We start from the raw sequence: 144,179 nt of genomic DNA, 5'->3' as shown, positions 1-144,179 counted from the left end.
TGACAGTTCTTCAAATAGACTCTGTTATATAGGACGGCTTTGGGGCCAGAGTCTTGTTCGGGTCTCTTGATTTAGTATGCACCATTGAAGGACATGGTCAGCATTCTCTGGTGATGCTCCACAAGGGCAAGTTTTGCTTCGGGAACATAAATTGTCTCATTCAGTGAGCAAGCATTTTTTTGTGGAAACTAAACAATTATTATCACTGGTCGATGTTGACTGACTGTAATTTGACAGCAGTCACAAGGGTAACAACTAGTAAGCTAGTTCCACAGTTCCGAAACATAATGCACGAGTGTAAAAAGTAAAATACTGCACATTAAGTACAACTGTATATTTGTGGGGATAATGTGATATTTAAAGACCACAGCAATTTTTTTTTTAAATCGTAAAATTGATTTCAAAAGTTGTTAGCTCTTGTTGTAATTCCTCAAGGAGGTGTGTGGAAAAAAAATAAACGTGAATAAAATACAGTATAAATATGAATTAAAAGACATTATACACAGTTAACTAGTGTATCTTTCTAAGTTGATATATATATATATATATATATATATATATATATATATATGCGGCCCGCCATTCCAAATTTTTAAAAAATGCGGGTATACAATACTCGATACAAAAAGGTTGCCCACCCCTGTTCTAAATCTATGTTTTTAACTAATAGCAAACAAATTTAAAAGAAATCTTTCATAAATAAAATATAATTGTTACTTTATATGTACTATTTTTAAGTTTTAGGTTGAAAATTTACTGAATCTGAAACCTATTTAGCCTGAAAGTATGAGGGCAGTTTGAAACATTTTCAAGAGCTTTTCATCCAAAAATCTGCATGTCTTCATAATTTTGTGATATTAACTAGTTAGGATTAAATAAAGTGTCCTAAGAAATCCCATCTCAAAGACCGATTTCACAAAAAAAAAACAACAACACCCTAATGAATGACCCCAGATTACAAGTTAATGAAGGCTATGATTAATTTTTTAAAATAAACCAAAATGAGTTATGTTTCTTAAGCACCTTAAAAGCAGCATGACAACCTCCCCCATAATCCTGGAAATGTGATACAAAAGCTCAAATGATAATGACATAATTATATATTCAAAACCAACTCTATTCAATATAATAAATGAGCTAAACAGATGTTTACCAAACAGAACCAATGTTTTCATCAGTAAAAAAAAAAAAAAACAAATGTTAAGTTCACCAAACAGGAGTATTGTTTTTTATCAGTCTAACAGTCATGAGCAATAATGCATAAATTATACAAGCTCATGCTACAACTTTACTAGTGTAACCTTACACACTGTGTTGAATACATTATGCTAATTATAAGCAGATGTCTGAACACTGTACTTTGTGCATTACCTTTATCAACATCTGCATCCCAGCTGAAGTGTCAAAGCCCCCACAGAAAAGACCAACAACCAAAGTACCCAGCTTGGGAAAGTAGACAGATATCTGCATGTTGGTCATCAAGAAGGTTATTCCACCAGCACCGAGCAAAGACAAACCAGGAAATATCAGCCAAGGAACATCTTAATAGAATGAAATATTTTATAACATATAAGAAAGATTAGATACCTGAAAACATATACATCTAAAAATAAAAATAATTATAAATCATGAAATTATTATATATTCTAGTATAGTAATCCAGAAAACAAAAATAAAAAAAGGGAAAAAGTGGGAGAAATTGATGGAAATACAAATATGGAACTATTATTTGACATTATTACATTCAAAGCCACAGGTTCAAATAGCTAGCAATATAGCAAGCCAAATAATTAGAGCACATCTATAAAAAATATAAGATCACTATATGTATTTTCCAAGAGGAAAAAAAACTCACTATACACAATCTTAATACTGAAATCAAAATCAAGTCTACTACCATTGAATGTCAGCAGTTATCCTCAGAGTTATCTCTAGCAAGAAATGATACAAAGTTTGTTGAGACTTACTGTCTGGTTATTTCTCATGTAACTAACATTTAGGAATGGGCAAATTGATATCTAGCAACAGAAACATTTGAACAGCTACCATTTTTTAACAATGTAATAATGATCAAGTCTGTGGGTGCCTAGTAGAATATGTATTCAATGTAAGCAGTAACTACAACATTGTTTTTCAGTTGCATACTTAAGTCTCAATTTTTTTTTTTTTAAATGTAAAATAGTAATGAAATAGTTTGAATATACATGCAATGTTAAGAAATAAAACATTGCTATTCAATGATGATAAGTAAATTACACGTGATGGATTACAAAAGTCGCAGCCTACAATAGTTTGTCTACCAAACTCACCATTGGATGTAAAAGCAACCAATAAAGAACCAATAACAAACAAAGCACTGTAAGGAAAAACAAAAAAGAAATAGGTAACAAGTTAAATAAACAAAATACTTTTAAAAAGAAAACAAAACCTTGCTTATATTGAGTGAAATAAAGCATCAATTATTTTAAATCAATTCTAACTGCACACAACTTCTTAAATTACTCTTCTGGTCTTGTGATGCATTTTGACAAGAGTCCCATTTGCACTCGTAATTGCAATGATTATCATTCATTAACTTGAACATTTTCCACATTTAAAAAAACTAATTAATTATGACTAATTGATTAACCAATTGGTTAATTTATTTTATTGCTCCATGTGTTGTCATTGACAAGGAATAAGTGTGCAAAGTTTCAACTAGATCTGAGAAAGGGAAGTGGAAGAAATAATGTGTACAACATTTTGACCTGACCAGACAGACAGAATAATTTGATGTATAAAGGGAAGTGGAAGAAATAATGTGTACAAGATTTTGACCAGACAAAGTGAGTTTTGTGCATTTTTACTGTAAAAATGTTACTCTATTAGTATTGAAGCAGCTAATTAAAGCAACTTCTTCACAAAGAATGCCAGATTTGCTACATAAATTTTGTTTTTTATTTTTGTTGAATGTAATATACAATTTTTTGTACACAATAATCAAATGAATCTGAAAATATCATTGCTATTACTTAACTGGATAGTGAGTGTACAACCTAGCTAGTACTTAACTGGACAGTGAGTGTACAACTTAGCTAGTAGTTAATTGGACTGAGTGAAACTTAGCTAGTAATTAACTGTATAGTGAGTGTAAAACTTTGCTAGCAGTTAATTAGACAGTGAATGTACAACTTAGCTAGTAGTTAACTATGCTGTGTTTTTACAACTCAGTCATCATGACTACTATGCTATTAATTTTTTTTTTAAACCCTAGGAATCATTTTAAAAGATAACTATATACAACATACTTAGAAAATATTTTTTAAAAGAGTTAATAAGCTTAATTACAGTCACCTTAATTGATAAAAAGTTCATAGCTCCACTATTACATTATACAATAACATATTGTTTCAATAGATATAGATAAAAGCTATTAAAATTTGTTACTATTAATAAAAATAAAAACTAAAAAGAAAATAACCTATGACTTACGTGGCTATGATTCTTGTAATTCGAGTACCAAATAAATAGCTTATTTGGCCCATAATGAAACAACCAATGCAAAATACTGCAGTTCCTATAGTGAAAACTAAAGATAATCTGTCATCCATGTCCCGACATGAATTTCTCTCCTTTCTGAAAAATTGAATTAACAATAACTCTTGATATTTTCAATACTAAGGAAATGAAACATTATCAAAAACATAATCCATTTTTCTATCATAATCAATGTGATGGGCAGCACAAGATTGAGCAACTATCATTTCCTGCAACTCATGCTGAGTAAGAAATTAAGCAGCTCAATGATGTCAGATTTATAAAAAAAAAGGTAAATCTTTTGATTAATCACAAGACCATTATGTTGCGAGTGTTTCAACTGAAACATTTAAAATAGAAGTTTTCTCTCTACTGAGTCTTTAGTTAAATTATAAACAGCATTTGACCAATATGATCACTCTCCACCCTTTTTTTTAAGGTACTACATTTTTATAAAGAAGTGTGCACAATGACCAGAAAATTCTAATGCAAGAGAATGTTACTATGGTGTTACTAGTTCTTTTTGAAGAAGTACAAAAGCACTGCATTAAGAGAAACAATTATAATCAAAATAAATATCACACTTACCTAGTTTCTGTTACATTGTTTTTATCACTTCGAGCTGGATCAGTTGATACAGAAATATTATAAACTGAACTTGAAGTATCATATACATTTTCTACAGAAACATTAGCAATGGAATTGTTTGCAACAATGCTTTCTTGTGAAGTATTTGTGAATGAGCAAAGGTCATAATACAAGCCTTCATCTTTTAGGACAAATACCAGAGATGGCCAACCATAAATCAAACCTCCAAAAAACAAACATTCTAGAAAAGCCCATGATGCATAAAGCACTCTGAACTTTGGGTTGTCTGACAGCATTTTCAATTTTCTGAAATTTAAGAAACAAGATTTTGTAAAGCAATAACAATTCAAAACAAAATCTGTCTTTAAAAATGACTTCTTAAGGTTCTTTTAAACTTTCAATATATATATATATATATATATATATATATATATATGTATGTATGTATGTATGTATGTATGTGTGTGTATGTGTGTGTATGTGTGTGTGTGTGTGTGTGTGTGTGTGTGTGTGTGTGTGTGTGTGTGTGTGTGTGTGTGTGTGTGTGTGTGTGTGTGTGTGTGTGTGTGTGTGTGTGTGTGTGTGTGTGTGTGTGTGTGTGTGTGTGTGTGTGTGTGTGTGTGTGTGTGTGTGTGTGTGTGTGTGTGTGTGTGTGTGTGTGTGTGTGTGTGTGTGTGTGTGTGTGTGTGTGTGTATGTATGTATGTATGTATGTATGTATGTATGTATGTATGTATGTATGTATGTATGTATGTATGTATGTATGTATGTATGTATGTATGTATGTATGTATGTATGTATGTATGTATGTATGTATGTATGTATGTATGTATGTATGTATGTATGTATGTATGTATGTATGTATGTATGTATGTATGTATGTATGTATGTATGTATGTATGTATGTATGTATGTATGTATGTATGTATGTATGTATGTATGTATGTATGTATGTATGTATGTATGTATGTATGTATGTATGTATGTATGTATGTATGTATGTATGTATGTATGTATGTATGTATGTATGTATGTATGTATGTATGTATGTATGTATGTATGTATGTATGTATGTATGTATGTATGTATGTATGTATGTATGTATGTATGTATGTATGTATGTATGTATGTATGTATGTATGTATGTATGTATGTATGTATGTATGTATGTATGTATGTATGTATGTATGTATGTATGTATGTATGTATGTATGTATGTATGTATGTATGTATGTATGTATGTATGTATGTATGTATGTATGTATGTATGTATGTATGTATGTATGTATGTATGTATGTATGTATGTATGTATGTATGTATGTATGTATGTATGTATGTATGTATGTATGTATGTATGTATGTATGTATGTATGTATGTATGTATGTATGTATGTATGTATGTATGTATGTATGTATGTATGTATGTATGTATGTATGTATGTATGTATGTATGTATGTATGTATGTATGTATGTATGTATGTATGTATGTATGTATGTATGTATGTATGTATGTATGTATGTATGTATGTATGTATGTATGTATGTATGTATGTATGTATGTATGTATGTATGTATGTATGTATGTATGTATGTATGTATGTATGTATGTATGTATGTATGTATGTATGTATGTATGTATGTATGTATGTATGTATGTATGTATGTATGTATGTATGTATGTATGTATGTATGTATGTATGTATGTATGTATGTATGTATGTATGTATGTATGTATGTATGTATGTATATGAGTGTGTTAATGTAGATTCTTTAATTAATTTTTTATTTCAGACAACTATGATGAGGTGACACAACTGTCACTTCTTTTACAGGAACATACCACAAAGATGTACTGTCCACCATTAGAAAAAAACAAATAAATAAATGCAAATTTTAATAATTTAGGTATTTGTAGAAGTATTATTTATACATGTGTGTTATTGTTATTGGTGGGGGAATGCATTAATTGAACTATATAAATATAAGCATAAAAACATGCTTTTAGGTTATAGAATTCACTATTCTTTACAATGGGGTTGTTTCGATAATCTGACATACTTTTTAAAAAGTCTTGTGGTTGTAAGTGCTATTAACAAAGGCCTGGACTTGTTATTTCTATTACTTTTCAACTGCTAATGTCATAAGATATTCACACCTTTTTTTAACATGTTCAAGTGAACTGAATAAACATATGAATAGTTCAATTATTTTATGCATGTTAATAAAGGAACAGTTGCTGCTAAAATTAGTTTTTTTTTTGCTCAAGTATATCACAATGTTGACTATCCAACCAAGGCCTACTCTCACGGATACTATGATTTTGAGGCAACAAAACGATTTCTAAAGTTTGATCTAAATCCAGTTTACCTATCTGACTGTAAGGTTCAATGTTTTTTTTTGTTTTAATTGTGAAATCTATATTCACAATAAAATCAGAAATAAGCAAGATGTTTTTAAAAACGTTCTTGCAAGATAAAAAAAAAGGCAGGGTGTAAACTACACAAACAAATAAATGTATATATATATATTTATAGGGTTTTATATATAATATATAGTAGTTGAAACATTGTTTTACGTTCATTTTCATAACCTTTAACTATTTTTAAAAGTTATGTTTTTCATATACCAACAGTTCCTGATACATCGACACATCGATGACATTAAGAACTATTAAAATGTGTGTTGGATACATGATGTATTATTACGTTTGTTTATTTTTACCATTATTTGTAAAGTTCTTGCATTTTAAAGAAATTCAACGAGTTACTTTAAAAGAAATGTTACAATAAAGTTTCAAAAATGCGTAGACGAAATAGATCTAGATCCATTATACTTAGCAACCAACAACGAAAGGGCGGGGTAAGAAACATTTGACCTGTGTAAGAGTATTTCTAGATAGACATAATTTATCCTTGACTATCAGAGGTATTATTTGTTCGCAAGACAATTCAAGCCTATTTTGCACAAGGAAAACACATGGCAGTCTTTTCATCTTTTTTTTAGCAACTAGTAGACTAATCAACTAATAACAAAACTAATGACTAGTCACTAGTTAAAGCCATTAAACATTAAAGGGATAGGTCTAGGACTCTATAGAGTTCTAGAGCTATCTGACCAATTCAACACACAGTGCCTTATAATGATCTGCTCTCTGCTGTCCAACTTTTAATGTTCTAGTAAGTTCTACTCAAGTTCTAGCTTGTTTACTTTAACTTTAGACTCGGCAGAGGGGGAGGGGGGATGAAACTGTTATAGTTATAGTTATGACAAGTTATGTTACATTTTCATTTTACATGAATTGTAGATCTATGAATTCTATGTTGTTTTTTTCTAGGACTAGGGTTAGTTTTAGTTTATTATGGCTTATGGTTACCCGAATGCTAACTAATACTATGAATCATGATAGTCTAGAATTTGAACTGTTACTCAAGTGTCTCATGTACCTGTCAGTGCCACTAACTCACTAACTGTGCAGTGTCACTGACTTAGTTAGTCTCAGTGTCGTGTGAGTCATGACATGAGTATCATTATGATTATATGATATTATATCATAGTATGAAGAGTGTGAGTATGACTGTATGAGTATGAGACGAGTAAATTCAAAATTGAGTTGAGTATAAAATTTACTTAATAATTTACTATAATTATAATCATGAGAAGAGTGTATGTCACGTATCATCGTATGTATGAATTCTTGTGTTATGAAGTGGCAGGTTCAAGCCATATAGGAGGGTAATCATGAAGGTTAGCGTCATTTGGCGCTAATGAATTAATTAAAACCACTAGATCTAAATTTCTAAATATTACCAAAAATTAAAATGCTTCAGATTTCCACTAGACTATAAATTAAGCACGGCGCGAGATGTAAACAAGAACCATGTGACTCGGAACACGTCTGAACAACCATAGACTATATAATTATATAAATGTACTGCCAACTTTGCGCTCTAAACATAGATCCAGTGGCGTCACTAGGGTCGGTGTCACCCGGTGCGGATAGCTCAGGGTGTCACCCCCCCCCCCACAGCCATCAACTTTATTCAAACTGTTTCCTATAGAAACAATCGTTAATTCTTTTTGTGGAACCAATACAGTAAGCTGATTACCCACTAGCGGATCCAGAAATTTGGAGGAGGGGGGGGCGATTTTTTTCCAAACCCAAATCCTGTCGCCCAGTAAACCCTAACCCTATACATAAACGTGCACACAGCGTATATATATAAATATATATGAAAATTTTAAAAAAGCAGTATTTCTCAACCTTCGGGAAAAAAAAAAGATAGTCACGTTGAGGCCTTTTTCTTGCAAGCTTGGGGTCTGGGGGAGCGTTATAAGCTTCCCCAGTGGGGTTCGCCAAAAGCGTTTTCTTGCATTTTTCACTGGAGAAACGCATTCTCCTGACATCTACAGCTCATTATCCATTAGAGAGGTTCAGGGCGAAGCCCCGACGACAAAAGCAAAAAGCATTTTCTTGCATTTTTCACTACAGAAACGCATTCTCCTGACATCTACAGCTTATTATTCGTCAGTGAGGTTCAGGGCGAAGCCCCGACGCCAAAAGCGTTTTCTTGCATTCTTCACTGAAGAAACGCATTCTCCTGACCTTAAGCTCATTATTCATCCTATTAAAAAAGGACCTTTTGAATAATGTTGTACTTGAAAAATATTGTAATATGTATTTATAGGCCCTTAATGCATTGCAAATAAAACCGATTTGTTCCTTGAAAAGATAAGATACCCCACATATTTAGATCAAGGCTTTGGGTGTCGCCGCCGAAAAAAAAAATTCGATAAATAATATTCAATTAAATTCAAGCATAAATTGTGAGTTATAGTCCCAATATCAGATTGAGTAAATGCTGGAAAAAAGCGACTAGGAAATAATTATTTGGGTTTAGAACTCATCTCAATCGTGACTCTTATACTGAAAAATTTCGTTTGAATTCTAGCTTTTCCAAAGTAAAGTCTTTCTTAAAATAATTATGATAAATTCATGTGAAATTACATAAACTATTCCTCGCTCCTTTTTTATAATTTCTGCTAATGATTGCATTTGGCATTAAAGAATAGGGCTGGGGCGACTCGATATAAGAATCTAATTTTTAGCATTTATAAATTATATTAGTGACATATTTTTTTATTTTGTAATTTCTTAACTATAATACAAAAAGAAAAAGTATTGGTTTGTCCGATGGGGGAAAGGCGATTGTATTTATCGCCCCTCCCACCTAGTACAACCCTTTTTCATTCTATATTTACGTATCATAAAATTTGAGATTAGAGTGTGGTATGACATAATATAGAATGGTTTCACATATCAATACCTATTTTATATTATATAGATATTCAACTAATTTTGTTCACAAACTATGATTTCTCCATAAAAGTAGGAGCGCCCCCCCCATACTCACAGTGTTTAGGTGGGAAGGGCAGTAGAGGTATTCGTCGCCCCCAATCGGCGAACAGGGGAACGACATAATATAAAGATCGGTTAATATATCAATAACAAGTTTTAATTATATAGATATTTAATTGATTCTGTTAGCAAGCTGTGATTTCTACAAATAAATTGGACCGCCATCCCCCCACTCGAAAGTTAAGGGGGGGGGGCGGGATTGATGCCATCGCCCACTCCCGAACCCACCAAATCGGACAACATACTAGAAAGGAGGGGCGAAATAATCTAAAAAATAGGTTGAAATATAAAAATTAGTATATAATATTAACATAAGTAATAAATTCGTAAACCAATTGTATACTAAAATTCGTTCGCGCTCCCCCTCCGGATCCGCCAGTGTGATTACCTACTTTCATCGATTTTAGTACAAATGTGAAATTAGCCAATTCTATTTTTTTAATCCCTAACCCATTGTTTATGACATTTTTTCAATAGTTTTGCTTATTTTACAATGTATATTTATTAACATCACCTGAACATGTTTTCTTTGTTAGACTTTTAGACGAAACGGTATAATGTTATGCTGTCGAAACGGTATAATGTTATGCTGTGTTATTCAAAATTTGACTACCTACTAAAGGAGAAAATGCACGTTTGCCGCTACCTTAGTCATCTATTGGTCTCGTGGAGCGCTTTAATATTCATCAGTGAGGTCTGGGTCGAAGTCCAAGGCACCAAACATTTTTCTGCATTTCTGAGCTTCAGAAACTCATTCTCCTTAAATCTATCTTGTAAATTTCTACTAGTGAGAAGTTTGCAGGTCAAATGAAATTCAATTACGAAGAGGTGAACGGGCCATATCTAAAGTGTGAGAGACATTCAAGGCAAATGAGCAGTGTTTCTCAAACATTTACAGTTGGGGCCCCAGCCTACTAAACGTTATCTTTTTTTCTTCTTCAAAACTAGTGTTATGTAGATAATTTAAACTATTTTGTATAACCGAAAACGTTCTTTTTGAGATAGTATTAGAGTGGCACCAGGTTCCCTATCCATCCAGCAAGGTAGTCTGTTGAAGTACCGTTAGCTCCTCCAAGTGTTTTTCTTCATTATTAGCTTGTGTCGTCTTCAACGCGTTTTTCTTCCCATTTTAAGAAGAGTCCATGTCAATGTTAAATTATAACGGAGTGGAACGCTCCGATAATGAAGTATTATATTGAAATCTGAGCGCACTATTTATACTAGTTAAAAAAGTTGCTCAATAAATAAAAAAAAAAAGGAGGCAGCTTCGGCCAATACTATTATGCAATGGATGTTCAAGGTACATATAGCGCACGTATGTCTTAAGATCATCTTTGTGTTCAGTAAGAAGCCTTGCCGCGAACTTTATAGTTTTTACCCCCAAAAAATCGTCAACATAATGATGTTAAACACTTGAGAGAACTTTGACCATTCAAAAAGAATCATGTCACTAGAGACGTTTTGAAATGTCTTCTTCAAAAAGTTTTTAATCGATATTTTGCAGACGCCTCTCACACACACAAACACACATAAAACGGTGTACAGTTTAAAAGATCCTTATTACTTAATACGAAGTCTTTATCTTACAATATTTTAAACTTTTTAAACATTGATAAAATCATTTCACTGGGTTAATATTCGAAATTTGATTGATAACTACAACTTTTACATTTTACCCAAGTAAAGAATTAGAATTGCTTCAATCCCCTTCCCGTTGGTCAGGACGTCGCGCCCTCATGAAATAACGTCGGTTCGCCCCCCATGGGGTGCCCCTCACCACAGCTTGAGGATAGCTGTCGTAGTTCATGCGAGTTTGCAATAGGCGTGTTGTCCTAATTTCCTCCTCATGTTTAGAAAGACGTACTGTAGCGGGCCTCTTCTTTTAAAAAAAAAATGTCAATAGTACCGTGGTACGTTAGTCGGGAGATATAGAATAGAATAGTCTAGAATCACGTTATTGAAGAGGCATTAAAATGTTTTCTTTAAAAGAACGGCACATAATTAATAATTTAATTTATTAAAATTTGATAATAAAGTCGCTTTCACCTAATTAATATAACATAACTACAATGCTAATACAACCAACTTTAGTTGTTTTTTTTTTTAAATACTGCCTTTGCATATCCCTTGTTATCACGTAACGTTTTGAACATGTGTACCAAAGAAAATAAAATCTATACAATAGGGCCTAAAATAAAATATTGTTATAAACCTGGTGGTGGCACAGATGGGGTAGTGGTGTGAGTGTAGTCAGTCGACGCAAATCGCCCCAGGCCAGCGCTAGACGAGCGGTCAACCGTGACGAGTTACGACGGTCAGCCGAGACGAGTGTCAACACGAAGTTTCGGGAAGGATCGACGTCGTGAACAGAGCTCAGGAGCGTCACGAGAGTTGTAGTCATCTGACCACCAAGAAACGTCGAGCGGCGTTCTGTCCGGTTCGAGAAGGCCAGTAGGGATCCTATATAAGAACGAAGGTGTCGCAGTCAAGACGGTTCAGAAAGGAGGTTCACGACAAGAGTTCAGAACACGGTCGACTACAGCACAGTTCAGCGGTGTGGTTCTGTACGGAGCATTACGACGGTTCAGTGCGGAGTACTATCAAATACAGTTGAGACGAACGGCGTCTTGATCTTGGTCTGTGATCGAGTCCGACACACCGAGCCTAGTGTGTGAAGTCAGTCCTGAACTGTTGAACCCAGTGACAGTCCGGAACGAGACGGAGAGGCCAGTGCAAGAGTTGGTACGGTGTTATCGGAGAGATATGTGTACAGTGTACGTGTTGCCAATTGTACAATATTGGCTGTTATTTATTCAACCATTAAAGTGTTTCGTTACTTTGGAGCCCTGAGTTGTCAAGTTCTTTAAGTTGGTGGTGTATGGTGCAGTTTGCAGAGAGCCTGGATAGTGAGATTCGTAACAATATATAGATCTAGATTAGTACAGTATATACGCCTATGCATATATGGGAAAAAGTTTCTGCAAGCAACACAGAGTGAATCGCTAGAAATGTATTACACAGGGATATCTAGCTTCGTAAGTCAGCTAGTTCTAGTTGCAACTCTCGGCACTTGACACATTGGACGTAGATGGAGTTTCGAAACGAGTAACAATGTTCAATCTGAACACGATCATCATCACAAGGTCCAGACTGAACACATTGACACATAGATTTTGTTGGTGAATAATTTAATGAAACAACAGAGGCTTGGTTCCATTTGATTCAACAACTTTTGTAAACACTCTTGCTGTCAACCATACTTGTGGCACCATCAGTAGTCACTAATCTTTCCCAAGCAAGAGAAAGATCCTTTGGTTGAAACTTCTTTGAAATGAATTAGTTTGTGGTGGTCCCTTGCATTCTCCTCACATCTACTAACTTCTCTGATTTCAAAACTGGTGTTTACCAAGATTTTAAGCGGTATCAGATATGTCGAAATTAGCTTTGTCTGTTACTATTGAATGGAGATATTTACCCATATCTTTCACTCGCCTTGTAATTGTCATGAGAAAAGTTGACAACTTCAACAGAATTTTTCTTTTCTCCCATCATTGTTAGCAAGAACTTTTTCATGCATTGGCAGTTTGAAAATGACTTCATGTCTCTACTTACAATCTGAACAACTCTGTAACTAGTCTTAGAGCCAACTCATTTTCTTACATGTGTAATCTAACAATAGTATCTCAAACCAAGGATGCCACCTTATTCATTTATGTGTTGGTTTCATAAAACTGTTAATGCTAAATTCTTTTAAAAGAGCCACTCTTTCCTTATATATATAAAAAAATATATGTCGGATTATTATCGGTACCAATCCACTTATAACGTCGAGAAAAATATTTGTTTTCAAAACCTTTTTTTTTTTTTGTCGAGAGGGGATTTTTTACACTTTGTGCCGATGTTTTGATGGACAGGATGGAACCACGTCACGGGCAGGATGTGGTCCGTATTTTGGGCACCAATGCTATAGATCTATACAACACTTGTGTCCAGCTAGGTAGCGTTTGCTTTTAATATAGGGCAATGGTTTGGGCATATTCTTTTTGAATCACTCATTATTTTGATTGAATGTCTTGGTGCCAGAGGAAAGAGGCGGCACCAATGCTGTTAATTCATATGCAATTTTGTAATGCTAGTTGTGTGATACCCTAAAGATAATGCAACATTATCTGGGATATATCAAGGCAAGTTGTTGACCTATTTGTGAATCAAATAATTACTAACCCCCATTCGTAGAATAAGGTACTGGTACAGATCACATTCAAAACAATAACAAGGACAAAAGAGAGAAGTTTGTCTAAAATGACCAATTTAATGTATGTTAACTACCATAACAGATTGAAAATGACCACAACAGCAATAAGACTTCAAGTGCTCAGATTTGTGAAAAGGTAATTAAAAAATATATTAACATAAGTCATATGATGATATCAATATGAAGGAAGAGTCCAGCTATGACAAGTTGCTTTTATTCTATACCAGACACCTAAACAATCAAGTTGACAGAGCAGGTTTATTAGGTCTACATGAACAGCAGTGAAAGTCTACAAGCTACACATGAAGGTGAATGTCAATGTACAACTATTACAGTCAAGATGGGCATTCAAGGTTAACTATATAACACTAGGAGCCCAATACTTGAGTTACACCTACTACATAAGCACAAATAAAACAAAGTGTTCAAAGTAGACTTAGTTCACCCATTGGTTTATGTAAAGGACACTATTAGAAATCACATCAAAATGGCATCTTGTAAAAAGATGATCACAAAAGTTAATCTTACACAAAAAAAGGGAGGAAACCAAACAAATCATTGTCTTGCTTTTCTGATTATATCGTCAACTGATTCTATTTTAAAATCATAATCTAGTGCCTTACTATGCTTGTATATTCTGCATAGTCTATAGACTTTAAAATACCCCCACCCCACTTTCTTATATCTGTTACCAAACAGAGGGTCCTGAGATTGATCCAATGGTGATCATCTTTATATTGTGAAGTACCAGTACTGCTCTAATTCTCAGTACCACTATCATAAACAATAGCTGAACCTGCTTTTCTTTTTAACTTGACTTCTAAATATAACAGAACAGCTCATAAATCAAACACACATCTTTATTAAATAGGTTGATATTTTTTTTTTACTCTACATTATAGCAAACACCTAAAAAAAGTTTTACATTGAAACCATTTTCACTTTAAGAAATTGTTATTTATATTCAACACATTTGATACTGTATTACAGTACACCTAACTTTGTTTTTTTTTGTTGCTAAAAATGAGTTATGTCACTTCAGAACCATAATCCAATTTTTTTTTTTTTAAATTTACTTTAAATTTGATCACGGATTATACCATTTATTTACAATTGTTTATACAAGAGAAAAAATGATAACATTTTCTTCGGTTACAAAAATTGTAATTTAACTTTCAGCTAAGTTATTTGATATATAGTTCATGTTACATAGGAACCATGAAGACTATATTGGGCCAATATTTACTGGTTCTACCATTTGATTCATCACAGTAAATAAAGATTAAGTTAAATGCTACAAGTTAAGCTACACAGTAGATTTTGTGATGTTTTTCGTTCTTGAGTTTGACACACATATATATATATATATATAAAACTTTCTTTTGTTATAATTTATGATACTGTAGGTGTTGTTTTTATCATTTATTTTTTCTGTAGGTAGTGTTTTTATTATTTATTTGTTTAAAACAATAATTGAATACATAAAATTAAAAAGTGAGTTTTTAGAAAAGAAGATCATTAGTTGACTAAACACAATCATGCAGTGGAATGTAACACAAAATGTCATTGATGGAATCAAATGCATATCTATCTACAATGTTTGGAACAAAAATATCTGGAATACATTAACACAACTATACAAACACACCAGAAAGTCAGTTGTAACAAATACAAGCAATCTAATAGGCTGAAAATCAGATCTATAGTATTCACACAGAAAAATCTTTATAAGGACAAGATAGAATTAGTTTCTAGTACCAATAAGAGGAAAATAAAAGGAAACACAGACTAGTAGAAATTAGTTTTAAAAATGTGTATTATTTTAACTTTCAAACTCTACATTCAACAAAATTTTCTCCTTAGTTGCTGAAATTGTTAAAAACTAGAAGTAAAGTTGTCTTTTTGAATCTATTTTACAAGATCGAGATCTGTCACTGTTCTTTTTTTTTTTTTTTTTGGCTTTTATATGGAAAAAGTGAAAACGCAAAAGAAAATAAAAAATGTAAAGCTTAAATAAAGCTTAAAATTAGTTTTAGCAAATGAATAAAAACAATATGCACAACCAATTATCTGTGTAATTAATAAACTAAATCACAGAAATGCAAATAATATTAAAGCACATGAATATATGTTCAGCAAAACTCAGTCAAACAGCTGAAATACAAAAGCTACTACTTAAAAAAAAAAAAAAGCTATTGTTTGAAAAACTTACTTTCTAGCACAAAATAAAGTAAGTTTAGTGTTTGTCTAAATTAAAATAGACACAAGAGTTCATATGTATGTGTATCTCTTGTTGGGTAATATCAAGTTATTGCACACTTCTTTATAGCATTCCTGTGGATGCTCATATAGCTGTGTATCACATTGGAACACTTGGTCTTAGAAAAAGTAAAACTATCAAGCAATATCTCTTCATAACCATCAAAGTATTCAAGTAGTTCTAACATCTAGATTTCCATGTGATAGACATTTGTTTTCAGTAGCTTGTCAGCTTTTTAAAACTAAGTTGACAACATTCTTACAAAATGACATTCCATGACTTTTTTTTTCAATTACAGTAGAGATTTTCCAAACGAAAACATTTACGAATTGTAAAATGTTATTAAGACTTATTTGTACAGACATTAATAACTTAACAAACGTATGGTTGATACATTACTTAAATTGTAATCATATGCATATATAAATTTAGATGATCTAGGCTGTAATTCCCAAAGTTTCCTATTCAAAACAATAGTGCTTATTTCAGCAGATATTCAATGGCATAGAATTACGGCAACAAGAATCTTATTATTTCATAAAATTTTTTATTAAAATATATATTATTATTGAATAAAATGTTGAGCATTGAAATCATATGTTCAGATCTCAAGTACAAAATAAAAGTAATAGAAACTATTACAAGGAAAAAGCCTATTTATTAAATTATGCGACAAATTGTTTTAAGAATTCATTCCCAACAACCCTCCTTTTTATAATAATACATAAAAGAAATGGAGCAATGCAAAATAAAATATTTTTGTGGTGTTTAATCATAAATTTAATGCTAATTTATTTATAAGATGGTTAAGTTAGGATGACCATTACCTGATATATTCATTACCTAAGAGTACAAACTACTTGGCTACCTAACTGAAGGAATTTCAATTCAAATGTAGAATAGAGAAATGTATTTCCACATTTGGCCCTAGCTGACTTGTGTTTGGTGAGCACTTAAAGTAGCATGTAAACCACTTCCTACCAAAAACCCCCTTCCCCCAAATGTCCACCTAAGATATATAACTATAATTCACTGAGCATGCAATGGGAGCAAGGAAGACAACCCATGTCAAAAAAGAACTATTTGATAGGTTTTAAAAATTATTTTTTGGCAGCTAAATTTCATTCAATATTTTTAACAAAAATTAACTTTTTATATTTGCCACCGTCATTCTTTTATTTACTTATTTATTATGAAATAAAAAGGGAATTTTCAGAATTGGTTAAAGAACAAGTAGTTTAAATATTATGACATTCTATAAAGAAATGTGAAAGATGTTAAAATTTCAAAGAAAATTATGAGATTCCTAGCTAACTAGGCAACAGCTGCTACTCCAATGTATTTACTACAACTTCAGTTAAACAGAATTTGGGCTTTAATGAGTTAAGTTTACTGTAATATATGCTAATTGATTTCTACTTGTTATATTTGAAAATTGGATTGAAAATGAAAAAATATGCCATGTTGCAATACATTATTTTGCATTAAAAATGAAAATGAATGCTACTTAAGTAAAAACAAAACATATTTGAAATGAATTTTGTCTTATGACACTCCCTGTTATCTTGCCAAAAAAAAAAAAAAAAAGAAATGCTTAAGGAATATTTAAAGCAAATCAATTAGTGAAATGAAAAGAATAAGCTTAAACAAATAAATATTCTAGACAAAATCAAAATACCACCTGTATTTAGCAACAAAGCAAAAGAAAATTCAAAATATTTTACATAAAATGATCACTGTGCCAATACATTCTATGTACATAAACAAAATCAGCAAAATATACAAACCTGAAGATCTTAAAAACAAAACAGTTGTGTACAATTTCAAAAGTCTGGTACCAGTACTATTAAAGATGGATTTTTGTTTCTTTGCAGATATTAGCCAAAACAAAGTGACAATGCTAATGGTGTTCACCATGTAGATAACACTAGAGAACATACAGAAACTATATACATTCAACTATTCAGCATAAATACCATGACAAAGAAGTTTGATTAACATCAACAGGTATACGCCTACTTCACTCTTCAATAAAGACATTCCTCTATATACACACCCTTTTAATAAAGAAACATTTAAATGACTGTCAGTCTGATAAACACTATTATGTTAGGTTTGTGTGATGTTTTGAACAGACATAGAACAATCGTCTACTAGGATTTATAATAGTATAATAGATTGCTAAAAAAACAAGTTTTAAAAAACTTTGGAGGCAGAGAAAAAAAAAGAATTTATTCTTCTTAAAACAACATTAATGCTATAACTATATAACTTTGAATTTCACAATCAAGAAACATCTAATCACTAACAATCTAACACAAATGAACACCAGACTGTACAGGCTACATACATAGCTAATACCTACAAACATCATTTCTGCATTAGCTTTCATTCAAACTCACTTCTACAAACAGTTAAAGAACGGTTAAGAAGATGACTAGAATCAATATGTAGGTTGCTGATAGTCTGGAACTTCTTTCTGTTGACTGAATGGAGGTTGTTGATAAGGATCCCCAGTGTCACTTCCTGGAAAAGAGCTGTACGGGGAGGAGGCATTTGGATCCTGATCATAACCAGATGCAAAAGCTTCCTGAGCGCCCATGCGGTAACGACGGACAGCAAAGAAAGTGATAGCACCCTAAATAAAATCAGTATTGCATTATTAATAACACTTTTAAAAACAAGTTCAATGTAACTACAACATTGAACAGAAAGAATGAAAAAAAAATCAATATCTAGAGGGTTAGTAATACTTTTCCATAGCAACACAAAATTCACCTCTAATTAATATTGCCACATGATGTATGCACCAAGGTTTCAAGAGATGCATAAACAGGAAATAAGTTCTTTTGTGTGTTAATAGTGTGTGTTCAATCCCTTCTATTTGAGGAATTCAATTGTTTTATTTCAGACAGAGGAATTTCTGTTCTTTCTTCACTTAAACATCTCCAGCAGACTATGGTCGTAAGGCGATCAGATGGCAGTCTCTTTCCCCTATTTAATCTACCCCTCTTGTACACAAATCTAAGAGACTTCAAGTATTTGAACAATTCAGAAATTGATTTTTCAGAAATTTGGGAATTTTTAGGATCAATAACTTTAACTACAAACATCAGTAATACCCTCACCCTCCACTTCTCAGAGATTGTCCACAAAGTGGCGTGAAAATGAAATGTATTATTTAATTGAACTTCAAAACAAAACATGCTACCACATGCATTCACTCGAAGGACCTCTGTAGGAGTTATAGATTAAATGGAAAGAATAAAAAAACAATTTAATAAAGTTGTAATAAGTGTCATAACATTAAATTATAAAAACCTACCCATGTGAAAATGGAAAAGAATGAGAAAGCGATTGCGGCTTGAACATTGTCTTTTCCATGAGTAGCTTCCATTGATCCTTTATCAGTTTTACGCCAAGCATCAGTTAAATAGCAGAAGCCGACAAACCACAAAAATGTCCAGAGACCTAGAAAAAAGAGAATGTTGCAATTGAAGTTACTTAAATTTTTTTCTTAAAATTTTAGCTCTAAAGAAAAGAAATGTTCACAACAATGATACAGTTTGGTAAACTAACAAATAATATATTTATACATAAAAAATTTCTAAAATCAATTCCTATAATTTCTTAACTATGTCTTGTAAGTAAAAAAAAATAGTACCACTTTCAGAACATGTGATTTATAAGGCAGATGATGTAAAGGTATTTGTTTCTAAGGCTGACAGATAACAACCGCAATCTTTGCATTCCAACTAATGTCAGGCACCCATTAAAGTTGTGACAACTCAAGGGAGCCGTAAAAAACTATTTCTAGTAATGCTTCATTATTGCAATAATTCTTCCAGTGATCTTTGTCATGTTCTATCAACAGTCAAGCTCATAATTTTAGAAGGGTATGTGGACATGACCAAGTAGATAGTTTTATATATACCTTGGGAGTGTAGTCAGTGTATCCGTTGGAATAGATGAAGACATTAAATGTTTAAACGTCGTATAAATCAAGCGCGTCAGAAATTCACACACCTAAAACCAACCAGAAATCTCCCCACATCTCAAACAAGACTAAAATAAGAATCTTTAACTCTAATGTTAGGTCCTACTGTATGGTTCTGAAACAAGGAAAACAACTGAAGCAACAACAAAAAAAGTACAGAACTTCATCAACAGATGCCTGAGAAATATCCTAAAAATACACTGGTATGACAAAATAGAAAAACACCAAACTGTGGGAGATGAGTGGACAGAAAAATACAGAGGTGCAGATCTTAAATAGAAAGTGGGGATGGATTGGTCACACTGCTAGAAAAGATACCAACAACAAAGCTAGACAGGCCTTAGAGTGGAACCCCCAGGGCACAAGACGTAGAGGAAGACCAAAAAGAATGTGGCGAGGCAGTGTACTAGATGAAGCCGAGAAGACAAGAAAGAGCTGGGAAGCCAATAAAAAAACTAGCACCATGGAGAGTGGCATGTTTTTACTGAAGCCCTATGTTTCATGAGGAACGCAAAGGAAAGATGATGATGATGATGTGGACTTGAACTTTGACATAAGACAGAGTACAAAATCTTCAAGTTTGTATTTATTTATCCAACTCTTTATTGGATACAAAAAAACATTTGAGTAGAGAGCTGTAATTCCTGTTGAAGCTTTGTTAAAAATAAAAAAGCCAAATTTAATTTTAAGATTATGACAGTCAAACCAAAGTTTTCACTGTGTCATTAATTAGGTAGCTAATTTTTTCCATAAGATACACATTAACTAATATTCTAAGAAATACATTAGAGCTGTTTTTGAAATACCTTTCCACTCAGTTACAGCTTTTTATTTTAGAACCCATAAAGAGAATGCAAGCTTATAGTAGGGATTGTAATAACAGTTATCTTTTTTCAACCTATTGTTAGAGTTAACCCTTTTAACAAATTTTACTAGTACATCCCTCATTACTTCACTAATGGACATTTATCTCTACTTTTTCTAACTGACAAATATTCCTGACAATTAAGAATATTCCCTTTTAGATAGGTTTAAGAGAATTACATTTTTTTTAAATTCTAAAAATGTCTTATTATTAAGAAAATATATATATATACACATTTGAAATTATGAAAAACTTTGTTACATTATCATGTATTTAAACAATATTAATTATCAATCTGTGTGTGACGTACGAACCTATAAAACTTTATTTTCTTGTATTTAAACATTACTTATCAATCTGTGTTAGGTAAGAACATCTAAAACTTTATTATTATATTTATAACAATATTCATTATCAATCTGTCTGAGGTAGGAACCTTTAAAACTTTATTATCATGTTTTTTAAACAATATTAATTATCAATCTGTGTGTGAGGTACAAACCTCACTGACAGCGAAAGGAATGAAGTAGCCTTAGAAAAGTGAATGAGAAAGAAAGCTGCCTTATCAGATAGGCCTAAAACAGCCACAGAGCAGAAAGGCAACCCTTTGAACTAGCAGTTATCACACTAGTAAACTACCCAAGTACAGGTACACCAAACAGCCAAATAGTCTTTCTGATTGTTATGGAGTGTGTGTGCGAGTGTTTTTATGGTGACAAAGTAGAAGAGGTTAGCGATTGGTTGTGAATAATGAAAGATAGGTGGCATTGTCGTCATTGGTCTTAGTTAGGACAGACGAGTCCAGAACGTGTAAGGTTGTGTTACTATAGTGAGTTAGATATTGGGTCATTGCTGGAAGTTGCATTTCCACATTTAAAAACCTTTACTGCTAAACTTTCAATTTATTTGAGTCGACATACACCTGTGAACAAGCAATTTCTTGTTGGAAAATAGGCATAAGAAAAGGTTGATGCTGACTGACTGCAATTTGAAAGCAGTAATGAGGATAACAAGCAGTTTAAAGCTAGTTTCACAATTCAGGAAGATTATGTATGAGTGCAAAAAGTTAAAAGCCTCACATTAAGTACAACTGTACATTTTTGGCTGGAACCCACAAAGAAAGAGGAAAGTGGGCAGACCCAAGCAAACCTGGAAGAGATCAGTCATCAGTGAAGCTGAGGGTACTGGAATGACATGGGAGCAGATAAGAAAGCTGCTCAGAACCAAGTTCGGTGGAGAGTTGTGGTTGCGGCCCTATGCTCCCCTGGGAGTACACAGGATTAAGTAAGTAAGTAAGTAAGTACATTTTCGGTAAATGTGATGTAAAAGAATAACAAAAATATATAATTTTTAAGCAAAATTAGTTTTAAGAAATTGCTAACTCTTGTTGTAATTGCTCAATGGTTGAGTGTAAAATAATGAAATGTATATATGTGTATAATACAGTAGACATGAATTAAAGATATTATACATTGTTAGCTATCAAATTTTTCTAAGTTTTAAGTACATATTATATATATATAAACATATAAGCGCCTTCAACCCTGCTCCTTACTTAAAAAATTTTTTTTGCTGCCCTTGACAGAATAAGGTTACCCATTCTTGATCTAGGCTTTCGAAACAAAGGAGCTTTATAATTATCAATGTATTTTAATATTATTAATCAAAATGCTCATTAATTACTATTAATATTTATTACCAGAAATGCCTAGGTCTGCAAGGACTGCATATTTTCTGTGCTGCACACTACTCAAATTCTCAAAGAAAGCATCCACTATTAGAAATCCAATACAAATGAGAAATGCTAGAACACCAATCCCAGTACCATATCCACAAGCATTATCATCTCTGTTCATTATACAGGCATGGGCATACCAAGCTTTTGAAGAGATGCAGCCAAAAACAATAATTGCAAATAACTGTGGATACATAGTAATTAGTATGTTATATTACAATTCAAAACATAGGACTAACACAAAAAATACTTATCATTTAACCATATTAGCAGGTACATGTAAAGTTACAAATAATCAGCTAGCCTATTTAATCATTTAGCAATGCTAGACAAGAGTGGTACGAATAATGAGGGGATGAGTAGGTGAAACAGTCAATAAACTAAAAATGGTGTAGCGGAGGTCCCAATAAGGGAAAACAATGAGGAAGGGAGAGGATGAGACTGATGACATTAGTGTACATCAATTATAAATAGATAAGGTCAATAGGGAGCTGCACAAAAGTGACAACAAATTAATTGTCATTTAATCTAGTGTCAAAGGAAAATGACTTAAAAGAAAGAATTGAAGATTATATTGTTTTATTTCTCAAAAAATTTTATGCAGTAACCATGTGTGTGAATGTCCTTGAATTGTTAATACTCCAACACCAGTTGACCTCAATTTTAAATACCCAAACTGCCATAGAGATACAAAGCTTTAAATAGATCTAGATATATATACATAGTAGTTTCCCTTTCTGACCTTGTGGTCTATAGGGCAGATGATGTAAAGGTCATCTTTTTTTTGTGGCCTACGGTTAATGAGGGTATAGTGTGGCCAGCACAACGACCAACTGCCTTCACTTTTCCTCAACTAATGTCAGGTAACTGGATGAACTCAGAGGCACCCAAAGATCATGAAATTAAAAAATCTGTCTTTACCAGGATTTGAACTTGGGACCCCCAATTCGTAAGCCAAGCGCTTTACCGCTCAGACACAGTGTCTCTCTATATATTAAGAGAGATATTAAGCTGCCATATTGAAACCCCACTTTTGTCTCCCATAATGTAACCTTTACCGTATTTTTATCGCTGCATCTTTATTTTGATAATTATGGCAGAAATATGATAGTGTGGCGCACACTCCATTTTTTCTAATTTCTACCAAATTGGGTTTGTATTCCTATGCAAGACAGTAGTTCTACTTAGCACTGGTATTAAAGTGTCCATTTTAGAACTCATACACATGAATACATCAGCTGAGCAAGAACTGCAAATATATGGCTTCAGGGTTGAAAGGGAAACACTTTCAGTCATTTATCACATTTAACTTTGCTATCTTCTACTATATCTATTGAGAATTCATGGGGCAATGATCAATAAAGTTTACAATTCTTTAAATGTCACCATAAAAATACAACATCTTTTGAGTGTTTATAAAGATCTATACATAAAAAGTGTATTTATCTATATCTATTCTAGATCTACTAGAATTAGATCTATGGTAATATTCATATTCCGAACAAGTTAAGCGCTGCCGCCACAATTTTTATGTTTGAATATTTATAGCTATGTAATGTTTAGTCCTAGGAAAAAACTGGAAACATCTTTAAACTCGTTATCCATGTGTCAATAAAATTAGATATATTGTTACGCTATGCATAGTTACAATAAAATATGATGTTGAAAAGGGTCAGGTCAACGAGGACAGCACTAACTTTAACAAAACACCATTTCCCACTTTGTAATTTATGAACGTTTTTCAGTACACTAACAAACACTTCATATTATTGTATTTAAAAATAATATCTCTTCAATTTTCAAGACCGACAGATTAGTGTTACTTTTCTCACTCTTAATTGCTCCCTTCTTTGCTAAACCATCAACTTCACAAAGGGCCATATACTGTGACCTACCTAAATCTAGCTGACCCCCCCCCCCACAAAAAAAAAAATTAACCGTGTGACCCTGTGCATTTAGCCCTCTCACTCCACTCAGTGATTGTGACCTAATTTGGTACCTGATTGATCAATAATTGTCCCTCCCGCAATGGTTTTGTTCTCTGGCACTGTGTTGATTTAGGGTGCCAAGGAGAGACAGAATAAAAGAGAGGGAGAGCAGGATTGGGCCACTTATAAAAACATTTTTTTTTTCATACATATTGTGTCCAACTCTGCCCCTCATTAGCACTAGATGACATGACTATGTTTAGCGATATTCCCTTTCTTTTTACTCATTCACATCACACTTGGTTTAACATCTTTTTTAAGACAAAATGAAAATTAACTAACAAAATGTTATACAAAATAAATTTAAACAAATGTTCATTTCCCGGCCTTGAGTTACACCCCTTTGATATACATTTTCAACATTAAAATAGCGTTCATTAGTGTCATTGATAGTGATAACGTGTTCGTTACTTAATGTCATTGATTGTGACAAACCAATATTATGCCATTTTTATGGAACATCCCATATTTACACAAAGACAAAGGCTATGACGTGTGTGTTTTTAGGCCTATTTAGAAGCCTTTTAGATGGGTCATGTTTAGCTGATACTTAAATTTTCTTTTAAAATCTCCTTAACCCGACCTACCCTCCTTCTGTCCTAGAAAAAAAAATGGCATTGTCATAGTACTCATACCAGTGCTCTTTGAACAAGTGTAAAACACTTGTTTTTCAGAGTAAAGGCTACTAAAGGAAACCAAATGTGTCTGAACTCTGAACTATAAAGAAATGGAACATGATTAAAAACAATAGTAGACTAGTTTTATCATAGCTATCAAAAGTATCATTATCATCAAAATAAAATAAAGCACATTTATTAGCTATGCGAAATTCCCGGATGTTGATAGTTTTCAACTCGCCGGAAAAGTGGCGCCGCCATTTTTCATTTTTATATTTATTTAATTATGGGTGCTATTGATTTAAAGCAAAGAATGAAGAACCAGTCAATATATGAAGCACCTTAGAATTTTTTTTTTATTTGTGAATATTTTTTTTACAAAAATTTAAAAAAAAAAAATAAATAAAAAAAAAAAAAAAGTGTTAATTTTTATTTGGCCGGACTTTCGTAAAAAGTTCGTTATTTTCTAGATCTATTTCGTGCTTCAGGTTGTTTATACGTTGAAAAAGTTTGGTTATTCTTGAAGATAATTTAAATGGCCGTAAGTTGAGCAAATTTCATTGTAATATGATAATCGAAGCGATTTTTGTCTAAATTCTTGTGAGGCAACAAATGTGACTTGTTTTAAAAATGGCGGGAATGGATCAGACCTCGAGGTCCTTCAGTTTTGGCAATAGACTAGATCCAAAAAACATTTTTTTGATGGAGTTTTTAATTTATTCATGTAAAACGTGCATTCTTCTACCAATTTTAGTTATTCTGTTTTCTATAGAGAGCTAGATGACTTCTCTAATAGCATTTTGGTTAAGCATGATACATGTTAAAAGGCGAAAAAAAATCAATTTATCATTACTGTCACGTGACAGCAATGTAGTATTTTTAGACTATTTTGTCTGTAGTCAAGTGTAAACATTTATTATTATTATAGTCTAGATCTAGACATTCTAGATCTACATCGAAGGAAAACTGAGCAATTCTTGAAACTGTATATCTAGATTCTAGATCTATATCTGAATTTTAGATCTAGATCTTTATTTAAATGATCTTGATTATTCTTGATAATACTTGATCTAATTATCTAGATATAATTCATTAACATCATTAAACTCCTTGTCCTTCACTGAAAGTTTCAGTGCCTGACTTGACTTAGACTTTTAGTAGTTTTATAGTTAGACTCTGAGTGTTAGACAACATTTAGTTAGATTCTAGATCTAGATCTATATATAATATTATTATTAATATAAAATATAGATCTAGTCAATTACTAGTACTAAGTTTACTAAGACACTGACTATATTATAGATCTACTTAGTTACTATAAGTATATTCCAGCACAGTCTACTCTACTGACTCTACCTCTAGCTATAAGTTACTAGAATCTAGTAGTAAACTCTAGTTTATCAAGTATATCTACTCTGACTATAGTCTATAACACGACTACTCAACTACTGTATTAACTAATAGTGTGTGTACACTGTATAGATCTACATCTAGTATTTATGTATTAATAAGTTACTGGATGCAGAATTCTATACTAGTGACTATATCTAGACTACATAAAACTAGATGTACATACATTAGATTTAGATCAGTTTGATTGATTTATTTTGTTAGCTTGATTAACATTCATATTTATAATTAGATCATGACTCTACTATATGTCTATAGTCTATATTTATAGAAAAATAGATCTAGATAGCTTTTTTTTTTTTGGTTTAAGTTTAATGAGATGGGGTATTTCAATCTCATGAAATTAAAGCTGCTAATCATGCTGATTGCTATCATTATTATCATACTCATGCTTTATGAGTATGATTAAAATGCTGATTTGACAGAACATCATGATCATCATGCAGCCCAGAGTGCCCAGACCATTGCTATGTAGTCCTTTATTTAATTCTATGATGAATCTAGGCTACTTACATTTTATATAATTACTATTAAAAATATATTCTAATTCAATGTTTATCTAATTTATCTAATTACTAGATTGTCTAGGTCTACAATAGAATATCTACTTCAATGTTTATCTAATTACTTGATCTACAATACAATCTACTATCAAATATTACTCAAGAATTATTTAAGATTTTCCATTGGATTATTCACTTACGCACACACATTCTTTTATCTGATATCATGCCAAGACAAAGAAAAAGAAAGCTTTCATCCTGTACAAATGTTGAAGACACTATTTTGTACAAATTCCTTTATGAAAATTTTAATTATTCTGAACTTTCACCAGATGACAATAATAAACTATGCTTAAAAGGACATGTCCTCCTAATTTATATGCAAAATCAGTCCTCCCAAACATCCACAGCAGAAATTGTTGCTTCAACTTTTGGATTCCCATTTAATCCATGTTTAATTTCAAAAGTTCATTATTTAACTGAATGCACCATTGCAAAGTATAAAAGTAATGTAACAAAATATTTGTCAGAAATTCAAAACATTTGCTATCAAATATTTTACCAGTTACCTAGCACAACTGCTCCTAACTCTGATTTAACTCCAACAAAAGCTATACAACCAACTGAAATAAATCCTGTTTCATCAAATTTAAGAAGCAATGATGAATTAACCCCTCGTAGAAGACATTTAAAAAGACGACTTTTTTTTGTGTCCCAGGCAAGAAGTGAAGACAAGAATAAATATAGGAAAAAAATATGTTTATTAAAATCTCAAATTAACTCTCAGCCTAACCTTATTAAAAATCTTAGACGGTCTGTTCACCGAAAAAATGAGAGGATTAGTCACTTGTTAAAAAAATTGCACAAATATGAAATTGATTCTGGCAAACGTTTTTTAAAATGTAAAAAATGTATTTGGCAAACAAAAAAGCATCAAGAGATATTAAAGAAAATGAAATCATCATTTAATAAAGAATTGGCTGTGAAGGACGCTATCATAACATCTCTTCAAAGTGATAAACTACTTCTTGAAGATGAACTTAAAGAACTAAAAGAAAATAAAGCTAGGTCCCTTAAAAAAAATAATAAAACATATGATGTTATGACAAGGTTAATGTTTTTTAATTGTCTTTTATACCAGGCCCCAACCTCTTCCATCTCCCCTATAGTTAGTAGTTTATCACAGAGATTGGGTGTTCTTCTTGATTGCGTCCCTCACAGAACATCAGTAGACAACTTTGTAAGAGAACTTGGTGTTATTTCAGACCTACAAGCCGCTGAAGTTGCCATGAAAACACCACATCTAACTCTTGGGTTTGATTCCACAACCCAAGAGGGTGTACTTGTCAATTCAGTACATCTCACCACTCCAACTGATACTTTTGTTATAGCTTTAGATCAGTTGAGTGGTGGGAGGGCTGAGGACTATGAAAAACACTTAATTGAATCAATAAAAAATTTAGCATATGCTTACTCAGATTTTCATAAGATAGAGTTTTCCACTTGTCATAATGAAATTATCAAAAATATTTCCAACACTATGTCAGACCGGGCATCAGTGAATCATGCTTCCATAGTTAAATTAAATGCATTATGGGGTAAAACCTTAAATGAACTTAATTGCCACCTGCACCCACTTGATAGTATTTCAAAAGGCTGCAGGTTGGCACTTAAGTCCCTGCAGACAGAAAGGAGCAGCCTTATTGGGAGTGACTGCATAGCAGGCAACATTGTCTTACAAATAGACAAACTCAGGTATCGAGATGGAAAGGGTGACCCCAAAAATTTTATTTCCTTTCTACTTAATGAAAATTTACCGAAGGGCCTTATTCCACGGTATAGGGGAAATCGTTTGCATGTGTTTTTCCATACTTGTGGAATATTGGTCCTTCATTATGACCAAATATTATCATTTTTAAAATCCCCTGCCCTTTCCTCTGGATCGCTGATAAGTTGCCTGCACAGTGACCTCAATAGTGAAACTGGGAAGAAACAACTTTTTGTTATGGGTATGGTAGGGAAACTGCTGACAAGCCCTTGGATGAAAAAATTTTACATTGCGCCTGGTGCGCAAGCTGTTTCTCATCTTGGGGCTGTCACAGTCATTAAAGAAGTTCTAGCCCAAATAGATCAATGCCTTAGTAATCCCTTTAGTATTTTTACAAGAAACCTAGACTTCTTTGGTGAAATCCTTGATGTTAATGATCCCATACTGGAGGTTCTTTTGCTCTGCCCTCAAGATAAGGAAGTTGAAAACATGATAAAAGCTAGTCTGTCTTCTATTGCAGAAACTATCAATAGGCAGTATAAAAGGTATCTTAGTATGAATGTGTCTGATCTGATGAGCACCCAGACAGAATCTGCTAGGCTACATAACATGGATTCTGAAGAGGTGATTGGCATGTTTAGTGCAGCCAAGAAAAAAGCACCAAATGCAACGATGTGCTACATGTCCTCTAGAATCCGTTCCCTAAAGAACAGAACTGTAGCCTATCTAGATTCTCTGAGTGTCTCAGATATGACTGAAAGGGTGACTTGGGCCATTGGTGTCTCTCGCAGTAGGAGGCAGGCTAATCGAGTGAGGACGTCAGAGGTGACTAAGGAGATTGCTCTGAGGGCGGAGCAAAAAAACCAGGAGACAGAACAGAAAGAAAGAAAGAAAATTGAAAAACTTTTAAGACAAGACAATTACATTGACAAGATTAAGGAACTGATTACTAACGTGACTGAACAGACTTGGATGGATGTGCAGGAATTGTTATCTGGAAATGTTATTGACAGGTTGATCTGTCACTATTGGTACAGTGCAGGCCCTGTATTATATAGTGGCAGGGTAAAGGGACTGAAAAAAGGAATGAAAGATGTATATTTGGTAAAATATTGGCTGGATGATGAGGATGAGAGTAGAGGGGTTGACTATGACATGAGCAAGTATCAGCTTGCCTGTGACATACTGTTCAAAGACTTGACATTACTGTAGAATAGTATTTGTTAACATCAAGGATTTTTCCCTACCCATTGACAAAAATGTTCCAGTTTCACTTCTGTCTGACTAACAGGGATTCTTTATAATTGGGTGGTAAAACAATTCACATACTAATATAACACACTAATAAATCTGTTAGCTAATCATCAGTGACTAATACATTTCACTAAAATAAATACTTTTATAAAATTTTCAAACTGTAAAGTTTATGTCATTAATTTTAAACATATTCTATACTATTATAAAATTAACTAGAGGTAAACATAGTCTTAATCCTTTTATACTATTTTTTTTTAAGCTTTGAAATATTTAAAATAAAATAGTACCTTAATAAAAAAAAATATGTAAATAAAACTATCCAATTATGAAGAATGTTCATTAATTTTTTATTTTTTTTTGTTGTTGTTTTCAACAGAAAAGTAAATCCCCTATTTCTGTAAATTTGTAACAAAACATTTGTGTTGGGATTTTTTTTGATAATTTGATTATTATTCATTTTCTTCATGCAACTATAATTTTTAAAATTATAAAACCTACATATTGTTTAAATTTGTTTTCCCATTGCATCACATGTAATACTGCAAAGTTTAAAATTAATAATGCTACCTTATAAGTGTTTCTCTAGTCCTCCCAGTAGATCTGAAATAACACCAGTTGTTGTCTACTTGTACTTTACATTTTTTTTCATTGCGCTTTTTTTTCTAACACACTATTTTGTTTTATATCATCTAATTAAATAATTATCAAATTTAATAAAGCCAATTAACTATTTTTCTTAGCTATTTTTACTATACATGGTACATCATCACTTTTTATATACTGTTTCATTTTAAAATTGTATTGATGGTTCATAAACAATTAATTTAAATAATGTGTAATGTAAAGCCATAACTTAAAATTAAAATATTTAATAATTTTTATAAATAATAATATTATTAGTTTTATAAAGTTGTCTTCACTTCAAGTTTGTGACTGTAAAGATATGCAAACTTTCCTTTTTATATTCATGTGTACCATTCAATATTAAGTTTTTTCAAACACAAATCATCATATTTCCTATTAACCTTTTATCTCTCAAACATTTAACTATCATAAAAAAACAACACTTTTTTTCCAATCCATTTATCATTAACCCTTCATTAAATTACACATTTAACCCTTCATAAATTCCCACATGTGCCTTATACTTTCATGATGTCCTTCAACTACTTGCATGTAATCAGAGTTCCTTCGGCACCATTTACTTCATCGTCATCCATTACATAATAACTTGCATGTCATCAGAGTCACTACTGCACCAACAAATAAGCCACCATTGACTTCATCATCATTATGTGCTGCTTACTTGCATGATATCTGCTTTGCTACGCTTGTAACAAAAAGAAGCCACCATTTACTTTATCGTCATCCAGTACACACAAACTTGCATGTCATCAGAGTCACTACGGCATCAACAAATAAACCACCATTGACTTCATCATCATTCTATGCTGCTTACTTGCATGATATCTGCTTTTCTATGCTACTAACACACAGAAGCCACCATTCATTTTATCGTCATTCAGTACTGACTAATTTGCATGTCATCAGAGTCACTACGGCATCAACAAATAAACCACCATTGACTTCATCATCATTTTATGCTGCTTACTTGCATGATATCTGCTTTTCTATGCTACTAACACACAGAAGCCACCATTCATTTTATCGTCATTCAGTACTGACTAATTTGCATGTCGAGTCCCTATGTCACTAACAAATAAACCACCATGGGCTTCATCATCAGTTGGTCGAACTTAATTTCTATGTTATCGCATTCATCTTCTACGTTATCAGCACAAATCCAGCAATCGTTTATGCCTTGCCATCTTACCATGCTATACTTAAAAATTAACATCATATTATCAATTTCCAAGAAAAATGTATGTAAGTAATTAATTTTTTTTCTATACAAAATGATTTTAAGTTTTTATTTTTTTTAAAATATACATGAATCTAAAGATAAATTTGTTTATCACATCTAAAGTTTTATCTTTATCTTGGTGTTGTTTTTAGATGTGCTATAAAAATGAGTGATGGTATGCTTCATTGATTTCATTGTTAGGCCTAAATTTAATTGCATCAGAATTTTTACATTTCTGAATGGTTAGATTTATTTCAATAATCTAAATATCATTGGAAGGATCTTGACAAGTAACATTTAATATAAAAAAAAATATTATAATGCCATGTTGAAATATAAAAAAAAATTATTTAAATTTTATGAAAATGAATATAATTTTATTCACTTTGATTTATTTTGTTCATTATGTTGGTAACAGTATATGGTTCTTAGTGGTGTGATAAAGATTAGCAAAGTGTCACGCATTTTCGTTCAATTTTAAGAAAACCTCACTTAGTGTTGAGTGAAAACGCGTTAAAAAAAATTGTAAAAAATTAACCGTTTGGCATATAGCAATATTCTATATATCATTGGAAAGCTCAGGATAAGTGCTTCACTTATCTGTTATCAACATTTTGTTAAAATAGAAAGATAAGAACATTTTATTACAAAAATAAATAATGAGAACCTCATATTGAGTTGGTTAAAATTAAAAAAAAAAAATATATATAAATAAACTGTATTAAAAACATAAATACATTTATTAAGCACACCCTAAGCTTTATTTTGATATATAGATTATAGCAATGTGATAAAAAGTAGCGAAATGGTACACATTTTTGTTCATTTTTTCAGAAAATCTTGTGCCATGGTTTCCCATTGCTTCAATGTTAAGTGAAAACGCGTCAAAATTGTGTGTATTTTTTTATCTATTGGACCCATAATAACATTCTATACCTCATTGGAAAGCTCAGAACAAGATCTTTAATAATTTATTATCCAAATTAAAAAAAAAAAAATTTCAACAATTTTGTCACATACCTACATTTATTAACAAATTGTTAGACGGTGACTCAGGGGTGTTCGCTATATAAAAAATGGTGTTCAGAAGACGAAAATTGCTAATAGACTACATGCCTTACCGAGCTAACTGCCCTAAGAATAACTTGAGGTCTTTTTATATACTGAAGAGGATCAAATGGAGCCCCTGCTTTTCCTGCTCCAAACGCTCCACCAGTAGCCGTAGACATTTTGCTAGTTTACAACAAATGCGCAAAGCCGAGATCTAGATCATATGAATTGATAACGTCATAATTATGCAGCTGATCTAAAAATGAAAACTCTTGGCACTGAAACAAACATTCATTTATATACCAAAAAAAAAGAGTCAGTCTCAGTTGATCTAGATACAAAAATACTTAATAGATCTATAATATTTTAAATCTAAATAATATGCACAATTTGTGCTGCAGCTTTATCCTAGAATCTATATATATATATATATTATTACTAGATCTATTATCTAGATTGGAATCACTTGGTGTAGATCTAGCTCTAGAACTCTATTATAGCAGCGGTTCTCAACCTTTTTAGGTCGGCGACCCCCTAATACGATTCTCCACTAGGCGGCGACCCCCAACCATAAAATTTGTTTCGGCCTTAAATTAGGCCTAAGTAGACCATAAATTTAATGTGATTTTGCTAACGTTATAAAATCATGATCAAATTTTAAATTTATGATGTATTTAAGCTTTATATCATTGTATTAAAAATTGTTCTTAAATTACTAAAAAAAAAATGACTGTTATGACTTTTCTATTGCATGTTTATTATATTCATGTTGTATAATTAAGTGACAATTTGAAATGTATGACTACGTATGTAAAATGTTAGCCTACAGTGGTTGATACAGTAAACTATATTGCTATAAAAGTATTTTTGCAACAGTATTTGCAAACAAGCCTAAGTCATTACGAATGTTGAGATTGTTTCTGTTTCACCAATTCATGAATTCTAGGGACAGAGTTTGCAAGATCACAACAAATGTCATCTTCAGCATCAGTCTATCACTCAGTCTCTTTCTGAATTGATAACTAGCAAACTGGAGAAACATGATTCGCAAAGATATGTTGTTGGAAATGGAAGAAGAAGGCGCAAAAATAAGTCAGATAGAACTGGAGATGTCAGCAAGCACTTGATTCAGAATTGAATAAATAACATTGAAAATAAAAAATAAAAAAATTCAGCTGCATCGTTATTGGTGTAATGCTGGTGGCAGTGTATTCTTTGCTAATACATAACCATGAATCCTACAGTGAGTTTCGATGACTTTTAGTGACTCATTCAGAACCAGACGTTGAAATCAAAACGACATCCAAGCATACTCGAAGCACCATCTGTGCAGACACCACAGTTTTTTTTCCAAGAAATCTTATACTTTATTAACTATAAAACGCACTGTGTTTTGTTTGTAAAATAGAAACTCGTCTTTAAAATCATGTAAACAAGTAATTCTGAACAAGTTGCAACGTCTGTGAATTCATCAAGCTGGATGCTAAATATTGGAAGCGGAGAAGATATCATTTCCAGAATTACCTGATTGATAATTTCAGCAGAACTATTCTCAATGGGAAAAGTGTCATTAGATAAACAAGGTTACAAAAGACAGTTTGTGTGGAAACACAATAAACTCAAAATCGGCCCCCGAAGTGGTCCACCCAGGCAGGCTTCAATATTTTCAGAAAGAACATCCGAATGAAATTATATCAAAGACAAATGAGAGATAAGAATGGAAAATGAAGGTTAACAGATCTTGTGTAGTGCCCCAACGGTCCCGCAGATCAAAGAATAGGTGAAAGTGAATGTAAAGTTAGATGTGAACCTAGCTTAACTAGTTCCTTTTTCAGACATTGTGGTCTATAGGGCAGATGTAAAGTTCATCTGTTTTTGTGGCCTACTGTTAACGAGGGTGTCATGTAGCCAGCACAACGACCAACCGCCGTTACTCTTCCCCAACTAATGTCAGGTACCCATTAGAGCTGAGTGGACTAAGAGGCGCCCAAAGATTCCAAAGTTGAAAATCCCAGTCTTCACCAGGATTCGAACCCGGGACCCCCGGTTCGGAAGCCAAGCGCTTTATCGCTCAGCCACCGCGCCTCCCCTGGCCTAACTGATGTCTTATAATTGATCTAATTGTTTTGAAAAAGCTCAATCTCTTATTTCGAATCCTCAAAAAAAAATATAAAAAAAAATTCCGCAATAAAAAAAAAGTTCACAAAAATGAAGTTTACAAGATTACTATTCTTTTTAAATTAGGTCTAACTTGTAATGCATACTAATTAGCTTTTTCTCATAAAAAAAAACTGCTTGCATAACTGATTTAAAAAGTTAGATTTTTCGCTTTCAGAAAAAAAAAGTAGCCGTTGCATCAGAACTTTGAATGGTCTAAAATATTGCGATGTCCGATTTTCAATATCCTTTCTAGTTTACGAGATCTAAACGGGACGGACGGATAGACAGACAGACATTTCGCTAAAAATCGCACTAAATTTAGAGAAGAATTCGATTCCATTCATAACTTGAACAATGTCTTTGACCGCTGGCGATTTTTAACTCCTCGGCAATGGTGTGAGATTTGATAGATCTGTCAATTCTGACAGCCACCAAATAAGAAGTGGTAACGGCTGATGTTGATGATGAGTTTAGATTTTTGGACTCCGTGAGCTTTAAAACAAAACTACCGGATGTCCTTATATCGCTAAAGTTTAGACGTCTCAGTTTGCTCTGACTTCATAAAACCAAGCCCCAAAAAATCGTCTTTATATTTTCTTTTCTAACATTCTTGTGTTCAAGATCCATGTTCATGGGATGTTTCGTAATGGATCTTTAATAACATGGACTAGAAAATAATGACGTAGTAATAGTTTCAATTAATAGTTTCAAGACTAGCTCAAATCTTCACCATTGAAATAATGTTTGATTCTGCGATGGAGTTCAGCGAAGCGTTTGAAAAAAGAAGTAACTACCAATGAAAAAATATGTCTACCTTTAAGCAATGATGTTACACTCACTAAAAGTGCCCTGGTCTGGTAATAAGTTCGTGTTTTTAACTATCCCCCCCCCTAATTTATATTTCATTTAATTGACACATTTAATTGACACTTCACAATCGTTTAATGTCTTACTATACATTATGCTAATCTGAGTTATATCCCTTTACTTTTTGTGTTTGGTACAACACGTTAGAAATGACCCAAAAAAATAAAATAATTTTTCGATTTAAAATGAACGAAAAAACAAAATTTCCGGTGGTCTTAGGCGACCCCTGGCAAATGGCGATCCACAGGTTGAGAACCCCTGTATTAAAGAGTCTAGATCTGAGTCGAAACGCAATGCAAGAATAAAGATCTCAAATTTGAAACATTCTGTCAGCAGCAACAAGTCGATAACTGAGGATAGGCCTACTAATCAATTCTATAGGACCTACATATTAGATCTACATACAGTACGTTACTTCGGGGAAAAAAAAGAAGATGGTTACGTCCTATACGTGTTCCTAGGTCAATCTAGTCATGCATGTTAATCAATGACTTAAATTCTGCCAAGTTATTGTTTTTCCTGGCTGACTCAGGCAACCCTTCTCACGCTCAAATATATATACCAATACGGGGGTTCTCAGCCTGTGGATCGCGACCCCTTTGACGAGTAGAACGATAATTTGCCAGGGTCGCCTAAGACCATCGGAAATTTGGTTTTATGCCTATTTTTCATTGGGAGTTTTTTTTTAAGTGTTGTAAAAAGTACTTTGGTACCTTTGATGGTATAAGCTACAGTTACACTCTAACGTACGAAGTAAACGGTTATGCTTATTATTCGTATTAGGACGTTACAAAATAATTCATGAAACGATTTTGAAGCGTCAATTAAATGAATTAAACAAGATTACAAAGAGAGTTTGTGTTACACAAACTCAGAGGCGGCCCCCGTCGAAGTCGGATCCCTGTCGGATCTGCATATTCGCAAATAATATTAAAGAGGTGATTTAATTTTGATGTAAAATGTTTTACACGTTTCGGATGTTCCTTCAGAGTTGAAGATAATTAGGCCTACTTCCTAGTCCAAACCTCCCGCAGGACGACGGGGGATGGGAGCGGGCAGGGTTTGAACCCTGGGCCATCCATAAATCTGAACGACAGTCCAGCGCGCAAACCGCACGACCAGGCAGCCATCTGATGGTCAAAAGTAATAATGTTTCAAAGATTCATTTGCCGTAAATTTAAATTTAAATTTAATAAAAAAATAGTAGATTAGTTTTAGTATATTAAAACATTACAATATTGATCAAAACGTTTGGAAATGAAAATCTACACTTTTTTTTTACACTTTAAGTTTAGAAATTGAAATTCTACATCTTAATCTAGTCTATTTTAGTCTAAACTAGATCTAGAAATTCTAGATCTAGACTCTAAAATAATTTTAATTAGAATATAAATCCAGATCTAGATATACTGTAATAAAAATCTAGATCTAGTTTAAAAAATCTAGATTAGATCTAAATCAAGATATCATTCCTTTTTTAAACGCGAGTCACATAACGAGGCTTAATAAACATTACTATACCGAGTTCTTTTTTCATTTCATTTGAAGAATTAATTCCATATAACGTCAGAGGGAAAAAAAAAACACACTACGTCACACGGCCTAGCTAGACTAAAAATCGCCTTCATCTATAAGAGCCATTTATCGAGTGTTCATAGACTTTGGTGCACCGAGTGCATTCTTTAAGCATTTCATTTAAAGAATTCATTCCATATGACGTCAAAGGAAAAAAAAACACTACGTCACACGGCCTAGCTAGAATAAAAATCGCCTTCATCATTACGAGCCTTTTATCGAGTGTTCATAGACATTGGTGCACCGAGTGCGTTCTTTTAGCATTTCATTTAAAGAATTCATTCCATATGACGTCAAAGGAAAAAAAAAACACTACGTCACAAGGCCTAGCTAGACTAAAAATCACCTTTATCAACACGAGCCATTTCTCGAGTGTTCATAGACATTGGTGCACCGAGTGCGTTCTTTTAGCATTTCATTTAAAGAATTCATTCCATGTGACGTCAAAGGAAAAAAAAACACTACGTCACACGGCTTAGTTAGACTAAAATATCTTTTCATTAATACAAGCAATTTTTTCGAGGGTTAATAGACATTGGTGCACCGAGTGCGTTCTTTTAACATTACATTTAAAGAGTCCATTCATATGACGTCAAAGAAAAAAAAACCCATTACCTCACAATAGGCTAGTACCGGTACCATAAAAAAAATGTCTTTATTTACACGAGATATTTAACGAGGGTTCATAGACATTGGTGCACTGAGTTCTAATAGATATTATTTAAAAAGGATCAAAGCCACATTGTTTTTGCGTTTTGTCTGTCAGTCGGTCTGTCCGTTATCTTGATATAAAAAAAACAACTAAAAGTTATTAAAAATTGATTAACCTTTATTTTACGTTTCAAAACATCGCAATAATTTTTAGGTATGAACACAATTGAAAAGTTTATATAATAGATTGTTCCGGATGTTTGTATAAATAGTAAAAGAAAAAGAGAATTTCAGATAAATGTAATACCGTTAATTAAATTTTTTGGATGGTCTCGTATAAAAATTAGATGTACTACAGCCACGTGGAGAGATTTTCATACCTTACTTTGGTGTTTGGATTCTGTTTTCCTTAAAAATCGGAACATAATATTAACGATAATTAGATTTTTTAATGTTTTAGGTAGAAAGTTAAATGTACTGTAAGAGAGTAGTGAGTTAAAATATTTTTCATAAAAATCCGTAAAAACATTATTTCGTAAATGAGAATATTATTTGTTTATTAATTAGAAGAGGGAGTTCAAACAATTATTTGGCGTTAGTAGATTTTTAAATAAATTCGGAAATTTCTGGCGACGATTTGTAAGAAACAAAATCCGGAACTTTCTTAATCGATTACAAACTTTCTATGTTATGTTTTACAAGAAAATTAAATGTCTAAAAAGTAATTTTCAGTAATCAATTCTAGTAAATTACTTTTTTTAAAAGCCTTATGCGATTTCAAACAATCATTAGGCATAATTCATGTTTTATAAAACAATATCCGGAACATTTTTACACTTAATGAAATATAAGTCAGTATAGAGATTATGATTTAGCATTAATATGCTATTTACATAAAAAACGGAACAACATATTATTGATAATGTGTTTTTGCAACGTTTAAGCATGGAAATTGAATGTAATATAAGTTAGAAGAGCAAACAAACATTTGTTGGCGTTGATTAGTTTTGCACAAAAAAATCCGGAACAATCAATTTTAGATACTTAAAACTATTGAGATGTTATGGGAGGAACATTAAAGGGTAAATCAGATTTTCAATAGCTTTTAGAGTTCTAGTTTTTTAAATCTAATCGTGACGGACAGACCGACCAACAGACAAAACGCACAAAAATAATCTTCTTTTATTCGGATGGGGGCACTAAACAAAAAATAAATAAAATCTGATTTTTAAAAAAAGTTTAAGGAATTGGTTTAGCACATGATCATGTTGCGACGTTACGCTACTGCACGAAAATCGCTGCATAAAAAGTCCATTTAAAAAAATGTGCGTGATATTTACATACAAAGTGCATTATTAGCCTTTATAAACAAACAGAAATGTTTTCTTTTAATTTTAGCAGCTAGTTGACCAGAAAAAAACGTCTTTAACTATTATTTGTATTTGTTGTAAACATTTCCTGTACATTTTAAAAATATATTTGACTTAGTGATACTGAAAATACACAAAAATTGTCCATCTTTGTTAGCATTTGTAACATTGCCTCCCTTACATTTACGTAATTGTTTTAGAATTGGTGTATTTTTATGAAAAAATCGCTTGCATAATTAATTTTATAAATTAAACAGTTTGCTTTTAGAAAACCAAAAGTAGCCGTTGCACCTAAACTTTTCAAGCCGGATTTAATGATGAAATAATATTTTTCATATCTCTTCTAGTTTTCGAGATCTGAGTGTGACAGACGGACAGACGGACATTTTGCACAAACCTAATAGCGGCTTTTTCCCCTTACGGGGGCCGCTAAAAATGGGGGGGGGGCATAATTAAGAACGCGAACATTATGAACATATTTCAGAAGATGACTTTTAGTGACTGTAACACCATTAGGGGCCTAGCTGCTTATAGGTAGACACATTTTTACCATAGGTAGTTACTTTAAAAAAAAATTATAATTGTCATTCGAAAATTGGTGCTGCAGACATTTTAATTGTCGCAGCATAAATATTTCGAAACTTACTGTCCATTGAGGAATCAAACAATATTTCAATGATGAATATATAGGCCTGTTCATTATGGAACATCCCATGAACATGGATCTCGAACAAAAGAACGTTAGAGAATGTAATGACGATTTTTTGAGGCATGGCTTTACCTCATCAGTTCAAGCAGGAATTGAAAAACAAAATTGAATGCGTCATTTGTGATGAATGTATGAAGCCAACCAAACTGAGACGTCCAGACGTTGGCGATAAGGACATCCCGTAGTTTAGTTTTAACGCTGAAGGGGTCAATACATCTTAACTCGGGTGGCAAACACCATCATCAAAACAGCGGCCGTTGAAGCTTCTTATATAGTGGCTCTCAGAATTGACAGAGCTATGAAATCTCACACCATTGCAAAGGAGTTAAAATTGCCCGCGTCCAAAGAAATTGTTAGGGCAATTTTCTTATCTAATGACACTTTTCACAGGACAATAGTTCTGCTGATATTATCAATCAGGTAGTTCAGGAAATGATGTCTTCTCCGCTTCTAATATTTAGCATCCAACTTGATTAATTCACAGAGGTAGCAAAGTGTTCACAATTATTGGTTTACGTGATTTGTTTTTGTATGTATTTGATAAAGTCGGTTCATTTTTGGAAAATATAAGATCTCTTAGAAAAATATTTGTATTGCCTGCACAGATGGTGCTCCAAGTATGCTTGTATGTCGGTTTGGATTTCAACGTCTGGTTCAGAATGAGTCACCAAAAGTCATCGAAATTCACTGTAGGATTCATGGACATATATTGGCAACGAAGACAGTGCCTTAAGCATTACATCAGTAGCGATGCACCTAAAAATTATTTATTTTCAATGTCAGTTACACAATTCTGCTCAAGTGCTTGTATACATATTCTGTTCTGAGATTATTTTGCGCCTTCTTCTTCCATTTCCAACAACATATATATGCAAAATAGGTTTCGCCAGTTTGCTAGTTATCAAGTCTAAATTCAGAATTAGATTTGATGCTGAAGTTGATATTCATTGTGATCTTTCAAAGACTGTCCCGAGAATTCCTGAACTGGTGAAACAGAAACAAGCTCAAACTTTGTTATGACGTTGTCATGTTTGCAAATCCTGTCCAAACAATATTTTTTGTAACAATGTAATTTACTTTATCAATGTCTATACTATTTGCATGCTTAGCCATACATTTCAAATGGTCACTTAAATATGCAACATGAATATAATAAACATGCACTAGAAAAGTAAATAAATTAAAATCATTGTGTAAGCACAAATGTAGTAGCATTAAATATATACACTTATATAAAGCTTTTGCTATGTAAATACATCATAAATTCCAAATTTGATCATGATGTTATAACATTAGCAAAATCACATTTAGGGCCTATGAACGAAAGAAATTTTACGGCTGGTGGTCGCCATCTAGTAGAGAATCGTATTAGGGGTCGCCGAGCTAGAAAAGGTTGAGAACCGCTGGTCTATAGAGATGTGCTTTGTGGTTATGATTTAAAATTTCGACACATATACTAATTTTTCAACTTTTTCAAACCTCAATCTTTTCCTTTTTTTTCTACATTAAAAAATGATAAAAATTCCATATAATTTATATATCAAAAGTGACAATTGTAGCTCTAAACTTAAAATTTAACATTTAGCGAGCAAAAGAAACATCATAGGATAACGTTGAATTTGTCTGTTCTATTGCAATGAATGTAGAAACCGATTAGTATGACCTGTAAATAGGGGTCTACAATAATGGATCACATTAAACATTTCGAGACTTTAAATTTCATTTCCCATTCATGATTTGTACATTAGTTAATCCTTTGAATTTTAATTCTGTTAATCGAATGAATTTTTTTTTTATTTTAAAAGGTTAACCTCTATATTTTAAATAGCTTAATTGTGTCTACTTGATAATAATCTTGTACATGGACAAATCTAAAACGAACTGAAGAAAGTAAAGTGTTGGTTATTAGAACTTTGGCTTCATTCCGTCCTTGTCGAAAAAGCAATTGTCTATGTGCCTTTTACGTAACGAACTTTTAAGTTAAGTCGCTATGAAACCACTTTAGGTGGAACATCATATGAGACAATGCCAACATGATAAAATAGATTAAAATTTGAAATACTTTTGAACGCTTTAAGTTCAGAATAGACTCACACTAGAACAAATGTTTGATCAAACATCACAGAAGAGAAGAGGTTTGTGAGCGTCTTACAATATTTTTACTTAGGCTATATCAAACCCCAGAAAACTGCACACCACAGGCCAAAAAAATTTCTAGAAGTTATAATGACAGGTATTTTCCAACAGTTCCAGATACTGTTTCATCTTTTCTTGAATACCGCTGTTCAAAATGTTGCTACAGGATTTCGTAGCGCGATGACAATTCCAATCATGGGCGAAGCCAGGATTTTTGTTTTCCGGGGTGGGGTGGATGTTTGGGGGAGGGATTTTTCTCCCACCCCCACATATATCGAATACATTGCCATTATATATATATATATATGTATATGTATGTATATATGTGTGTGTGTACGTTATCAACTTCCTTATATTATGACTATTGATAAAATATGGTCGCCTGGTTTGCTTCATAAGATAAGAGCCGTGGGGGTGTGGGGACGGATATATTACTGGATTAGGACTTCCTACAAGAGCGTACAATAAGAGCAAGGATGTACGGAGAAGGAAATGACCCTCAAGCATGGGCACCCGCAGGATTATTTGCAAAGGGGGGGGTGCAAGTTGCCACCTATGACTCAAAGTCGTAGCTTCAACTTTTTTACCACAAAGAATATTAAATGAACGGGTACCCATTACCCCCCCCCCTCCCTACCTATGCGATATTAAATTCAATTTTAATACTTGTTTCATGAAATAAAAAAAACACAATATGTAAACAAACTATTTACTGTACACGTTGGTAAGTTTATCCGTGAGGTCCGTGCATCCCGAAGGTTGATCAAACAAAAGAATGCAAACGCTACCAAAACTGTCAATAATTTTACTACTGGATGGACAAACCATATCTTATCTTATAAAATACAGACGTTACTTCAAAGAGGCCAAGTCATTGGTTTTCCTGGATGCCTCAGGCAACCCATTCCATGCTCTACTAATAGCACTAGGGTAGAAGGAGCGTTTGTACAAATTTGTTCTAGCATATGGAACGAGGAATGTGCCTTTATCTTTGCGATGAACGCTTATCTGTAAGTTCTGATATTCTTTTGTACGTTGCAGCTCTTGCATCATATTAGCATGAAGACAAAGCAGGTTGAACTTAGCATTATTATTGCTTGAAAAGCGAGGCGTTAATGAGGAAACTAACGAATCAGGATACGGAATGTAAAGCAGTGTTCTTTAATAATCCCATAATCCAAATATGTGGTTTTTGCTCGGTCTGTCGGTCGACTGCAAATTCGGCAGCACCAACTCATTACTAAGTTTGTCAGTGTAAACGATGGGGTTGTTGTCAATGCGTGTAATGTTGAAGAATGCTGGGTTCGTGTGTCCACTTAACTTGCAACTAACATGAATAATATACAAAGACTTGAGTAGATCTTCAGCAGACTAATATGACGTTTATTCAATAATAATAATATTCTGCATTTCAGCACTTGAGCCTCTCAAGCCCTTACTCAAATGGAGTTTGATGATGATGATATGGTAATACCCGGGCCGATTTTTAAAACCTAGTCCGCCCCTGGTTAGAGAGATCAAATCCTGATAATGAAAATTGATTATGAAAAGTTTAAAACTGGATGGTTTTGGTGTATTTGATATGAAATGAAAAGAACTAGGGGTATGCTATTAAAATCCTATTTTAATCTTTATTCAAAAGAAATTATCGTGAGCTGTAGACTTAATAGATAAAAATAATTACTAGGTGACCGAGCCAGCTTGGTTGAATAATTTCTTGAGGAAAGATATTTACTTATTTTGAAAACATTTTTGTAATGACAAAAATGATCGATCGGGTAAGACTCCAAATAAGCCGCTTCATTTGTTTTATTTATCTATCTATCTATCTATTCTTCTGTCTCGAAAGACAAAGGATGCACCCAGATGAGTCACTGGCTTTGGTTTCGTCTTGAGACGGGACAGAATCTGGAGGGACTGGAGCGGCAGAGTTTCGTGCATGTATATGCATCTGTCCTAGTTGACAGGGCAGCTTTCTTCTTTCTTGTTACTGATGCAGCTTCGTTTCTTTTGCACTCGGTGAAGTTCGTACCAGCACGTACAGTTTGTCTCCATGCTGTCCGGCTACCTCCTCCCACATACTTTGTTCGATGCCCGTGGTTCTCATGTCTCACTTGCAGACAACTCTGTAGGTTAGTCTTGGGTCTAACTCCTTCTGCGAGCTACATATTGGAAATCACACACTTACAGTGGTAGGGGAATTCACATAGCCTACTTGGGAACAACAATAACCAGCAACCTAGATTCAGACACTGAGATGACAAAAAGAATAGGAAAGGCTTCTGCAGCTATTGGCAAAACTCTCCTAGCGCGTGTGGGAAAATACCAAATTGAGTACGGTGCAATATCTCTAGGGTAAAACATAGACTTTTTTTTTACTTTTAACAAAATAAAACGTCAGAAAGATTTAGAAACATTGCGTTAGTTTTCTAAAGGATTCATCAAATCAATTTTTGGACAAAAAAAGTCGGAGCAATCAACGCATTCACATTCGCTGCCGCTTCTTTCGTTTTATATTTACATTTTATTTCAAAAACGACTGTAATGATTTTCTTTAAAAACTTCAAGCTATAGTATATAAATGAGAAAACAATTCTGGCCACAAGGGGAAAACTCGAGGTCGACCGTTATATCGGTTTGAAAATGTTTCATTATCGAAAAAATAATTTTGGCCAGAATGTTTTATGAATGAAAATTTTCTATGACTTCAAAGGAAAAAAACTTGACACCGCTCACGTCAGTAGGCTTACAGCCACTGGCGGATCCAGAACTTTGGAGTGGGGGGGGGCGATTTTTTTCCAAACCCTAACCCTAACGCCCAGTAAACCCTAACCCTATGCATAAACGTGCGTACAGCATATATATATATATATATATATATATATATATATATGAGAATAAAATAAGACTGTTTCTCAATCTTCGGCGAAAAAAACAGAAAAAAAACAAAGTCTTTTTCTTGCAAGCTTGGGGGTCTGGGAGAGCGCTTTAAGCTTCTTCAGTGGGGTTCGGGGCGAAGCTCCGACGCCCAAAAGCGTTTTCTTGCATTTTTCTCTGCAGAAACGCATTCTTCTGACATCTACAGCTCATTATTTATCAGTGGGGTTCGAGGCGAAGCCCCGACCCAAAAGCGTTTTCTTGCATTATTCACGGCTGAAACGCATTCTCCTGACATGTACAGCTCATTATTTATTAGTGGGGTTCGGGGCGAAGCCCCGACTCCAAAAGCGTTTTCTTGCATTCTTCACTGCAGAAACGCATTCTCCTGACATCTACAGCTTATTATTCATCAGTGAGGTTCGGGGCGAAGCCACGACGCTGAAAGCGTTTTCTGGCATTCTTCACTGCAGTAACGCATTATCCTGACCTACAGCTCATTATTCATTCTATTATAAAGTGCCTTTTGAATAATGAGAAAAATATTCTAATATGAATTTATAGTCCTTTAATACATTGCAAATAAAACCGATTTGTTCTTTGAAAAGATAAGATACCCCACATTATTAGATTAAGGTTCCCAGGATCGCCGCCGAAAAAAAAATTCGATGAATAATATTCAATAAAATTCAAGCATAAATTGTGAGTTATAGTCCTAAATTTATTTAACTAGAAAAATATGAGATAAGAGTAAAGGTTGGAAAAAGTCGACTAGGAAAAGATTATCTGGCTTTTGAACTCATCTCAACCGTGACTGTTATATTGAAAAATTTCGTTTGAATTATAACTTTTCCAAAGCAAAGTCTTTCTTAAAATAGTTATGATAAATTCATGTCAAATTACACAAACTCTGTCTGGAAAGGGCAAGGGCGTTAATATGAAAACTATTAATTCTGGCTCCTTTTTATAATTTCTGCTAATGATTGCATTTCGCATTAAAGAATAGGGGTTGGGCGACTCGATATAAGAATTTACTTTATAGCATATATACATTATTAGTTACAGATTTTTTAAATTTTGTAATTTCTTACTATAATACAAAAAGAAAAAGTATTGATTTGTCCGATGGGGGGAAGGGGATTGCATGTATCGCACTTCCACCTGTTTATATTATATAGATATTCGACTAATTTGTTCACATACTATGATTTCTCCATAAAAGTAGGACCGCCCCCCCACTCAAAGGGTTTAGATGGGAAGGGCAGTGGAGGTATTCGCTCTTCCCCTTCCAATCGTCCAACAGGTGAACGACATAATATAAAGACCGGTTAAAATACCAATAACAAGTTTTAATCATATATATATCTAATTGATTCTATTAGAAAGCTGTGATTTCTACAAATAAATAAGACCGCCCCCCCACTCGAAAGTTTATGGTGGAGGGGGGGGGGCGGATTGATGCCATCGCCCCCTCCCGACCCTACCAAAATCGGCCAAAATTCTAGAAGGGGGGGGCGAAATAATCTAAAAATAGGTTGAAATATAAATAATTAGTATATATTATTAACATAAGTAATTAATTCGCATACAAATTGTGTGAATTCTATACTATAATTAGTCCGCACCCCCCTTTGGGGGGGGGGCGATCGCCCCTACCGCCCCCCCCCCTGGACCCGCCAGTGCTTACAGCAGTAGGCTTACACTAAAATATTTCTTTGCAAACATAAACGAGTTTTCATGAATCAATAAACTTAAATAAACATTTGCGCACCATCTTATTTTAGGCTCTATTAGCCTTGTTAATAAAGTAAAAGTCACTTATACGGCTATCCGCTATTAAAGTGTAAACAATTAATAAAACACAATTACCAAACATACCTATGCAAATTTTATTTCATTTTGCAGGTTGAGCGATTTATTCCGCCAACTCATTAATGGAGGCGTCAAAAGGCACTACTGGCCTTGGCCAGACGGTTATCAACTTCCCTTAAAAACAATGCGTCATTCGATACCATGCATCCTAGATATGTGAAGTGGTCAACCCCCTTAAGGGGATGTCCATTTACTGGGGCTGAGTAGGTTTTATTGGGTGAATTCTGGAGCATGACTTTTTTTTAAAGGCTTATGGTGACCGGTCATTTCATCCCCGGTCACTTCATCCTCGGTCATTTCATCCCCTCGTCACTTCATCCCCGGTCATTTCATCCCCAATTAAATATTTTATATATAAATATGATTATGTGGAATGCTTTTTGACATTTTATGACTTGTTACTAATGCGTTTACAGTGTTTCCTCTTCCACTTTGTTTTCTTAATGAGAAATCTAATATTATATGGTAAATCTGGGTGTGTACTTAGCTATAGCGCTTCTATTGGATGTGGGGGTTGTAATATCATAACATTATCCGGATCGAAGGCCAAGGTTTGGTGGAAGAAGTAAAAAAATCATTTGAGAGATATTAAGTGCGATTAGAATAATTGTGATCATGCCGCTGATAACTTATCATCAAAGGCCAAGGTGTGGTGAAAGTATGACCATGTTTCACTTAATTTTATTTTTCAATCGCTCTTTCTTGAAAATGGGCGCGTCATTTTTAGCCTTGAAATAAGGTTTTATTTTTTTCTCATAAAGGAGGAGTTCACCCATCCTCGTGATATCATGTCGCCTGTATAAGTTTTGCTTTAATTCATTTTAAACATTAACGTGTTACAATTTTGTCATTTAAATAAAAAATGAATACATTAAATATTGCTCATTTCATGATTTTTAAAATTACAATTTGTTAGATAAAAATGATCAGATGATGAAAATATCAGGGGATGAAATGACCCGGGATGAAGTGACAAGGGGATGAAATGACCGGGGATGAAGTGACCAGGGGATGAAATGACAGGGGATGAAGTGACCAGGGATGAAATGACCGGGAACCAAGGTTTATATATAATACTGCAAGCTCAGCGTGTAAGATGTCTTTAGGGATTCTTCCATCTGACATGCGAGTGATATGACCGAGCCATCGTAGTCAGGGGCAGAGCGCGGGGCCCTGTGCCGTAAGGGTAGCCTATATATACCGTACCACTTAAAGCTAACGGACTCGTCGACCGGCTCGTCGCCTCTAATGCTGTAAGCCTTATTTTTTGTTCCAAAACACAGCACCTTACTATTAGCCGTTTGACTACATAACCTTCCAAAATATGGAGCAATAGATCCTAGTTTTTGAAAACTAGTCTGATTTTCGAAACTGAAGGTGAAAGGGAATCGCCACTCGCGAGGCCCCCCTTATGCGATGGGCCTTGGGCGATTGCCCCACTTGCCACCTCAAAGGCGCTACTGAGCGTAGTGTTCTGTGTGTAAGAAGAGTATAGATGCTATGCATATAGGCCCGTTTCAAAACGTGCTGATTGGAGACATGATCCCTACAGGAGATGCACATTATGCGTCGCAGGCAACGTAAGTGGAAGCTATTTAGTCTGTGTTCTTGACGCATGTAAGCTGCCCAGCTCTCACTGCCATAAAGAAGTGTGCTCAGAACGCAGGCAACGTAAGTGGAGGCTATTTAGTCTGTGTTCTTGATTCATGTAAGCTGCCCAGCTCTCACTGCCATAAAGAAGTGTGCTCAGAACGCAGGCAACGTAAGTTGAAGCTATTTAGTCTGTGTTCTTGATTCATGTAAGCTGCCCAGCTCTCACTGCCATAAAGAAGTGTGCTCAGAACGCAGGCAACGTAAGTTGAAGCTATTTAGTCTGTGTTCTTGACGCATGTAAGCTGTCCAGCTCTCACTGCCATAAAGAAGTGTGCTCAGAACGCAGGCAACGTAAGTGGAGGCTATTTAGTCTGTGTTCTTGACACATGTAAGCTGAACAGCTCTCACTGCCATAAAGAAGTGTGCTCAGAACGCAGGCAACGTAAGTTGAAGCTATTTAGTCTGTGTTCTTGACGCATGTAAGCTGCCCAGCTCTCACTGCCATAAAGAAGTGTGCTCAGAACGCAGGCAACGTAAGTTGAAGCCATTTAGTCAGTGTTCTTGACGCATGTAAGCTGCCCAGCTCTAACTGCCATAAAGAAGTGTGCTCAGAACGCAGGCAACGTAAGTTGAAGCTATTTAGTCTGTGTTCTTGACGCATGTAAGCTGTCCTGCTCTCACTGCCATAAAGAAGTGTGCTCAGAACGCGGGCAACGTAAATGGAAGCTATTTAGTCAGTGTTCTTGACGCATGTAAGCTGCCCAGCTCTCACTGCCATAAAGAAGTGTGTTCAGAACGCAGGCAACGTAAGTTGAAGCTATTTAGTCTGTGTTCTTGACGCATGTAAGCTGTCCAGCTCTCACTGCCATAAAGAAGTGTGCTCAGAACGCAGGCAACGTAAGTTGAAGCTATTTAGTCTGTGTTCTTGACGCATGTAAGCTGCCCATCTCTCACTGCCATAAAGAAGTGTGCTCAGAACGCAGGCAACGTAATTGGAAGCTATTTAGTCAGTGTTCTTGATGCATGTAAGCTGTCCAGCTCTCACTGCCATAAAGAAGTATGCTCAGAACGCAGGCAACGTAATTGGAAGCTATTTAGTCTGTGTTCTTGACGCATGTAAGCTGCCCAGCTCTCACTGCCATAAAGAAGTGTGCTCAGAACGCAGGCAACGTAAGTTGAAGCTATTTAGTCTGTGTTCTTGACGCATGTAAGCTGCCCAGCTCTCACTGCCATAAAGAAGTGTGCTCAGAACGCAGGCAACGTAAGTTGAAGCTATTTAGTCTGTGTTCTTGACGCATGTAAGCTGCCCAGCTCTCACTGCCATAAAGAAGTGTGCTCAGAACGCAGGCAACGTAAGTTGAAGCTATTTAGTCTGTGTTCTTGACGCATGTAAGCTGTCCTGCTCTCACTGCCATAAAGAAGTGTGCTCAGAACGCAGGCAACGTAAATGGAAGCTATTTAGTCTGCGTTCTTGACGCATGTAAGCTGCCCAGCTCTCACTGCCATAAAGAAGTGTGTTCAGAACGCAGGCAACGTAAGTTGAAGCTATTTAGTCTGTGTTCTTGACGCATGTAAGCTGTCCAGCTCTCACTGCCATAAAGAAGTGTGCTCAGAACGCAGGCAACGTAATTGGAAGCTATTTAGTCTGTGTTCTTGACGCATGTAAGCTGCCCAGCTCTCACTGCCATAAAGAAGTGTGCTCAGAACGCAGGCAACGTAAGTTGAAGCTATTTAGTCAGTGTTCTTGATTCATGTAAGCTGCCCAGCTCTCACTGCCATAAAGAAGTGTGCTCAGAACGCAGGCAACGTAAGTTGAAGCTATTTAGTCTGTGTTCTTGACGCATGTAAGCTGCCCAGCTCTCACTGCCATAAAGAAGTGTGCTCAGAACGCAGGCAACGTAAGTTGAAGCTATTTAGTCTGTGTTCTTGACGCATGTAAGCTGTCCTGCTCTCACTGCCATAAAGAAGTGTGCTCAGAACGCAGGCAACGTAAATGGAAGCTATTTAGTCTGCGTTCTTGACGCATGTAAGCTGCCCAGCTCTCACTGCCATAAAGAAGTGTGTTCAGAACGCAGGCAACGTAAGTTGAAGCTATTTAGTCTGTGTTCTTGACGCATGTAAGCTGTCCAGCTCTCACTGCCATAAAGAAGTGTGCTCAGAACGCAGGCAACGTAATTGGAAGCTATTTAGTCTGTGTTCTTGACGCATGTAAGCTGCCCAGCTCTCACTGCCATAAAGAAGTGTGCTCAGAACGCAGGCAACGTAAGTTGAAGCTATTTAGTCAGTGTTCTTGATTCATGTAAGCTGCCCAGCTCTCACTGCCATAAAGAAGTGTGCTCAGAACGCAGGCAACGTAAGTTGAAGCTATTTAGTCTGTGTTCTTGACGCATGTAAGCTGTCCAGCTCTCACTGCCATAAAGAAGTGTGCTCAGAACGCAGGCAACGTAATTGGAAGCTATTTAGTCTGTGTTCTTGACGCATGTAAGCTGCCCAGCTCTCACTGCCATAAAGAAGTCTGCTCAGAACGCAGGCAACGTAAGTTGAAGCTATTTAGTCTGTGTTCTTGACGCATGTAAGCTGCCCAGCTCTCACTGCCATAAAGAAGTGTGCTCAGAACGCAGGCAACGTAATTGGAAGCTATTTAGTCAGTGTTCTTGATGCATGTAAGCTGTCCAGCTCTCACTGCCATAAAGAAGTATGCTCAGAACGCAGGCACTGGTAGACCGGGAGTTTGGTCCCCGCACACAGTGTGATGATTGCAATCTGTTATTCGATGTTTCGTGTCTTTCATCTTTACTGGCAACGGTGGATCTTCAACAAACTCCCAAAGAAAAGAATTACACTCAGACTGACTCAGTGAGGTCTCATGACCTGGCAGGCCAAGCGCAGACAGCAAGGGCTCAAGTCCACCAGTCCACCGCTGAGGCATGTTTTCATTCAGATACATTCGAGCCCTGAGATGCTGATGCTTGTTGAGATATAGCCATTTGAATCTGCTTGCAATGAAGCTAACAACCAGTTTTGGAGCATTTCGATATAGGCTTGTTCTGATGGCGCATTCTTTTTTAATCACGCTGCAAATAAAAAAGGTCGACTTTTTAAATTATCCAAACATTTAACACATTTGTTGATTTTAATTAATTTGTATTTTTTTTATAAAATATGTACAAATATGCTTATGTACAAAACGTTCAACCATACTAGCCTACCTACGATACACCGCATTGTTGCTAACACTACACTTTGCCCTTGACCGACGTATGTCTATTGTCAAATGTTCTTAGCCTACAGTCAGTAGTAAACGATAGAGTGGATTTTTTTTTCACTTCAACACTCCAAATTTGTGAACAAAGCGTTTGAGTGATCCTGTTGTACCTAATATCATTAATATGATTACTATCTTGTTGATACATCTAGGCTCGATCTCTCTGTCGGACTATAAGGAACTCAATAAAACTTTTTTTAAATCACTGGAGAGTTAGAGCCCCGTGTGACACCAATCGGGTATGATCTCAGTGGGAAGCATTATTTCCGTTATTTTAAGCTTTAAAAAATGCGTATTCTGAGGTATCTACAGTGCAATTAGCCTGCTACTCTTCGGCTAAAAAAATCAAAAACTAAATCTTCTATTCACTGGAGTCCAGCGACTGTTAGAAAATGGTAAAATGCTTTACTTTTGTATTGGAAGGGGGGTGGGGAAACCACAAAACCACTTTTGGATACGCTCATGAAATTTGGTGACTGTAGTATTCTTAAGTTGGCTGCACTGGGGAAGTAAGTAAAGTTTCCCTTTCAGACAATGAGATCTGAGGCCAGTGATGGTTTGAATTCCTCCCTTCTCGGCTACGCCCATGTGTTTTATCATAGGTGTAAGCCTAATTCTATTCAAAATATATAAAGTTTGATAACGCATCGAAAACTGGATGTATACTTTCGTAGGCTTACATAATGTATAGATTTATAGATCTACATGTATGTAGTCTGAAAACTAAACACTACAATAGCAGCCTTAATGAGTTTCAAACTTTTTGGTAGTACTTATAGATTACAGACGTTTCTTCAAAAAAAAATAATAATTAGGTCCTACGCATTTCACGTGTCAATCTAGTCATGCATGTTGATCTGTGACTTAAAATGTGCTAAATCATTGGTTTTCCTGCCTGACAACCCATTCCTTTAAAGTGGAATCACCACAAATACAAAACTAGGGGTCTATCGAGCCGTCATCCTCCTCTATATTGCTCTATGCCTCAGAATCATGGATAGTGTACAGTTAACATGCAAAGAAACTGAATCACTTCCACATGACATGTCTGTGAAAAATACTGAATGGCCAATGGCAAGACAAAATACCACACACTGAAGTCCTTCAAAGAGCGGGTCTGCAAAGCATCCACACACCCTGATGCAGTCCCAGCTGCGATCGGCAGGACACGTATGCAGAATGCATCCATAAACGACTCTTGTATGGCCAACTAAGCGAAGGAAAGCGCTCTTAAGGTGGTCAAAGAAAACGCTTCAGGGACACCCTCAAAGCTTCTCTCAAAGCGTTCAGCGTTCACCCATCCACCTGGTAGACAGAGGCACATGACAGAGCATCATGACGTCACGCTGTGAAAACCGGCGCACAGGTTGCTGAGGAAAAGAGAACAAAGCTGGAAGAAGAAAAAACGCCAGAGAAGAAAAGCAAGGCCAGTGACACTAGCTCCAGCTGGAATAACCTGCCTAGTGTGCGGCCGAACATTCCGGGCTCACATAGGTCTCACCAGCCACACGAGGAGACATAAAACCCCAGTGCAAAGCCCTCAGCCCACTGGATGACAAAGTGGTCATAATCGAACTACGATGGACGAACGATATATATTCTTTTAAAAGATAAGAGAAAGCAGAACGGTTAGAGAGGTACTTCTAAATGTGAAAAGCTCTTGCTTCGTCCTAGTACATTCTCAAAAACGAGATTTGTATATGGATATATTATTTAAAATATAAATGATTCTAAATCTCCTTTCATTAAATATCGGATGTGACAGCGCTATAAAAATTATTGTAATAATTTTCATCATCAATGACTTCATACTAATCATAATGATAAGTTTGCCGTTAATCACAACGGTATAAAATTGATTTAGATCTAGATTTATGTTTTAATTAAATAATATTTTTTTTTGTAAGCCTTAAGTGTAGTATTTTTAGATCTATGTTATAACAAATAGACAACAAGAAACTTGCTTTTTCTTTTTTCAAATCGCAGAAAATAGAACTTTATATCCATATTGAGCTGTGAATATGTTGGGTGGTTTGCAATTTCGCGGCTGTGTGTATGTGTTTTGTTAAAGAGCTAATTGTCTCCCCTTTTGCCGCATTATATCAATGTTTTCTAACTTAACCTCTCCCATCCCTCTTTTTCGTTAACTTTCAATGGAACCATCAAAAGACGGTGGAGGGAGGGAGCAAAACAAAAAATAGGAGTGCCATCAAAGGCCCATGCCGACCAGCAAAATGATCAGGCCAAACAGTCTCGAAGACATCAAAGTAGTGTTGAAGGCCATGCCGCTCATGCATAGAAGAAAGTACGGTCTAACGTTTTACAAATGATAATACGTACAGTGTATAGTGTAATTCTTAAAATTATATTCTTGTTGAATTTCAAACAAAATTAATTGTAATAATAATTAAAAAAAAAACAAAAAAAAAACAACAAGAAAACATGTTCGGGCCTTTGTGTCTTGTTGCTGCTGTCACTTTTTTTGAAGTTGTCTTCATTGATTTTTTTCTTTTGTCGCTACCAGACCGGCCCATTTGGTACCGGCCCACCGGGCATTTGCCCGTTTGCCCATATAGCCAGTCCGCCCCTGCCCCCCCCCCACACACACACCGAAAAATAACTTTGTTGGTGTGATCCAAAGGATTTCACTTGCATAATACATTTGTCATCAACTCAGTCACAATTTAAAATGTTGGATAAAATATTACCATGCATAGTTTGTAATAAAGCTCAAAGTGGCTCCACTCCTTGTTTTCCTCTGCGGTTGATTCCTTAAGAACTACAAGGTTGTAAAGAATAATGATGTTTCAGCCTGTTAGATCTTTGCAAAACTATCTGTTTTAGTGGCGCCATCTAGGTATCCGCCTTCACCCCTTAACCTGTCAGGCAGTTTCTTCGGGTTAAAAGATCAGTTTATCATTATTTGAGACACCTGACATCTAAAAGTATTTATAAATGACATTCGAAACTTAACAATAACGCAGATATTCTATAAACAATTGGCCTAGCCCTAGACTCTAGACTAGACGATGTTTTCTAACACCTAGGTCCTATACGCTAGGATATAGATACAACCACTTCCTGATAGACACGGATTTTAGTCAGAATACTATATAATAGATCTGTATTTATCAACTGTCAAATTTCTAGGAAAATCGTTACAGCCGTTTTCGGGATCCTTGCCCATTGTTTTTTTTTAAAGAACAACAATCACTCTATAAGTTGTATTAAGAAGGTATTGTCTTTTAAATTTTTAAAAAAATGTATTTCTTGTTAAATCGACTATTGTATAGACCTACCTCTTTTATACAACTTATAGAAAATATAAAATTTAATCTTAATCACTCCCCTCCCCTCTCCCAACCCTCTCCCCCCCCCCCTTTAAATTTTTCTTTTTGTCTTTAAAATAATGTAGGCCTATTATAACAAACTACACTGAATTCCTGAACTATATATAATTCACTGCCACTCCATTCAAGATGGTCCCTCGCCTCCATGTCCAAATAATTATAGGGTCTTGGGTTCGAAGACTGTCCACCCAACTCTAATGGGTACCTTCCATTAGTTGGGGAAAAAAGTAAATTTTGTGGTTGGTTGTAATTTGTGTCGAAGATATTTTGTTGGCCTACATTGAGAATTGAAACTCCTATTCAATCAAATCTTCTTTTACATCTATTCAAAGATCTTCTAAAACAATGAAAAACTATACTAATCCAACCTCTATACGAACTGCTTTGCAAATGTTGGCAAGAAGGTGCTGTGCCACAAGACCTGCGGGATGCTAAAATCGTTACACTGTATAAGAACAAAGGTGACAGAAGCGACTGCAACAATTACAGGAGAATCTCCCTCCTAAGTATTGTAGGCAAAGTCTTTGCTCGAGTGATACTTCCCAGGCTACAATAACTCGCTGATCGGGACTCTCCAGAATCACAATGCGGCTTTCGCTCAGGGAGATCTACGATTTACATGATCTTCTCCATCAGCCAACTCCATGAAAAGTGCAGAGAACAAAGGATGCCTTTGTATATTGCGTTCATTGACCCGATAAAGGCCCTTCGATTTAGTCAGCAGAGATGGCCTCTTTAAAATTTTTACAGATAATAGGCTGTCCACCCAAGCTACTAAATGTAATCGTATCTTTCCACCAAAATATGATGGGTACAGTGCAATTCAACGGTGCTAGCTCCGAAAGTTTCAGTATAAACATCGGAGTTAAATAAGGATGTGTCCTGGCCCCAACCCTCTTTGGAATACTATTTTCACTGCTAATCCACAACGCGTTTGACAAATCCACTGAAGGCATCTATCTCCATTCCAGATTTGATGGCAAACTCCTAAATATTGCCAGACTGACGGCCAAAACTAAAATCAGAACCACCCTGGTAAGAGATATGTTATTCGCGGATGACGCAGCGGTAGTGGCACACACACAAGAGGAACTTCAGTCACTAATGTCCCGCTTCTCTCAGGCCTGTAAAGAATATGGCTTAACTAATAGCACGAAGAAAACATTAAATGTTATGGGACCACATGCTTCAGCACCACCCTTCATCCTCATAGACGATAACAAGCTGGACGCCGTAATTGAATTCTGCTATCTGGGATCCACAATTCAAGATGACCTTTCTCTAGAAGAGGAGATAAAAAAAAACGCATAGGGAAGGCTGCCTCGACCTTCGCTAGACTCAGGCCAAGAGTATGGGAAAACCAGAAGCTCACTACAGTGACCAAAATGGAAATCTACAAGGCATATGCGTTATGGCAGCGAATCATGGATCACCTACGCAAAGCAAGAGAGAAAACTAAACTCATTCCATTTGCGATATATATATGGTCTATTTTGACATTTTTGGGTTTAGAGTTTAATATATCTAGATTATAAATCTAGCTGTTTTACAGTTGTTGCTGTTTTTTTTAATTTTATTTTTGATATTCAGTAATATAGGCCTTGACCTAAATATACTTGCCAATAATAAAAAGTAATTAAAATAGTAATTTAATTAAAATAACACAATAATAAAAAAAAAGTGGAGTTTGTATTACCAATAATTAGATTTAGGCTAGCTATAGTATAAATACCCATCATTGACAATACAGCTAGTCTTCTAGAAATTAATATTACCATTAATCCAAAGGCGACTTCGACTTTTTACGAGAGCTAGACATTACATCTAGTTCAAGTTCTATAAATAGATCTAGAAAGTGTGTTCCTTTTTTTAAATTGTGACGTATTTCCTTACCTCTTAACTCTTGCACCACTCGTTGATTTTAAGAGGACAAACACAGTGGATTATGTTATAAAAGGACTAGAGAGCCACGTTTCACTGTTATGTTACTAGGCCAGATCTGGATTAGAGCTTTAGACTTTTAGTACGTTTATCAGTAATTATTTTACAAGATCTACAGCACTCTAGCACAATATGGAGCGTTCGGAGAGTGTAGATAATTGCCCAGTTTGTCATGACGTTTTTGAATTATTCGGTGTGGGTCCATGCGATCACCCGGTTTGTTATCGCTGTTCAACACGAATGAGAGTTTTGTGTGATCAAATGGATTGTCCAATATGCAGAAGCCCAATGCCGCAGGTTAGTAAAACAGATTGAAATTTCTAATACTTTATCTAGATCTAGAATGTAATAGATTAATAGATCTAGATTAGATCTAGAGAAGAGAATCTACTATCTAACTATCTAGTCTAGATCTAGATTCTAGATGTAGAATGTAGATTATTGTAGATCTAGATCTAGAGACTAGACAGATCTGTTCTGTTTTCTGTCATCTAATCATTCATCATTCATGTCTAATGCCAGTAAAATGAGTAAAATCTAATCTTATTAATCTAGAATAATTAATAATCTAGATTAGATTCCTATATTCTATATACATATTAGATCTATATGATATCTACTGGTCTATATAGAATCTAGAGTCTATTACTATATTATAGATTATAGATCTATAATATATTGTTATGACTATGACATGATTAGGAATTATAGTTATTTGTTTCGGGAATATGGTAAAGTTAAAGTTTTACTTAGTGACGATGACGTGATAGAACTTTAAAAAGGAAGAACGCTCTAGTATTTGATGATGACGGTTCCCTTTATGGGTATTAAACATACTTTGTTGTTCAACACCAGAGTCTAATACTTTTATCGATTGTTGGCCCTTTCGCCGGTGTTATTTGTTCCAGTATTGAATTCAGTGTTACCTCCAGTTGGACATAGCTATATTTTCAAGTACTAAACACTGTGGAAGAGCAATAATAACGCCAATAACGGAGACTGTGATTATCAAAGTAGACAGTCATAGAAGATTATTCTTTTATTTCCATCCAATCCTTTGCTTTCGCACAAGAGTTTATTTTTAATAGATAATGATCTAGTCTAGATCTTTGAAGACTTTGTTTGTAATTATTTTTTAAAATAAAATTTTTTTTGAAGACTCAACTCTTGGAAGTCTAGGCCCATGGAAACTGTCCTCCGTGGGCCTGACTCAGTCTGAACTACTGGTTGTTATGTGTGGGAGGGATCCAAGCAGAACTATATAATTTGTTGCATCCCTATTTCCCATCAATTCCAATGGCTCCTATAGATCCCAATAGGATTGGGTTAGAGGTGAAGATAAAGGCCAAACACACCAGGAAAATTTCCCCACATTTCTTCTCTGAACCAGCTGTGTGGTTGTCTGCCATAAAACATCCCCTTTAAGTTTGAGTCTTTGAGGAACAGTATATTGATAGTGACATCCCTGTCAGTGCAATAGACCTCAACAGTGGTTCTGTTTTGCTTGCGTGTTGGTCAAATAGTCTGGATGAGCCTCCGGTGACAATATTCCTCTCTGTGTCACGTTGCATGGGAGTCTACACTAACAACATTAAATGTATCTATGTGGGATTCAATTAAGATAAATAATTATTAAAATAATAAAATATTTTTTAAAGTAAAATTATTTTTGACTTTTTGTGTGCATCATTTGATTGCATTATAAGAATCCAATTCTAATCATCCTTTTTTTTTTCCAGGTTGCATTTGTGTACAACAAAGTTTTATTCAAAGATATAAATCTTAGAAACTGCATACCTAATAGAAAATTTAAAATATTCTTTGAAGATGAAAAGGTTGAAGGAAAATATTTGGAATTGTTGGAAATTCGTTGTAAAATTTGTAGGAAGAGAGACCCAGATAAAACATTTAATCAATTACAAACACATATGCGAAGAGAGCATGAATTATTTGCCTGTGATCTTTGTGTTACACACTTAAAGGTATGTTTGTTTAGTCAGTTTCAATACCCTAAGTATATTAAGTTTAAATGTTAGAGATTAGATTTATAAGTGATAGATAGGTTATATACAGGTTCTAAAAGCTCCCCTGGAATGGGACCCAAGATTAGTTGGTATTTAAGCGAAGTGGTCAGCCAGTACCACAGTACTCCTCTCATTACTGCTGCCACAGAAACAGATGACTTGTAAATAGTATGTATGTGGCAAAATAATATTGAAGTCAGCCTAACAAGATTAATATTAATTTTAGCTGCTTTTGTGAAAAACAATCTACATACATTTTTTGATATGTCTAGTTCTCAAGAAAAATGGGAATGAAAAAAAAAAAGTATCCTTCAATACAATTGATGAGGTATATGTGAATACAATGTAATTATCATATAAAATAACTGGTCTGCTTGGTGCCATAAAAATAAAGGTTAATATTTACAATTTGTAATGCATCATAATTAACACATAAATGGTAAGAGGAAATTATTAACAGAGTGACTAGCTTGAGAAATGCTATTACAGATTGGATTTTTAATTTGGGTACTTTTTATATGAATACATTTGTCAATTTACTGCTAGAAATAAGCAGCTGGAGCTTACCCACCTGTACAGCATTGAAGGGATGATTAATCCAGTTGTTCATCTCATATCAAACTATTTACTCCTCAATTCAGATTTATTGTGTTAAACTTGAAGAGGAAAGTGTTAGCATTGTACATACATATTTATTCATCATTGTAGTTATATTTATGCAAATATACATATTCTCTTTTGTGTGTGTATAAAGTATAATATGTAATATGTTTTGATGCAGATATTCCCATATCAGCGCAAGTTTTACACCAGGCAAACACTTGCAATTCATAGGCGTGTTGGAGATGAAGATGATAAGTCCTATAAAGGTCACCCACTGTGTGAGTTCTGTGATACTCGTTATAATGATAAGGATGAGTTGTGGAAACACTTACGAAAAGATCATTTCTTTTGTCACTTCTGTGATCAACGAGGTTCTAATGAATTTTATGAGTAAGTTGTTTTTTGTTGTTTTTTTTCACCATAATTTCTATCGGGCATGTTTCATTTTGATTGCTTGAATATTTTGTTTGTTTGTTTTGGTTTTTACATTAAATTACTTTATAATGTGCAAATCTTAATTTTTCTTTTTGTCTTCAAAATTATGTATTATTAACAATTATTAACTGAATTCCTGAACTATTCACTGCCACTCCATTCGGAGCTGTTGGTGTGTTTTTACTGGACTGTAAAAAAACAATACCCACATACCTTTTAAAAAGAACATATTATTATTATACATTTTTTTTTACTTTATATTTTAGGTTTCTGGTTTTTGTTATTTTCCCCTTTTCTTTAACAAAACAAAATTTAAAAAAACAACATTTTACATACTGTTACATATCCTATTATTTATAACACCTATTTCAAGTTACCTGGAGTAAATGCTTGCACGTAGATAGGATCTCAAGAAAACAATAAAGTGCTTGACAAGTATTTTTTAAAGTGACATTTAAGAGTCTAGTTTATTGATTTTTCACATTCTATCAGCCATAGGCTCCTAATAAACTAAATAAAGTGTTGTTATGCAATTCAATAGCCTTTCCCACAATATTCTTCCTTCTGTTGGTATATAATATTCTGTTTACTATTTCCTAATCCTTCCTTGTAATTCTCCTTTTGATTAGCTGTCTGCAAGATTGATACTCCAAACTGTATCCCTTTTACAGAGATATGTTGCCTGAACAAAAATGTAGCCTTAGTAGGCTTAGGCTTCATTATGTACCTTGCAACTGAACAGGTCCCATACCTGATTATTGGCATGTAGGGTTTGGTTTTCATGATCTTGTACCACTCACCATGGTCCCATCAGGTGGATGTAGCCAGACATTGTTTTTATAATTTTTTTTCATGCATTTATCTTTTTGTTGTTGTCAAAGTTTGGGTAGAAGGGCTGAAAGGAAGGTCATCACTATGATTGTTTACTGTAGGAATGAATATCTGTGAGTGAATGCAAGAGGGAAGAGATGTTGATGTAGATAAATGAGAAGGTCCAAAAGTGATATATGGGAATTAACAAAAGTTTAGAGACAGAATGTTTTGAATGTGTTGTGTTTAATTTGTTAGTGCATCTAAAGGATAAAAAAGTAAAAAAGAATACTTTAAAAAAAAACAAAGCTTATATTAAGTGTAATTGTATCAATTAGTTTGGGTCTGTTATGTAATTGTATATATGATTGACCTAGACATAATCACTCAAATATTCACTCAGGGCTCAAGGGGACTAATACAAATTATACCACCACATCTGTCAAGTACAATTTCTTTCCCTTGTTCAAGATACCAGAGAAAAGAATTAATTACCAACAGTTAATAAACTAATTGGTTATTTTTTTATCTTGATTCTTGTGTTGTCAGGTAAAAGAAATGTGCAAAATTTCAGCTTAATCAGAGATTGGGTGTGGGAGAAATAGCGCATTATAAATTTTTTAGACACACAGAGTATAAGTAACATAATTGAACAATTTTTTGTTTGCACATAGTGATCTGTCATTGTATTTTAAATTTGTACTATTGTTTTTTTCAGTCAGTATCCAGATTTAGTGAAGCATTTCTCTGAATCTCACTTCCTGTGTAGCGAAGATGAATGTGCTAGCTCATCAACACGTTTTACTCATGCCTTTGCTTCAGAAATAGATTTAAAAGCTCACAAGGCATCAGTACACAGTAAAAATATGTCTAAAGCACAATCACGTGAAACAAGAACTTTAGAATTAGAATTTCAATTGCCACCCCGGAGACAAGGCAATAGTAGAGGAGGTTTGTGCTGCTTAACTCTTTCATGTTGAACTTTTAATCAAGTGGCATTCACCAGGTCACTTCTTTTAATACAAGAATTAAAGTGTGCAACAAATACTTATTAATTCTAACAGTAGTTCATCCAGCATAAAAACAAATTATGAATTAATTTGTAACTTAATATGCAAAGTAAAAAAAAATTTATTAATATCTCATGGTGTATGTCATCTTTTCTTAATAAGCACTTTGTCATCTTTTCTTAAAAAGCAGTATGTCATTAAAAAATAGTGCACATAAACTTAATTGTCATTAAAAGTTTATTGAAGAAAAAAAAGCTAAAAAAATATAATAAAGAAATAATAGATCAATTTGATAAATTTGTTTAAATGTATATTTTAATAATTTTCTTCTTGTTTTTTTTTTTCTTCCCAAAATAATATCTAATCAAAGAAACATCAATCCATGACCTAAACATTGTTAGTTGAATGCTCAATGATAATGGTTTGCATACTATTGAGTGTTTCTTTTAAAAAATCTTTGGTTCTATTCTAACTGCAGGTTAACATTTTTTTTTTATTTTCAGGAAGTGATTATGACAGTGGCAGAAGTAATCAGAGAAGTAATAGGAGGTAATTCTTATTTATAGTGTTGCTGTATAAACTCATTTTAAAGTCATTTCATTCTATCTTAGCACCGTCTCTTGTTTAAACAGAAATTTAAAATTTACCAAAAGGATTTTTTTAAAGGAACCACAATCTTCTTCCTTTAAATATCTTAGTTGTTATTTGTTAGTAAAATGTACTTAAAGTAATGTAAAATCTTAACTATTAACTCTTGATATAATAATAATATCTTTTATTATCCATGGGGAAAAAATAATAAATAAATGATACCTAACTAGTTGCTGCTTTTTTTTTTTAATTTTTTAAGTATACGCAACCAGGAAGTTAATGACACCTCTAGATGCAAAATCAAAAGTAGTAGTTTTCCTAGAAAAGTTAAAGTTATTTTCTTATTGTGGGGAAGAAGAAGAAACCGTGCCTAATATTCTGTTTGACTGCCCCAGACTTGCTGATCTACGCCTCGACAGGTCTGGGAAACCCAAAATTTCCGACCTGTATGGCGACATTTATGCACTATGCAAGACAGCAGGGTTTCTGTCCAGGGCTTTTGCAAGAGAGGATTTGAGCCTCTCAAGGCCTCACTCAAATGGAGTTTGACGATGATGACTGAAATTCCACAGTAACAGTAAACCAAAGAATAAGCCAAGTTTTTATTTTTTACTAACTTATTTGTCTACATTTCATTGAAGGAAAGTGGCCAAAATGAAGTCAAATTGTATTACACTTGCATAAACCTACTGCAGTAGGATAAGGATGCTATATGATACTGCTCAGATATATTTTTTTAGCAATTTTTGATGTTGATGGTGTTAACAATAATTCTCAAAATTACCATAAAAAAAGTTGAAAAGTATTTTATAATCTGTTACCGAATTGAGCAGAGAAGAATACATAGCTTAACTTAGGACCTTAAAATACACACTTCTTTTCTTCTTTTTGGACACCTGAGAAGTATAAAAAAAACTAGTCCAACTCTGAGATGAACTGTAGATTGGGTTTCAGACCAGACAGCTCTCCAGGGGTGTATCTTGGAGCCAGTGTCAAGTGTATCACATGGGAATCGATACAATATACATGTTTGAAGGATTCATTCACTGGTACCGTGGTACCAATCCCCTGCTTATCACTATTTGGATTTCCATAATCTTTGCTGTCACATTCTAATGTGTCCTGTCTGGGTGTCAAAAATTATATGTTGGTCATAGCATAGCTTACAGAAAGCATCAATTTCTTCCATAGTTTGGATGAGAGCCATTCATTAATCAATTAGTTAGCATACATGTAGCTGATAAAGTCTTTTTCCTCTCTTTAAAACAGAATGTGGAATAAACAAGTTTAATGTGGAATAATTCTAATAATTTGTCAACCACTAATTATGATGTCTTACTGTAGACAAATATTATAATTTACATTTTTAATTTGTTTCAGAAGAGACTTTGACTATGAAGATGACCTCTACCGAGCTTTAGAAGCTTCTAAAGATGGCAGTACTGCTCCAGCTAAGCCTATTGTAGAGGAACGTGTGCCAGACTCTGTTCATGATTTCCCTACACTGAATGGCTCAACTGTGCCAATACCATCAACCTCTCTTAATTATTATTCCAATCAAAAACCTAAAACTCTGGAGGAAGAGTTTCCAACTTTATCAAGTCAAGCTGCAGGCAAAAAAACACCTGTCCCAATCAAACAGTATTCATCAGTGATGAACCCACCTCTTGAAAATAAGCCTCTCCCTCCTCCTGTCAAAGCTGAATCTAAACCTGTTTCATTAGGCTCTGTGAGTAAAACATTTAGGTCTCAGATGGCCCCAAAGATTACAGAAGATGAGTATCCAGCATTGGGCAACAGTCAGTCCTTGTCTAATACTTTGCAGTCTACTACAGCAGGTTGGATAAAGAAAAGTGCAGCAGAGACAAAAACCAAGGCTCCCAGTTTGTCCTCTCCTAGTCCTACGGCCAGGTTGACAGCACCAACAAGTAAGACAATAAGAGATGACAATGAGTTCCCTACATTAGAAACTGGAGCAACTAGGAAACATTATCACCTGTTTGCTCAACCAATTAAAAATAAATCAAAAGCAGAAAGTACTGAGAAAACTTTCAAATCTGATAAAGCTGACGATGAATCATTTGAATTACCAGACAGCTACTATTCTTCATATAGTAGTTTGAAGCAGACACCTGTTGAAAATGAAAATAAAAAAGACAGTAACTTGATTGCGCAGGTGTCACCGCCACCCACATTAAATGATTTCCCTGGTTTACCAGCACGAAGTTTGAAAGGGAATAACTCTGGCAACGAGGCAAAGAAAAAAAAGAAAGGTAAAAAAGAAAATAAATTGCCTGCCAAAACATCCTCTAATTCAGCCCAAGAAACAAATGCTTCGTTGAATGATATTGCCTTGGCTTTTGTCTCTAAAACAAGTGGGAACAAAGCACCTAAACCTACTGATTGGTTTGATAATCCTCCCATTGTGGTAGAGAGCTCAACTCCAAAAGCTGATCCTTTAATTGAAAACAAATCTAAGAACATTGCAAATGATTCAGCTAATTCTAGAGAGAAAACATTTAAATCTCACATGGAGTCATCGCCAAACTCTAAAATTATTTCTGGTTTTGCTGAACCTTCTGCATCTTTTCCCAGTGCTGACAATGATAATTTCCCATCTCTGCATACAATGTCTACATCAGTTCAGCCTCCTAAACCTCCCCCAGGTTTTTCTGGTGCCCAGACACATATCAGTAAAGTCAGCAGCAATACTTTGTCTGCACCACCAGGTTTCAAACCTGCTCCTTGCCCTCCTCCAGGATTTGGTGTTAGCTATACTTACATTCAACCCTCGGGGTTTAAAGAACGCAATCTAAAACTTATTCAAGATATTCAGCAAGCATTATCTGGCATCACTGATGCCTTTGCTAATTTTAAAGCACTCTCTGGCCAGTTTAGACAAGGAGTTATGGAAGCAAGTGATTATTACTTGAGCTGCCTAGCTCTCATGGGTGATAAGAATTTTGAATTTATTTTTCCAGAGCTATTGGCTCTTCTACCTGATATCACTAAACAGCAGGAATTATGGGATGTGCACTGTGCTGCACTTGGTAAAGCATCCAAAGTTAATAGTGTTAAGCCCAGTGAGGAGTTGAAGAATGCTCGGTTATCTCTGTGTCAAGTCTGTGGACAAGCTCTACTGAATAAAGATTCATTAGAGCATCATCGGCAACATAATAATTTCTCTGATTTCCCGACTCTAGGTGCCAGCATGTCCAATCTTAATAAAGTTTTATGCAAATAAAATCTGTAGCTTGACAGAATGAGTTTCACCATACATGTTGATGCTAATCAACTGACTTGGTTGTGTTATCTTTGCTAGAACTTGGCTGTGCTATCAGTTACACTACTAAATGCTAAAGAAAATGTATCTTTTTTTTTGTCTTGTTGTTTTCTCTTGTTTGCTGTGAAAGTTCAATCCATTGGCTACAGATATTTGTGTTAAAAGTTGTTTTCTTATTTATTTTTTTTTTACAATTTTACATTCAGATTTGATAACACTTGATGTTTCTTGATTAGTTTTTCTTGCTGTCATTTCAATGATTCCACTTCAAAAAATGTTTCTAAACTTTTTTGAATTCATGATTTTAAAGCATTAAATTTTGTGAGTAAAAGAATTCTTAGCAAAACAAATATTTTCAATGGTTGATTAAATATTTTAATAATGATATTGGCATTTGAAATAGAAAGAAGAATTATATGTGTTTAGTTCATTTAGGATAATTGCCTAGACCTACCAGTGACTTACAGTCTGTCAAAGGGGAAGAGGTGGCTACTTAATTAGTTTGCCAGAGTAGGAATAAGTGTTTATATTTTTAATCTTTGTTAAACGGATGTTTTTTTGTTGTTTTTTTGATCATGCAAATATGTAAATAGTCTCTTGACATTTCTTTACTTAACAGAATTATTTCTATCAATTGATTATGAATATATTTTGACAATTTTAAAATTATTTTTATTTAATGAATCATATTTTGGCTTCAATTGCCATTTGTTTCTAAGTAGGTCAAAGTGTAGAGCTTATAATATAATTATAATCATCAGAACTGTTGCTTTCAATACCTCTGTTGTGTCCTTAGTCCATGGTAGTTGAGAAATAATAGAAACTGTTTGAATTCAAGTATTTACATTTGTACTTGGGAGATCCTGCTGCAATATTTTAACTTTTAGGCCCTGGGATACAAGTACCCATAATTCAATAGTTTCCTGTAGTTCAGTGAGGGAATAATTTTATTTAAATGGTTGGTTGAATTAACTGCTGTTTAAAGAAATATCATTTATAACAAATGTACTAAAGATTTCATGTACAACTTGTTACTGTCTGAAAGTTCGTTTTTTTTATTCTGTATTAACTTTAACTTTTAGACTTGATGTCATGGGGGCAAAGTGAGTTTGGAAAAGTAAAACATTCATCCGGTGAAACTTTTTCTCACTGGCATACTCTGGTTTGATAGTCAAAGACCAACTAGTAACACAAATTGTGTTGAATATTATATAAAGTGGGTTGCTTTGTTCAAAACGTGTGTCAATCAAGATTGTTTTAAATTTAAATATCTATCTAGATGTTTCATTTGGCTCTAGATTTCCATTTGACAGTTACTGTTAATCAGTTCTAATAAACATAATCAAATGTTGCAGTTTGTTTGTTGTGTGTCTTAAAGTTTCTTCTCTAACTAGGATTGGATTCCCTCACAATCTCACCAAATGGATTTCTTACCAGTTAAGTGAGAAATACAGAGATGCATTCTGTACAATGTCTGTGGCATTTTGATGTGGACGTTTGTGAAATACTCAATAGTGTGACATTGTCTATGGAAAACGTGCAGAATGTCTACATCAAGTCCTATCTGTGCAAGCTTCAAAACTAAATGTTTGATAAGTTGCTGGAAGTTGGTTGGAACTTGACCCCAGGTACCTCAAAGTTAGGTGGGTATCAAGGGACACCATTCTTTCTTTGGACAGACAAGTGTTATGTATGTTTTCCATTTTTAACAAAATTTCCAGGTATAATGTTAAAAAAAATATATCTATGGTATAAAATTGGTCTTCAATATCAAATATTTTTTCGGACATTCAAAAAGAAAATGTTGAGCTGGTTCTTATAAGTCTGCTTGTCAAGTTCCCTAATACACATTTTACGGAATCACCGGATGTAAAATAATTGGTCAATGTGTTATCTTTAAAATGTTCTTGTTCTGTCTGGTGGAAGTCTTTAGATTTCCAGCATTGAAATTTACCTTTAAAGCATTCACTTCAAAACTGATAAGTCTTTCGTCGTTTTTTATATTGTCTGCAAAATGAAAACAACAATGACACAATGTTGAGAAAATAATTGTCGAGTTGTTTACAAATATTGCATTCGTGAAAAATTTCACACGTCCATACTAGTTGATTCGTTACTTTGTTTGAATGCCGCACAAAACATTTGCCAGTTAGTCACACCGCATGTCCAATGTGTCCACCTATCAGTTTTACAATGAGAATTGTGAGTTTCATCAATTCAGAGAGTGATTGTAAATATTGACTGCATAGAACCACTTCAAGTTACTTTGATTCAAATATATACTTTCGCTACAAAGAAAAACAACCAAATTATTATATACATAACGCTAAATCTACTTCGCCCCGTGACCCACTGACTTCTAAATACAACTTGTATGAAATATTCACAGTACTTCCATCCTTCCAGTCAGCAATCCAATTGTTCCGCCAGAATCAATATGGAAGGCGTCAATAAATTGTATCGGTTGACTTGATTCATTTATGTTGTGACAATACAACTTTCTGGGCCCATGCTGAAGGTACGAGCACTGTGTGATTAATCAGCTCGTTCTTAGCAGGACTTTTCTTTTTAAATGCTGGATGGTGTTAAACTTAGGTTTATTTACTAGGCTTACAAAGGAGTTTTGTATTTCAAAAGTAATGTAATGTCTTCAATTCCGAAGATTAAGGATGAGTGCATTGTTTCACATGACTACGCAAACCCAGTTGCGACCTGCATATTTTTCCACATTTGATACAGATAAAGCCGCTGGCCGCCTGTGGTCAGTGTGGTCTAATTACGTCTTCTGCGCCTGTCTTCTACAAAGAATTAATGACTTATCTTTGAATCTCATATGCGTCTTCCACTTCCACAGTGAGTGCTCAACAACGTTTTTATAAGTTTAAAAACTCAAACGTACAGTTTCACTAATATGGATATTTTTCAAAACAAAGTAAGTATATGTCTATGAGTCTAAGATAAATAATTTACTGTTGAAAATTGTTTTACTTATTTAAAAGAATATTTGTGTTTATACAAATAATAAACTAGTGTTTAAGAGGGAAGACATATTAGGAACTCCATTTATTACATAAACACAAGCGGTGTTGCACTGACGCGCTAGTGTGCAAATGTACATATAATACTAATATGTTACATCTCTCTTCTATAATTCAAAAAATCTATTTATCAGAATAACCATGGAATAACTAACACACTAGTCAACTACAATGTCAATTCAGTTAATCACAAATCAAGTCTCTTGGGTTTGTTAACGATTCTGCCTGAGCGTGTTACGTAAGGTTCGTGTGGTCTAGGGGTGTTCGAAGAAGCAGTGTGTAGTGGCGGATCTACATCTAGCGTAGTTTGTAATCTTAGACTCTCTAGATATTGTGGTTCAGGTTGTCATCTGGAAAGTCATAATTATTGTCAAATTGTTTTGCTTTCTCAGAAGACTTTCTGATGTGTTTCCTGTTTCTTCTGTAGATTTGATTTCCACTTTTAACATTATATGATCTAGGCTTAGAATGTTTCGAAACTACTGTTCCTGGTTTCCACTTAGAATTAAGTTGCATTATGACTGCCGTTCCGTCTTGTAGTGGATTATGACTCTTTTAACTCCTTTCCTCTTGTCATAATAGTGTTTCTGAGACATTTCTTGGAGTCAAAGTGTTTCTTCACCACCTTGAGATCTGGTGTCTTAGGTGTGAGTATTTCTCGGAGTCAAAGTGTTTCTTCACCACCTTGAGATCTGGTGTCTTAGGTGTGAGTATTTCTCGGAGTCAAAGTGTTTCTTCACCACCTTGAGATCTGGTGTCTTAGGTGTGAGTATTTCTCGGAGTCAAAGTGTTTCTTCACCACCTTGAGATCTGGTGTCTTAGGTGTGAGTATTTCTCGGAGTCAAAGTGTTTCTTCACCACCTTAAGATCTGGTGTCTTAGGTGTGAGTATTTCTCGGAGTCAAAGTGTTTCTTCACCACCTTGAGATCTGGTGTCTTAGGTGTGAGTATTTCTCGGAGTCAAAGTGTTTCTTCACCACCTTGAGATCTGGTGTCTTAGGTGTGAGTATTTCTCGGAGTCAAAGTGTTTCTTCACCACCTTGAGATCTGGTGTCTTAGGTGTGAGTATTTCTCGGAGTCAAAGTGTTTCTTCACCACCTTGAGATCTGGTGTCTTAGGTGTGAGTATTTCTCGGAGTCAAAGTGTTTCTTCACCACCTTGAGATCTGGTGTCTTAGGTGTGAGTATTTCTCGGAGTCAAAGTGTTTCTTCACCACCTTGAGATCTGGTGTCTTAGGTGTGAGTATTTCTCGGAGTCAAAGTGTTTCTTCACCACCTTGAGATCTGGTGTCTTAGGTGTGAGTATTTCTCGGAGTCAAAGTGTTTCTTCACCACCTTGAGATCTGGTGTCTTAGGTGTGAGTATTTCCTCGCTCGAAGGTAACACATTTCTGGGTCGGAGTTCATGAGTAATTGTGCTGGCGACAAATTAATATTAGTCAGTGGAGTAGTTCTGTAGTCTAATAGCGACAGAAATTTGTCTTCGCTTTTCTTCCAAAGTTTCTTCACTGTTTGAATAGCTCTTTCAGCCTCGCCATTAGAACTCTGAAAATGAGGACTCGACATTTCATGCTCTATTCCGTATGATTTACAGAAATTCAGGAATTCTCTATAAGCGAACTGTGGCCCACTATCTGAGCTTAATCTTCTAGGTATTCCATGGCATGCAAATATACTCTACATTGCTTCGATGATATCTGATGTAGTTTCCTGTGACAGTTCTTTGACATCAATAAACTTTTAGAAGTAGTCAACTAGAAGCACATACTTTTTACCCTCAAAGTTAAACAGATCACACCCAACCATACTGTATGGAAGGTCTGGTGTCTTGGTAGGCATTAGCGGTTCTGACACATTTTGATTCTGATGTTCAGCACACCTGCTACAATCCCTAACAGTCACTTTATTGTCTGCATTCATGCCTGGCCAAAACATGACTTTTCTGGCTATCTGCTTACACTTTACTATTCCTAAGTGAGACTTGTGAATCAGATTTATCATGCATTTACCGTGTATTTACGTAAGCTTGGTGGCATGACTATTCTCAGACCTTTGTATATAATACCATCAGAAGTTGATAACTGGTCTATTGAATCCCATTGAATATGGCCTGACTTCAATTGGAGTCTCGCTTCTTGTGTCTGGCCAACCAGTCATAATTACTTCCCAAAGCATTGAAAGTTCTTTGTTTGTACTGTTATGAATTTCACTGTATTTCGAATCACTTACAGAGATCATATGCCCTGAATCATCTGTAAATTGACATGTTTGCGTATCAGTCCGTTGTAGTAGTCCTAAGCATTCTGTTGTGTAACCACTCAAAATGTTGTCTTGATTAAGGTCTACAACCTCAAACCTTGCTTTCCCCTCTTGAGTATTGTTTTTCAAAGGAAGCACCACTGCTCCTAAAGTCTTAAGACGTGATTACAGTAAGACTTGAGTGACTGCTGAATAAGCAAGTTTTACTTTGTCTTTGAGTTTTTCAAACTCGGACTAGACAAGAATGTTACACCTTCCTTGCACCTGTGTCGATACGGAAAATTAATGTCTTGCCATGCACGACTAGTTTTACAGTTCTTACCGCATTTACTACATAATTTGTCTGAGTTGTCTTTAACATTAGACTTCCGATTGAGTACATTGTGTGACTGTCTCTTGATTGCTAAAACGTCTTGGCCCCTAAACATTTTCAATAGGCTTTGCGACATCTCGTATTGTTGTCCAGTTTCTATAGCCTTGCTAAGGGTCAACTTCTGTCCCTGATCAAGTAGTCTTAACTGCACCTTTTCTTGCTTGACTCCACTAATAATCAAATCAATAAGTATATCATCTGGATTGTCATAATTACAATCCATAATGAGAAGATTTAGGTCTTTAACAAAGTTATCAAAACTTTCTCCTTCTTCCTGCTTTCTCTGATGTGCTCTAAATCTAGACACTTTTTTATTTTGACTTGGCCTTATGTAGTCTTCTATTTTCTTTAACAGCAATTGCGGATCTCCCTCTTTACTATCAGTAATATTTAGAGTTTTGTAAACTTCACGGCCTTGTTGACCTATCCACATTCCCAGCCATCCGGCTTTTTGTTTACTATCGACACCAGCTAACGGTCCTTTGATACAAAAGCTCACCTGCTGTTGAAATCTTAAAAACTCTTGATACAGATCTATAGCATTCCAATTCAAGATTGGTTGCTCAAAATAAAAAGAAGCCATTATTAGATTAATAAAAACCTTTGTCTGGACAGTTTTTTTAAATTTTACTCTTACACCATGTTGAATATTTGTGTTTATACAAATAACAAACTAGTGTTTAAGAGGGAAGACATATTAGGAACTCCATTTATTAGGCTACATAAACACAAGACGTTTTGTATTCTAAACTAAGATGCATGTCATAAAGTAAAATTAGCCGAATTTATTTGGACAAGTTTACTCGACATCAACTGTGAATCATTTAATTCAATAATACAATAAGACACCCACCATGATTGGCTGTTGCTTTGAATCGTTCATTGGAACTTTGAAGCCTGTGAATGTGACGTCCAGAAATTATTGAACTATTTAGATCTAGGTCATGCTCAAACAATAATTTTTCCTTATAGGCTATTCTTAAATTCTGCATTCACTGTCGGTTCTAGGCATAGGCAAACTAGGCAGCCGCCTAGTGTCTCCAATTTGTGGGGGCCTCGCACAGGACTCAGTTTTGTCACTTGTCAGCCACCGTCACTTTCAGCAGCATTAGCTTTGGATAGTCAGAACGAAGGACATACACAGTCTTCTTCCCAATCGCTAACAAGTGGTCACCATTGACAGATGGCTTTAGAATTTAGAAGAAGTGGTCTGCGAACTGACTAATATGCAGGGGAAATGTCATGGACACGGTGACGGAAAATGCAGGCTTAAGATGGAGAAAGACGGTCGACAGTTATGCTTTGACGGTTCAACACACTAAGAGATAGGTGAAGGTCATGTCGCAAGAACGCCTGAACAATTCTATTTATTGAACGAGATTTTGTCCAGTCTCTGCATTCTCCACAATTTATTTGAGACTTTGCTGCCATTATAGCAGGAAAAGTTTGATTTTTGTTGAAGGTTTATGACATATGCTTCAATATGTTTGAGAAGCTGACAGAACGCTACGGAAATAGCGCAACATGAATTTCAGTTCTTTGTTGATTTATATTTTTTAATTGAATTTTTCTTTTTGTGATTGCGTGATTTCATTTTTTTTCTGTGTTAATTGTAATTGTTAATTTCGGTATATTTCATTTGGTTTCCACCGAATTCACGTCACATAGGGTCTCCAATTACATAAGGCGCGTGGCCCTGCTGCATTCCTTGTTTTCAATATTGCAACCTTTGAAGGCCTACATTACTTCTGCACAAAAATGTATTCATTATTTATATTCCAATTAAACATTTAGAAAACTTGAGCGTGCTTTTATTATCAAGTAGGCTGGTCTCTTTTTAGGCAGAAGATATGTGTCCCGAAGACAAATCTTCGCGCGTTCGTTTGTCAGTGTCCTTGTCAGTAACAGAGTAACTAGTCCATCCTAAGGCTACAACAAACTTAATCCAATAATATGAACAAATTCTTAGGCATCTTTAGAAAAACAACAAAATATTCTGTGATCGATATTTTATTATAATGATATTTCTAACTTGTGTACCCCCAGCTGCTGTTGTTGTTAAATAAACTATATCAATTATGCGAGTAACTTAGAGTCTGTAATTCCGTGTGTTCTGTTAAAAAACATATGGCAAAGTGAAACAGTTTACCCAGATATATAGATATTGACTCTATTATCAAATGGTATACCTGTAAGCAGTAAACAATTTACCCAGAGATATATATAGATATTAAATCTATTATCTATGGTATACCTGTACGAATTATCTGTTTACAAATGAGTTGAAAAAGAAAATCCACCACATAGGAACACACCCAATCGATATTTATTTTGTGTGTAGGCCCTAATGACGCAGCGGTAGGCCTTCCATACCTGTAGGTTACCTGTGGGGGATACTACACCTTTCTTAGATAAATACCTACTGTGTTATTTAATGTGTTCAATTTGGACTACAGGTGTGTATAGGGTACCCCTAAGGTACTAATCAAGCAACTGTTGTGTTATTATTACAGGACTACAGGACCATATAACAAATACCTATACAGGCCTAGACATACTTAGGAAAAAGGTGAAGAGGTATTCTATGTCTAGAATATAATTGAAAAAGTTTGTGTATGTGTAATCATACCGATAATTTTATTAATAAGAAATCTTGTAGGATTGATTATCGTTGTTTGATATACACTTAATAGTAGCCTATATTTTAAGAAGTTTGTATAATAAAGATTAGAATAGGCCTACTATAATCGGTAATTAAATAATCTCGATCAATATGTGGCTTTTATGTCAAATTTACCTGTAAAAGGAGGTCACGACAGGGATAAAAAAATTGTGGAATTTTAAAATGTATGAGTTATCTACCTTATTTCTATAGTTCTATTGGCCGGTAGAAACTTTGCAATATTATGCCTATTGGCCCAAGTGCCGCCTAAGTAAAAAAAAACAAACAAACAAACAAAAAAACTTTAAAATTTGACTTCACATTGGCATGATTTAAGACACTGTTATAACCTAACGAGTCTCCTACGAGGTCAAGCAGACGTGTGATAGTAGACCAGCTCAACGACCAAATGGTCTCATATCATCCTAGAGTTGGTCACCCTGCAGACGTGTGAAGACATGAAAGCGTCTAAACACCAGGTCATGCAACTCTTGCCAGTCGTTGTCGCCGGTAAAACCATTCAAACACTAAATATAAGCCTATAGATCTAGAATTTAAACGATCGAAACAAGACCAACAGTAGGAAACGATTGATTTTAAAACCTACATTGAGACCTAACTAGAACTTCGAAATACATTTGTAGAGGCTGTGTTATACTACTGTGTGTTCTAGACACCAGTAACTGGTTGAGAGGAAACAAAAAGGGTTATTTTAAAGTGGTCTGTTTGATCTAAATGGAATTGTAAGATAAGATAGACATTTTCTTTCGTTTGATAATGATCTCAATAGCTTGTCACAGAGCCTACCTTTACATTCGTTTGGTCTCTCTTTATTGCACTGAATTGAAATCTACTTTTAAATTCAAATTAAATTTTTAAATGGCGTCACCAAATGTAGGTCCACATTATTGTTACAGGGGCTTATTAACAAATATTTTTAGCATAGGAAAGCTCTTCTATATCTATTTTTAACTACATCCTATTCACTTCTTCGACGTGAAGCTCTTTATAAAAATAAAACAGTTTAAACTAGTGAACCTCGCATAATTTTGCTGATTTGATATTCAAATTAACTCCATTGATTATTTATTGTAAGTCAGTGGAAGGACGCCTTGGTTTCATCCAAGAGAGCTGCCGCCAGATAATTTAGATCTACACTTCTGACAAGATTAAAGAAACGCTTATGTAACATACATAACTTTATATATCACACACACAGTCCGCGCTATTTTGTCGGTAAATTTCACGCAATTTTGTTGATGCTATTTCCTCAGCGCTATATTGTCAGGTAATCGTAACTCAAAGTAGTTTACAGAACGTATAGAAATGAGGTTATAAAATGTGCTGCTGCTAAAATTTCGGTGGCTACAGATAGGAGTTTAACAAGAACCAAGACTAAACATCAGAAAAAAAAAACATCAACATTCCTCAGTGTTGACCAGGTAACTGAGAGCAGGCTGGAAGGTGAAGTGCCTGGACAATGAGTCTTTTGATTGCTTGTGCTGTGATCGATTCAAGGCTAAACCAAGTGTTAGATTTATCGATCTCTTTTTTTTTATATTATTGCTTATCTCACTTATCAATCAACAAGCGCAGCGGTCATGTAGAATTCACAGGGAGAGAGAGAGGAAAAGGGGGGGGGGGTCAGTCCCACGCTAATCATCTACACAAACATTTGAAAATTTACTTTGAATTCTTTTTTAAATGTTTTTTTTTTTCACAGCCAACAATTTTTTATTCTGGATAATCGAGGTCACACTTGGTCATATATTTGAGTTTAAAAATAAGCAAGTGTTACTGTGCGTCTCTTGGTTTTCCATAATTAAATATGTTACGATGAATGTTGACCAGGTCAGCTCAATTTCAATACAAAAGTGTTGTTGTTTTGTTCAAGTCATAGAAGTGCTAGTTTGGGTTTTATATACTTTAAATTTACCCCATTATAAGCATGAATTTAAAAGGTTTAAAAGGTATGTGTAGGACTTCTGTATTGTTTTTATCTTGGTTCACTAAACTTACATTTAAATAAAAAACAACAACACAAAAAGTTAATTTCAATTTTTTTTTTCAGAAAACCAAAGATGCAGACACTTCCATGTGCAACGACTCCAATGCTATTCTTGTTGACAATGGGGAACGCTTGGCTAGTTGAAGCATTATGAAAGAACCCAGTCCGATTGCTCGCCAAGCCACATTCAACACTGGGCTAGCAGAATCCGAGTTCCTCTTGGATAAACCATATGGTTCTAGTCATAGACCTGTTGTCAAAGAAAGAGACATTAAGGTCACATCACTGCACGGTACTCAAGCTTATTTAAAGAACCCAAAAGCAGCCAATCAAAACATTCACGTCAACTCTAATGATGTTCATTCAGACATTGTCAGTCCGGAGACAGTCCCATCTATTTCATTATCAGTTAGGAACAAAGTGAAAAAGAAGCCAAGGATTCGTGTTCCGCATCTAGATTTTAGTACCCAGGAAGCAACTATTGAAGAGGAGACCACTCAGGACTTACTTTTTGTACAGAGAGCTACTAGCAAGGAGCTCAATCAAGACCTGACCCCACGTAGCATACGTTCCAACACAATCATTGTTACAAGTCCTAAGTTCAGAAAATCCAGTTCCTTGACTTTGATTCCAAGAGAAACACCAGACGGCAGAAAAAAGAAAAGTCATGAAGTGACGATAATAGATGTTGCAAGTCTCAATAAGACACAGACTCTTGCAGATTCGAAAAGTTCAAATGAAATACTAGAATATGATCACAGAGCATTAAAATCCATTCACCAGACAACTACCAAAACCCCAGCATTTGATAAAACAACCACAAGAAAACCTAACAAGCGTAATGACCAGAACTCTTTGGTGAATCAAAATACAGATTTTCAAGCCAAAAGAAACTTTAGTAGACAAAATACCGATCAAGAAGACGACTCAGACCAGCACAAAAGTATCAGGGGGAATCTGATCTCTGGTAAGATCACACAAGATTCCCAATTACACTCTAAGGATAAAATATCGAAGCGGCAAAACATTTCTACAGACATGGCAGAGTCTCGAAAATACGTTTCCGAACATGAAACATTTGAAGAAGTGTTGCAAGACCGAAACTCTTTACTGAAGTCAGAAACTACGTACCACAAGAGAATACGGCAGTTAGAAGACGAGCTCAAGGCCATAGTACTTCAATGTCAGACATTGTCAGAAGAAAACAAAAAGTTGAGAGAAAAGTTGGACAAACTGAAACAAGAAAATCCAGAGAGCAAGAAACAGATCGCTTCCTTGGTAGCTGAAAATTCAAACTTGAACTCACAAAACGAAGAACTCAGAAAGAAAGTTACAGCGTTAGAGAAACAATTGAATGTAAACAGTAAGCATGAAAGTCGAATTTCTGAGTTGGAGTCTAAAAATGATGCACTGGACTCCAGAGTGGCTGAGCTGCAAAAAGAAAATAATGGATTGAAGTTGAAAATAACGTCTTTAGAAGACAAGAATCAAATTATTTCAACGACTTTACAAGAAAAACGCAAAGAAAATAACGACCTGATGCGTGCAATAAAGGACGCTCCAGCATTAGAGACAAAACTAAGAGAGTCCAACTTGAAGTTGGAAGAAGCACAGAGAGAACTTGAGACGATTAAACACGACCTTTATGAAACAAGTCGTCTGCTGAAGAATTCCGAGCAGACGAGCGAAAAGCTAAAAGAAAGCATTTCCGAAAAAGACAGCGAGATAGCTGAAATGATGAAAGATAGAGAAAACGACCGGCAGACAATAGATGAGCTAAAAAATAATGTCGACAAAAGCAGACATGAGCTGAAGAAATATGAAAGTAAAAACCAATCTTACAAAGATTTAGAAATTAAGGCAGCGGGATTAAAGTCAAAGATTACCTCCCTTAGAGCCCACGTAGAGAGCATTGCAGGGGAAAACTCCAAATTGAAGCAAGAAAGAGAAGAAATGCAGAGACAAGTTGAAAGGTTAAATGAAGTCTGCTCGGCTAACGCTAACGCTGCAGCTGACAGTAAAAAGTATTTTAAAAAGTGGCAGTCAGAACGCGATGCTCGAATGAAGGCAGAGAATGAAATAATTCAAAAAGAAAAAGAATCGCGAAGTATTGAGAAAAGACTAAAAGAAACCGAGCAGACGATTCAGGAGCTTCAAAAAAGAATTAATTCTTTAGAAGAAGAAAATGAAAAACTTAAATCCAGGGACACGAAAGATTTAACTTCTGACAATAACACTTTAAAAGAAGAGAACAAAAAATTGAGACAAATGTTAGTAGAACGAAATATTGAACTGACCAACAAAAAGGCAGAAATAGAAAATGGTGAAGGTGAAGGCCAAATTCTTTATTTAGAACGAAAAAGTCATTTGGCCAAAGTGGGCGTGCACAATGTCTCTGTTTGGTCCAAGGACGAACACGAAACACGGGAAAAAGGAAAAGGTTACTCTGTCTCATTCGCAGGAGCAGACAAGCATGCTGTAAAGAAGAAATTTAAAAACAAAGACGGTCAGAATTCAAAGGACGTCTCACCGAAGTCTCACACAGCAGACGTACAGAAGTCTCACTCAGCAGACCTAAGTCCAAGGACAGTTAAAAGGAATCCGTTGAGACCCTCTGCAAAAGATGACTCCAGCGAGGCAGTCAAGAGGACAAGCATCAACTTACCTCAAATCGACGGGAGTAGTAGTGACACTTTGTCGGAACATCAGGCAGGCTACTTCAATCTTTACAGGGAGAAATTAAAACGCAAGAATGGCAGACGGTATTAACCGTTTCTAGGATTATAAGTTACCTGTGCTATATGTTTTTATATTGAAAGCTACAAGCTCAATGTTTAAAACGGGTGTTTTTCGGACGCTATTGCGTTTATACTGTATAAGCATCTGTAACGATGTGCGCAACCAAGGTACTTCTTTCCTGCCGGTCACTACTCACAAGAATTAAAGAAGCATGCCAGTTTACGCCAACTCAATGTCCAATTATCCTTATTGAGTATACACTCCATGGTACATTTAGAGATTTGTAACACAGTAACAAGTCTTGGAATACCATCCATAATCGTAGCTATTTTGGAGTACTGCGCTGTTAGCTTGACCGTAAAGGATCCTAACTATCATCAGTACCGTAGTGCTAGACATCTACAACCAATGGAAATACATCCATCATGTGCATTTGGTGTTAGGTGTATTTTCATTCAACACAGATGTAACATCTGAACTATCTGACGGCAGTACTTTCGTCACCTCTAAAACATCTTGATCTCTTTTTTTTTTTTTAAAAAAAAGCTTATCTAAGGGGAAGAACTACAGAATCATTGTACATTTCAATACTGCAGGAATAAGCTCCCTTTTTACTATACAAAACAAAATTAAAAATTGACATTTCTCAAGGAGTAGGATTTATTCCCTTATTGTCTCTACCAAACAAAAGAATCCATTACCAGGGGATTAATTAATTCATAGGTTATTTTGTTTTATTAATTCATAGTTTGCTAGGTACAATAAATAATTGATCTGAGAATGGGTATGTGAGAAATAACATACACAATTTGTACCAGACAGACAGAGTGATTTGATATAAGCTTAGTAAAAAGCAACACGATTTTGTACTACTGTGTTGAGCTTATCTTTGCCTTGGTTGCACAGTGTAAGGAATTAACTCAATAATTTGATAAAGTAACCAAAATATGAATGATCTAGACCTCCATGGCGACTGATTAGTTTGAGATACACTTTTATTACAATCAGCTTTACTAATGAAAACTACATAGCCATGGTGAAAGCAGTTCTACTTTCAGATTTTTTGAACAAAAATTAAGGTTAATGCAAAATGTTTACAATAAATACATAAAATAGAAGTAATTACTAGGTTGATAAAAAATTGATGTTTTTTTTATTATGTAAATAAAGAAAACAAAAAAATATACATTATTTTGACAAAACAAATAGAAATTGTATGAAATATGTACAGGACAACAATGGCAATGTTTCAGTTGAGGATCAGACAACAGTTTACATTTTATATTGGAGTGACACCTACACATCATAGTAATTTATTGAATGTTGGTGATAGGTACTATGTTATATGTACATTGTTGATTTTGTCAATAAAAATTTGTCAACTATTTCTATACACAAGCTGTAAATACAAATGTAAGATTCACTCCTTACATTTTCAACTTCAGGGCATTTTTTTTTAAAAAATCATTTTAGAAGCTTTCAATAATCTGAACTTGAGATGAAGGAATTAGTCTTTGGAAGGATTACACACAAACATTTATAAAGGAATGGTGTAGTGTTGATTATCACAACATCTCTGAAGTAAGATAAACTTGACTACCTTGTCTTAATATTTGACTAAAGTACAAGGGAGACTATTCAATTACAACATGATGACATCTAGATTGTCTCCCTCTTTTTGTCAGGACAACAGGAGACATTTTATTTCTAAAACCAAAGTTAAAGCATGTAAATAAAATTGCTTTCTCCAAGAGAACAGAGATTCCGTTAAAATATATTCTATATACAGACAATCAAATAGGAATAGAAATATTGTTTTAGTAGAATGGAATACATGCTGTTCAACTGTGATTTTCCCTCATTTTGAGATATAGACAGAGTAGTGTATTTTGGATCTCAATAAAATGAAATTATTTGTATCTATTTAGCTCCGAATCCTTAATATCAACATTAGAGCTTCTTAATAAATAATTCAACAATGGAATTAAAAATAGAACTTTTGTTTAAAGTTGAAGGACACAGGTTGTGGTTGAACAAAAGTTTGGAGCTCTCAACACCTAACAGACGAAATGTGAATTGAGACCATACAGAAGTACAAGTGGTGAACCTAACAGCATTGGAGTGTAGTACACATGCTGTCAACAAGTTCTTGAAGATCCCCATGTAGAGTTTGCCATAAAGAGCTAACTACCAACTGACTTCTAGATACAGAGAATGGATGGATACAGATATTGGTCCCTTCATGAACCACATTTTGTTTTATTGCAACAAAGAAACCATGAAAAGTTACATATTAAAATAAGTTCACAATTTAGTCTCAGAAATTATTTATCCATAAAATTAAACTTCAAGAAGGTAAAGCAGCCCATTCCATTCAGCAAATTATAAACTTTACAAAATATATTAGTAGACTACTCTTCATATAATGGTCAACAAAAAAAAAACACAAAACAAACAACTTTATAATAGTTTTTTTTTTTGCTATTTTAAAACATAACATTTTCTTTTTTTTTAATTTTTCTGTAACATGGTTATATCTGGCAATCATTAATCATAGGCAGCTATAAAGGCACATAAAATTGAATAGAAAAAATATCTTACTCTATTTTTAGAAAAGTACCACTTTGAAAAAATGGAATGGTTTTCTAGTACATTAATAAAAACATCAGTAAACAAAAATGTAATTTAAAAATCAATAAGTCATGATGTAGAAGAGAATTTAAAAAAACATAATATATTCATTATTTTATTATAGCTGCATTTGTCTAGTTTTTTTAAACGAACTTCTGTAGAACAAATCTTTGAGTGAGTTTTTTATTAGTAATTTATTTGTTTACACTTAGATAAAAATTGGATACATAAGCAAAATCCACTCAATAGTCCTTACAACAACCACACAATATCAGTTACTACTGTCTCGGATGTACAGCAATCAAACAATGAGTCTTTCAAATCAACAGAAAAAAAAAAATCACAACTGCCGTACGACAGCTAAAAGCGCACTGAAGAGAGCAATAAAAATAACTGAACCAGATGACCAGCTCTTAGCACCATTGCAGCCATCAGCAGTGCAGGTGTAGACACAGGCACGATACATTCTGTCATGGTCAGGAAACCAAATATCTTGACACTGGTCACCTAGATCTCGAGAACTGCAAAATCTGTGAGTTCCAACCACTCCTGTTTTTTTTTTTATAAAGATTATACAGCGTCAATTGTATTTGATGACAAAGGAGAAATGACAAAATTTTAAAAATAATTACTTATTATTTAAATTATGTATGCTTGCAATTAACATATTAAACCTATTCTTGTGATATGTTTCATCAATTTTTTTTTTTTACATCTGGAGCAGGTCTCAGCAAGATCAAGTGATCTTGGAATTATTTGTAAAACACAAGTGGATTGACTGCTAAGATTCTAACACTCTACAACATAAACAATAAAAAAAAAGATTTCCAAGACCTACAACTTTGTTGTTGTACAGATGGACATGGGAGGCAGAGCGTACAAGACCTACAACTTTGTTGTTGTACAGATGGACATGGGAGGCAGAGCGTACAAGACCTACAACTTTGTTGTTGTACAGAGGGACATGGGAGGCAGAGCGTACAACTTAGTTACTTAGTTGTAAAATTGGAATATGTAAGGAAACATTGTTTTTAAAGAGCATACAGTTTCTTTATTTTGCCGTCTGTTAGTTATATTTAGCTTAAGTAAGACTTGTTTTTAGTTCTTTTAAATTTAAAAGACCAACAATATTATACAATATATCTTTTGGTTGATGGTCAGAAGTGTGGCTGAGTGAAATGAATCACTTTGTCACCTAGCAGTTTCAATCCTGACTTGAACTCAGTTTTGTTTGTTAAGCACCTAAAGTAAGCAAGGACACCTTCTCCCAGACATCACTTTACCCAGAGATCCACACACACAAAAAAAAAGATTGAACCAGACCATGCATGAAAGATGGGCTAAACAAGAGTAATTGACACACACATCCTTGCATTTATTCTAATTTTTGTTTTGGCTCTTCAGATCTAGTATTTTCTGTTTTGTTCCTAGTTCAAAGAACTAATTATTTCTCTCTTTCCTTTTCTAACAACCATGTAAAATCTCACCAATTTATAAAATTTACATCTTATCATTGATCCTATATATTTATGCTTTAAGTATTACAAAGAAGCCTAACCAAAATATCCTTTTACTTGTTAGCAGTCTGCCAATGATTAAACTTAACTATAGGAATTTTTCCTTTTTAGCTAAACAGAACTAATTACCAAACTATTTTTTTCAGACAAGACACTGTAAAGATATGAACAAAAAAAAAGTGATCTTCAAGTGGATTTTAGCTACAGCCCAACACCCACAACCGAACATCTCTAGTACTCTAAAGGCATATACTGCAGCTATGTTATAATAGCTGGGCCAATTTTATTTAAAAACAATTTCTTAATTCTTATTTTTTTCAAAAGAGAAAAATAAAATCATATTATATTATGCTCTTCTATAATCTGAGTACACTTAAAATAAGAACCTTTGGATTGAAACACAAACTAAAATTATCAATTCAGGCTCAAATTTTAATACATATAAAAAAATTTAGTTTTTATTTTAATATTTGACTTCAAGAAATAAGAATCTAATTAATTTAATAAAAGTATGCAATTGAGGTTTAATAGCGATAGGAAAAAAAAAGTTACCTCCCCACATGCCAGTAGCTTTAATACAGAATTTGGCATTCCAGAGGTTACAAGGCTGATACTTCTGTCGGTTATATGAGAGACTGTGATCCCAATTCTCCTGACAGTTACTGTCTAATGTGGAGTCACATTGGTAGCAGTTAAATGCAAAGCCTGAAAATAATAAGCAAATATATAATCTACATTTGAATATGCTTGTAAATTATATTTTATACATCTGTCCATTAATTTTGGCCTTAGAAAGATAAACTATAAAAGAATAGGAAGATAAAATGAAGGAGGTCATTGGAAGTAGCTCCACATGTTAGACATTTAATTCATTGCTACTTAACTAAAATAAGAGATTTCCATTTGTTTCATCTACTTTTGTTGTGTCATTGAGTTCCCCCCCAAAAAAGCAGAGATGAATACTTTAAAATTGTATTAAAAAGAGCCTAGTGCTGATCAGAAGACTAACAAAAGCAAAACAAAATTATTAAAATACTTATTCATGTATGCTTTAATTTTAAAATCGAAAGTAATAACCAAATAACACTTCTACAAATAAACAACAACACAGCTACAAATAAACAACAACACATCTACAAATAAATAACAACACATCTACCAATAAACAACAAGACATCTACAAATAATGAATAACACATCCACTATTGCTGGGCAATAATGTCCACATTAGGAATTTGGAATTTAAAATAAAATGTGGGCATTGGATGTGAAAATTCGAAATGATTATTGCAAAGAATGATTGGGGACTGGGATTTAAAACAACAACAACAACAACACATTTTAGTAAGAAGTTAAGAGGTTTGATGTCTTTCTGAGATACTATGAATGATTTCTTAGTTTGCATCCACTCCACACACAGTCATAGAGCAACCCATAATAGATAAACACTAACTCACTGTAAAGCCTTTTACACCAACTAAATTTATTATCATGCCGCACACTATATGTTTTTTTTTTTGTTGCTGATCTATACGTAGGTGTATACGACCCACAAAAAAAAAAAAAGGCCACATCTGTTGAGTTTTTATCAGAGGGCTATATTCTAGGTCTAGATGATTTTTCAAATCTACATATATTCTATTGTCATGATTTTAAGAAAAATAAAAGTCCAATATATTGATCCCTAACCTATATAAGGAAAAAAAACAGATCAAGTTTTGATTACAAAGTCTAGTCTAGTTTATATTAAAAGATTCTAAACTAGATCTAGATCGAGAATGTAGATCTAGTACCATTTTTGTACAGAAACAAAGTGAAAGTGTATTCAAAACAAAACATACATATAATATTGAATAAAGATTCTTTTGATTCCATAATTTTATAATGGCTCCATTTCCGCATTCAATTACAACAGAATTGTATCATTTTTTCAACTTTTCTTTAATAACGTATTTTCTTACCTGTACCAAAAAGTGTAACTAAACAAAATGTCCCTAAGAGTAATTGGTATTTTTCAATCATTATCGTGAATTTGTAACTTTCAAAAGCTTGATATTTACAGCTAAAGTGGATCTAGAGTTCCTGTTGAGGACCGGAAGTGCTACCTGTGACCCAGATAAACTTCAGGTAAATGACAACGATTTATGTGCCATCTTTATGAAGGGAAGTAACTAAGAAATTAAGATATCGACAGTTGAAGCTGGGCTGTTTTTCTTGTTAAAAATAATTAAATAGATCAAATTTCAAACAAATTCATATCTACCTGCAAGATGTTTGTTAAGTTGGTGGTACTTTGTTTGGCTTGCAGCTTTACTTCGTTCGAACACATTGTACCTCAGAATCTTATTCTCAGTGTTCTGTTCTCTGAGGAAGTGAGAGATTAACTTGTACACATTGAGGTGATGACCGTCAATAGACAGCTGCAATACGTGGTACCATTACTCCACTGAATTGTTTGTTCGTGGTAGATTGTAATTACTATATCTCTAACATTCCATAATGCTATCGGAATTCTTGGAGTCACTCTTCGGTTTCGTGTCTGGCGACCAATATAGTTGTTCTCCTAATAGTCATACAAATTCCCTATAACATCTGGTCGAGCATCATTTAGTTGTTCAAAGGCAGTATATACATATAAGAAATGGGTTCCGCCAGCTTAACTAATCCTGACACAATTTTAAGTTAAGTTTGTCAATGTTGCGTCAAGAGACACCCTGGTTGGATCAAAGAGAGATGACGCAGATAATCAAGATTTCTGATTATACTATAACACACACATGTAACACACACATTATCATATACCTAACCCCTTGAACCACATTTCAAAAACATATTTTTAAAATGAGTTATGTATTTTAAACATTGGTGAAAAAGGAGAAATGAAGATACAACTTTAAAGTGCTCTCTTTCTCTGAAAATATGGCATACTTTTAAATCTATTAATATTGAAGAAGAAATGAAGATACAACTTTAAAGTGCTCTCTTTCTCTGAAAATATGGCATACTTTTAAATCTATTAATATTGAAGAAGAAATGAAGATACAACTTTAAAGTGCTCTCTTTCTCTGAAAATATGGCATACTTTTAAATCTATTAATATTGAAGAAGAAATGAAGATACAACTTTAAAGTGCTCTCTTTCTCTGAAAATATGGCATACTTTTAAATCTATTAATATTGAAGAAGAAATGAAGATACAACTTTAAAGTGCTCTCTTTCTCTGAAAATATGGCATACTTTTAAATCTATTAATATTGAAGAAGAAATGAAGATACAACTTTAAAGTGCTCTCTTTCTCTGAAAATATGGCATACTTTTAAATCTATTAATATTGAAGAAGAAATAAAGATACAACTTTAAAGTACTCTCTTTCTCTGAAAATATGGCATACTTTTAAATCTATTAATATTGAAGCAGAAATGAAGATACAACTTTAAAGTGCTCTCTTTCTCTGAAAATATGGCATACTTTTAAATCTATTAATATTGAAGAAGAAATGAAGATACAACTTTAAAGTGCTCTCTTTCTCTGAAAATATGGCATACTTTTAAATCTATTAATATTGAAGAAGAAATGAAGATACAACTTTAAAGTACTCTCTTTCTCTGAAAATATGGCATACTTTTAAATCTATTAATATTGAAGAAGAAATGAAGATACAACTTTAAAGTGCTCTCTTTCTCTGAAAATATGGCATACTTTTAAATCTATTAATATTGAAGAAGAAATGAAGATACAACTTTAAAGTGCTCTCTTTCTCTGAAAATATGGCATACTTTTAAATCTATTAATATTGAAGAAGAAATGAAGATACAACTTTAAAGTGCTCTCTTTCTCTGAAAATATGGCATACTTTTAAATCTATTAATATTGAAGAAGAAATGAAGATACAACTTTAAAGTGCTCTCTTTCTCTGAAAATATGGCATACTTTTAAATCTATTAATATTGAAGAAGAAATGAAGATACAACTTTAAAGTGCTCTCTTTCTCTGAAAATATGGCATACTTTTAAATCTATTAATATTGAAGAAGAAATGAAGATACAACTTTAAAGTGCTCTCTTTCTCTGAAAATATGGCATACTTTTAAATCTATTAATATTGAAGAAGAAATGAAGATACAACTTTAAAGTGCTCTCTTTCTCTGAAAATATGGCATACTTTTAAATCTATTAATATTGAAGAAGAAATGAAGATACAACTTTAAAGTGCTCTCTTTCTCTGAAAATATGGCATACTTTTAAATCTATTAATATTGAAGAAGAAATGAAGATACAACTTTAAAGTGCTCTCTTTCTCTGAAAATATGGCATACTTTTAAATCTATTAATATTGAAGAAGAAATGAAGATACAACTTTAAAGTGCTCTCTTTCTCTGAAAATATGGCATACTTTTAAATCTATTAATATTGAAGAAGAAATGAAGATACAACTTTAAAGTGCTCTCTTTCTCTGAAAATATGGCATACTTTTAAATCTATTAATATTGAAGAAGAAATGAAGATACAACTTTAAAGTGCTCTCTTTCTCTGAAAATATGGCATACTTTTAAATCTATTAATATTGAAGAAGAAATGAAGATACAACTTTAAAGTGCTCTCTTTCTCTGAAAATATGGCATACTTTTAAATCTATTAATATTGAAGAAGATAGAGACCTCAATGAGCAATGCTACCCAGGACCTTCACTTACAAAAATCCGGTATTTTTATGCCCCTCAAATAGGCCTATAAAAGTCCGCGCTATTTTGTCGGCACTTTTTTTGACGGGTCACCGTTTCTAGCATACGAACAACATTCTTCCCATTATTTGTACATGCCATTGATATCTTACTATTAAACAAGATTTAATGAAGAGTATGGTAACTGGTGTATGATAACTAGTGTATGATAACTAGTGTATGGTAACTTATGTGAATGAGAAATTTGAAGACGAAATTAACTGTTTTCTGGATTGGAAATAAAAATAGATTAACCCTTAAAGTACTGAGCTGTTTTACACTGAGTGCTTACAAAATAGAATTACAATTCTGAGATAAGAGATCTTGATGAAATCTCTTATTCTTTGTTTAATATGCTGGTTTGTTTGTTTTCGAATTAAAATTAAAATTAATTATGCAAGCTGTTTTTTTTCCTTCATAAAAATACATTATTTTTAAAACAATATACATATATACAGACACTAGCGGATCCAGAACTTTGGAGTGGGGGGGGGGGCGATTTTTTTCCAAACCCTAACCCTAACGCCCAGTAAACCCTAACCCTACGCATAAACGTGCATACAGCGCGCGCGCGCGCACACACACATACACACACGCACGCACACACACACACGCACACACACACGCACACACACACGCACACACATATATATGTATATATATATATATATATAAATATGAGAATAAAAAAAGCAGCATTTCTCAACCTTCGGCGAAAACCAAAACAACTGGGGCAGCGCTATAAAGTTCTCTGGTGAAGTTCGGGACGCCATAAGCGTTTTCTTGCTTTTTTGACTGCAGAAACGCATTCTCCTGACAAGTACAGCTCATTCTTCACAATGTAGTTCGGGGCAAGCCCCGACGCCAAAAGCGTTTTCTTGCTTATTTCACTGCAGAAACGCATTCTCCTGACAAGTACAGCTCATTATTCATCAATGGAGTTCGGGGCGAAGCCCGATGCCAAAAGCGTTTTCTTGCATTCTTCACTGCAGAAACGCATTCTCCTGACCTGAAGCTCATTATTCATACTATTAAAAAACGAGCTTTCGAATAATGTTGTACTTGAAAAATATTCTAATTTGAATTTATAGACTCATAATACATTGCAAATAAAACCTTGAAAAGATAGGATACCCCACGTATTTAGATTTTTGCTTTGAGGATCGCCGCCGAAAAAAAACTTATTCGATAAATAGTATTCAAGAAAACTCTAGCATAAATTGTGAGTTATAGTCCCAAATTTATTTAGCTAGAAAAATATCAGATTGAGTAAAGGTTGGGAAAAGGCGACTATGAAAACGTTATTTGAGTTTAGAACTCATCTCAATCATGACTCTTATACTGAAAAATTTCGTTTGAATTCTAACTTTTCCAATGCAAAGTCTTTCATAAAATACTTATGATAACTTCATGTGAAATTACAAAAACTCTGTCTGGAAATGGGAATGGCGGTAGAGTGAAAACGATTAATCCTCGCTCCTTTACTAATTTCTGCTAAAGATTGCATTTGGCATTAAAGAATAGGTATGGGGCGACTCGATATAAAAATTTAATTTATAGTATATATACATTATATTAGTGACAGATTTGTTTAATTTTGTAATTTCTTAACTATAATACAAAAAGAAAAAGTATTGATTTGTCCGATGGGGGAAATGCGATTGCATGTATCGCCCCTCCCACCTGGTACAACCCTTTTTCATTTAAATTTTCTAATGATACAATTTGAGATTAGAGTGTGGTACGACATATTTACAATGGGTCAAATATCAATACGTAGTTTATATTATATAGATATTCAACTAATTTTATTCACAAACTATGATTCTCCACAAAAATAGGACCGCCCCCCCTCCCCCCCAGCACTCAGAGGGCTAGAGTGGGGAGGGCAGTACATGCAATCGCCCCCCCCCTCACCCCACCGAATCGGCCAAAATACCAGAAAGGGAGCGACATAATATAAAATTTATATATTAATTCAACTAATTTTGTTCACAAACTATGATTTCTCAATAAAAACGGACCGCCCCCCCCCCACTCAAAGGGTTTAGGGGGGAAGGGCAGAAGAGGTATTCGTCCCCTCCCCCCACCAATCGGCAAACAGGGAACGACATAATATAAAGATCGGTCAAAATATCAATAACAAGTTACAAGGATATAGATATTTAATTGATTTTGTTAGCAGGCTGTGATTTCTACCAATAAATTGGACCGCCCCCCCCCCACTCGAAAGTTAAAAGGGGGGGGGGCGGGATTGATACCATCGCACCTTCCCGACCCCACCAAATCGGCCAACATACTAGAGGAAGGGGGGGCGAAATAATCTAAAAATAGGTTGAAATATAAATAATTAGTATATATTTTTAACATAAGTAATAAATTCGTATACAAATTGTGTGAATCCTATACTAAAGTTCGTCCGCCCCCCCTATTTTCGGGTGGAGGGGGGTCGGCCGAGTGGGGGGGGCGATCGCCCCCTACCGCCCCCCCCACCCCCCCCCGGATCCGCCAGTGTATACAGACGTTACTTCAAAAAAGAAGATGATTACGTCTTACGCGTCATGCATTTAGTCATGCATATTAACCAATGACTTAAATTCTGCCAAGTTACTGGTTTTCCTGGCTAGCTCAGGTAACCCATTCCATGCTCTAATAGCACTAGGGAAGAAGGAGTATTTGTACAAATTTGTCCTAGCATATGGGACGAGGAGTGTACCTTTATCTTTGTGTCTTTCTGAGTATTTTATTAAATTTTGTTTTTGTATTTGAAGATTATGGTTCAGTGTTTTATGTATAATTGCTACTTTACTTTTGAGTCTTCTGTCCTGAAGGCTTTCTAAATTTAGTGATTTTACAAAAGGTGTTACTCTAGTCAAATGTGAATATTCGTTTGTTATGAATCTCACTGCTCTATTTTGTGTCTGTTCCAGTTTCTTAATGTTTTCTTGAGTTGAGGGGTCCCAAACAGAGGATGCATATTCTATTATTGGCCTAACCGAGGTTAAATAACATTTTAGTTTTATGTTCTTATTTGATTTATAGAAATTTCTTTGAATAAATCCTATATATATATATATGTCCATAGAAGAATATCCAGAGAGGGGCCGATCTATTCTTTCACCTTGTCCAGCCAGCTTTTCTTGTCTCGACCCATTCTTCGTGCTCCCTCCACTGGACCTCGAAGGATGACTTAAGACAGTGAGTCCATGTCTTACAAATACAATATAACCGAAACAGCTTTTGTGTCTTCACACTGTTAAGGAGTTCCTCATTAATTTGCCAGGCAGAGTGTTGATCTTTTTTTCGATATCTAACACCTAGCAGTTTTCTTCTTTCAGCGCCAGCCTCAGTATAGAGTGATGCATATGGAGAATACAAGAGTACAGTTTTACTCTTACTTGGAAGCTGATGTTACTTTTGGAGATTTCCCACAATTTACTCAAGACGGCTTTATCCAACTCAAACAGGTTTTTAAAAAATCTCTTTTAGTGATCGTTCATCTCCTGACACTAGGTATTTCACGGAGTTTAGCTTCTTATGTAGCCATTTAGCTGTATGCAACATCTTATGGACATCTCGGAGTTAGCTTCTTATGTAGCCATTTAGCTGTATGCAACATCTCATGGGCATCTCGGAGTTAGCTTCTTATGTAGCCATTTAGCTGTATGAAACATCTCATGGACATCTCAGAGTTAGCTTCTTATGTACCCATTTAGCTGTATGCAACATCTCATGGGCATCTCGGAGTTAGCTTCTTGTGTAGCCATTTAGCTGTATGCAACATCTTATGGACATCTCGGAGTTAGCTTCTTATGTAGCCATTTAGCTGTATGCAAAATCTCATGGGCATCTCGGAGTTAGCTTCTTATGTAGCCATTTAGCTGTATGCAACATCTCATGGGCATCTCGGAGTTAGCTTCTTATGTAGCCATTAAGCTGTATGCAACATCTCATGGACATCTCGGAGTTAGCTTCTTGTGTAGCCATTTAGCTGTATGCAACATCTTATGGACATCTCGGAGTTAGCTTCTTATGTAGCCATTTAGCTGTATGCAACATCTCATGGGCATCTCGGAGTTAGCTTCTTGTGTAGCCATTTAGCTGTATGCAACATCTTATGGACATCTCGGAGTTAGCTTCTTATGTAGCCATTTAGCTGTATGCAACATCTCATGGACATCTCGGAGTTAGCTTCTTATGTAGCCATTTAGCTGTATGCAAAATCTCATGGACATCTCGGAGTTAGCTTCTTATGATGTGTAGCCATTTAGCTGTATGCAACATCTCATGGACATCTCGGAGTTAGATTCTTATGATGTGTAGCCATTTAGCTGTATGCAACATCTCATGGGCATCTCGGAGTTAGCTTCTTATGTAGCCATTTAGCTGTATGCAACATCTTATGGACATCTCGGAGTTAGCTTCTTATGTAGCCATTTAGCTGTATGCAACATCTCATGGACATCTCGGAGTTAGCTTCGTATGTAGCCATTTAGCTGTATGCAACATCTCATGGGCATCTCGGAGTTAGCTTCTTGTGTAGCCATTTAGCTGTATGCAACATCTTATGGACATCTCGGAGTTAGCTTCTTATGTAGCCATTTAGCTGTATGCAACATCTCATGGGCATCTCGGAGTTAGCTTCTTATGTAGCCATTTAGCTGTATGCAACATCTCATGGACATCTCGGAGTTAGCTTCTTATGTCGCCATTTAGCTGTATGCAACATTTCATGAACATCTCGGAGTTAGCTTCTTATGTAGCCATTTAGCTGTATGCAACATCTTATAGACATCTCGGAGTTAGCTTCTTGTGTAGCCATTTAGCTGTATGCAACATCTTATGGACATCTCGGAGTTAGCTTCTTATGTAGCCATTTAGCTGTATGCAACATCTCATGGACATCTCGGAGTTAGCTTCTTATGTAGCCATTTAGCTGTATGCAACATCTCATGGGCATCTCGGAGTTAGCTTCTTGTGTAGCCATTTAGCTGTATGCAACATCTCATGGACATCTCGGAGTTAGCTTCTTATGTAGCCATTTAGCTGTATGCAACATCTCATGGACATCTCGGAGTTAGCTTCTTATGTAGCCATTTAGCTGTATGCAACATCTCATGGACATCTCGGAGTTAGCTTCTTATGTAGCCATTTAGCTGTATGCAACATCTCATGGGCATCTCGGAGTTAGCTTCTTATGATGTGTAGCCATTTAGCTGTATGCAACATCTTATGGACATCTCGGAGTAAGCTTCTTATGTAGCCATTTAGCTGTATGCAACATCTCATGGACATCTCGGAGTTAGCTTCTTATGTCGCCATTTAGCTGTATGCAACATCTCATGGACATCTCGGAGTTAGCTTCTTATGTAGCCATTTAGTTGTATGCAACATCTCATGGACATCTCGGAGTTAGCTTCTTATGTAGCCATTTAGCTGTATGCAACATCTCATGGACATCTCGGAGTTAGCTTCTTATGATGTGTAGCCATTTAGCTGTATGCAACATCTTATGGACATCTCGGAGTTAGCTTCTTATGTAGCCATTTAGCTGTATGCAACATCTCATGGACATCTCGGAGTTAGCTTCGTATGTAGCCATTTAGCTGTATGCAACATCTCATGGGCATCTCGGAGTTAGCTTCTTATGATGTGTAGCCATTTAGCTGTATGCAACATCTTATGGACATCTCGGAGTAAGCTTCTTATGTAGCCATTTAGCTGTATGCAACATCTCATGGACATCTCGGAGTTAGCTTCTTATGTCGCCATTTAGCTGTATGCAACATCTCATGGACATCTCGGAGTTAGCTTCTTATGTAGCCATTTAGTTGTATGCAACATCTCATGGGCATCTCGGAGTTAGCTTCTTATGATGTGTAGCCATTTAGCTGTATGCAACATCTTATGGACATCTCGGAGTAAGCTTCTTATGTAGCCATTTAGCTGTATGCAGCATCTCATGGACATCTCGGAGTTAGCTTCTTATGTAGCCATTTAGCTGTATGCAACATCTCATGGACATCTCGGAGTTAGCTTCTTATGTAGCCATTTAGCTGTATGCAACATCTCATGGACATCTCGGAGTTAGCTTCTTATGTAGCCATTTAGCTGTATGCAACATCTCATGGGCATCTCGGAGTTAGCTTCTTATGATGTGTAGCCATTTAGCTGTATGCAACATCTTATGGACATCTCGGAGTAAGCTTCTTATGTAGCCATTTAGCTGTATGCAGCATCTCATGGACATCTCGGAGTTAGCTTCTTATGTCGCCATTTAGCTGTATGCAACATCTCATGGACATCTCGGAGTTAGCTTCTTATGTAGCCATTTAGCTGTATGCAACATCTCATGGACATCTCGGAGTTAGCTTCTTATGTAGCCATTTAGCTGTATGCAACATCTCATGGGCATCTCGGAGTTAGCTTCTTATGATGTGTAGCCATTTAGCTGTATGTAACATCTCATGGACATCTCGGAGTTAGCTTCTTGTGTAGCCATTTAGCTGTATGCAACATCTTATGGACATCTCGGAGTTAGCTTCTTATGATGTGTAGCCATTTAGCTGTATGCAACATCTTATGGACATCTCGGAGTTAGCTTCTTGTGTAGCCATTTAGCTGTATGCAACATCTCATGGACATCTCGGAGTTAGCTTCTTATGATGTGTAGCCATTTAGCTGTATGCAACATCTTATGGACATCTCGGAGTTAGCTTCTTATGTAGCCATTTAGCTGTATGCAACATCTCATGGACATCTCGGAGTTAGCTTCTTATGTAGCCATTTAGCTGTATGCAACATCTCATGGGCATCTCGGAGTTAGCTTCTTGTGTAGCCATTTAGCTGTATGCAACATCTTATGGACATCTCGGAGTTAGCTTCTTATGTAGCCATTTAGCTGTATGCAACATCTCATGGGCATCTCGGAGTTAGCTTCTTATGTAGCCATTTAGCTGTATGCAACATCTCATGGGCATCTCGGAGTTAGCTTCTTATGTAGCCATTTAGCTGTATGCAACATCTCATGAACATCTCGGAGTTAGCTTCTTATGTAGCCATTTAGCTGTATGCAACATCTCATGGACATCTCGGAGTTAGCTTCTTATGTAGCCATTTAGCTGTATGCAACATCTCATGGACATCTCGGAGTTAGCTTCTTGTGTAGCCATTTAGCTGTATGCAACATTTCATGGACATCTCGGAGTTAGCTTCTTATGTAGCCATTTAGCTGTATGCAACATCTCATGGGCATCTCGGAGTTAGCTTCTTGTGTAGCCATTTAGCTGTATGCAACATCTCATGGACATCTCGGAGTTAGCTTCTTATGTAGCCATTTAGCTGTATGCAACATCTCATGGACATCTCGGAGTTAGCTTCTTATGTAGCCATTTAGCTGTATGCAACATCTCATGGACATCTCGGAGTTAGCTTCTTATGTAGCCATTTAGCTGTATGCAACATCTCATGGGCATCTCGGAGTTAGCTTCTTATGATGTGTAGCCATTTAGCTGTATGCAACATCTTATGGACATCTCGGAGTAAGCTTCTTATGTAGCCATTTAGCTGTATGCAACATCTCATGGACATCTCGGAGTTAGCTTCTTATGTCGCCATTTAGCTGTATGCAACATCTCATGGACATCTCGGAGTTAGCTTCTTATGTAGCCATTTAGTTGTATGCAACATCTCATGGACATCTCGGAGTTAGCTTCTTATGTAGCCATTTAGCTGTATGCAACATCTCATGGGCATCTCGGAGTTAGCTTCTTATGATGTGTAGCAATTTAGCTGTATGTAACATCTCATGGACATCTCGGAGTTAGTTTCTTGTGTAGCCATTTAGCTGTATGCAACATCTTATGGACATCTCGGAGTTAGCTTCTTATGATGTGTAGCCATTTAGCTGTATGCAACATCTTATGGACATCTCGGAGTTAGCTTCTTGTGTAGCCATTTAGCTGTATGCAACATCTCATGGACATCTCGGAGTTAGCTTCTTATGATGTGTAGCCATTTAGCTGTATGCAACATCTTATGGACATCTCGGAGTTAGCTTCTTATGTAGCCATTTAGCTGTATGCAACATCTCATGGACATCTCGGAGTTAGCTTCTTATGTAGCCATTTAGCTGTATGCAACATCTCATGGACATCTCGGAGTTAGCTTCTTGTGTAGCCATTTAGCTGTATGCAACATCTCATGGACATCTCGGAGTTAGCTTCTTATGTAGCCATTTAGCTGTATGCAACATCTCATGGACATCTCGGAGTTAGCTTCTTATGTAGCCATTTAGCTGTATGCAACATCTCATGGACATCTCGGAGTTAGCTTCTTATGTAGCCATTTAGCTGTATGCAACATCTCATGGGCATCTCGGAGTTAGCTTCTTATGATGTGTAGCCATTTAGCTGTATGCAACATCTTATGGACATCTCGGAGTAAGCTTCTTATGTAGCCATTTAGCTGTATGCAACATCTCATGGACATCTCGGAGTTAGCTTCTTATGTCGCCATTTAGCTGTATGCAACATCTCATGGACATCTCGGAGTTAGCTTCTTATGTAGCCATTTAGTTGTATGCAACATCTCATGGACATCTCGGAGTTAGCTTCTTATGTAGCCATTTAGCTGTATGCAACATCTCATGGGCATCTCGGAGTTAGCTTCTTATGATGTGTAGCAATTTAGCTGTATGTAACATCTCATGGACATCTCGGAGTTAGCTTCTTGTGTAGCCATTTAGCTGTATGCAACATCTTATGGACATCTCGGAGTTAGCTTCTTATGATGTGTAGCCATTTAGCTGTATGCAACATCTTATGGACATCTCGGAGTTAGCTTCTTGTGTAGCCATTTAGCTGTATGCAACATCTCATGGACATCTCGGAGTTAGCTTCTTATGATGTGTAGCCATTTAGCTGTATGCAACATCTTATGGACATCTCGGAGTTAGCTTCTTATGTAGCCATTTAGCTGTATGCAACATCTCATGGACATCTCGGAGTTAGCTTCTTATGTAGCCATTTAGCTGTATGCAACATCTCATGGACATCTCGGAGTTAGCTTCTTGTGTAGCCATTTAGCTGTATGCAACATCTCATGGACATCTCGGAGTTAGCTTTTTATGTCGCCATTTAGCTGTATGCAACATCTCATGGACATCTCGGAGTTAGCTTCTTATGTAGCCATTTAGCTGTATGCAACATCTCATGGGCATCTCGGAGTTAGCTTCTTATGTAGCCATTTAGCTGTATGCAACATCTCATGGACATCTCGGAGTTAGCTTCTTATGTAGCCATTTAGCTGTATCCAACATCTCATGGACATCTCGGAGTTAGCTTCTTATGTAGCCATTTAGCTGTATGCAACATCTCATGGACATCTCGGAGTTAGCTTCTTGTGTAGCCATTTAGCTGTATGCAACATCTTATGGACATCTCGGAGTTAGCTTCTTATGTAGCCATTTAGCTGTATGCAACATCTCATGGGCATCTCGGAGTTAGCTTCTTGTGTAGCCATTTAGCTGTATGCAACATCTTATGGACATCTCGGAGTTAGCTTCTTATGTAGCCATTTAGCTGTATGCAACATCTCATGGACATCTCGGAGATAGCTTCTTATGTAGCCATTTAGCTGTATGCAACATCTCATGGACATCTCGGAGTTAGCTTCTTATGATGTGTAGCCATTTAGCTGTATGCAACATCTCATGGACATCTCGGAGTTAGCTTCTTATGATGTGTAGCCATTTAGCTGTATGCAACATCTCATGGGCATCTCGGAGTTAGCTTCTTATGTAGCCATTTAGCTGTATGCAACATCTAATGGGCATCTCGGAGTTAGCTTCTTATGATGTGTAGCCATTTAGCTGTATGCAACATCTCATGGGCATCTCGGAGATAGCTTCTTATGTAGCCATTTAGCTGTATGCAACATTTCATGGACATCTCGGAGTTAGCTTCTTATGTAGCCATTTAGCTGTATGCAACATCTTATGGACATCTCGGAGTTAGCTTCTTGTGTAGCCATTTAGCTGTATGCAACATCTTATGGACATCTCGGAGTTAGCTTCTTATGTAGCCATTTAGCTGTATGCAACATCTCATGGACATCTCGGAGTTAGCTTCTTATGTCGCCATTTAGCTGTATGCAACATCTCATGGACATCTCGGAGTTAGCTTCTTATGTAGCCATTTAGCTGTATGCAACATCTCATGGACATCTCGGAGTTAGCTTCTTATGTAGCCATTTAGCTGTATGCAACATCTCATGGGCATCTCGGAGTTAGCTTCTTATGATGTGTAGCCATTTAGCTGTATGCAACATCTCATGGACATCTCGGCGTTAGCTTCTTATGATGTGTAGCCATTTAGCTGTATGCAACATCTCATGGGCATCTCGGAGTTAGCTTCTTATGTAGCCATTTAGCTGTATGCAACATTTCATGGACATCTCGGAGTTAGCTTCTTATGATGTGTAGCCATTTAGCTGTATGCAACATCTCATGGGCATCTCGGAGTTAGCTTCTTATGTAGCCATTTAGCTGTATGTAACATCTCATGGGCATCTCGGAGTTAGCTTCTTATGATGTGTAGCCATTTAGCTGTATGCAACATTTCATGGACATCTCGGAGTTAGCTTCTTATGATGTGTAGCCATTTAGCTGTATGCAACATCTCATGGGCATCTCGGAGTTAGCTTCTTATGATGTGTAGCCATTTAGCTGTATGCAACATTTCATGGACATCTCGGAGTTAGCTTCTTATGATGTGTAGCCATTTAGCTGTATGCAACATCTCATGGGCATCTCGGAGTTAGCTTCTTATGTAGCCATTTAGCTGTATGCAACATTTCATGGACATCTCGGAGTTAGCTTTTTGTGTAGCCATTTAGCTTTATGCAACATCTCATGGACATCTCGGAGTTAGCTTCTTATGTAGCCATTTAGCTGTATGCAACATTTCATGGACATCTCGGAGTTAGCTTTTTGTGTAGCCATTTAGCTGTATGTAACATCTCATGGACATCTCGGAGTTAGCTTCTTATGTAGCCATTTAGCTGTATGCAACATTTCATGGACATCTCGGAGTTAGCTTCTTATGATGTGTAGCCATTTAGCTGTATGCAACATTTCATGGGCATCTCGGAGTTAGCTTTTTGTGTAGCCATTTAGCTGTATGTAACATCTCATGGACATCTCGGAGTTAGCTTCTTATGATGTGTAGCCATTTAGCTCTATGCAACATTTCATGGACATCTCGGAGTTAGCTTCTTATGATGTGTAGCCATTTAGTTGTATGCAACATCTCACGCACATCTCCTTGTGCTTCAGAAGATTTGTGCACACATTTTAGTGACGTCACTGAATACCAAAATGGCGAAACATTGAGACACAATTAAGATTTAGAACTAGTGTAAGGCAATTTTAGTGTATCTAAAATTAAATAATGTTCTTAAAATTGAAATCTAGATCTAAATGACATAAACATTATATTATTATGATAAATGTAAATTTAGATCTTGAATGTACATCTAGATTTAATCTACTCAGATTTACTCTCTGATCTAAGTATAGATTATATAGATTTCTAGATATATTAATTTAGATTCTAGACTCTACATTTAGTCTAGTCGAAGGCAAAATAAGTATTATAGGCCTAAAGTATAATGTTTCTTATCTTATAAATTACAGACGTTACCTCAAAAATAAATAAATACATAAATTATGTCCTACGCGTGTTAATTTAGTCATGCATGTTAATTAAGACTTAAATTTTGTAAATGTATGTCTGAAAAAAGCGAGTAGACCTTCAACTTGAATGTCTTGAATCAGTGAATGAGTGAATGACAGACAAATCAATATAAATAACTTATAGATATAGACTCTATTTATATGTCGAATAAGGCTTGTTTTCCAGTCCGAAGATTAATGAGGAGTGAATTATTTTACAGCTGCTACCTACGTATTTTATCACATCCAGCGCAGATATGACCGTTGTCCAGTGGTGGTCATTTTGGGTTATTTTATCGCCGTGTACGTCTGTCATCGGCAGTGGAATTTCTTTTGGTCTTAAACTTGTATCCCGCTGTCTTTTGGTCTTAGACTTGTATCTCGCGGTCTTTTGGTCTTAGACTTGTATCCCGCGGTCTTTTGGTCTTAGACTTGTATCCCGCGGTCTTTTGGTCTTAGACTTGTATCCCGCGGTCTTTGTAAGAAACCTCCATTTATCTTGTTCGGAAGCCGCCTGTTGCCAGGTGCTCTTTTTGATGTCAGTTCAAGCAACTTGGCGCCTAAGCTGTTCTTTAAAGCGTTTCCGGGGGGGGGGGGGGGGGCACATCTGTTCCACCGACCACCTTTCATCTCACCAAAAAAAAAATAATTAAGATTCCTTTGGTATCAGGTCGTCCCTCATACTGGATATATATAGGATTCGTATTATTTTTAGCGGCCCCCGTAAGGGGAAAAAGCCGCTATTAGGTTTGTGCAAAATGTCCGTCTGTCCATCTGTCCGTCTGTCCGTCTGTCACACTCAGATCTCGAAAACTAGAAGAGCTATGAAAAATATTATTTCATCATTAAATGCGGCTTGAAAAGTTTAGGTGCAACGGCTACTTTTGGTTTTCTAAAAGCAAACCGTTTAATTTATAAAATTAATTATGCAAGCGATTTTTTCATAAAAATACACCAATTCTAAAACAATTACGTAAATGTAAGGGAGGCAATGTCACAATATGCTAACAAAGATGGACAATTTATGTGTATTTTCAGTATCACAAAGTCAACTATATTTTTAAAATGTACAGGAAATGTTTACAACAAATATAAATAATAGTTAAAGATGTTTTTTCTGGTCAACTAGCTGCTAAAATTAAAAGAAAACATTTCTGTTTGTTTATAAAGGCTAATAATGCACTTTGTATGTAAATATCACGCACATTTTTTTAAATGGACTTTTTATGCAGCGATTTTCGTGCAGTAGCGTAACGTCGCAACATGATCAGGTGCTAAACCAATTCCTTAAACTTTTAAAAAAAATCAGATTTTATTTATTTTTTGTTTAGTGATAAAAGAATAAAAGAAGATTATTTTTGTGCGTTTTGTCTGTTGGTCGGTCTGTCCGTCACGATTAGATTAAAAAAACTAGAACTCTAAAAGCTATTGAAAATCTGATTTACCCTTTAATGTTCCTCCCGTATCATCTCAATAGTTTTAAGTATCTAAAAATTGATTGTTCCGGATTTTTTTTTTTTTGCAAAACTAATCAACCCCAACAAATGTGTGTTTGCTCTTCTAATTTATATTACATTCAATTTCCATTCTTAAACGTTGCAAAAACACATTATCAATAATATGTTGTTCCGTTTTTTATGTAAATAGCATATTAATGCTAAATCAAAATCTCTATACTGACTTATATTTCATTAAGTGTAAAAATGTTCCGGATATTGTTTTAAAAAACATGAATTATGCCTAATGATTGTTTGAAATCGCATAATTTACTAATATTACACTTATATTATTTGACAATGCGTCACTATAATTTGGTTATCAATATCAAATTGTTCCGTATTTTCATCTTTAAACAAATTTTAAAAATATCGACAATAGGTTGTTCAGGGCTTTAAAAAAAAGTAATTTACTAGAATTGATTACTGAAAATTACTTTTTTAGACATTTAATTTTCTTGCTGAAACATAACATAGAAGTTTTGTAATCGATAAAGAATGTTCCGGATTTTGTTTCTTACAAATCGTCACAGAAATTTCCGAATTTATTTAAAAATCTACTAACGCCAAATAATTGTTTGAACTCCTCTCTTCTAATTAATAAACAAATAATCTTCTCATTTACGAAATAATGTTTTTTCGGATTTTTATTAAAAATATTTTAACTCACTACTCTCTTACAGTACATTAAACTTTCTACCTAAAACATTAAAAAATCTAATTATCGTTAATATTATGTTCCGATTTTTAAGGAAGACAGAATCCAAACACCAAAGTAAGGTATGAAAATCTCTCCACATGTAGTACATCTAATTTTTATACGAGACCATCCAAAAAATTTAATTAACGGTATTACATTTATCTGAAATTCTCTTTTTCTTTTACTATTTATACAAACATCCGGAACAATCTATTATAGAAACTTTTCAATTGTATTCATACCTAAAAATTATTGCGATGTTTTGAAACGTAAAATAAAGGTTAATCAATTTTAATAACTTCTAGTTGTTTTTTTTATATCAAGATGACGGACAGACCGACTGACAGACAAAACGCAAAAACAATGCGGCTTTGATCCTCTTTAAATAAATTCTATTAGAACTCAGTGCACCAATGTATATGAACCCTCGTCAAATATCTCGTGTAAATAAAGACATTTTTAGGGTACCGGTACTAGCTTATTGTGAGGTAATGGAATTTTTTTTTCTTTGACGTCATATGAATGAATTCTTTAAATGTAATGTTAAAAGAACGCACTCGGTGCACCAATGTCTATGAACACTCGATAAATGGCTCGTAATGATGAAGGTGATTTTTAGTCTAGCTAGGCCGTGTGACGTAGTGTTTTTTTTCCCTTGACGTCATATGGAATGAATTCTTTAAAAGAAATGCTTAAAGAACGCACTCGGTGCACCAAAGTCTATGAACACTCGATAAATGGCTCGTAATGATGAATGCGATTTTTAGTCTAATTAGGCCGTGTGACGTAGTGTTTTTTTTTTTCCTTTGACGTCATATGGAATTAATTCTTCAAATGAAATGAAAAAAGAGCTCGGTATAGTAATGTTTATTAAGCCTCGTTATGTAACTCGCGTTTAAAAAAGGAATATCTTGATTTAGATCTAATCTAGATTTTTTAAACTAGATCTAGATTTTTATTACAGTATATTTAGATCTGGATTTATATTCTAATTAAAATTATTTTAGAGTCTAGATCTAGAATTTCTAGATCTAGTTTAGACTAAAATAGACTAGATTAAGATGTAGAATTTTAATTTCTAAACTTAAAGTGTAAAAAAAAAAGTGTAGATTTTCATTTCCAAACGTTTTGATCAATATTGCAATGTTTTAATATACTAAAACTAATCTAAATTTTTTTATTTAATTTAAATTTAAGTTTACAGCAAATGAATCTTTGAAACATTATTACTTTTGACCATCAAAATTAAATCACCTCTTGAATATTATTTGCGAATATGCAGATCCGACAGGGATCTGACTTCGACGGGGGCCGCCTCTGAGTTTGTGTAACACAAACTCTCTTTGTAATCTTGTTTAAAAATACACTATAATTGTGTATGTTATTTTATTTTGTATATTTTTCACAGATAGTGGAAGTGCTAGTAAGATTTAGCTCAAGATCTACCATTCAATTAAAGTACACTACTCTTCCCAAAATAAATAAGTAAATAAACAAAACAGAACATTTTGGTTACTTTAAATAACAGCTATACATGGTTGCAGTCAGTTAAGGAACACTCTATACAGAATCAATATACTATATATAGATCTAGACTTTTCTAGAGTGACTAACCATTACGATTATCAACCTTTTGGAGATTTCCACGTACCTGTTGATTTTGACGGGAGAGAATCCGTGGGCCAGAAGAATCAGACAGTTGCACTAAATTGTACCACATCTAACTATCCCCGTCATTTTAATTAATTTCATGCTTTTAAACAGTTGTCAGTAGTTGATTTTCATGTAGATCTAACAAAACAGCACAAAATAACCATCTTTTTTTTTCGCCCATTGTTTCATCTAAATTAGGTACCATCAAGAGAAACCCTAACATCTGTGTTTTCACACATCAAAACAGCAACAATGGGGCATCGTCTTCCTGCTGCCGGTATTCCAACAAAGTTATCTGAACACTTCCAATTCTACCGAGTGACTCCCCCTGAAGTCCAATGCAAAACAACGAGGGGGCGGGAACATTTTAACTCGTGCACACTCAGACCTAAGTTCCTGGCACGGATTGTCTTGAGGCAGGTGTGCCAATGTGAGAACCAGTGCTGCGCAGACAAGGAGAGGCTACTGGTGTGTTGCAAAAGGATGAATCCATCTTCTTATCTTGAACAGGATTGTTATGTTGAAAGCCCCAGGGATGTTAGGTGCTTGGACATAGAGCCGTGCAGTGGAAGACCCAATTTTTGCCAGGAACAGAAATGGAAGAGAAGAAGGACAGCAGGAAACGTTTGCAGAAAGGTAGATAAAAGGTAGATAACATGTAGATAAAAGGTAGATAACAGGTAGATAAAAGGTAGATAACAGGTAGATAACAGGTAGATGATGAAGTCTTTGTGTCTTAAAGTCCCGAGACGAAATTCGTCTAGTTCATTATCTCAAATGTTGTTTTTTAATTTCATTTTAACTCATCATATATCTTAACCATATCTCCTTTACCATATCATTTTTAAACTATCATCTTTACCCTAGTAACTCATCAAATGAAGTTTTCTATGACTTCTTCAATTTTACACTCCTATTACCTTACCCTATTAATTCTTGATGTTATATTCAATTATTATGAATCAGGATTTGGACTATTTCTAATGGCCACCTAGAACAGAATTTAGCTTAGCTTAGATTATTGGTCTATGTTTGTGTTTATTTGTTTAGGTATATCATTTAGAAATGTCTGAAACATCTTTTTTTGGTCAGTCAGTGCATATTCCAATGATGCATCTTAAATTATACACTTATAAGTATTAAACCTTAAAAAATGACAATCTCGTCCAGTTTCTTGTAGGCCAAGTCAGCCGTTGTGCTTATGCAAGACATTAGTTCGAAACTATTTATAAGCGACTTGCATGGACTCAAGCAGTCTACCTCTCTAGCAGTCTCGCACTCTAGAAGTCTAGCAGTCTCGGACTCTAGCAGTCTCGCACTCTAGAAGTCTAGCAGTCTCGCACTCTAGAAGTCTAGCAGTCTCGGACTCTAGCAGTCTCGCACTCTAGAAGTCTAGCAGTCTCGCACTCTAGAAGTCTAGCAGTCTCGCACTCTAGAACTCTAGCAGTCTCGCACTCTAGAAGTCTAGCAGTCTCGGACTCTAGCAGTATAGACCTCTTAAACTCTAGCAGTCTCGCACTCTAGCAGTCTAGTTGTACCAATACGTTCTCGTAGTCAGCCAAGCTTTCTTGAACTCACATTATGTCCTGGATTGATTGTTTTAAAACTTGAGTATTGTTGGGTCTCCGTATAAAGCTCTGGTTTCCCTTAATAGTTGTTTTTCTCCTCAGTCTGGTATCAGACAATTATAGTCTTACAAACCTTTCTTTACCTTGTTGAGAACTTGACGGCCCCTCTCCAATCATTTCTAATTACAGAATGAATTTTATCGGAAAGATTGAAGAGTGCTACCCAGAACTAGTCAAAGAACTCTGAAGCAGAAATCCTTACACGTCGTTTTGAAGCTACAAATCAGTCCTCACAGTAGAACTTGAGCTTGGGACGGCTCAGTGAGAGAGGTCGAATAAAGGAAACTAGACACAGCACACAGAGTTACACTTCTTGTGTTTCAAACATACAACTTGTAAAGACTTACACTTATTTCTTGTCCATTGAATGTTACACTATTTTAGGACACTAACAAACAGCGGCCTGGCCAATGTCATGTAGCATAGGTCTGTGCATCGCTTTTTACACAACTGACTGTTTTCTCATTTTGTGCTCAGTTTTATTTCAGTTTTAATTGCTTTCATTATTTCTATTTCTCAAGTGTTCAAAATTATGTTAAAGTGATTTGGTCTACAGCCTTGTGTTCAATAATTACACTTTTTATTTTGTTAATCAATTTCTTTATAGTTAGATGTTTTTCTGGCCTCTATATGTACCGTTTGATATTTTTGATCAGATGATTGTGTGATAATGCAAACTTGCTTGTTTTTTTAAATAATCTTTGACAAAAATCAATTCCGTCGGAATCTGTAGTTTAGTAGAGATCAAACAAATGTCGTGGGAGAGGAGCTACTGTTTGTTTGACATGTTTCGGATGTTTCTTCTAATTTGAAGATAATGACATCCAAGTCCAAACCTCCCGCAGGATGACGGGGGTAGCAGCGGATGGGGTTCGAACCAAGCAATAATCGAGACAACCAAAGGACAGTCCAGAGCGCATACCGAATGGCCAGGCAGCCATTCCGATTTGGATCTGACAGTTTTCGTTACCCTGCTAATGGCTGACCTTCAACTATTCCTTAGTCTATTGGACCGGTGGTACACCACTCATGCTCTGTCAAGACTTCATTCCTCTCTTCTACCTTGGCTAGAATCTCAATGACAGGCCCCTGCATTATTTGTTGCTGTCTTCCCACCACTTTCTCGGTCTGCCTCTTCTTCTTTTCCCTAGTACTGTTCCCTGCAGGAGCCCTGAAAACTTCGTGATATGGCCATGCAGTGTAAGGTTTACGTTTTTATGACAGTGGTCACCAGATCATCGTGGGACCCAGTTGTCATTCTGATATTGTTTCGGATTTTCTTAAGTTTAGACACATTCCCTTTTTGGCAAAAAATGTTCTGTGGCCATAGCTACAAAGTCAAAACTTAGTCAAACATAATTGCTCAAAAAAACTTTATTTTTCCACACCTAGATATGTGTTTTTAATTGCACACCTTTGTTCATTTGCTTAGCTGCTTTGTCTATTGTTTCTAAACCTTATCAATAGCATTGAATGAAAGATGATTTTAAAAAAAATAATAAAATGGAACATATAAATACATGCGATCTAGTGTATACCCTTTCTTTGTCAAAGTCTATAGCCTATATTTTTGATTGTTCAATGTATATGTATTGGATAGGCCCCACTCTTTGTCGACAGTTTTGTCTTCAAGAATAACAATATCTCTAAAATAGAATGTAAGAAAAGCACATGCATGTTAAGTGAAATGCAGGTGTTCTATAATTTTATGGCAACACAGACCCTGGATCGACTTGCTGTGAAGTACTGCATTTGTAATCTTGAGAGCCATTCGAATGATCTTTACTTCTTAGATATTTTGGTTGTTAGTTTCTTACGCTCTCTGTGCACAACTTTTGTTTCACACGTTGCGGATAGTCAGGTTGGAAGATTCTTAAAGTATAGCCCAAACCTTCCCGCACGATAACGTGGGATGGGAGTGGACAGGGTTCGAACCCGGGACCGTCGAGACGACAGTCTGGAGCACATTCCACACGCCCAAGCAACTATTTTTACACACCGTTAGCAATACAATTAATTACTGATATATTGCATTGTTTCATGTCATTAGCATTGATAACAATAATAAAAAAAAGACAAAACTCTGAGCACAGTAAAAACATTGTTATTTAACGGAACAAAATTTGTGCAAAAAAAAAGAAAGAAATGGAACAAAACACATACAACAACATTGTCAAATTGTTCAAGAAAAAAATAATTGTTCATTTGAAACTTTTCAAATACCGTAAACAAATTTAAAAAAAAGATTCAACAACAGCTAAAAATGTACAAAGTCAAATTTGTGGGAAATAATTGGAAGAGACTAAATGCTGTTCTACTTTTCTAGATCGTCTGCTAGTATTCTAACTGTACAACATAGACAATGCATAGTGAACTGAAAGATGACCTAATTAGTTGACATTGTGTGACGGTATAGAGTGGTAAATACTGACTAGAATATCAAAGGTGTCTCAGAACATGAAAACAAAATGGATAAAATACAACTGTCAGATGTGTGCCTAGCTGAAACAAATTAGGTCAAACAAATTTAATAAACTTAAATGCACAATCAACTCTGCCAATAATATTTCAGCCATTTTTCTTTCCTACGATGATGCACAAACGTCGTTATTTCCCAAAAGAAGTCTATTGCTAGGTACTAAATAGTGCAAAATAAATAAAATGAAACAAGCAAAATATAATAAATACTTAAAAAAACAAAGGTTACATAAAGGAAAAAACCTCACAATCACATGCCATATATCTCAATACTGCAAAATTTATCTCATCTTTTTTAATATAAGACATAACAAATTAATTACCACTAATTGATAAACTAATTGATTAATTTCTATGACTGATTCAATGTATCGTCTGCTGCAATGAATAATTGTGGCGAAATTTCAATTGGAACCGAGAAAGGGATGAGGGGAAAAAAGTGTAAAAGAATCCACCCGGACAGACAGACGGAATTAATTAATAAAAGCTTTGTAGAAAAACAACATCATTAGTACAGCGTTTCTCAAATAGTTGGAAGCGTTCCCTTGTCAGAGTGAAGTGACTTATTGCCATTCCACTTGATATTCTAGAGTTATCTAGAGTCTAGAAAGATTTTTTTTTGGTCTACAAAAGACTTACAAATTATGTAAGAAATACATCTTCCTAAAGAAAACAACAACGGCTTTAATGAACATTTAATCAGCCTCGTCAATTGGGATTCCAAACCTATTGTAACTATTTATTCATATTTCTTTCTTTCACAGCTATTACCAGACCCCACATCTCACAGCTATTACCAGACCCCACATCTCACAACTCTTCCTAGACCCCACATCTCACAACTCTTCCTAGACCCCACATCTCACAACTCTTCCTAGACCCCACATCTCACAACTCTTCCTAGACCCCACATCTCACAACTCTTCCCAAACCCCACATCTCACAGCTATTCCCAGACCCCACATCTCACAGCTATTACCAGACCCCACATCTCACAGCTGTTCCCAGACCCCACATCTCACAGCTGTTCCCAGACCCCACATCTCACAGCTCCTCTAAGACTCAGCTGTCTGAAGAACGGCGGTCATGAATTTTGTTGTAGTCCATGGTAATAATAAATTACCATTATTTAATTGACCATTTAAAAAATAAACATGATTCTTGTATTGTTTTCGCCAATGAATAATTGTGCTAAGTTTCAACTTGATCAGACAATGGGAGAAATAACGTGTTAAAACATTTTACCAGACAGATAGACAGACAGAGTGAGTTAATATAAGCTCTGTAAAAAGTGTTTATGTACATTTAAAAAAAAACAACTAATTTATTCAGAGTTAAGCACACAAGTGACTTGGTCGGGTTGGGTGCATATAAAAAAATAGGGCAAGTCTAAAATGTGCGAAGTTGGCAGCATTACTAAGAATTCAAACATTGAAGTGCGTAGTATTGAAATTGTTTACAAGATTATTGATCAATAGTATGTACAATAGACATAGACATTGAATCAAGTGAAGTGTATGGCATAATAAGAGATGTATCAATATTTCTATAGGCGATATACTAGGCCTATATTTACATATGAACATATAAATACATATGAGACATGTTATGCGTCTTCGGTTTATCGTGTCTAGAATTACTTGATTATTAAAAGAGAAATAATACACCCATAATTGTTTATGTGTATAAGGTTGAAAGTATTTTATGCAAGAAACATGTGCGATAACAAATGTATCAGTCAAATTATTATATACTTCCTTTAACATAGATTAAATACATTGGACATTAACTTAGACCTAGACGGACCTTGACTGTCCTCGACTGACCTAGGCTGACCTTGACTGTCTACACATTCCTAGACTGACCTTGACTGTCTACACAGTCCTAGACTGACCTACTGACCTTGACTGTCTACACAGTCCTAGACTGACCTTGACTGTCTACACAGTCCTAGACTGACCTTGACTGTCAACACAGTCCTAGACTGACCTTGACTGTCTACACAGTCCTAGACTGACCTTGACTGTCTACACAGTCCTAGACAGACCTAAACGGAATCATCGTCACAAATTTGTGTTGTAGAAAGAAGAAGCGACGATAAAAGACAACTGTGCTAGCACATAAATCTTGAATGGCGATTATCCAAGAGAAATAAGCGAGTACAATGTATAACCCTTTAAATAGTGTAATATATTAAATACTTCTTCAGAGCGGTGTGATATGTGTATATGGAATTTGGATTGTATTGCTTGGTAGAAGGACTAGGCAGAAAGAGAAAAAACATTTTGTTTTGGGTAAAGGCCACATCGAATGGGATTAACTTGTACATGTAGGATACTACTAGGACATTCCTTACATGAAGGACATTTCTTACATGTAGGACATTCCTTCAGAAATGAAGATTATGACGTCCTACCTCGTGCAGCACGGAAGGGAATGGAGACGGTCAGGGTTTGACCTTTGTGACGACATACCCACACGGTCCGGCAGCCATCCCAATTTGGTCACTGGTGTAGTGTTAATAGAATGAACAGTTTGGTCGACCTAAAACATGTTGGGCGTTATCTACTACAGAGATTAGACTTAGATTAGATTAGATTAGATTAGATTAGATAGATAGATAGATAGATAGATAGATAGATAGATAGATAGATAGATAGAAAAGTAGCATAGTACGCAGACATTGTACTGAAGTTGAACTTAACTTGATGAAAGCATATGAAACAGAACTAATTCTTATCAAGTCATTGTCCTGACTCCAGTACATACCACTAAGTAAGACACTTGAAATAGTTCGGACAATGCTGACCAGAAAATATCCCCATGATACCACAAGTTTAAACTGCTTTTAAATTGTTCATCCACATATAGGCAAGAGGCCTACATCCTAGTTTAAGGTGAATCATTTATCTCATGTTTCTTTTCCCCACACTTTCACAATGTGTGTTCCGTTTGTAACTTATTGAGTCTATCTAATGTATTCTGTTGATAGAGTTCATGTATTGAATCTATCTAATGTATTCTGTTGATTGAGTTGATGTATTGATTCTATCTAATGTATTCTGTTGAGTTGATGTATTGATTCTATATATTGTATCCTGTTGATTGAGTTCATGTATTGACTCTATCTAATGTATTCTGTTGATTGAGTTGATTTATTGATAAGATATTTATAAACTAAAAAGGTGTTAACAAAAATGTTTTTGTAGTCATTGAAAATGGTTTGCCTCTGTATGAAATCGTAGAAAGTTTTTTTTTTTTTCAAAATCGATGTGACGTCTAGTCTCCATGTTTTAAGGGACAACACTCAGATATAGAAATTTATGAATAGCGAATAGGTTGCTGGTATTTTAAAGGGATTTTATCTACAACAATATAGAAATATAGATATATGGGAATAATTGCACTAATTTCATCTCCATGGCAACATGCAGCTTAACGTTGTCGTTAGCAACAAGTTGCTTCTGTTAAATTCTAATAATAAGCAGCTATAAAACGAAGTGCTTTCATAGTATTTACAACATAAGCCTACAACCTAAGCCTAGGATGCTACTAGAGTGGCACACACAAATAATATTAACAGCTAGGCTACAGTCATGTTAATCCGAATTTCTCATTTTACATTGCAGGCAATTCAACATTAATGGAAAACACACACACACACACAATCACATTAACACGTAAGCATACTCGTACTCAAACAGTCATTTGTACACAAGCACACGCACACACTGTGACACACACACTCACACCCAATCACATCAACACGTAAGCATACTCGTACTCAAACAGTCATTTGTACACAAACACACGCACACACTGTGACACACACACACACACACACAAGTGATTTACAAAGTCGTTGTTTTCATAGTTTCTGACTGAATGTACTCGTCATAGGAAGGGGGCGGGCTGGGGTCTTCGTTGGGCGTAGCTACGTCTGAGGTCTGAGTCACGATGATGCGGATCGGGTGGTCTTGGGTGTCGAGGTCCTCCTCATTGTAGTCGTCTTCCACTTCATTGGCCGGGTTGCTGTAGGCGTGGACGTAGGTGTCTCGGTAAACGTACTGACCACTGGTCACTACTTCATAGGAGGGAGGGTCATCACTGTACAAACGTGTTCTGAAATGATCCCAAACAAGAGTTTCATGCTATTTGCATTGATACAAAGAGAATACATTTAATACGTGCATTTGTAAGTAGAGCCACTAGCAGAGCTCGTGTTTCCTTCGTTTCTTTAGAAGTAATGTCAATTAAAGGTTTTATAATAAGTCACTAGAATAGTCAAAATGGCAAACAAAATTATATCTTCATCAATAGTGTGAGTTGTTGGTCACAAAAACAAAGAGAGTGATTGAGAGACAAGAGATAGGTGTACTATTATGTCGCTGGAGAGACAAGAGATAGGTATACTGTTATGTCGCTGGAGAGACAAGAGATAGGTGTACTGTTATGTCGCTAGAGAGACAAGAGAGAGATGTACTATTATGTCGCTGGAGAGACAAGAGATAGGTATACTGTTATGTCGCTAGAGAGACAAGAGATAGGTGTACTATTATGTCGCCGGAGAGACAAGAGAGAGATGTCGCTGGAGAGACAAGAGAGAGATGTACTATTATGTCGCTGGAGAGACAAGAGATAGGTGTACTGTTATGTCGCTAGAGGGACAAAAGAGAGATGTACTATTATGTCGCTGGAGAGACAAGAGATAGGTGTACTATTATGTCGCTAGAGAAACAAGAGATAGGTGTACTATTATGTCGCTGGAGAGACAAGAGATAGGTGTACTATTATGTCGCTAGAGAGACAAGAGATAGGTGTACTATTATGTCGCTGGAGAGACAAGAGATAGGTGTACTGTTATGTCGAAGATGAACACTGTATAACGTTTTGTTCTTTGTACTTCTTTCTAAAACTAAAAGAGACTACAATCACTTTCCTAATTAAAACTTTGCTTATCTTATGTATTACTAGCTTATATTTGTTTTATTCACAATCGTTAGAACGCTAGAAAACGTTAAAATATTTTCTACAATTATTGAGCCTTAGCTAGAGACTGGATTGGTGCTACTTATAAGTATAATCATAGTCTAAGCCTAGGCCTCGCTAGTGTTGTTACTGTTGAATGGAAGAACATGAACTGGATGGATGAACTGGATGGATGAACTGAACAAGAAATGATTGGGTGGGTGGACAGGAGTACGCTACAAGTTGTGGATGTCATAAGATTGACCAACCTGGAAGAAACATGATAAAGATCGGCAACTTCCATATCACAAAGGCTGAAAGTTGAATTGTTTGGTAACTGGGGAGAGAAAACGTTCAATGGCTCGTTCATAAAAGTGACTTAAAAATGTCCCTAACTATTTTTTGGTTTTATCTACACCACTAAATAAGTTGATCACCTAGCTACTTCAGCTTTATTGACATTTATTGTCGCGCTATATAAAAGTTATTTTTAAAAAATGTAAATCTAGCTTACGTTGGAATGAGAGAATGACTACGCATTGGATATGGTTCAATGAATGATTAAGATGGGACCAATAGACATATCCCTTTTCCCTGTACATAGATAACAGGCTATGTCTTGTGATTGCATGTGCCTACAACATCCTTGGGGCTAACTAATCCATTATATTTTAGCCATTTGCAGTTATAATCTCTAGTTTATATAAACAGTTGGTAAATTTAAATGATAATGACCTGAGCTATTTGATAGAGATTTTATGGTAGGCCTAGGCCTAATGGGAATTAATAGTTTATTCAGTGACCCATTCAATAATAACATATTGTACAATATCCTTTTCAATAAACAGTTGATTATAAAGAATCTAGTCAATGTTTCTTGTGTTATTGTTCTGATTTGAACTAAAACATGTCAAAAATCAGTCATGACCCTTTAGCAGAAGCATCTCCTAACATTTAACTAGCTCATACAGACTCGCGTATATATCTTGTCATTGTTACTGTTGTATTATAGCTATTATTATCGTTATTATTATGACATATATTTTCCATATATTCAATCTACTTTATTACTCTTAAATAGTTTAAGTGAAACAAAATATAATTAAATTAAATGACATGAGATTTGCAAACAACTGCTACAAAAACATAAAAACACTTACATCTAGTATGTAGCAAATAATAACTTTCTTTTAAAAAAAGTCTCCTAAAAAGAAGACAAGAACAGACATGAAATCTAGACGACAGAGTGAACACAACAGTCAAACCTCATTAACTCTGACGTATCATAAAATAAAGTCTCGCATGACTCACACCAATAAAAAATATGGGTTTAAATACCTTTTAAAAAGTAATTGGTAATATGTTGAATTAATAAAGTAATAACGCATGGGTCCTACTAATAGATAAGTCAGAAGCGTGGTTGTGTTAACAAGGTTTTAGTGTAGAGTGTTAATAAATGCAGCCACAATTCACAGCAAGAACACAATGAACAGGATACTTTGATTCAACATCAGGTTATACATTGACTTACGTTACAGGACACACAGAGCTGATAGATAACACACATTACAGGACACACTGAATAAAAAGACGACACACCTACATAACGCACACTGCTGACAGACAACACACGTTACAGGATAGACAGCCCAGACAGATAACACACATTAAGGGACAAACATAACTGACAGATGGCACACGTTACGTGACACATAGAACTGACACATGACACACATTACAGAACACAGGACAGACAGTTGACACACGTTACAGAATTTACAACACATACAGATGGCACATATTAAATGAAACACAGAACTGACAGATGACACACGTTACGTGACACATAGAACTGACAGATAATACACGTTAAAGGACACAGAGAGCTGACAGATGACATACATTACATGATAGAAGAGACAAATAAAACACTTTACAGAGCTGACAAATGACACATTACAGAACACAAAAGAAACTGATGACACGTTACAGGACACACAGAACAGACATGACACGCTACAGGATAGATAGAACTGACAGAGCCCACGCCTTGCAGGACACAGAAGTCAGATGACACATGTTACAGAAAAACAGAACATTCAGATCACACACACGAACAGTCAGGCACTCCCAGTCGGGGCTCACGGCAAATATTGGTCGGCTGTAGATCTCCCTAATGTACCGGCGCAGTAAGGAGCGTCGACGTGCAGACATAGTCCTCCGCCGAGGCCAGAGTCTGCTGAGAGCACCCCTGGCCATCACAAGAACCCCTGCAGCTATAAGGACTGGCCCCGCGTACCTGAGGAACAAAAGAGCACAGCTTATAACCAAGCCTTTGAAAAATCAGATATTTTCACATTCAAACAGAAAGTCAAGTTGTAAACATTTTGTCTCCGGAATAATGACAACTTAAAAACAAGAAAAACATTTTAAAAAATACATTTTTTATTAAGACAATACCCCATTATACAACGCAAAATGTAATACCCCCCCCCCCCCACACACACACACAAAGTTACAAAGACAGTTGTGTGGAAACACAAACTCAAATTCGGCCGCCGAAGTGTTCCACCCAGTCAGATAAAAAGGCAGGTTTCAATATTTTCAGAAAGAATATCAGAATGAAATTCTATCAAAGGCAAATGTCAGAGAAAAAGGTTGACAGATCTTGTGTGGTGCCCCAACGGTCCAGCAGACCAATCGATAGGTGAAAGTGAAATGTAGTTCAATGTAAATCTGGCTTACAAATGTCATATAATGAATATCTAATTGATCTAATTAATTATGAAAAAAATGCTTGCATAGTTGATTTTGAAAATTAAATTTTTCGCTTTCAGAAAAGAAAAAAAATTACTGATGCATAGAACTTTGAATGTTCTAAAATATCATGATGTCGGATTTTCAATATCTTTTTTAGTTTACGAGATCTAAACGGGACGGACGAACGGACGGACCACACAAAACTAATAGCATCTATTACCATGGCTGACTACGCCATGATTTAAAAAAAAATTATTATTGAATAATTCCAATGATAAGCCTTTAAATCGAGACCTAGAAGACGATACGCAAAACTTTCCTGAACATTAGGTCTACTCTTGAATCAATAATGCCTTACATTCGAAAATTCCCGAAAGCGATTGTCCTTTCAAAATCGATGTTGGATCTAGACCTATATTTAGTCTCTAGACAAAGTTACATTTATTTATTTTTTACTTTGAAAAATTATAACTGGTCAAACTAGGGTTTTCCCCATGTGGCTAACGAGCTAGTTATTCTATATTCAGCAAAGTACATCAACTGTTAAAGCGTTTGTGTCGTTTTATATATGTGTGAGATCCACCAATCCTGATATTTCCATGAAAGAGTGACTTGAATAAAGTATTGTAATAAATTTATGGTTTTAACGTTGTTCTTTACCCAATAGAATACTAGTGATCTTCAGTTATAAGAATCTTTCTTTCTCTTTCTCTCTCTCTCTCTCTCTCTTTCTTTCTCTCTCCATCTCTCTTCCTCTATTTCTTTCTGTGTCTCTATCCCTCCCTCTCTTTCTCTCTCATTCTCTCTATCTCTCTTTCTCGTCCTTTCTTTCTATCTCTCTCTTTATTTCTTTCTCTCTCCCTCTCAATCTCTTTTTCTCTCTCTCTCTCTCCATCTCTATTTCTCTCTTTCCATCTATCTTTCTTTTTATGTACCTCTATTCCTCTCTCTCTTTCTTTCTGTCTCTTTCTTTCTCTCTCGTTCTTTCTTTCTCTCTCTCTCTCTCCACCTCTTTCTTTCTCTCTCTCTTTCTTTGTCTCTATCGCAGCCTTTCTTTCTATATATATATATATATATATATATATATATATATATATATATATATATATATATATATATATATATATATATATGCACGACACGTGTTCCTAGTTCCTATGTGTACATCCAATAAAAGGGAGCTATACATTCCTTGCAATCTATTTTTGTTTTGAACTTGTGAAGAAATCGTCAACTAATATGGCTGACGTCTGAACATGACTTCTAATTGTTAGATAGAGATTTTGGTCGACATTTTATAGGAGCAATGATCAAAATGTACTCTGGCACATTCATTATGGGCCAATTGTGGCGCGAATCAATCAGTAAAGGGTTTCAGGGATAACTTATTTTAGGGTAGTCATTTTGAACATCTGTACATCTACGTAGTAGTGCATTTGATCTTAACAACGAAAAACATTGTAAACTTCTGGTTGCGAAAGGCCGTTTTACCATCGCTAACATTTCAAGCTTGACAAACATGATTCAAATACAAGATCTGAAGTTGACAGTTTCATTTGTTTGCGTTCATTTAGAATGAAAAAGAAATCTATTCTGAAGAGGCTTTTGTAAAATACAAAAAAAAAGAAATACCAAACTGTAACTAGAGTCACGCTACATTTTAATCATAGAGGAGACCATAGACTTATATTATATCTAGACTGGAAATAGGAAACAAATTCTTATCCACGATTGATCGATTCACAGACCTGTATATATGTGCGTAACACTTTTTCAAGCTGTAAGGAAGTCGCCCCAATCAATCTTTTCTGTTTTAGAAAAGTAATGATCTTTAGTTTTCAAAGTTTAGAAATAACGCAAAATCATTTATCGGATTTTCTTTAGAAGAGGCAATTAATCATAGAACCATATTTCACGCAAATTTATTTTAAAAAAGCATTTCCTGTTAGTTTCCATTGATATAATGTTTCAAAAATCCTATATCGAAATAATTCATGTATGTTGATTTTAATCATCTTATGTAAATTTAATTAGATTAATTACTTAGACCTTTCTAGATTTTGTATCTAAAAATTGCAAAATAATAATTATGATGTTATTATTTGTGATGTTCAATTACTAGATCTAGATCTACAAATTAAATTATATGTTAAAAAGGTTAGGGTTGAAAACAAATCTTTACATCTTATAACTTCTTTACAAAACAACCCCTTGTTTAAACTAAAAAAAAAAAAATCACATATTTTGAAGTGTTAAATGATCTCCATGTCCAGTCTAGATATAATATATGTAAGTCTATGATTTTAACATAGTAAACTGGTCATTATGAACATTTTAAATGTAAAGTCCGCTTTAATCAATAAAATAGAGAAACATTATTTACACAGAAAAACAAAAGAGAAAGCGATATAGAAAGGCGTAGATGCGCTCTAAGGAAACCCAAAGAAAAAAAAATTAAAGAAGAAAAACATTAAAAAATACACTTTTTAAAACAGACAATACCTCCATTGTACAACTTATTAGATCTATTAAGATCTAGTTGAAATCTAGAGCTACTTCTAGATCTAGAAACTACATGTAATCTATATTAGATTTACGTACAAAAAAAAAATATTAGTAAAGCTCAGATATTCTGTGGTTGACTACGCCATGTATGTTTTTTTCCCCCAAGTCTAGTCATGCTAATTTTAGATTTATTTATTTTTAACTTTGAAAAATTATAACGGTCAAACTAGAGTTTTTTCCGTGTGGTCGAGAGCTAGTCATTCCTTTCTCAGCCATATGCATCAACTGTGAAATTTCTAGGAAAATCGTTAGAGCTGTTTTATGAGATCAGCTGTCCAGATTCCTGCCGGGTCCAGTTTCCTGGATCCAGGTTCCATGAAGGAGTGACTTGAATAGAGGCATTATAAAAACAGAAGGTCCGGAGAAATGTCCAGATAAAATGTCTATGATGCTAGATTAAACTATCACATTTGGTAACTAAATAGCTCACAAGTAGCAGCTGAGAGCTTCCTATAAACTCTTCTGCTTTAAATGCCGCTAGTTAGCTGCCTATTTGTTTTTAGTTGCGTCTTGGCTCTACAATCATATCATAATTTATCTACACGCTCTGTACCCTTTCAGATCTTGTGATCTATAGGGCAGATGATGTTAAGATCATCTGGGTTTTTTTTTTTTGGCCAACAGTTAACGAGCAAGGTGTCATGTGACTAGCACAACGACCAACCGCCTTTACTTTCCCCAACTAAAGTCAGGCACCCATTTGGGTTGGGTTGTCTCAGGGGGTCCCTAAAAATCCCGGCATTCAAAATCAGTCTTCACCGAGACTTAAACCCAGGACCCCAGGTTCGGAAGTCAAGCGCTTAACCACTCAGCCACCGCGCCCCCCCCCCATATAAATGCTCTATTACATATTAAATAATTATCCAATAAACTTATTGTTATTACAATATGCACTCCAATTAGCAACGCCTTTATCATGGATCCCTGCAATTGTATCTTACTTAGGCTTATCTATTTTTACGAGGCCTAACTTTTTCTTTTCATCCAAGTTTCTTTTATTATCAAATATTATTTTGAGTGTCATTTGTTTGACCAAATTTGTCAATATTTTAAGCGATACTCGTAGGACGTAAGTATCTTCTCTTTTTAAGGATTGCTTGTAATTCATAAGATGTGATAAGATTCAAATTCTCAGCGTACCGCTCTTTGTTTTCGCTACTTGTCCCGTCCAAGTTTTGAAAGGTCAGCGATGTGATGATGACTCCGACGACTAAAAGAAGGCAACCGGAAATGATGTAACAAAGAGAGTTGCCCAGAAGATAGCTGCAGGGGTTGGACGCTGCCGGGTACCTCGAAGACTCAATCTCTGAGGCTCGCCGCCATCTTATGACAGTTTGCATCATAGGCGACACCTGGGAATAAGTAAAACGTAACGAAGAAAGACATTAAATTTGTATCAAATAATTAGTAGTTGAAATAAGTCAAAATATAGGCCTATAGGGCTATAGGCTACGAAATAAAGTATCACCCTCTATAAATATGACTAAATTATTACAGATAAAAGAGAAATTTGGACAGGGGGGCTATATAAGGAGCCTATTAGGCTATATAACACACTATCATGGTATTTCTTCAGGGGTGGACTGACTATAAGGGCATTCGGGCAAATGCCCGGTGGGACGGAAACCAAACGGTCAGGCCACCAAAAGGGCCTCATGAATGTCACTATAGATCTTAAAGGTTTTATAATACTCTCTTGTAAAAGGGGTCCTCTGAACGGCGGATTTAAAAAAAAAAGTTTTTACGGACTCAACAGTGTAATGCTAATTTAATCTGAACACATTTTCCGAAATAATTTAATAGCCTACATCTGTAGACAGTGCTACTAGTAAGTTTGATCCTTTTAGGACCTACAGGCGTAACGATTAAAAATCGACATAAGACCTATATTCCAGATTACATGCAGATAGATCATAGCATACACGCCTAGAGTAATAGAAGAGCGTTAACTTAGTGTTTAAGAGGATGTTACACTAATATTGTGTCCCTTAGTTTTGTAAGCGTGTTATACTTATATTATGTCTGCTAGTATTGAATAATCCAGGCTAATTAAGTACATTTGTAAAAGTTATCATTTCCAATGGGAATAAAAAGAATTAAACATTAATTTAAAAAAAAAATAGAGCTAAACAAATTTCCAACAATGACAAGTTTTTAAAAGTAATTCAATTCAGTCTGTTTACTGAAGACATTTACTATTCTATGTCTGAATCGGATTCAATCGCCACATTGTTTATGATAAAATAAACATTACACTATTTCTTGTACCTAATAAAACATGAATCAATAAAAAATTAAAAAATTAGTTAATTAATTTTTAGTAATTAATTATTTTGTTTGTAATCGAAAAAGCGAAATAAATGATACTTATTGAGATAATTGGCTGTATATGTGAAGTTTTTCCCTCTAGTACATTTTGCACACGTTTTTTTTTCCATTTCCCATTCAATTTTGCATAATTATTTATAGACGACGGCGATACATGAATCAATAATAATAATAAAATAACCAATTAGTTTATCAATTAGTGATAATTAATTTTGCTTGTTTGCACTTTGTTTTTATGTTTACAATTCTTCCCCTCATCTAGAAAAATAAATGACAATGAAATGTTGTTGAGTTTCCCCAAAACAATGTCATTGTCTTCCCATTGGGTAGATTGGAACGAGGACGCAAAAAGTGCATTGTAATCTTAAGGTCTCGGTAATACTTGACTTATAGAGTAGTTGAACTTCTTGAAGAGTAACGGATGGATGTCACACTTTATGTATTATTTAATAACTCTATTTATATTAGATGACACTCTATGTCTTCTGTAATATAATTTGCATTGTCTTTTTACTACAAACATTACGGTATTAAATATATAAAGCTTAAAAAATATACTCTTGAGGTCAAAGCAGCGATTTAAGCTGGAAAGTCTTCTTGATATTTTTCACCTTCACTTTCACCTTTAATTTAGTCTGTCGAACCATTGGGGCACCACACATGATCTGTCGACTGTCTTTCTTCATTCCTCTCTGTCTTTTGCCTTGGGTAGAATTTCATTCACTGACAGGCCTGTCCATTCTTTTATGATGTCTTCTCGTCTAGTTCTCTGTCTGCCTCTTCTTCTTTTTCCTGGTACTGTTCGCTGAAGGAAGGTATTTGCCATGAGGACCTTGTGATATGGCCATAGAGTTTATTTTGCGATTTTTTTTTTGACAATGGTTAGCAGGTCATCGTGGGGTCCAGCTGTATTATAAATTTTGTTTCTAATTTCTTGTGTTGTGATGCGGTCTTTAGTTTCTTTTAGTGTAATCTAATAAGCTCGCCTTGTATGTCTCACATTCAACTAGACCTTGATTCAAAACGATGAAAGAAACTAGACTCGAACGATGAAAGAAACTAGACTCGAACGATGAAAGAAACTAGACTCGAACAATGAAAGAAACTAGACTCGAACGATGGAAGAAACTAGACTCGAACGATGAAAGAAACTAGACTCGAACTTCCCACTTGTTAATGTTATGCAGGTCTAAAACAGTTGAAAACATCAAATAGCATGGTGCTAACATTAGACTCCATACACTTATATAACTGTTTATCTACATACAAATCTTCTCAGCAGTCGGATAGTATTATTGTGTAAAGGACAAAACTAGAACGTCACTACACATTCACAGCAACAAGGCAGACAATCAAAAGTAGAAATTGAAATACACACAGGGCATTAGAGTGTAACGATATTTAGTTAGAGTCAGTTTAGATCGATACAGATCTGAGATTTTAGTAACACTTTGTGGAGGCCAAGTGAAGCGCATCTAACAGAAAGTCAAAGAGATACCCATCTACGCAAACAATACCTGATAGTTTCAATTTGACAGTTAATACATACAAAGGAAGACTTTGGTGTAGACTAAGAAAGAAAGAATTCAGATATAGACCGAGAGAAAGAGAGAGAGAGAGAGGGAGAGAGGGAGGAGATTAAAGTTCTGGACTTAGAAGAGCAATACAGCGCATCAATCGATAGACTCTCATAATTCATGACCATATTTTGCAGGCTTCTTCTTTCAACCGTTTCTTTGGTTTTTTATTGCTCCTTTTTTTCTTTCTCTTTTTATCTCTCTCTCTCTTTCTTTTTCTCTGTCTTACAGACAACTTGTAAAAATGTTTCTTTTAAAAAAGCAATCGTCTAGAATACGTTTTGACTAGTTGAATGAATGTCAAGGCCATACCCCATCTCGTCAAGTCGTATGTCGATCACTTTATTAATTTCCAGCTCTAGGAGAACATGTCAGCTTCCTAATAACATGTCTTTGTGGAGCCAGTACGAAGTAGCGTAGATAGCTTTTTTTCCAGGAGGATAAGAAATGAGAAATATAGGCTAGTGCTGTAGTTTGACCTCAATCTAGGACTCGTGGGTTTGATTTCTTTACGAATGACATCTGGACTTCTTGACCATCCCAAGTCCTCCAGTTGTGCCCGGGCCAAAGTGTATTTAAATTATACTATCTAGCACCTGAACAATATTCTATAGCCTAGATTCTATAGCCTAGATCAGTGATTCCCCAAATGTGTTCCGCGGAACCTTAGTGTTCCAGGCCCGAATATATGTTCCAGAACTACCGGAATAATAAACTAGTAGGCCACCATGTGAATTAATCTCTCTAAAAAAATAAGCTAAGTATATCGCTAAATACTTTGAATGTGCGAAGTGTTCCGTTAAGGAAAATGTTTGAGAAACACTGGTCTAGACAGTAAGATGGAATAGAATAGGAACAAATATCCACTACACTGTAGAGCTGTACATTGTCGATGAAGAGTTCTCTGTCCTCAAACAACGCAACACAGAACAGATTTTCGATAAATGGTTTTGGTTGGAATGGCTTTGAGAACTAGACTTGAACAAATCAATGAGTATCATTAGATGTATTCATTCTTCAAGATCTGAATAAGAAATAAATCTAATCATTATTTAAATTCAATAACACCTCTAAACAAATACACGACTCCTCTAGAGTGCACTATTGCTATTTAAATATATGGAACTATTTTGTTACTCTTTTAGACAATACTGTAGTGATTCATTGAATTGGGTTTTCTATCCTACAAGTCTACCATCTAATCAAGTATGCCACTCTCTTAAGTCTACTTGTAATTCGTGTCAAAGCAGAGAAGAAATGAGTTCACAATTTGAAACTCAACATGATCTTTCTTTTGTTTTACTAAATAGTTCAAGAACACGCAAAGAAGTATATCAAAGATAGATTGACCCGGAAAGGTCTATTAAAAATAGTATTACACTCAATAGTCTTATATAGGTGTCTTATTAAGTCTTCAGAAATATAAGCAATGAAAGTACCCTGTCAAATCTCCGGACTTGTAAGAAATAACATGGCACCTTCAGGTTTTTCAATCTTCAGACACAAATCAGATGGCTGAATAAAGTTAATTATCAATTTGAGTTTACCACCATAAACCAAACAATGTCAAGGACACTCAACTGAACCGTTGCCAACTAAATAAAGAACTGAACTCTATTTCTAACACAGTGTATAGCAGTTGATCGTCGTATCAAATTTCCTTTATTGCCACTAATTAGTTGCCCAGTTGTTATCAAATACGTTATAAGTCTTACAGTGAACGTTTGATGCTTCATCCCTAGAGAAATGATTTTCTGTTACAACTGGAAGAGCCAACGAAAATCGATTAACTTATTAAGTTAGAAGTATTTTTAATAGTTTATACATTCGAATTCGGTTAATAATCCCAACGGTTAATCGGACCAGCCGACCAGAACGATAGTGTCCGGATGTGGTCCGATTAACCAGATGTGCCTGTAATTGGGAATGAAGAGACCAGAAAGTAAAACTGTTTTCTAGTCATATGTTGGACATGTTTAGGAAGTTCTTTCCGAGTTGAAGAGAGTTACATCCAAGCCCGACTAGCTCTCAAAACCATGGGGGATGGCATCGAGCAGGGTTCAAACCCAGGACTAACAAGAAAAAAAAGTGAACCGATCTCTTTGGTATGACAAATGTTGTTAGAACATTAACAGTACTTCAAGGAAAGCACGTGGTGACCCTATCAGGACGGCCAAGTAGGATGTACTTATGAATGTGTAGGATGTACTTATGAATGTGTAGGATGTACTTATGAATGTGTAGAATGTACTCCTGAATGTGTAGGATGTTATTATGAATGTGTAGGATGTACTTATGAATGTGTAGAATGTACTCCTGAATGTGTAGGATGTACTTATGAATGTGTAGGATGTACTCCTGAATGTGTAGGATGTACTTATGAATGTGTAAAATGTACTTATGAATGTGTAGGATGTACTTATGAATGTGTAGGATGTACTTATGAATGTGTAGGATGTACTCCTGAATGTGTAGGATGTACTCCTGAATGTGTAGGATGTACTTATGAATGTGTAGGATGTACTCCTGAATGTGTAGGATGTACTCCTGAATGTGTAGGATGTACTTATGAATGTGTACGATGTACTTATGAATGTGTAGGATGTACTTATGAATGTGTAGGATGTACTTATGAATGTGTAGGATGTACTTATGAATGTGTACGATGTACTTATGAATGTGTAGAATGTACTTATGAATGTGTAGAATGTACTTATGAATGTGTAGGATGTACTTATGAATGTGTAGGATGTACTTATGAATGTGTAGGATGTACTTATGAATGTGTAGGATGTACTCGTGAATGTGTAGGATGTACTTATGAATGTGTAGGATGTACTTATGAATGTGTAGGATGTACTTATGAATGTGTAGGATGTACTTATGAATGTGTAGGATGTTCTCCTGAATGTGTAGGATGTACTTATGAATGTGTAGGATGTACTCGTGAATGTGTTGGATGTACTTATGAATGTGTAGGATGTACTTATGAATGTGTAGGATGTACTTATGAAAGTGTAGGATGTACTTATAAATGTGTACGATGTACTTATGAATGTGTAGGATGTACTCGTGAATGTGTAGGATGTACTCCTGAATGTGTAGGATGTATTCATGAATGTGTAGGATGTACTCGTGAATGTGTAGGATGTACTCGTGAATGTGTAGGATGTACTCGTGAATGTGTAGGATGTACTTATGAATGTTTAGGAGGTATTCATGAATGTGTAGGATGTACTTATGAATGTGTAGGATGTACTCCTGAATGTGTAGGATGTATTCATGAATGTGTAGGATGTACTCGTGAATGTGTAGGATGTACTCGTGAATGTGTAGAATGTAATCGTGAATGTGTAGGATGTACTTATGAATGTGTAGGATGTATTCATGAATGTGTAGTATGTATATATGAATGTGTAGGATGTATTCATGAATGTGTAGGATGTACTTATGAATGTGTAGGATGTACTTATGAATGTGTAGGATGTACTTATGAATGTGTAGGATGTACTCGTGAATGTGTAGGATGTACTCCTGAATGTGTAGGATGTATTCATGAATGTGTAGGATGTACTCGTGAATGTGTAGGATGTACTCGTGAATGTGTAGGATGTACTCGTGAATGTGTAGGATGTACTTATGAATGTTTAGGAGGTATTCATGAATGTGTAGGATGTACTTATGAATGTGTAGGATGTACTCCTGAATGTGTAGGATGTATTCATGAATGTGTAGGATGTACTCGTGAATGTGTAGGATGTACTCGTGAATGTGTAGAATGTAATCGTGAATGTGTAGGATGTACTTATGAATGTGTAGGATGTATTCATGAATGTGTAGGATGTACTTATGAATGTGTAGGATGTATTCATGAATGTGTAGGATGTACTTATGAATGTGTAGGATGTACTTATGAATGTGTAGGATGTACTTATGAATGTGTAGGATGTACTTATGAATGTGTAGGATGTACTTATGAATGTGTAAGATGTACTTATGAATGTGTAGGATGTACTCCTGAATGTGTAGGATGTACTTATGAATGTGTAGGATGTACTCGTGAATGTGTAGGATGTATTCATGAATGTGTAGGATGTACTCGTGAATGTGTAGGATGTACTCGTGAATGTGTAGAATGTACTCGTGAATGTGTAGGATGTACTTATGAATGTGTAGGATGTATTCATGAATGTGTAGGATGTACTTATGAATGTGTAGGATGTATTCATGAATGTGTAGGATGTACTTATGAATGTGTAGGATGTACTTATGAATGTGTAGGATGTACTTATGAATGTGTAGGATGAACTTATGAATGTGTAGGATGTACTTATGAATGTGTAAGATGTACTTATGAATGTGTAGGATGTACTCCTGAATGTGTAGGATGTACTTATGAATGTGTAGGAGGTACTCCTGAATGTGTAGGATGTACTTATGAATGTGTAGGATGTACTTATGAATGTGTAGGATGTACTTATGAATGTGTAGGATGTACTTATGAATGTGTAGGATGTACTCCTGAATGTGTAGGATGTACTTATGAATGTGTAGGATGTACTTATGAATGTGTAGGATGTACTTATGAATGTGTAGGATGTACTCCTGAATGTGTAGGATGTACTTATGAATGTGTACGATGTACTTATGAATGTGTAGGATGAACTTATGAATGTGTAGGATGTACTTATGAATGTGTAGGATGTACTTATGAATGTGTAGGAGGTACTTCTGAATGTGTAGGATGTACTCCTGAATGTGTAGGATGTACTTATGAATGTGTAGGATGTACTTATGAATGTGTAGGAGGTACTCCTGAATGTGTAGGATGTACTCCTGAATGTGTAGGATGTACTTATGAATGTGTAGGATGTACTTATGAATGTGTAGGATGTACATATGAATGTGTAGGATGTACTCCTGAATGTGTAGGAGGTACTTATGAATGTGTAGGAGGTACTTATGAATGTGTAGGAGGTACTTATGAATGTGTAGGAGGTACTTATGAATGTGTAGGATGTACTTATGAATGTGTAGGAGGTACTCCTGAATGTGTAGGATGTACTTATGAATGTGTAGGATGTACTTATGAATGTGTAGGATGTACTTATGAATGTGTAGGATGTACTCCTGAATGTGTAGGATGTACTTATGAATGTGTAGGAGGTACTCCTGAATGTGTAGGATGTACTTATGAATGTGTAGGATGTACTTATGAATGTGGCTTGGATACAACCGTTGTCTATGACAAAGTACGGTAACTCGTCCTCAATAGTCTGTATTCCTCTTCAATGTTTCGGATCCCCCCCCCCCATTGTATATAGGCAACGGCGCATGCGTGTAAAATCGATTTTCAAGATAAAGATAAAAACGACAATTTGTCTCGATACTTGTAGAAATTGCACTGTTAGCCTGTCCTACTTTAGGTAGAGTATACTTTCACACTTTGTAGTCTTATCATTGATGTGGAAATATTTCATCTGTATGCATTACATTAGCTCTCGTGAAACTACTGAACAAAAAAAAAACAAACTAAAAAATGCCAAAAGGTACAACAGATATTGACATTTGAGAGTTTGACAAACTCACTTCAACTCGAATGAACTAGACCCTAAGACAACACATTGTAGTTAAACAGTTCAACTTAAACATGGATGGCTGTGTGGTTTGCTCTGTCGAACTCTCAGGTTTTGGCTAGGTCGCCATCATCTTCAAATCTGAAGGATTTTTCTAAACTATATAAACTTCATTAACCACGAGAAACAAGCAGAAGTCTATCATATATCCAACGATTTGAACTTACTTGAAATCTGCAAAATCTTTATTACAGTAATAATAATTCCAGTAGATGAAATATAAAGCTAGTTTAGTTAAAGACACATTTCCTTCAGAGTATTGTGAAATGTTATAAATAGAAACCATTTTCGTGTTATAATTTGATCATTGTTGTAGATTATAGGTGCTTTAGTTAATTAACTCTTTAAGTAGGCATACATTTAACTCTTTGACTACAACAATTTACATAGCAGCGTTAAAATCGTGTGGGCATTCCCTTCAAATGAATCGTAATGTCTAAAACTAAACTTAAAACGACAACACTCTTGAGCATTGTATTGTTTTGGCATCTTATTTTTCCTACAATAATCTCCCCTTTAATCAGCTAACCCCCCAAAGCAAACCAACATCAAGACTAAAAGGGTTGATTGTAATAATATTCAACATTAAACACTGCGGTGTTATTGAGACACTATAGTCCTAGCAACGACCGATAACTGAATATTTTCTAAACAAATGCATTACGAGATAAGAGACGATATCGTTTGTAAGGGCGGCAGTTGGTGGGGAAACAATGGTACGAAGGACAAAGGGCACACATGCCTCCCCACAATCGTCAGCAGATACAGCCTCGTAGTGAAACAATTCAGCAAACAAGTTTTAGCATTTGCATGATGACAAGAGGAATCATTGAATTCTCTAAAGTTATAAGTAACTTCGAAAGTTTATGTATATATATATATATATATATTTTGTCTTTAAAATTTGAACACAGCAGAATTAGAAGATTAACTCTTTCGCTTCGTAATTATTTTTCCACATTCTGACAGAATTCTTCATTCTGCTCATGACTATTTCACTACTCCTGTTATGATTAAGATTCAATAACTTTTTCCTTTGTTATCAGAAAATGTTTTAGTTGGTATAGAAATAAAGGGGAATGCAGGCTCTTTTTATAGAACACAAAGTAAAGTTTATACAATTAAACCATTCATTTAATTTTATGAGGTCAAATTAACAATGCAATCGTCAGGAGAGAAAGAGTTATTGAGTTAATACAATAAGAATACAACGCCGTCTCTTCAAAATGTTGAAATTATAGAATAAAAGAGAAAAGAGAGAGAGAGAGAGAGAGAGAGAGAAAGAGAGAGAGAGAGAGAGAAACTAAAAAGGGGAGGGGTGGTGAGAAACAGTGAGAGAAAGAGAACGAGAGAGAGAGACACTTGGTCGAATCATACCGCACACTTTACACACTTTTACTAATTACATCTATAAAAAGCTAACAAGATCCTCGAAATAAAGAATCACCCTTTGTGTCAGGACTTTGTGATTTTACCATCACAAAAGAGATACAAGACACCGATAGCAAAGACAAACAGACACAAACACTCTTTTGTTCCCCTGGCAATCAAATCATTAAATAAGAACAATCTGGTATAAACTTTGTCACATGTAAATTATGAGTGAGTCTGGTATGAATGTACACTTTGGTTTCTTATAGTTATAATGTTTTTTGTTTGGTGTTATGCACAAATTGTAAGACAAATTTCCTTACGGATAATAAAGATTATTATTATTATTATTAGCGCATCTCTCATACAGACACATATAAAGGCCAACACAAAGTGGTCTTTTTTACACAAACTCTTGGGATTCACCAGAGATCACTCCATTGGAACGTCTACTCTATTAAATAATGCTTCACATTAAAAAGTATTTTTTTTTGTACAAGAGCCCTCAAACAATAAGAGAAAGACTATACCAAAACTTACCGTCGCTTGCATACAAGTCATTCAAACAAGTCCTGTCACCTTGCTGGCCCATGAGAACTTGACAATTTGGTTTCCAGGTAAATCTCTAGAACTGAATGTCTTTGGAAAGCATCATTTGACTACATTATCTGGTCTTTATGCTGAAACATTTAGATACATGATATGAGTCTAAAAATTGTAACTTTCTACAAACTAATGAATGATGCACACATGTTACATTTTTTAAAAGTCAGCACCAAGAACAACATTGTTTTAAATATGAAAACGGTGAGTGAAAATTGAGTGACACAATGGACAGACTTGACCCGTGCACCATCGAAATCCTATTCGAAAATTCCAGCCCATGAGCACTACATGTTCCCCCAAAAAGAATCTTTTTGATTGCCAGTTCCTCACTTTGCCTCCAAGGCCGGCATAGGTAAATTAGGCAACCTCGCAGAGGATTTAATCAGATTTCAAACATAGCGTGTCTACTAGCCTAGCTCTAAGTCTTTACTATGATTCAATATCATACGGGACGATACGAGAATCGTGCTATATGAATTTTTTTTTTATTTGTTGATTTAGATCTAGATGAAGGAAGGTTTTATTTGAGTGCGTAGTTTTATTTTTCTGACTTTTTATTTTCTATTTCATTTGGGGGGGGGGGGGCACCAAATTTACCTCGCCTAAGGCTTCCAATTATCTCAAGCCGGCCCTGCTGTCAACGGTCACATGACCTACCCAGTTTCACCCGCAATAACCGTTATCACAAACAACCTTAAAAAACAACAACAAATGCTTTATATGAATTGTATATCTCTCAAACGAAACAATAGGACAACACAAATACACTGCACACAGAAACTTGAGTAGATAGTTACGTAATTCAGTCGAAATGAAAACATTCTTTTTAAAGAGTCCCCCCAGTCCCGACCTAGAGATTCGAGTAATCAATAACGAACGTGTAAGAAACGTATTCCTTGGTCAGTACTGACAAGTTGGTCTCTTTTCTTATCCAACAAATCGATGAACTATTTACTTCGATAACTTGTCCCTCTCTGCTGACGACTTCTTACATCAACGAAATCATTGATTGATTGGTTCGGTGCTAGTTTGTTACATCATGATTACAGTCACACACTGACATGTCACGTCATGTCTCGCTTTCAGGAGTTTTCTACCTAAAGATTATATTCATTGCAACTACTGGAGAGCTATTAAAACATGACTCGCTGCAGTCCTACTACTATTATTTCGATATCAATTTACCAGCGATTGATTTTCTTTATTTAAAAAAAAAATTCACGTGACGTAAATTTAAAATAAAGAGAAGGGAAAAAAAAACATGGTTACAAAGAAAGTTTGTGTTGAAACACAAACTCAAAATCGGCCCCCGAAGTTGTCCACTCAGGTTAAAAGGCAGGTGTAAATATTTTCAGAAAGAATATCAGAATAAAATTAAGTCAAGGTAATTGACAGACAAGAATGGAGAAAGAAGGTTGACATATCTTGTGTGGTGCCCCAACCAAGGAATAGGTGAAAGCGAAGGTGAAGCTAGATGTGAACCTGGCCTTGATTATCTAATTGTTTTGTAAAGGGTCAATATATTATTCAAAGCCTCAAGAAAAAAAATCGTAAAAAAAAAATAAAACACAAATTCCGTTAGTTAAGTGTTCCGCGGATGCAATGCTGGATGGCAGTTCACGTGATGGTAGTAAAGGACTACTTATTAATTGTTGTTTTAAATTATGTTCCACTTATTAGTATACTAAATAGATTTTTCTCTTTAAAAAAAGTAAACATTTTTTAGGTAAATGTAGTAGTTGGTATTATAGAACTTACCTAACCTAGCAATACAATTGTAAAAAAAATTATTTTTTTTGACAATAAATATAAAACCATTTGCATAAAATATGTTAAAAATATGGTAAATAGTCATCTCCCTTATTAAATAGCCTCCCGTGTTTGTTACTATTAATAGTGAATATTTGTAAAAATGGTGTGTTTTTATGAAAAAACTGCTTGCATAATTGAATTAAAAATTAAATTTTTCGCTTTCAGATAAGAAAAAAGTAGCCGATTCATAGCACTTTGAATCTTCTAGAATATTATGAAGTCTGATTTTCAATTTCTTTTCTAGTTTACGCGATCTAAACGGGACGGACACACAGACAGACCACACAAAACTAATAGCGTCTATTCCCCTTTCAGGGGCCACTAAAAAACGAGGCACACACACAAAAAAGTATGACAGCTGTAGTAAAAAGAAGTTAGCGAGCTCTTCAGTCAATCACTTTTCTTTTCGGAAAACAATATTAAAAAGGTTACCATGGCAACCCACATAACAGATTTACAGAGTTCATTGAAACCAATAATCTAAATGCTTCAGACACAGCCCATTGAGCGGTGATGTCGGCTCATACTAATGTTAGATGAATAACTTTGGACTTGTCCAGTTATTGATTTCTTGTTCAAAAATTCGTTTTGAAAAGGTTGTATACACAAACACATGTACTTGGAGCTCAGGACATAGAGAAATATTACAACGCAGAGATTGTTAAAGGAAGCTGAACCTGGGGACACCCTTCATTTGAGCTTGCTAACAGAGCTTACATAGGGAACATGATCCAAGGAATGATAACTCTTAACAAATCCAATTTCAATGGAATTCACTAATTCTACACATGTCAATTCCAAATATCTTAGCAAATCATTAACAATTTTTAAATTCTTAGTAAATACTTAGCAAATTCTTAACGACTTCAAATCCTAACATATCGGTCTTTCTTCCGGTGTGTAAACATTTTTTGTGTACTCTATTAAAATCTGCCAACACACTTGACATTGAAAAAAGATTGGAGAAAATAGCACGCAATTGAGCATTGTGACATTTTTAGAATGGAAGTGTGTAAAGAGTGTGTGTTACGATTTAGGGATTGTTTAGAGATTGTTGATCAATGCACGGAATGTCTATGCAAACAAACCAAAGGGCTAGTTGAAAGAATGCAAAAGCGAAAAATGATGACGTAGTGACATGAAAGCTATAGTCTGAAATGGCTTATAAAGTGCTTGAACCTTCACCTTTATCCACCTCTGACCCTGTTTAAAAAACTAAAAGGATTTATATCATTTTAATCTCGGTAAGACATGCAAGGGTCTAAGCATAGACATATATATATATAAGAAACTGGTGTTTACTAACGATTGGAAATCTAAGCTATTGCAAGCGCTCAGAACAACCTCCTATATTCGCTTCACAAGTGACTTCAGCTATAAAATAACAGTCCCGGAAACAAGGGGAGATTATTCCCATTGAGATAACATTGTTGCTAGAGTGATTCCAATGAGATCTGAGCGTGTTTCAGAGACATTTGTCATGATCTAAATTCTAACCACATGACCAACAGAGATCTGACCAATTACTTTTTTTCCCCATAAGAAACATTCGATTTTTTAAAGGGTTATTTCTGTAAAAAATCTGAAATGCTTAAAAAACAACAACAATTCATTCATTCAATGTCTAATTCTACAACGAATAGAGCAAGGCCCATACCATAACTAACGAACCTGGACATTTTATTGGAGGGGGGGGGGATAAGTAGGGTAGAGCTTTTTGTTGATGAGTTATGTGCTTTTGCTCTGTCATAAATAAAAATAAGAAAAATATCACAAATACTAATGATACTAAATATTAAATGTAATTGTATCAATTAGTTTGGTACAGTCGTGTCATGAAATGTGTAATAGATCTAGACTAACAATAATAGATCTGTGCGATTGGAAATATCTGTACCAATCGTTTTTGTTCAGCGTAGTTTCATGCTCTCAGCTTTCTCAACGCGCTATGATCCTATCACTTGTCTGGACCAGTTGGGAAAGGAAAGGGGGGGGGGAGAAGGCGTGTCCTGTTAATGTTACCGTGATAGCGTTTTAAATGCATAAAAAAAACTTGAATTCGAACTCTTGGGATCAAGCCTCCTCCAGCCAATACACTAACCACTGTGCCATCGAAATGATTATGAAAATATAAGGTTTTATAGTTATCTATTGTTAGTTTGAAACCTTTAAGCAAAGCCCTAATTATCTACACTAAGTGTAAAGAAAACTAATTCAGCTTATGTCACCACATCTGTCAATTACATTTTCTTTCCCTTGTTCGAAACCAAACAAAATAATTAATTACCTATTGTTAACAAATTCATTAATTGCTTTTTTGATTCTTGTTTTGTCAGTTACAAGAAATAATTGTGCAAAATTACAACTTGATCCGAGAGAGGGTGTTGAAGAAATAACGAGTACACACTTTTTATCAGACAGACAAACAGACAGACAGACAGACAGAGTGAGTTGGTATTTGATATAAGCTTTGCAAAAATTACTTGGTACCGTTTTGTACTAAACGTAACAATTAGTAGATATTTACACATCTCTTATGCTATTAACTTCCAACTGCAGAATTATGAGGATCCTAGCCATAAAGAATTGACTTGCTCTAGAAGACTGCAAAGACTGCACCGCACATAAGAAAACTGACAGAACCACAATATCAAATAATGGACTTTTAAAGTCCTTTCTTTTCTATTGTGTGTAAATTGTCGGACATTAAAGTAACCCATAAATATATACATAGTGCGAACATCTATACAGACTTGACCATTAACACTCCCTACCCCCTTTTTTTTTTAGTCTGGCTCATTTCCACTGATTTTTGTTTGCGCCCTAAATGTAAAACTCCTAGGTCCTAAGATGAAACAAAAGGTGACTGTAAATGTCAGATGTAATGTTAAAGCTAAGCTAGGCTATGTTTTGTGTTCTCTCGTGCGCTCTAATTATGTATTGTTAGGTGTGATACACAATTGTAAAACGAATTTCCTCATGAATAATAAAAGATTATTATTCTTATTATCATTATCAGCATCATTATTATTATTCTTATAATTATTATTATTATTATGTTAAAAACGAGCAAGTATTCATTCTCTAGCGCTGCCAGGGTCAAGTTTCGTTATAGAGAAACAAAATTCACCGTAGTCCCTTTATCTTTTTCCACCGAGGAATTGTCTGGTGATGTGGCAGGTCTGCAGTAGTACCGCCCTCTGACAGGCAACGAGAATGTTCTTAGGAATGTTAAGGGCCTTGAAGGTATCTGTGAGGCCAGTTGTTATTATCATTTCTGTTGATATGACAATGGGGTATATTGTTACTTTGGATAACTTCCATAAACGATTCATCTACAAGCCATATTTTCGTCGTTTTTCTATTTCAGTTTTTTCTTAAATTAAGAGACAGTGGTTCGGCGATTTAAATAATCGTAGCGTTTTTTTTTTTTATCAATGAACAGCAGATTAGGGCGATTAAAATCTATCGTTTATTATTATTATTATTATTATGTTACAAAAGAACGATTATTAATTCTCTGGCGTTACCAGGGTCGAGTTTCGTTAAAGGGAAACATAATTCATCGTAGTCCCTTTATCAGTTTCCACCGAGGAATTATTACTATTATTATTATTATTATTCTGTTAGAAACGAACTAATAGTCATTGGCTGGCACTGCCAGTGTCGAGGTTTGACAATTCATTGTAGTGTGTTGACTGAGAAATGTTCTGCTAATGTGGCTAGTGTAACCTGCTCTTCTTCCACCCTCCCACCACTCGTAGGATCTGTTTGGGATCTTTAAAGAAAGCCTAAGGCTGTGTTGTTGTACAGCAGTGTACGTGTGTATGCAAGTACTACTAATAGATCTAGATCTAAGCACTTGGAATGACTAAAAAAGAATCGGAAACGACCGAATTAATGCCACTCTTAGTGAAATGATAATGAACTCATACTAATCATAACATTCATTTCCTAATACTTTGAATCATCATTCTCAGTCTAAGAAAACGTAGCTATCCAGCGTTATTGTACAAATTGAACAGGAAAGGGAAATCAACATTTAGTTCATTTCAAAGCAATTGGTACTGGATGACATCATTGCTAAATACTTCAACACATTTACTATTGAACTCGGTCTATCACCAATATATGTTTCTTATCACTTGCTATCGAATTAAAGTTTTGTTAAGCGTAGTTTACAATTGTAAGAAACATTTCTTCAGTGAGAATCAATAGTAGGATTATTATAGGACCTACTCTAAATATAATATTTGACCTCAATAATAAGAAAAGTGTAAAACAAGAAAAACATACAATATTACTTTAAAAAAAACAACAAAGCTTATATTAAGTGGGATTAGTTATATATGCACATGTACTCTGCCTAGACACTAGACATAATAAATCTTTGAGATTAGAAATATTTTCACTAATTATTTTTGTTTAGCTTTTAGCTTTCTCAATACTTTATGATCCTATCACTTTGTCTAGACCATCTGGAAAAGGAAGGAGAAGGGGGTATATTGGTGAATATTTACATAACCGTTTTTTAAATGCATAAAAAAAGTTCATTTAGGGCTCAAGCCCTTAAGGGGACTAATTCAACTTATACCACCACATCTGTCAAGTACAATCTATTTCCTTTGTTCTAGATGCCAAACAAAATAATTAATTAAATATTTGGTATTTTTTATTCTATTTATTCTTGTGTTGTCAGGTAAAAGAAATAATTGTTCAATCCGCAATGGGTTGGGGGAGAAATAACGTATACAACCTTTTTATAATACAGACAGACAGACAGACAGACTGACAGACTGACACAGTGAGTTGATATAAGCTTTGTAAAAAAAAGTGTAGACTGAGAGGCCAGAAAGAGCTAACCGTCACACCTCTTTCTTTAAGAACAGAAAAGAAAAATCGAATTAGGAGCCAGTTTCAATGACAAGTATCGCAGTGAATAAACTAGAAAACGTAAAGATGTAGCGTTATGAAGTTTTTTCTAACACCACACCAACATTTCGATCTTCATTCTGTGAGAATTACTAGATTGAACTGATTACTTTGAAAAAATTTTTAAATAATAAGTATCAACTATAAGTTTGTTTCGCCCCAAATTCACTAAAGCTATTTTTTAACTAATAAAAAAATGTACACTATTAAGCAGCTAACTCTTAAAGTTTTTTTTCTTTATTATGCAATCTAAAGTTTTCTGGAGTTTTGGAACAAAAGTCAAACTATTTACAGATGACTTAATAATATGCAGATTAATAAAAGTTACGGAATATGCTGAAATTATAAATAATTAGGCCTACAATTTTTACACACAAAATAAACACATACTAGTAAGGAAATTATTTGTAGACCTTTCTACAAATAAGATTTTGTCATACCATTTGTAAATCAAACTGTATATCTACATCCATATTGTCATTGCTATGTCATCTGTTTCTATTTTTAAAATGTCATGTCATCTGAAAATCTACGTAGTAAGTTTAAATATGATGTCAACTAAAAATATTAACACAATACATTGATGCCTGGTGTCTTCAAACGAAACTATCTCTGCTCGACAGAAGAGTAACATTTACGTCTGGTGTCAGCTGTAGACCAAGATTCAAGTTGTAAATGTCTTAGGTCAGTTGTGTATCTAGGTTCCTTTTGTTTGCTATATTTCTAATAACTGAAGAACTGTCAACCTATAATTCAATTCAATATGTACATGTCTAGACTTAATGTCTCATGTCAATAACTAGATACCAGCTGTAAATGTCTGATGTCAACCATAGTCCTTGACACAGTCAACAAATGACAGACGTCGACTGGAGATCTAAATCTTAGACGCACCCTGCTGTCAATGTATGTCATGTCAAATGGAATGACTTGATGACAGCCTACTAACCTGATCACTAATACAAGCGACACTGTTAGGCATTCCGTGAGGCTTCCACTGTGTTTGTGAGTTCACACACACCACTCACTCCCGACACAGTAGACTGGCTTGAACGTCTAACCCAATCGATGGATGCCACACATTGCACAGCGGAGGCTTCAAATGGAGGGAGGGGCGCGGAGGGCGTCTATGGACAGGATTGGGAGGGATGGGGAATAGAATACAGGAACTACTCCCCGTGAGTACAAGATCAAGTGACGGGAAAGAATGTGGACCGACGGGAGTCGTGGAAGTAACAGGGAGGGGGGGGGCGCTAAATAAACGCGAAAAGGGGGGGGTGCACATTACGTGTACACGGGGCTGCACCAAGGGGCGTGGATGAATGTAATTATTGGATAAGTCCTGATTGTGATCCAGTGTCAGGAGTTTAACAAGCTTTCTAGGACAAGGTTGTGTTTGGTGTCAGGAGTTTGAAACAGCTTTATAGGACAAGGATGTGTTTGGTGTCAGGAGTTTGAAACAGCTTTATAGGACAAGAGTGTGTTTGACAGATCACATAATTGACAGAATCTTCAGAATATATTCCAGAATGTAACCCTTTGGTTTAAAAAATTAAGCACTAATTGTAATGCGACATCCAAGCACTGGGACGTCTTTATACATCTATAGCTATATCAATTTCTCTCTCTATATATATATTCATAGACGTTCGTCTTGATGCTGTGGTCTGTTAGTCAAAAAGAACAATCCAATCTGAAAGTAGGCCGATATATCAGAGATCCTTCTCATATTTCTTGAACTATTGATCAAAATTGATTATATATTGAGAAAATATGGAATATCGACTTTTAGTTTAATTGCATTAAAATTTTGTGTAGTTTCTCGGATGTTAAGTGGAGAAGACAAATCCTCCATTTTTTCTAGCGTTATCACAGTTACCAGACACCTGGACATTCAAAAGGAGGGCAGAAAGGATAACAAAGTCTTACAAAGGAGGACAGAAAGGAAAACAAAGTCTTACAAAGGAGAACAGAAAGGAAAACAAAGTCTTACAAAGGAGGACAGAAAGGAAAACAAAGTCTTACAAAGGAGGACAGAAAGGAAAACAAAGTCTTACAAAGGAGAACAGAAAGGAAAACAAAGTCTTACAAAGGAGGACAAGAGGAAAACAAAGTCTTACAAAGGAGAACAGAAAGGAAAACAAAGTTTTACAAAGGAGGACAGAAAGGAAAACAAAGCATTACAAAGGAGAACAGAAAGGAAAACAAAGTCTTACAAAGGAGGACAGAAAGAAAAACAAAGTCTTACAAAGGAGGACAGAAAGGAAAACAAAGTCTTACAAAGGAGGACAGAAAGGAAAACAAAGTCTTACAAAGGAGGACAGAAAGGAAAACAAAGCATTACAAAGGAGAACAAAAAGGAAACAAAGTCTTACAAAGGAGGACAGAAAGGAAAACAAAGTCTTACAAAGGAGGACAGAAAGGAAAACAAAGTCTTACAAAGGAGAACAGAAAGGAAAACAAAGTCTTACAAAGGAGGACAGAAAGGAAAACAAAGTCTTACAAAGGAGGGCAGAAAGGAAAACAAAGTCTTACAAAGGAGGACAGAAAGGAAAACAAAGTCTTACAAAGGCAAACAGAAAGGAAAACAAAGTCTTACAAAGGAGGACAGAAAGGAAAACAAAGTCTTACAAAGGAGAACAGAAAAGAAAACAAAGTCTTACAAAGGAGGACAAAAAGGAAAACAAAGTCTTACAAAGGAGGACAGAAAGGAAAACAAAGTCTTACAAAGGAGGACACAAAGGAAAACAAAGTCTTAAAAAGGAGGACAGAAAGGAAAACAAAGTCTTACAAAGGAGGACATAAAAGGAAAACAAAGTCTTACAAAGGAGAACAGAAAGGAAAACAAAGCATTACAAAGGAGGACAGAAAGGAAAACAAAGCCTTACAAAGGAGAACAGAAAGAAAAACAAAGTCTTACAAAGGAGGACAGAAAGGAAAACAAAGTCTTACAAAGGAGAATAGAAAGGAAAACAAAGTCTTACAAAGGCAAACAGAAAGGAAAACAAAGTCTTACAAAGGAGAACAGAAAGGAAAACAAAGTCTTACAAAGGAGAACAGAAAGGAAAACAAAGTCTTACAAAGGCAAACAGAAAGGAAAACAAAGTCTTCCAAAGGAGGACAGAAAGGAAAACAAAGTCTTACAAAGGAGAACAGAAAGGAAAACAAAGTCTGACAAAGGGGAACAGAAAGGAAAACAAAGTCTTACAAAGGAGAACAGAAAGGAAAACAAAGTATTACAAAGGAGGACAGAAAGGAAAACAAAGTCTTACAAAGGCAAACAGAAAGGAAAACAAAGTCTTACAAAGGAGGACAGAAAGTAAAACAAAGTCTTACAAAGGAGGACAGAAAGTAAAACAAAGTCTTACAAAGGAGGACAGAAAGGAAAACAAAGTCTTACAAAGGAGGACAGAAAGGAAAACAAAGTCTTACAAAGGAGGACAGAAAGGAAAACAAAGTCTTACAAAGGAGGACAGAAAGGAAAAAAAAGTCTTACAAAGGAGGACAGAAAGTAAAACAAAGTCTTACAAAGGAGGACAGAAAGGAAAACAAAGTCTTACAAAGGAGGACAGAAAGGAAAACAAAGTCTTACAAAGGAGAATAGAAAGGAAAACAAAGTCTTACAAAGGCAAACAGAAAGGAAAACAAAGTCTTACAAAGGAGAACAGAAAGGAAAACAAAGTCTTACAAAGGAGAACAGAAAGGAAAACAAAGTCTTACAAAGGCAAACAGAAAGGAAAACAAAGTCTTCCAAAGGAGGACAGAAAGGAAAACAAAGTCTTACAAAGGAGAACAGAAAGGAAAACAAAGTCTGACAAAGGGGAACAGAAAGGAAAACAAAGTCTTACAAAGGAGAACAGAAAGGAAAACAAAGTATTACAAAGGAGGACAGAAAGGAAAACAAAGTCTTACAAAGGCAAACAGAAAGGAAAACAAAGTCTTACAAAGGAGGACAGAAAGTAAAACAAAGTCTTACAAAGGAGGACAGAAAGGAAAACAAAGTCTTACAAAGGAGGACAGAAAGGAAAACAAAGTCTTACAAAGGAGGACAGAAAGGAAAACAAAGTCTTACAAAGGAGGACAGAAAGGAAAAAAAAGTCTTACAAAGGAGAACAGAAAGGAAAACAAAGTCTTACAAAGGAGGACAGAAAGGAAAACAAAGTCTTACAAAGGAGAACAGAAAGGAAAACAAAGTCTTACAAAGGAGGACAGAAAGGAAAACAAAGTCTTACAAAGGAGGACAGAAAGGAAAACAAAGTCTTACAAAGGAGAACAGAAAGGAAAACAAAGTCTTACAAAGGAGGACACAAAGGAAAACAAAGTCTTAAAAAGGAGGACAGAAAGGAAAACAAAGTCTTACAAAGGAGGACATAAAAGGAAAACAAAGTCTTACAAAGGAGAACAGAAAGGAAAACAAAGCATTACAAAGGAGGACAGAAAGGAAAACAAAGCCTTACAAAGGAGAACAGAAAGAAAAACAAAGTCTTACAAAGGAGGACAGAAAGGAAAACAAAGTCTTACAAAGGAGAATAGAAAGGAAAACAAAGTCTTACAAAGGCAAACAGAAAGGAAAACAAAGTCTTACAAAGGAGAACAGAAAGGAAAACAAAGTCTTACAAAGGAGAACAGAAAGGAAAACAAAGTCTTACAAAGGCAAACAGAAAGGAAAACAAAGTCTTACAAAGGAGGACAGAAAGGAAAACAAAGTCTTACAAAGGAGAACAGAAAGGAAAACAAAGTCTGACAAAGGGGAACAGAAAGGAAAACAAAGTCTTACAAAGGAGAACAGAAAGGAAAACAAAGTATTACAAAGGAGGACAGAAAGGAAAACAAAGTCTTACAAAGGCAAACAGAAAGGAAAACAAAGTCTTACAAAGGAGGACAGAAAGTAAAACAAAGTCTTACAAAGGAGGACAGAAAGGAAAACAAAGTCTTACAAAGGAGGACAGAAAGGAAAACAAAGTCTTACAAAGGAGGACAGAAAGGAAAACAAAGTCTTACAAAGGAGAACAGAAAGGAAAACAAAGTTTACAAAGGAGAACAGAAAGGAAAACAAAGTCTTACAAAGGAGAATAGAAAGGAAAACAAAGTCTTACAAAGGCAAACAGAAAGGAAAACAAAGTCTTACAAAGGAGAACAGAAAGGAAAACAAAGTCTTACAAAGGAGAACAGAAAGGAAAACAAAGTCTTACAAAGGCAAACAGAAAGGAAAACAAAGTCTTACAAAGGAGGACAGAAAGTAAAACAAAGTCTTACAAAGGAGGACAGAAAGGAAAACAAAGTCTTACAAAGGAGGACAGAAAGGAAAACAAAGTCTTACAAAGGAGGACAGAAAGGAAAACAAAGTCTTACAAAGGAGGACAGAAAGGAAAAAAAAGTCTTACAAAGGAGGACAGAAAGTAAAACAAAGTCTTACAAAGGAGGACAGAAAGGAAAACAAAGTCTTACAAAGGAGAACAGAAAGGAAAACAAAGTCTTACAAAGGAGGACAGAAAGGAAAACAAAGTCTTACAAAGGAGGACAGAAAGGAAAACAAAGTCTTACAAAGGATGACAGAAAGTAAAACAAAGTCTTACAAAGGAGGACAGAAAGGAAAACAAAGTCTTACAAAGGAGGACAGAAAGGAAAACAAAGTCTTACAAAGGAGGGCAGAAAGGAAAACAAAGTCTTACAAAGGAGGGCAGAAAGGAAAACAAAGTCTTACAAAGGAGAACAGAAAGGAAAACAAAGTCTTACAAAGGAGGACAGAAAGGAAAACAAAGTCTTACAAAGGAGAACAGAAAGGAAAACAAAGTCTTACAAAGGAGAACAGAAAGGAAAACAAAGTCTTACAAAGGAGGACAGAAAGTAAAACAAAGCCTTACAAAGGAGGACAGAAAGGAAAACAAAGTCTTACAAAGGAGAACAGAAAGGAAAACAAAGTCTTACAAAGGAGAACAGAAAGGAAAACAAAGTCTTACAAAGGAGGACAGAAAGGAAAACAAAGTCTTACAAAGGAGAACAGAAAGGAAAACAAAGTCTTACAAAGGGGAACAGAAAGGAAAACAAAGTCTTACAAAGGAGAACAGAAAGGAAAACAAAGTCTTACAAAGGAGGACAGAAAGGAAAACAAAGTCTTACAAAGGAGAACAGAAAGGAAAACAAAGTCTTACAAAGGAGGACAGAAAGTAAAACAAAGTCTTACAAAGGAGGACAGAAAGGAAAACAAAGTCTTACAAAGGGGAACAGAAAGGAAAACAAAGTTTTATAAAGGAGGACAGAAAGGAAAACAAAGTCTTACAAAGGAGAACAGAAAGGAAAACAAAGTCTTACAAAGGCAAACAGAAAGGAAAACAAAGTCTTACAAAGGCAAACAGAAATTAAACTTATAAAATAAAAAAAACAAACTAGGCTAACAATGATAGGCTGTTAACATAGTTGTAAGTTAATCTATTAAATATATTTCTCAGACAACCACAAACAATAACTAAAAATGTATGGCCATATCATTAGGTTCTTAGGTCTCGCAAAGATCTTCGGAAAGGTTCTTTGACTCCTTGCTTGTCTCTATTAAAGCAAAGCTGAAGTTTGTGAAAATGGTTCTTGAAGTCAACTTTAATTCTGTAATTTTCAAACTTTGTCTCGTTTGGATGACGATATGTTTGGCAACCACAGGACTTCGAGATAAGCGAAAGTGAAGGTGATTTCTCAGACAAAGAGACTATTTGCAGTGGTTCATTGACTGTACAAACATACGCATGGAACATTTTCTTTAGACTCTTGATTTAACTTAGAGAGAAGAATGCTAATCATAAAGAAACTAACTCAGTCTGTTTATTCAATGATCAGAGAAACGTTTTCTTATATTTTAAACAGACAAATTCGCAGATCCTGAAGAGCACAGTGAAACATTTTACGCATGAATGATGAACAGCTTTAAATATTTTAAGTCTCAGTACTGATCAAACAACGGACCGTCGTATGGTCTACAAACATTTTCGTACGAATACTTAGCTAGATAGAAACACAGCGTTCACTCGCACTTAATAGCGTCAGTTCCGCCTTTACATCCAATTCTTTAATTATGCTGAATAATGTAAATGAACACTTAGACTAAACTCTAAGACTTTCTGTTCCAATTTGTGTCATTTTTATTTCTAAGGAGTTATATGGGGTACAAATGTTACAAACCAACGTATATCTTACAGCACTCTAGTAAATCTTACATGACTAATAAATCTTACATGACTCTAGTAAATCTTACATGACTCTAGTAAATCTTACAGCACTCTAGTAAATCTTACAGCACTCTAGTAAATCTTACATGACTAGTAAATCTTACATGACTCTAGTACCGGTAAATCTTACATGACTCTAGTACCGGTAAATCTTACATGACTCTAGTATCGGTAAATCTTACATGACTTTAGTAAATCTTACATGACTAGTGAATCTTACATGACTAGTAAATCTTACAGCACTCTAGTAAATCTTACATGACTCTTGTAAATCTTATAGCACTCTAGTCAATCTGACATGACTCTAGTACATCTTATAGCAATTGATTCCTGATCAAACTCCTGCCAAGTTTTGACAACTTTGTATTCTCTCGTTGGCTACTTGACGCTCATCGCCTTACTGTTCACAGGTTCAATCAGCAGGAAGACATGATGGAGGCCGTGCAGGGCGAAACAAAATCAAATCAGAAGAACAAAATTATCCATAGAAAAAGAAAATTCTCTTCGCCCTTTTTTTTCCCTCTCCGCCCCCCCCCCTCTCTCTCTCTTCCAGCCCAAACCAAG

The 144,179-nt window shown here is 35.0% G+C and overlaps 6 protein-coding genes and 1 long non-coding RNA gene across 15 annotated transcripts in view; 3 read left to right on the top strand and 4 right to left on the bottom strand.

The window, feature by feature from the left end:
* The window catches only part of LOC106072539 (equilibrative nucleobase transporter 1-like), a 17,275-nt gene extending 9,269 nt beyond the window's left edge, over positions 1-8,006 (bottom strand). Inside the window, exons 1-5 of the mRNA XM_013232955.2 lie at positions 7,913-8,006; positions 4,105-4,410; positions 3,472-3,615; positions 2,310-2,356; positions 1,372-1,541 (exon numbers count right to left, since the gene is read on the bottom strand). Coding sequence (XP_013088409.1) covers positions 1,372-1,541; positions 2,310-2,356; positions 3,472-3,615; positions 4,105-4,400 — 657 coding nt within the window. The 5' untranslated portion in view covers positions 4,401-4,410; positions 7,913-8,006. The remainder of the gene's footprint in view (positions 1-1,371; positions 1,542-2,309; positions 2,357-3,471; positions 3,616-4,104; positions 4,411-7,912) is intronic.
* Positions 8,007-13,809: 5,803 nt separating this feature from the next.
* On the bottom strand, positions 13,810-33,329 carry LOC106069280 (synaptogyrin-2-like). The gene is made up of 4 exons (XM_056021423.1): positions 33,162-33,329; positions 22,598-22,817; positions 19,362-19,507; positions 13,810-18,674 (listed from the first exon to the last, which is right to left on the bottom strand). The coding sequence occupies exons 1-4, from the start codon at positions 33,267-33,269 to the stop codon at positions 18,480-18,482; spliced, it is 669 nt and encodes a 222-aa protein (XP_055877398.1). The 5' UTR covers positions 33,270-33,329; the 3' UTR covers positions 13,810-18,479.
* A 24,064-nt stretch (positions 33,330-57,393) lies between these two features.
* Positions 57,394-67,563, top strand: LOC106072860 (E3 ubiquitin-protein ligase ZNF598-like). The gene is made up of 6 exons (XM_013233345.2): positions 57,394-57,753; positions 59,196-59,438; positions 60,262-60,473; positions 62,047-62,279; positions 62,842-62,887; positions 64,310-67,563. Exons 1-6 carry the CDS (start codon positions 57,589-57,591, stop codon positions 66,171-66,173), a joined length of 2,763 nt encoding a protein of 920 aa, XP_013088799.2. The 5' UTR covers positions 57,394-57,588; the 3' UTR covers positions 66,174-67,563.
* Positions 67,564-68,984: 1,421 nt separating this feature from the next.
* On the top strand, positions 68,985-80,742 carry LOC106072954 (uncharacterized). 4 transcript variants are annotated; one of them, XM_056021421.1, is made up of 2 exons: positions 68,985-69,144; positions 76,613-80,742. In XM_056021421.1, exon 2 carries the CDS (start codon positions 76,700-76,702, stop codon positions 79,316-79,318), a length of 2,619 nt encoding a protein of 872 aa, XP_055877396.1. In that variant the 5' UTR covers positions 68,985-69,144; positions 76,613-76,699; the 3' UTR covers positions 79,319-80,742. The 4 variants fall into 4 exon arrangements, with proteins under 4 accessions (XP_055877396.1, XP_013088908.2, XP_055877395.1 ...); XM_013233454.2 differs by lacking the exon at positions 68,985-69,144 and adding an exon at positions 74,205-74,335; XM_056021420.1 differs by lacking the exon at positions 68,985-69,144 and adding an exon at positions 74,224-74,456.
* LOC129924760 (U-scoloptoxin(05)-Sm1a-like) lies at positions 80,423-85,563 on the bottom strand. Its single transcript, XM_056021422.1, has 3 exons — positions 85,398-85,563; positions 83,989-84,141; positions 80,423-82,468 (listed from the first exon to the last, which is right to left on the bottom strand). Exons 1-3 carry the CDS (start codon positions 85,456-85,458, stop codon positions 82,260-82,262), a joined length of 423 nt encoding a protein of 140 aa, XP_055877397.1. The 5' UTR covers positions 85,459-85,563; the 3' UTR covers positions 80,423-82,259.
* Positions 85,564-99,456: 13,893 nt separating this feature from the next.
* LOC106073119 (uncharacterized) lies at positions 99,457-105,815 on the top strand. Of its 2 annotated transcripts, none has more exons than XR_001218741.2 (3): positions 99,457-99,571; positions 103,936-104,373; positions 105,495-105,815. It is a non-coding gene; the product is annotated as an uncharacterized LOC106073119 (long non-coding RNA). The 2 variants fall into 2 exon arrangements; XR_008776676.1 differs by having other exon boundaries at positions 103,936-104,384.
* Positions 105,816-107,453: 1,638 nt separating this feature from the next.
* LOC106069364 (uncharacterized) lies at positions 107,454-137,496 on the bottom strand. Of its 5 annotated transcripts, none has more exons than XM_056021415.1 (6): positions 137,348-137,496; positions 129,589-129,728; positions 119,277-119,488; positions 114,924-115,110; positions 113,081-113,148; positions 107,454-111,965 (listed from the first exon to the last, which is right to left on the bottom strand). In XM_056021415.1, the coding sequence occupies exons 2-6, from the start codon at positions 129,607-129,609 to the stop codon at positions 111,695-111,697; spliced, it is 759 nt and encodes a 252-aa protein (XP_055877390.1). In that variant the 5' UTR covers positions 129,610-129,728; positions 137,348-137,496; the 3' UTR covers positions 107,454-111,694. The 5 variants fall into 5 exon arrangements, with proteins under 5 accessions (XP_055877390.1, XP_055877394.1, XP_055877392.1 ...); XM_056021419.1 differs by having other exon boundaries at positions 114,957-115,110; XM_056021417.1 differs by lacking the exon at positions 137,348-137,496 and adding an exon at positions 134,597-134,740.
* Positions 137,497-144,179: the final 6,683 nt, after the last annotated feature.

This window comes from Biomphalaria glabrata, chromosome 2, assembly GCF_947242115.1.
Source record: "Biomphalaria glabrata chromosome 2, xgBioGlab47.1, whole genome shotgun sequence".
Classification (NCBI taxonomy): Eukaryota; Metazoa; Mollusca; class Gastropoda; family Planorbidae; genus Biomphalaria; species Biomphalaria glabrata.
This window is presented reverse-complemented; position numbering and strand designations above follow the sequence as displayed.

Coding starts and splice junctions, on each gene's coding strand:
- LOC106072860 (XM_013233345.2), top strand. CDS start 57,589: ATGGAGCGTTCGGAGAGTGTAGATAATTGCCCAGTTTGTCATGACGTT. Junction 57,754..59,195: donor GCAGAAGCCCAATGCCGCAG/GTTAGTAAAACA, acceptor TTTTTTTTCCAG/GTTGCATTTGTGTACAACAA. Junction 60,474..62,046: donor GGTTCTAATGAATTTTATGA/GTAAGTTGTTTT, acceptor TGTTTTTTTCAG/TCAGTATCCAGATTTAGTGA.
- LOC106072954 (XM_056021421.1), top strand. CDS start 76,700: ATGAAAGAACCCAGTCCGATTGCTCGCCAAGCCACATTCAACACTGGG.
- LOC129924760 (XM_056021422.1), bottom strand. CDS start 85,458: ATGATTGAAAAATACCAATTACTCTTAGGGACATTTTGTTTAGTTACA. Junction 84,142..85,397: donor AGTTACACTTTTTGGTACAG/GTAAGAAAATAC, acceptor TATTATTTTCAG/GCTTTGCATTTAACTGCTAC. Junction 82,469..83,988: donor AGCTACTGGCATGTGGGGAG/GTAACTTTTTTT, acceptor AAAAAAAAACAG/GAGTGGTTGGAACTCACAGA.
- LOC106069280 (XM_056021423.1), bottom strand. CDS start 33,269: ATGTCTACGGCTACTGGTGGAGCGTTTGGAGCAGGAAAAGCAGGGGCT. Junction 22,818..33,161: donor TTCTTAGGGCAGTTAGCTCG/GTAAGGCATGTA, acceptor ATGTATCCACAG/TTATTTGCAATTATTGTTTT. Junction 18,675..19,361: donor TCTTTTCCATTTTCACATGG/GTAGGTTTTTAT, acceptor GATTTTATTTAG/GGTGCTATCACTTTCTTTGC.
- LOC106069364 (XM_056021415.1), bottom strand. CDS start 129,609: ATGACTTGTATGCAAGCGACG. Junction 113,149..114,923: donor GGGAGTGCCTGACTGTTCGT/GTGTGTGATCTG, acceptor TTCTCTCCCCAG/TTACCAAACAATTCAACTTT. Junction 111,966..113,080: donor CTTTATCATGTTTCTTCCAG/GTTGGTCAATCT, acceptor GGATCATTTCAG/AACACGTTTGTACAGTGATG.